Source organism: Vulpes vulpes, unplaced genomic scaffold, assembly GCF_048418805.1.
Source record: "Vulpes vulpes isolate BD-2025 unplaced genomic scaffold, VulVul3 Bu000000731, whole genome shotgun sequence".
Taxonomy (NCBI): domain Eukaryota; kingdom Metazoa; phylum Chordata; class Mammalia; order Carnivora; family Canidae; genus Vulpes; species Vulpes vulpes.
Window position 1 is genome coordinate 100812 of NW_027325685.1, and position 144179 is coordinate 244990.

General features: G+C 36.4%; 3 pseudogenes; all 3 read right to left on the minus strand.

Annotated features, from left to right (window-relative positions):
- Nucleotides 1–26263: 26263 nt before the first annotated feature.
- On the minus strand, nucleotides 26264–28086 carry LOC140596615 (rap1 GTPase-activating protein 1 pseudogene; annotated as a pseudogene).
- A 1497-nt stretch (nucleotides 28087–29583) lies between these two features.
- LOC140596608 (ATP-dependent DNA helicase Q5 pseudogene) lies at nucleotides 29584–32309 on the minus strand (annotated as a pseudogene).
- LOC140596609 (E3 ubiquitin-protein ligase TRIP12 pseudogene) lies at nucleotides 32287–71370 on the minus strand (annotated as a pseudogene).
- Between the last annotated feature and the right edge of the window lie 72809 nt (nucleotides 71371–144179).

Sequence of the window (144179 nt, forward strand, 5' to 3'; positions counted from 1 at the left end):
TTCAACATTGAAACAGTTGAGTCCCTGGAGGAATGTTGGTCTGCCTTTTTCATGGAATTGTCAGTGTGCTGTAGATGGTAAGGAAATTTAATAATTTTTCTTCTGCCTTTGTTTCCCACATCATTAAAATTGGGATTAGGGTCTGTTTCAGTGAAGGTTTTCCTGAAGAAGAGACATTAAATTAAAACTTGAAGAATGAACAGTTTTTAGGCAAATAAAAAGTAGAGTATGTGTGACAATCTGAAGGTGGGGATAATCAGAGCATGTTTAACAGAGTGAATGCCAGTGTAGCTAAATGACAATGAATGTAGTTGAGATGTCTTGAAAGGAGTTTAGAAAGGTAGGTAGCAACTAGATTATACAGGATGATGAAGGTCGTGTATTGAATTTCTTTAATGAAGCCTTTACTCACACTCTATTAGCTGAAATGATTTTTCTTAGCTCCTCTATCTGTGCTAATTCTTCTCATCCTCCCAAGTTCCACTACCTGGAACCTAATCATGATGGCTAAAATTTATGAAGTCTTTGTCATTTGTCAACTGCAATAGAAAATGCTTCAAGGACAGCACCTATTTATTTCCTAACTTTGTTATACATAGTGACTCTGTCATCCTCCTTTTCGAGATGTGATATGTGGAGAGATTGCATAAATTGTCCAGGATTATATGTGGCAGATCACATTACAAAGTCAGGCTGTCTGATCTAAAGATTGTTTAACCACTAAGCACTCTTGGCTCTTTTAAAAGAAATTTAAATCTATTCACTGTGTTCTAACTCTTGACAATGCAACTGATATTCTGGGGTTCTTAGTCTTTAAGGTACTTTATTGGTATATATGATCCTAGTGCCACCCACAACTTGGCATTAATTTCTGCCACTGAGACATTATGAAAATAACATGCAGGAGCGCCTGAGTGGCTCAGTTGGTTAAGCATCTGACTTTGGCTCAGGTTATGATCTCAAGGTCTGGGTATTGAGCCACACATCGGGATCCCTGCTCAGTGGGAGTCTGCTTGTCCCTCTCCCTTTGCCCCTCCCGCTGCTCCCACTCTCTCTAAAATAAATAAATTCTTAAAAAAGAAAAGATTCCCCAGCGACGCCTGGGTGGCTCAGCAGATGAGCATTTGCCTTTGGCTCAGTGCATGATCCCCAGCCCTGGGATCGAATCCCACATTGGGCTCCTTGCGAGGTGTCTGATTCTCCCTCTGCCTGTGTCTCTACCTCTCTCTCTCTCGTGAATAAATAAAATATTTTTTTTAAAGGTAAAGAAAAGATTCTTTGGAAAAGAATACTCAAACCAACCAATTTGCCTACGATGGAGCTAGATCCACAGAAGGCTTCCAATTAATATTTTGGAGTAGATGCCTCAGTGACCAAATTTCAGATTAATTTGTGGTTTGGCCTTGATATGACCATTCAGAGGAACAGTCTCCCTGAATCATTTTAGACCAGGCTGGGACACAAAGAAGATAGCCATTGTTTCTTCCAAAGGTAGTGAAATCCAGTCTTGCCCCAAGAATCCTTCAGCACCTCCTAGTGAAGGAAAGAGAGGTCTGAGAATGAGGCTCTTCATTTCAAACAATATTCAAGTGAGCTCAATTTTCCACCTAGAAAATGTAATACATTTAGGAATCAATGGAACTCAGAATTCTAATAACCTGGATCTTTCTGGCATAACAAAATGCACAGTACTGATGACCATTAATTATATATCCATTTAAGAATTGGGATAATACTATTGAGTCCAAGCTTGCCTGTGTGGTGTGTGAGTGTGTATTATGTAGTATATATATAATAGTTTCATATTAGTATATATATATAATACAGGGTTATGTTAGTTTCATTTTATATATGTATAATAAGGCAAAATTAAATAAATATAAATATATAAATGCAAAATTATCAGTGCCCTAGTTGGGGTACCAGTTTCAAAGGAGAATCTATTGTGTTTGTTAACCATTTCTTAAAAGAGCTCTTGCACAGAGTGTCATCTGTTTGGAGAATGTTTAATCAGAAGATATTGACTCCATTTTCCCCAAAAATAATAAGATGTTCTCACAAATGGAAGGATTTGGTAAGATACTTCAGGACAGGTAGAAAACAGGAAATTATCAGTGGGCGTCACAATGGCAACAATCTGAAGCTTCATCTTTACATGGAATTTACATCTTGAGTCCAGCTATCATTACAGAAACAGCTTTAAAATATCTGGATTATATCTTCACAGGAGTATTTTGTCCCTCGAAGTTTATCTATTTTTGTTCTTTGTGATTATTATTATTTTCAAAAATACACTGTCACTTTTATCAATTGTTCCCATTGAAAAAAATAAAATCATGACAATTGCCTCTACTTCATTTCTAAATAAAATTGTCTCCAAGATCTATCAATTCAACTCTACTTGCTAGTTTATTTGTTTCTCCCCTATTTCAGAGTAACATCAACTATGGCCAGACTAAGACCCTCAGAGTAATGCTTCTTATAGTTAACTGTTCATTTAAGTGATCTGCAGATACTGGGAAAATGATAATGGGAGTGGGTCTGGAGTGGGTCTGAAATTCTTCATTTCTAATGAACTTGCAATTTTCGGTGCTGATGAGTTCAGACTACATTTTAAAAAGGCTTTAGAGAGTTTACCAATGTCTCCACCACTGCTACCGATGCATCATTCCAAAGAAATAAACAAACAAACAAACCGATACATGGAATAAATGTACAGAGATTAAAATTCTGATTTTTTTCATATTTTAAAAGTGTACTTTCTTGGAAATTGCAGAATTCACATAATAATTTACTCTGAATCTGCCTATAGAGCAATTTAGCTCATTTTCACCTCATGTTTGTATGTTTTTCTTTTTTTTCTTTTTTTTTAATAAATTAATTTTTATTGGTGTTCAATTTACCAACATACAGAATAACACCCAGTGCTCATCCCGTCAAGTGTCTCCCTCAGTGCCCATCACCCATTCACCCCCACCCCCGGCCCTCCTCCCCTTCCACCACCCCTAGTTCATTTCCCAGAGTTAGGAGTCTTTATGTTCTGTCTCCCTTTCTGATATTTCCCACACGTTTCTTCTCCCTTCCCTTATATTCCCTTTCACTATTATTTATATTCCACAAATGAATGAGGACATACACTGTTTGTCCTTCTACGTTTGACTTACTTCACTCAGCCTAATACCCTACAGTTCCTTCCACGTTGAAGCAAATAGTGGGTACTTGTCATTTCTAATGGCTGAGTAATATTCCATTGGATACATAAACCACATCTTCTTTATCCATCATCTTTCGATGGACACCGAGGCTCCTTCCACAGTTTGGCTATTGTGGCCATTGCTGATAGAAACATCGGGGTGCAGGTGTCCTGGCGTTTCATTGCATCTGAATCTTTGGGGTAAATCCCCAACAGTGCAATTGCTGGGTCGTAGGGCAGGTCTATTTTTAACTCTTTGAGGAACCTCCACACAGTTTTCCAGAGTGGCTGCACCAGTTCACATTCCCACCAACAGTGTAAGAGGGCTCCCTTTATTCCGCATCCTCTCCAACATTTGTGATTTTCTGCCATGTTAATTTTCCCCATTCTCACTGGTGTGAGGTGGTATCTCATTGTGGTTTTGATTTGTATTTCCCTGATGGCAAGCGATGCAGAGCATTTTATCATGTGCATGTTGGCCATGTCTATGTCTTCGTCTGTGAGATTTCTCTTCATGTCTTTTGCCCATTTCGTGATTGGATTGTTGGTTTCTTTGGTGTTGAGTTTAATAAGTTCTTTATAGATTTTGGAAAATAGCCCTTTATCTATACGACATTTGCAAATATCTTCTCCCATTCTGTAGGTTGTCTTTTAGTTTTGTTGACTGTATCCTTTGCTGTGCAAAAGCTTCTTATCTTGATGAAGTCCCAATAGTTCATTTTTGCTTTTGTTTCTTTTGCCTTCGTGGATGTATCTTGCAAGAAGTTACTGTGGCCGAGTTCAAAAAGGGTGTGGCCTGTGTTCTCCTCTAGGATTTTGATGGAATCTTGTCTCACATTTAGATCTCTCATCCATTTTGAGTTTATCTTTGTGTATGGCGCAAGGGAGTGGTTCAGTTTCATTCTTCTGCATGTGGATGTCCAATTTTCCCAGCACCATTTAATGAAGAGACTGTCTTTCTTCCAATGGATAGTCTTTCCTCCTTTATCGAATATTAGTTGACCATAAAGTTCAGGGTCCACTTCTGGGTTCTCTATTCTGTTCCATTGATCTATGTGTCTGTTTTTGTGCCAGGACCACACTGTCTTGATGACCACAGCTTTGTAGTACAACCTGAAATCTGGCATTGTGATGCCCCCAGCTATGGTTTTTCTTTTTTAAAATTCCCCTGGCTATTCGGGGTCTTTTCTGATTCCACACATTCTTAAAATAATTTGTTCTAACTCTCTGAAGAAAGTCCATGGTATTTTGATAAGTATTGCATTAAACGTGTAAATTACCCTGGGTAACATTGACATTTTCACAATATTAATTCTGCCAATCCATGAGCATGGAATATTTTTCCATCTCTTTGTGTCTTCCTCAATTCCTTTCAGAAGTGTTCTGTAGTTTTTAGGGTATAGATCCTTTACGTCTTTGGTTAGGTTTATTCCTAGGCATCTTATGCTTTTGGGTGCAATTGTAAATGGGATTCACTCCTTAATTTCTCTTTCTTCAGTCTCATTGTTCGTGTGTAGAAATGCCATTGATTTCTGGGCACTGATTTTGTATCCTGCCACGCTAGCTACCAAATTGCTCTATGAGTTCTAGCAATCTTGCGGTGGAGGCTTTTGGGTTTTCTATGTAGAGTATCATGTCATCAGCGAAGAGGGAGTGTTTCACTTCTTCTTTGCCAATTTGAATACCTTTGATGTCTTTTTGTTGTCTGATTGCTGAGGCAAGGACTTCCAGTACTCTGTTGAATAGCAGTGGTGAGAGTGGACATCCCTGTCTTGTTCCTGATCTTAGGGGAAAGGCTCCCAGTGCTTCCCCATGGAGAATGATATTTGCTGTGGGCTTTTCGTAGATGGCTTTTAAGATGTCGAGGAAAGTTCCCTCTTTCCCAACACTCTGAAGGGTTTTGATCAGGAATGGATGCTGTATTTTGTCAAATGCTTTCTCTGCATCTAATGAGAGGGTCATATGGTTCTTGGTTTTTCTCTTGCTGATATTATGAACCACATTGATTGTTCTATGGGTGTTGAACCAGCCTTGTGTCCGGGGATAAATCCTACTTGGTCATGGTCAATAATCTTCTTAATGTGTTGTTGGATCCTATTGGCTAGTATCTTGAGAATTTTTGCATCCATGTTCATCAGGGATATTGGTCTGTAATTCTCCTTTTTGGTGGGGTCTTTGACTGGTTTTGGAATTAAGGTGATGCTGGCCTCATAGAACGAATTTGAAAGTACTCCATCTCTTTCTATCTTTCCAAACAGCTTTAGTAGAATAGGTATGTTTTCTTCTTTAAATATTTGATAGAATTCCCCTGGAAAGTCATCTGGCCCTGGACTCTTGTGTCTTGGGAGGTTTTTGATGACTGCTTCAATTTCCTTCCTGGTTATTGGCCTGTTCAGGTTTCCTATTTCTTCCTGCTCCAGTTTTGGTAGTTTGTGGCTTTCCAAGAATGCGTCCATTTCTTCTAGATTGCCTAATTTATTGGCGTAGAGCTGTTTATAATATGTTTTTAAAATCGTTTGTATTTCCTTGGTGTTGGTAGTGATCTCTCCTTTCTCATTCATGATTTTATTAATTTGAGTCTTCTCTCTCTTCTTTTTAATAAGGTTGGCTAATGGTTTATCTATCCAATTAATTCTTTCAAAGAACCAACTCCTGGGTCTGTTGATCTGTTCCACAGTTCTTCTGGTCTTGATTTCGTTGAGTCCTGCTCAAATTTTAATTGACCCTCTTCTACTGCTGGGCGTAGGGTCCCTTTCCTGTTTTTTCTCAAGCTCCTTTATGTGTAAGGTTAGCTTTTGTATTTGAGTTCTTTCCAGTTTTTGAATAGATGCTTGTATTGCGATGTATTTCCCCCTCAGGACTGCTTTTGCTGCGTCCCAAAGATTTTGAATGGTTGTATCTTCATTCTCATTAGTTTCCATGAATCTTTTTAATTCTTCCTTAATTTCCTGGTTGACCTTTTCATCTTTTAGCAGGATGGTCCTTAACCTCCACGTGTTTGTGGTCCTTCCAAACTTCTTGTTGTGATTAAGTTCTAATTTCAAGACATTATGCTCTGAGAATATACAGGGGACTATCTCGATCTTTTGGTATCGGTTCAGACCTGATTTGTGACCCAGTATGTGGTCTATTCTGGAGAAAGTTCCATGTGCAACTTGAGAAGAATGTGTATTCAGTTGAGTTTGGATGTAAAGTTCTGTAGATATCTGTGAAATCCATCTGGTACAGTGTGTCGTTTAAAGCTCTCGTTTCTTTGGATATGTTGTGCTTAGAAGACCTATCTAGTATAGAGAGAGCTAGATTGAAGTCACCAAGTATATGTGTATTATTATCAAAGTATTTCTTCAGTTTGGTTATTAATTGGTTTAAATATTTGGCAGCTCCCAAATTCTGGGCATATATATTGAGGATTGTTAAGTCCTCTTGTTGGATAGATCCTTTGAGTATGAGATAGTGTCCCTCTTCATCTCTCACTATAGTCTTCGGGGTAAATTTTAATTTATCTGATATGAGGATGGCTACCCCTGCTTTCTTTTGAGCACCATTTCAATGGTAAATGGTTCTCCAACCTTTTATTCTCAGGTTGTAGGTGTCCTTCTGTCTAATATGAGTCTCTTGTAGACAGCAAATAGATGGGTCCTGCTTTTTTATCCAGTCTGAAACCCTGCACCTTTTGATTGGGTCATTAAGCCCGTTCATGTTCAGAGTTACTATTGACAGATATGAGTTTAGTGTCATCATGATATCTATTCAGTCCTTGTTTTTGTGGATTGTTCCACTGAACTTCTTCTTAAAGGGGAATTTTAAGAGTCCCCCTTAAAATTTCTTGCAGAGCTGGTTTGGAGGTCACATATTCTTTAAGTTCCTGCCTGCCTTGGAAGGTCTTTATCTCTCCTTCCATTCTGAATGAGAGCCTTGCTGGATAAAGTATTCTTGGTTGCATGTTCTACTCATTTAGGACCCTGAAGATATCCTGCCAGCCCTTTCTGGCCTGCCAGGTCTCTGTGGAGAGGTCTGCTGTTACCCTAATCCTCCTCCCCATAAAGGCCAGGGATTTCTTGTCTCTTGCTGCTTTAAGGATCTTCTCTTTATCTTTGGAATTTGCAAGTTTAACTATTAGATGTCGAGGTGTTGAATGGTTTTTATTGATTTCGCGGGGGGGGGGGGGCGGGATCTATCTATTTCCTGTTTCTGAATGCCTGTTTCCCTTCCCAGATTAGGAAAGTTTTCTGCTAGGATTTGTTCAAATACATATTCTGGCCCTCTGTCCCTATCGGTGCCCTCGGGAACCCCAATTAAATGTAGGTTTTTCTTCCTCAGGCTGTTGTTTATTTCCCTTAATCTGTCTTCATGGTCTCTTAATTGTCTCTCTCTTTTCCTCAGTTTCCCTCTTTGCCATCAACTTGTCTTCTATGTCACTCACTCGTTCTTCCACCCTCTTAACCCTGGTCGTTAGGACTTCTAGTTTGGATTGCATCTCATTCAATTGATTTTTAATTTCTGCCTGATTGGATCTAAATTCTTCAGTCATGAAGTCTCTTGAGTCCTTTATGTTTTTTTCTAGAGCCACCAGTAGCTTTATAATAGTGGTTCTGAATTGGCCTTCTGACATTGAATTGTAATCCAGATTTTGTAACTCTGTGGGAGAGAGGACTGTTTCTGATTCTTTCTTTTGAGGTGAGGTTTTCCTTCTAGTCATTTTGCTCAGTGAAGAGTGGCCAAAAACAAGTTGTATTGGCAAAAGGAGAAAAACAGAAGGAAAGAAAACAGAAAAAGAAAAAAGAGAGAACAAAAAAAAGGGAAAAAAGAGAAGAAAAAGAGAAAGAAAAAGAAAGAAAGGTGAAAAAAAGGGGTTGGGGAAGCAATCAGAAATCAAAAAGAAGAAAAAGAAAACAAACAAAATAACAAAAAACACGGGGAGTATCTTCTGATTCTGTATACTTTAAGTCCCTTGACCTCCCCTGGAACTGGCCCGTCTCGCTGGTCTTCTGGGGGAGGGGCCTGTTGTGCTCATTTTCAGGTGTTAGCACTTGGGGGGGCTGCTCTGCCCCCTGCCTGGTGCAGGGCTCAGTGGGGGTTGTTTACCCCGTGAGGCCCCAGGAGGACCATCCGCAGTGCTGGCGGAAGCTCTGCAGCCCTGGAGTCAGCTCCCGCAGTAGCACCAGGGCTCTCCATCTGCAGGGCCTGGAGGCTCCAGGGCAGGGCTGCTGATCTGCTCAGCTCGGGGCAGGAGCATCCTGGCTGTCCTGGGCCCTCCCGGCCTCTGCCTGTCCCGGGGAAGGCCGGATCCTGGGCTGTGTCCCGGCGCCCTGTGCTCCGGGGCCTGCGCTGTTAGATTCGCTCGCGCCCCACCGCCCCCTCTGTGGAGCCACCGCCCGAGCCCCTCCGAGCTGCTCCGGGTCCCGCCATGCGCGCTGCAGCCCTTAGGGAGCTCGGCGCACTCTCCAGGGGGCGCCTGTGCCTGTTAGTGTCCCAGGGAGCCCGAGGGCATTCCCGCCCTCCTGGGTCCTGCTCCACCTCCCTGCGGGCCCCTTTCCGCCCGGGAAGGTTGGTGCAGCTCCTGCTTCTCTGGGATGGGGCTCTCCTGTCCTGGGGACACTCGCCCTGGCCTCAGCCCGGCTCCTCGTGGATCCCTCCCCCTTGGAGGCCTTTTGTTTCTTTATTTCTTTTTCCCCGTCTTCCTACCTTGATAGAAGCGTGAACTCTTCTCACTATAGCATTCCAGCTGGTCTTTCTTTAAATCTCAGGCCGAATTCGTAGATTTTCAGGATGATTTGAAGGTTATCTAGGTAATTTGGTGGTGACAGGTGATTTGGGGACACTCCTCTTCCACCATCTTGCCCCTCCTTCATCATGTTTGTATGTTTTTAAGAATACCCTATTTGGTGTTCAATCGTCATCCTTTCCAAAAAAAAGTTTCCTAGAAACTGTGTGACCATTATCATATAAATGCATATGAATCGAATGTGAGAGCTAAGAAACAAAAAAACAGAAAACTTAAACCTTTACTTTTTTTTGCAAAAAAGTTGTTACTTTTTTTATTTTAAAATATGTTATTACATAATCTTTTCATGGCACCATCAGGAGTAACAGAAAACATTATTCCCAGTTCCTAACCACATCCTGATTTTTTTTTCAAGTATCACAATGTTCATTGATAGATACAAGCATATAAAATCAGGGCATGAACATGACTGGATAAATTAAGTAGACTTAATTTCAATTCTACAATAAGAGGGACCAATTCAAATTCTCACCATTTGTTTCACACCCACAAAATCACTTCAAGGACATTAACAATCTCCCAGAAGTGATCAGTTTTGTGCAAGTAAACTATGTTTCTTTTAAAAAGACTTGTGCACTTGCCCACGCTCAAGGATATTAAAATCTAGCACATGAAGCCCATTACTAGAGGTAGAAATACAGGCTGTATACTATTACAGCAACAACCATCAATTACAGTTAAGGATTTTTCTGTAACAACCAAGGGCCTATGCAAATAAGTTAGAGAAGCCAAACTGTCAACTGACTCCTTCTAATCTATTTTCTAACTTGACTATTTCTTTTGTCTAAGTTAGTTTCCACATGACTTCTGCAAAGATTGAAGACTTATTGCATACTCGTACTCATTTATGTATCAGCAGTACACAATGTTGACTCTGATAGGTGCTATTTTATGTTTTTGGGCTATATTGATGTAGAAGACAGATACAGTTCTTATTCCTATGGGATTCATATCAGTAGGGGAACCAAAATATTACACGGGTTACACAGGTAAGTTATTGTGATTATGTTTTTCAGAATTCAGTGAGATTTTAAATGAGTAGAAGCTACTATTGATGTAGGAAAAAACATTAGGATTTGAAGCCAATGGCTAAGAAAGAATTCTTGAGACATCTTTGGTGCAAAAGGTGATTTAATTAAAACATGGGTACAGGTCTTGTGGGCAGGAAAAGTTGCACTGGGGGCATGAGAAGTGGCCCATTATATACTTTCAAGATGGGAGGGGATAAGGGAGAGCGTAAGTCTCTAAAGAATTTTGGAAGCAAGGTTTCCAGAACCTTGAGGGGGCTGCCTATTACTGAGAAAAGGTGATTTATTGTCATCTATTAAAACCTTAGTCATGAGGCCCTTCAGATGTGTATCGGTGGGCCATATGCTTGGGGGATGATTGCCAACATGTATCTTGGGAGGCCTAGAGATAAATTTTATAAAGGAATTTTTACGTGTTAAAGTAGACTTAACAGGATCCTGGGGGTCAGGCTAAGGTTGTCTTTTGCCTTTAGCAAAGTTTCAACATTGAAACAGTTGAGTCCCTGGAGGAATGTTGGTCTGCCTTTTTCATGGACTTGTCAGTGTGCTGTAGATGGTAAGGAAGTTTAATAATTTCTCTTCTGCCTTTGTTTCCCACATCATTAAAATTGGGATGAGTGTCTGTTTCAGTGAAGGTTTTCCTGAAGAAGAGACATTAAATTAAAACTTGAAGAATGAACAGTTTTTAGGCAAATAAAAAGTAAAGAGTATGTGTGACAATCTGAAGGCGGGAATAATCAGAGCATGTTTAACAGAGTGAATGCCAGTGTAGCTAAATGACAATGAAGGTAGTTGAGATGTCTTGAAAGGAGTTTAGAAAGGTAGGTAGCAACTAGATTATACAGGATGATGAAGGTCGTGTATTGAATTTCTTTAATGAAGCCTTTACTCACACTCTATTAGCTGAAATGATTTTTCTTAGCTCCTCTATCTGTGCTAATTCTTCTCATCCTCCCAAGTTCCACTACCTGGAACCTAATCATGATGGCTAAAATTTATGAAGTCTTTGTCATTTGTCAATTGCAATAGAAAATGCTTCAAGGACAGCACCTATTTATTTCCTAACTTTGTTATACATAGTGACTCTGTCATCCTCCTTTTCGAGATGTGATATGTGGAGAGATTGCATAAATTGTCCAGGATTATATGTGGCAGATCACATTACAAAGTCAGGCTGTCTGATCTAAAGATTGTTTAACCACTAAGCACTCTTGGCTCTTTTAAAAGAAATTTAAATCTATTCACTGTGTTCTAACTCTTGACAATGCAACTGATATTCTGGGGTTCTTAGTCTTTAAGGTACTTTATTGGTATATATGATCCTAGTGCCACCCACAACTTGGCATTAATTTCTGCCACTGAGACATTATGAAAATAACATGCAGGAGCGCCTGAGTGGCTCAGTTGGTTAGGCATCTGACTTTGGCTCAGGTTATGATCTCAAGGTCTGGGTATTGAGCCACACATCGGGATCCCTGCTCAGTGGGAGTCTGCTTGTCCCTCTCCCTTTGCCCCTCCCGCTGCTCCCACTCTCTCTAAAATAAATAAATTCTTAAAAAAGAAAAGATTCCCCAGTGACGCCTGGGTGGCTCAGGAGATGAGCATTTGCCTTTGGCTCAGTGCATGATCCCCAGCCCTGGGATCGAATCCCACATTGGGCTCCTTGCGAGGTGTCTGCTTCTCCCTCTGCCTGTGTCTCTACCTCTCTCTCTCTCGTGAATAAATAAAATATTTTTTTTTTAAGGTAAAGAAAAGATTCTTTGGAAAAGCATACTCAAACCAACCAATTTGCCTACGATGGAGCTAGATCCACAGAAGGCTTCCAATTAATATTTTGGAGTACATGCCTCAGTGACCAAATTTCAGATTAATTTGTAGTTTGGCCTTGATATGACCATTCAGAGGCACAGTCTCCCTGAATCATTTTATTTTATTTTTTTATTTATTTATATTTATTTATTTATTTTTATTTATGATAGTCACAGAGAGATAGAGAGGCAGAGACACAGGCAGAGGGAGAAGCAGGCTCCATGCACCGGGAGCCCGACGTGGGATTCGATCCCGGGTCTCCAGGATCGCGTCCTGGGCCAAAGGCAGGCGCCAAACCGCTGTGCCACCCAGGGATCCCTCCCTGAATCATTTAAACCAGGCTGGGACACAAAGAAGATAGCCATTGTTTCTTCCAAAGGTTGCGAAATCCAGTTTTGCCCCAAGAACCCTTCAGCACCTCCTAGTGAAGGAAACAGAGGCCTGAGAATGAGGCTCTTCATTTCAAACAATATTCAATGAGCTCAATTTTCCACCTATAAAATGTAATACATTTAGGAATCAATGGAACTCAGAATTCTAATAACCTCGTTCTTTCTGGCACAACAAAATGCACATTATTAATGACAATTAATTATATATCCATTTAAGAATTGGGATAATACTATTGAGTCCAAGCTTGCCTGTGTGGTGTGTGAGTGTGTATTATGTAGTATATATATAATACATTTTCATATTAGTATATATATATAGCACAGTGTTATGTTAGTTTCATTTTATATATGTATAATAAGGCAAAATTAAATAAATATAAATATATAAATGCAAAATTATCAGTGCCCTAGTTGGGGTACCAGTTTCAAAGGAGAATCTATTGTGTATGTTAACCATTTCTTAAAAGAGCTCTTGCAAATTAAAATCATATTTATTAAAGTAATAGAAATGATTTAACCATGAGTTAACATCTGGAGACTTTTGAATTGAGATTTATCTCCAATTCTTGAAATGGCTTACAAGCAAGGGAGCTTAATTAACAGGGACACATGGCATAAATTTTCCTGTCTGCTATCATTGGTATTCTGTGAACATAAGGAGGAAAATCCATAGTTTGTTCAAAATCACAGTTTTCTGAACTAAAATGGTGGTAATTTATATCAGGTGAGGAATAGTTAAGATGTTTTAACATTCTATGTCCCAAGAATAGTTCTTCCATTAAATATAAATGTTCTTAGAACTAGGTTTATCCATTGATACATCATTAAATTTAGTTGCTTTATTTTTTATATGCATATTTGTGGTTGATATTCTGGGTCTATTGAATTTATTTCACCTTTTTTATTAGAATATTTACTTGCTCACTTTCCCTCTTAAAATTCCCATAATGAACATTCTTTAAATATCAGGGTAATAATATCATAATCTTCTTACATGAAGAAAAATAAAAAACACTTGGCTATAAGAACTAATTAAGAAAAGGTTGTAAGAATTTGTGATAGCATTTATTAGTAACACAATATATAAATATATATAGAGAGAATACACTATAGAAAGGTACTTATTTTTTATTTGTATATATGTGTATTTAGAAGTGTTTACCACAATAAGTTTAGCTAACATCTGTCTTCTTACACAGTTGAAATCTTTTTTCTTATGCTGAGAATTTTTAACAGATATCTTTGCAATTTTCAATCATGTAATACCTTATTAACCAAAGTCATCGTATTATGTGAATATACATTTCCTTATTTTATTTCAATTCCAGGATAGTTCACATAAAGTGTTATATTAGTTTCAAGTGTACAATACAGTGATTCAACAATTCTATGCATCACTCTTCATCACAAGTGTATTCCTTAATCCCCATCTGCTGTTTCCCCATTGCCCCAGCCACCTCCACTCTGGTAGCTATCAATTTGTCTATTTAGTTAAAAATCTGTTTCTTAGTTTCTGCCACTCTCTTTTTTTTTTCCTTTGCTCATTTGTTTTGTTTCTTAAATTCCCCTGATGAGTGAAATCATGTGTTATCTATATGGTATTTGTCTTTGACTGACTTAATTCACTTACCATTTTTCTCTCTAGATCTATCCATGTCATTGCAAATAACATGATTTCATTCTTTTTTATGGGTGAATAATATTCCATTACACACAGTGTGTGCCCGTGCAAGCATGCACACACACTACTTTTTTATCTATTCATTATTAGTGGACACTGGGCTGCTTTCATAGTTTGGCTATTGTAAATAATGCTCCTACACACATTGGGGTGCCTGTATCCCTTTGAATTAGTGTTTTTGTATTTTGAGGGGTAAAAATCCAGTAGAGTGATTACTGGATCATAGGGTAGTTCTATTTTAAAGTTTTGAGGAAACTCCTTACTGTTTTCCACAGTGGCTGCATTCCCATGAACAGTACATGAGTGTTGCTTTTTCTCCACATCCTAACCAACACCTGTTGTTTCTTGTGTTTTTTTATTTTTGCCATTCTGATAGGTATGGGGTGGAATCTCATTTTGGTTTTGATTTGCATTTCCCTGATGATCAGTGATGCTGAGCATCGTTTTATATGTCTGTTGACCATCTGGTTGTTTTCTTTGGAGAAATGTCCATTCAAGTGATTTGCCCATTTTTAATTGGATTATTCATTTTTGGGGTGTTGAGTTGTGAAAGTATATATTCTGAATACTAACCCTTTATTGGACATGTTATTTGCAAAATATCTTCTCACATTCAGTAGGTTACCTTTTAGTTTTGTTGATTGTTTCCTTTGCCATGCAGAAGCTTTTTATTTTGATGTAGTATCAATAGTTTATTTTTGATTTTGTTTCTCTTGCCTCAGGAGACATATCTAGAAAAATGTTGTTACAGTCAATGTCAGAAACATTATTGCCTGTGCTCTCCTCTAGGATTTTGATGGTTTCAGGACTCACAATTAGGTCTTTAATCTATTTGGAGTTTACTTTTATGTATGGTAAAAGAGAGTGATGCAGTTTCATAGTTTTGCATGCTGCTGTCCAGTTTTCCCAACACCATTCCTTGAAGAGATATTCTTTTTTACCATTTGATATTCTTTCCTACTCTGTCAAAGATTAATTGACCATATAATCGTGGTTTTATTTTTGGTCTTTCTATTCTATTAATCTATGTGTCTATTTTTGTGTGACTATCATATTGTTTTGATTATTATAGCTCTGCAATATAACCTGAAGCCTGGGATTGTGATGCCTTCAGGTTTTTTTCCTTCTTTTTAAGATTTTATTTATTTATTCATGAGAGACACACAGAGAGAGGCAGAGACATAGGCAGAGGGAGAAGCAGGCGGTGAGCCTGATGTAGAACTCAATCCCAGGACCCAGGGATCAGGTCCTGGGTCAAAGTTAGATGTTCAACCACTGAGCCACCTAGGCGTCCCAGCTTTGCTTTTCTTTTTTCAAAATTGCTCTGGCTATTAAGAGTCTTTTGTGATTCTATGTAAATTTTATGATGTTTTTGCTCTAGCTCTGTGAAAAATGCTGTTGGTGTTTTGATAGGCATTGCATTAACTATGTAGATTGTTTTGGGTAATATAGACATTTTAATAATATTTGTTCTTTCAGTCCATGAGCATGGGATGTCTTTCCATTTCTTTGTGGTCTCTTCAATTTCTTTCATCAATATTTTATAGTTTTCAAAGTACAGGTCTTTCACTTCTTTGGTTAGGGTTATTCCTGGGTAAGTTACCATTCTGGTGCAATCGTAAATGGCATTTTTTACTAATTTCTCTTCTGCTTCATCATTAGTGCATGGAAATGTAACATATTTCCACCCATTGAGTTTGTAGACTCCAACTTTACTGAATTTGTGTATTAATTCTAGTAGTTTTTGGTGGAGTTTTTCAGGTTTTCTATGTATAGTCTCGTGTCATTGGCAAATAGAGGGAGTTTTTCTTCTTCCTTACCAATTTTGATGCCTTGCTTTTCTTTTTGTTGTCTCATTGCTGTGCCTGGGACTTCCAGTACTATGTTAAATAACTGTGGTGAGAGTGGACATCTTTGTCTTGTTCCTGACCTCAGGGGGAAAGCTCTCAGTTTTTCCCAGTTGAGATGATTTATGCTGTAGGTTTTTCATATATGGCCTTTATTATGTTGAGGTGTGTTCCATCTAAACCGACTTGGTTAAGGGCTTTTATCATAACTAGTTGTTTCACTTTGTCAAATACTTCATGTCTCATGAAATGATCCTATGGTTTTTATCCTTTTTCATATTGATGTGACATATCACGTTGATTGATTTGTGAATATTTGGACCACCCTTTCAGCCTGGGAATAAATCTTACCTGATCATGTTGAATGATTTTTTAAATGTGTTTCTGGATTCTGTTAGTATTTTGTTGAAGACTTTTACATCTATATTCATCAGAGATATTGTCCTGTAGTTCTTTTTTTCTGTGTGTCTTTATCTGGTTTTAGTATCAGGATGATAGTGGCCTCATGGAATGAATTTCGAAGTTTTCTTTTTCTGTTTTTTTGGGGATAGTTTTAGAAGAATAGATAATTAACTCTTTAAAAGTTTGATAGAATTCGCCTGTGAAGCTGTTTGGTCCTGGACTTTTGTTCGTTGGGAGATTTTTGATTACAGATTCCATCTCCCTGCTGGTAATTGACCCATTCAAAATTTCTATTTCTTCCTGCTTTGGTAGGTTTTGTTTCTAGGCATTCATCTATGTCTTCTAGGTTGTCAAATTTGTTGGCATACAGTTTTTCATAATATTCTCTTACAGTTGTTTTCATTTTTGTGGTGTTGGTGGTTATTTCTCCTATTTGTGATTTTGTTTATTTGAGGCCTTCCCCCCTCAATGAGTCTGGCAAGACTCATTAATTTTGTTGATCTTTTTGGAGAACCAGCTCCTGGTTTCATCAATCTGTTCTATTGTTTCTTGGTTTCTATATCCTTTGTTTCTGCTCTAATGTCTATTATTTCCTTCCTCCTACTGGTTTTGGGGTTTCTCTTATTCTTTTTCTAGCTCATTTAGGTGTAAGGTTGGATTGTTTACTTGAGAATGTTCCTGCTTCTTGAGGTAGCTATCAGCTGTCACCTTGGGATTGCTTTTGCTGCATCCCAAATGTTTTGGACCATTGTGTTTCATTTTCATTTGTTTCCATGTCCTTTTGAATTATTTGTTTGGTTTCTTGGTTGACCCATTCATTGTTTGGTAGCATGTTCTTTAACATAGAGTATTTGTGGTTTTTCTAATTTTTTTCTTGTAGTTGACTTCTGGTTTCATAGTTTAAGGTCAGAAAAGATGCATGGTATGACTTTGATTTTTTTGAATTTGTTGAGGGTTTATTTATGGCCTACTCTCTGATCTGTTCTGGAGAATGTTCTGTGTGTACTTGAAAAGAATGTATATTCTGCTGTTTCAGTATGGAATGATCCAGTGTGTCATTCAAACTCACTATTTCCTTATTGATTTTCTGTTTGGATTATCTGTCCATTGATGTACGTACGCTGTTAAAGTCTCCCACTATTTTGTATCACTATCAGTTAGTTCCTTTATGTTTGTTATTACTGTCTTACGTATGTGGGTGTTTCCATATTGGGTGCATTCATATTTATAATTATTGTATACTCTTATTGCAATGTCCCCTTTATTTTTATATAGTGTTCTTCTTGATCCCTTTTTACACACTCTATTTTAAAGTCTATTTTGTCCAATATAAATATTGTTACTCTAGCTTTCTTTGGACATCTTTTCACATGGTAGATATTTCTCTATCCCCTCACTTTTAATCTGCAGGTGTCGTTAGATCTGAAATGAGTCTCTTTTAGGTATCATATGGATGAGTCTTATTTTTTATCCACTTTGTCACCCTATGTCTGTTTTTTTCATTCTATGTCTTTTGATTAGGGTGTTTCATCCATTTACTTTCCAAGTAATTATTGATAGACGTGTATTTATTTGCCATTTTGTTATTTGTCTGTGGTCGTTTCTGTTTGTAGTTTTTCTCTGATCCTTTCCTCTCTTTCTCTCTTTCATGGGTTGCTCTTTCTTTAGTGATATATTCAGATTTCTTACTCTTTTAATTTTTTTTTGATTTGTGGTTGCCATTTGGTTTATATATGACATCCTGCATATAACAGTCTTTATTAAGCTGATTGTCGCTTAATTTTGAACTCATTTTTACTCCGATCCACATTTCAGATAGTTGGTATCATATTTTACATCCTTTTATCTTGTGCTTTTATTTGTATTTTTACATAACAGTTTTTCTTTCTTTTTCTTTCGAGCTTCTGTTTTTCTTAGTCTTACTTACAGTTTTGTTTTTCACTCACAGAGTCCCCCATAACATTTCGTGGAGGACTAGTTTAATGGTTATGAATTCTTTTAATTTTTATTTGTCTGGAAAACTCTTTATCTCTCCTTCTATTGTGAATGACAGTTTTGCCAGTAAGACTATTCCTGGCTGCAGATTTTTCCCTTTCAGCGCTTTGGCTATATCAGGCCACTTTCTTCTGGCCTACCAGGTTTCTGATGAAATATCAGCTGATGGCCTTATAGGGTTTCCTTTATATGCAACTGTCTTCTTTTCTCTTGCAACCTTTAACATTCTTTATCACTTTTATTTCCACTTTAGTTACTGTGTCTTGGTGTGGACATCCTTACATTGAATTTGTTGGGGATCTCTGTACCTCCTGAATCTGTATCTCTGTTTCCTTCCCCAGCTTTGGAAAGTTTCCAGCAGTTATTTCTTCAAACACATTTTCTGCCTCCCTTTCTCTCTCTTCTTCTGGAATCCCTATAAAGTGGATGTTAATACACTTGATGGAGTCACTAAGTTCTCTACATCTATTCTCATTATGCAGTATTTGTTTGTTGCTCACGTGGTCAGCTTGATGCTTTGCATTACTTTATCATCCAGGTCACTGATACATTTCTCCATTTCCTGTATCCTACTATTTATTTCATCTAATGTATTTTTAGTTTCATTTATGGAGTTCTTCATCTTTGATATGTTATTTTTTATCCCTTTCTCAAGGGTCCCATGGATGCTGTCTATCGTTCTCTGAAGTCTAGTGAGTATCTTTATCATCATTGCTTTAAATTTTCTATATGGCATATTAATTCTATTTTGCTTAGATCTCCTGCTGTGATTTTCTCCTGTTCTTTCATGTGGGTCATATTTCTTTGTATCCTCATTTTTCTACCTCTCTGTGTCTCTTTCTCTGTGTGAGGAAAGTCAGTTATATCTTCTGCTCTTGAAAGTAGTGGCTTTATGAAGAAGAGGTCCTGCAGTGCCCTGCAGTCCAGTGTCTTCTGTTCACCTGAAACTGGCACTTTAGCGGAGTCTTCTATGTTGTTTTCTTGCATCCTTGTGCTGTATCTTAGTCATTTTTCCTTTCAGTCCAGAGGTCTTTACTGATTCTCTGCCTGTTGTGAGCTATGCTTGCTCTCTGTGATGTTAGTGAGACACAGGTAGGCCAGTTCAGGGGGGGCATGACTGAAGAATTGCAGGGAGTGAGATGGTAGTGTTAGCAAAATTGTAGTGAGCACTAGTCTTATGTGAGATCCTCCCCCCCCCCCCTGTAGGCCAGTGGTCACTCAGGGCACAGCACACTGTGGTGGTACTGGTGGCTGAGGATGCCCTGTCTGTATACAAGGTGAATGGGCAAGATGCCTGTGTGGGATTAGCAAAGTTTGCTCTGAGCCACTATTTCTGGGTTGGAGATCTGAAGTATGGTGGCTGAAGTGTGGTACCAAGCACTGGGGTGGTGATTGGGCAGGGTGCACACAGTATTAACAAAATTTGCCCAGAGTCGAAGGTTGAAGCCAGAAGGCTTGGAGTGGGTGCATCTTCAGGAGAATTCGTGGGTGCGGTACACTGCTAGTAGGTTAGGTAGCAACTGTCTGTGCTGCAGCACCTCCTGCAGGTGGCTCTGTGTTTATGTTGGTTGGAGGAGGAGCAAAATGGCGCCTACCAATTCCTTTGTTCTTGGAGAAGTCCTCCAATACACTCTGAAATGAGTATAAACAGATCTCGCTCCCCTTTGCCCCTGGTTTGTGCAAACTGTTGCTTATATGTTGCCTGTCTGTGGCTTGTTCTCTCTTTAAGGGTAGGAACTCATTATTACTTGTCTTCCCAGCTTTCTCAGTCCTGAGTCAGCTAACTTTTAAAGAACCAGGCCCCCTGGTTATACAAACTCAAAGATTTGGCACCTCTGGTTTTCAAAGCCAGACATTACGGGGATTCATTTTCCCCTGGTAGGCTCCCTGGCATTTTCCCTTTTCAGTGCCCACAGGTCCCTCCCTCCTGCAGGCAGCTCCTGATCACCATTTCTACCCTTCCTAACCTCTCCAATGTGGCTTCTCTACACTAGTTGAGAAGTTTGTTATGCCAGTCTTAGCATCACTCTCTGGTTCATTTACTCAGCTAGTTGTAAACATGGGATGAGGTGAGCTTAGAGTCCTCCTACTCAACTGTCTTCCCAAGCCTTTTCCTCTCATGTATTCTTTCTTGGAAAGTTGCATTTATATATAACTTTTCTAAATCTAGCTTACTTTCTTATTTCTTCTGTCCTCCCTGTGTTGTACTTTTTCCCCTCTATCTATAGAAACAATGTCAAGGCATGTTCTCAGGTGCCTGTTCATTAACACCTCTGCAGGTGATGCTCCTAGAGAGGTCTTATGTGTTGTGATGTTCTCACACAAACTATGTTAAGTTTTGATCAGTGATTATGAGTTTTTTTTTTAATTTTTATTTCTTTACGATAGTCACAGAGAGAGAGAGAGAGGCAGAGACACAGGCAGAGGGAGAAGCAGGCTCCACGCACTGGGATCCCGACGTGGGATTCGATCCCGGGTCTCCAGGATTGCGCCCTGGGCCAAAGGCAGGCTTCAAACCGTTGCTCCACCCAGGGATTCCAGTGATTATGAGTTTTAATTGTGTTTAGGTAACTGGAGGTTTGGTAAATAGGCCTCACTTTGAAATGCTAAATTGGAGCAGGGAATCTTAAAACCAAGGAATCCCCTAACTTCTTGTGCTTTATTTTTGCATGTTAATTCCTGAAGAAGAAAAACTGGTAGGTCGAAAAGATGTTATACAAGCCTGAAAATGTGAATATGACTATTACTTTAATTTTTTATGAGCATGATATTTACTGATGTGTGTGTGTGTGTGTGTGTTGCCTTGCAAACTTAATCTTTAACAAATAGTCCCAGGAGCATGGAGACAGAGGGGAAGGCGTATTTATATTTTGGTCAAGTTTGCTTAGCTAGTATGATTCAGAATTTGGATTCAAATACGGGCAGTCTGACTCCTATGCAGTCTCAAGTAGGACTGATTTGGAAATTCTGGGTCTTCTGTTATATATAAATATAGGCCCTTGCCATAGAAATAAACATAATTTGTTTCTTTTAACTTAAGTATTTTCATTTTTTTCAACATTTAGACTTCTTCACAACAAGGTTCTTAGTGACTGCTTGGCACTCATTTTATAGTATTTTTTATAATTTCTTACTGTTTCCATTGCTAGTAACTGTCTCTCTGCCTTTGCAGACAGATTACTCAGGACAAAGCACCTCTTTTTGCCTCTTCAAACTCTCTCACTGTAGTTTTCTTTTTCATGTATGTTGGAAGAAGAGAAAAGAACAGATATTGCTTTTCCTTGAGATAAAATTATGCCTCTTTCTTTCTTCATTTCTTCCGTACTCCTTCTTATTGACTTTCTTAGGAAGAATTGCTGAGTCCATTGATAAGTTATTTTTGTTTTAGCATTCAGTACCCTATTGCTATTTGAGATGGTTTGAGAATAGTGACTTAAGGTAGTCAAGAAAATTTATTTAATACAACTTTCTGTAATTTATTTTTAAATAAAGTATTATTTCTGTCTCTGAAGTTGGTTTTGACTACTTAAAAATGCTAATGCAGTTGCCCCTTGAATCATATTGAAGTTAGGGACACCAAACTCCTGCACAGTTAGAAGCTCACAACTTTTGACTATCCAAAAACTTAACTGTTGATTAGAAGCCTTACTGATAACATAAACAGTCAATTACATATATTTTATGTGTTACATGTATTCTGTACTGTATAATAAATAGCTAAATTAGTTTAAAGGAATGGGTCAGAAGGTCAGAACCTGACAAGATGTTAATTTGTCCAAATTTTACCAAGCAGGTTTCCAATATTCAAGTTCATTCGTCAGGACTGAGAAGGACTCTTTTGGGCTACAATGTAAAATACTTGCATATGTGAATTATGTAAAGATTCTAAAAAGTTTGGCTTCTGATCTTATATTTCCAGAATTTGAATAGATTTTAGGGAATGATATTGGTAAAAAAAAAAATTTAGTGTTTTTATTTTTTTTTAATTTATTTATTTATGAGAGTCAGACAAAGAGAGAGAGAGAGAGGCAGAGACATAGGCAGAGGGAGAAGGAGGCTCCATGCACCGGGAGCCTGACATGGGATTCGATCCCGGGTCTCCAGGATTGGGCCCTGGGCCAAAGGCAGGTGCTAAACCGCTGCACCACCCAGGGATCCCAATTAGTGTTTTTAGATTAGAAGTAGGGTGTAAGGGATTTTGGTGTTGCACTTAGAAAAGGTTAACTGGATGATAAAAAACTGAAATATTCATAAACATCATATTTCAGGAGCTATCTTCCCCTTAAAAGGCATACTCTGTTAAGGTCAGTTAGTAGTTCTTACTACCTCTGTTGTTACCTAAATTTAATGTACCCTGATGGCCCCAGGCTTTCACTTGATGATCAGGTGTGGATTGACCTTTAGAAACCACAGCTTTATGCAATGATTTGGTTTCTTATAGATCAATATTAGCTTCTGTTTCTATATAACTTTGAGGTACCTCTTTGAGGGATCCCAGGACTAGGTGAGGCTTCATGTATGATGACAAGGCAGTCTAATTAGGGTACTCTTATATTACCTAAAGTTACAAATTTAGGTTGTAATTGTAGGGACTGCTATGAAAAAAAAAAGAAAGAAAGAAAAGAAAAAAAAACTAGCAAACAAAATCCTTGAGGAAACTGAGATTCTAGCTTTCTAGCTTGTAAAAATACTATTTCAATATTTCTGTGCATATCCGTTCTAAAAATAAACTCAAGTCAGCATAGTAAGGCCCTGTCATTCACAAGCATGGTAAATTGAAGAGATTCAAAAGAGAAAAGGCATAGTTCTTTACCTCAAGTTTTCAAAAATTTGGGTTTTTCTTTGTTCTTGGTAGCTCCTTGATTGGATTTCGACACTAAGTTTCTGGCCTTGTTTAAAAACAAAGCAAAAAGACAAAAAATTGGAGAAAAAGGGAAAGAAAGAAAAGAGGAAGAAGAAAAGAAAAGGAGAGAGGGAGGAAGAAAGGGAAGGAAATAGAAGAAAGGAAAAAATTAAAAACAAGTAAGAGGTGTATTCACATATACCTGAAAGTTGGTTGTGCTTGCAGAAGAGACAGGTGATAAAATATACTCCAAGTACATCTGCTTAATTTTGAGCACAGCATAAAGAATAGACTTCTCTAGTTATTTAGTGATGAGCTTAATAAGAAAATGCATTGTTTACTTGCACAATAAAGTTTTAATAACTTAGGAGAGTGTACTGGTAATTTAGAGAAAAAGCAAATCTCATTAAAATCTGTTTTTAATAGAATTATCATGTACTTAAAATTAGATGATAGATTATCATATTCACTAGTTTTGTTTTAAGTAAGAATTGTATACAACCAAAATATCAGTGAAATTTATTCTCGGAGACCATAGGAAAACCAAGTCAATATCTCCATAGCTACATCATATTGATCATTCATTTGATTTAGGGAGAAAGAAGACAAATATGTTAGTGAAAGAGAGACAAATGAGTAGTATGCCTGGCTAATTCCTGACTCATTTACAAGGGAAGCTAATGCAACTCTCTTACTTATTTATGGGAAATGTGATAGATCTGCTTGTATAATTTATGCCTTCTCTTAGACTTTATGTACCCCACTAATTGTCTCCCTTTCTTTTCTACACTTTTTGCTTAGGTATTTGGTACGATTGCACTTTTGGAAATTTGTTTGTTTTTGATTTGTTTTGTTTTAGGGTGTTACTATCAATCTTTCACATATATCTAAACAGCATGCCTATGAATAAAATCTCATTTTTAGTCTTAATATTTGAAAATTACTTGAGAGGAAAAAGTTAAATATTCATATATAAGGAAAAAGTTATTCCATATATAAGGAAATATTCCATATATATATGGAATATATATGAAATATATAAATATTCCATATATAAGGAAAAAGTTAAATATTCACCCATATATGTCACTATGGTTTTAACATTTTACTTAAAATTGCATAATCGAAGCCTATCACTATATTTTGCTCCAAAGTGTTAAAAATAGCAAATTGATTGTTTTAAATGGATTTTTCTTTATCTTGGAACTTTGGTGCAATAAATTATTTTATGAAATGTTAATTTGGACTGGAATTGTAAATCACAGTTTTCTGAGTTAAATACATTTTAAAACTTTAGTTTTAAATTTCAGGATGCATGAATAATATTCTAAAGTTTCTGGTATTAACATACACACACACAACTCTTGAAACTTTATAGACATCAAAAGTATGCTTTAAAAAATTTAAATGTAAATAAGTTCAAAATATATAGATTGAATCCCTTTGAAATACATTTGTGTTTAAAATTTAATATGAGTAATACGTAGTTTGAATGTGTCTTGGGTTTGCCTAGTACAAACATTTGAATTATCTTATTGAACTGAACTTAGCGCTTGTAACTAGGAAAGAATATGCAAATATAACTTCTAAATCCATTGAAATAAATGCACAGTTAGCACAAATTTCTAAGAAATTCACATGAAATATAATTTATATTTTTGGTGAAGGTTACCTACACCAGTGCTTCTCAAACTTTATTGTACATATATGATTTGCCTGGAGAATTTGATAAAAACAGAATCTAATTTAGAATGTGTGAGATAGGACCTGATAGTCTGCATTTCTAAGGTGCCTCCTAGGTCTTGATGCCACTGATGTTCCATAAACCATGCTTTGGGTGGCAAGAATATTGTTCAGAGACCACAGTAGAGAGGTATTTTTTATTCTTTGTCTTAAGACTTCAAGAAAAATGTTTCTTTTGCATGATCTGATATGTGGAGTATATATTCTGAATCCTTCCTTCTAGACTTCAATTCAGAAAGTTTTAGAGATGGCATCCTTTGAAAGTCTAGAAGCAATGTACATGCATGGAGAAAATGCCCATGTCTATACTTTTCAAGACCAAAAACAAGATAACAAAGTAGAGGCAAAAAGTGTAGAGTTAATCTGATGATAGATTTTGAATTTAGGAGGCAATTGACCAGCATAATTAAAATAGCTGTCAGACATGGGCACAGGTTTCAACTTCAAGTATATTTAAGCAAAGTGTAAACATTAAGAGAGTCATGGTAGTGGTTCCAGCCATATTAGAAATAAATTTTAGCAGTACCTCAGCAGAACTAAACTTGACAGGGAGACAGAACAGGCTTTGAAATTTTATGTTTTTAGTTATTCACAATCATAATTATTCTTAGGTCACACAATCATTTTAATAGGTATGTTAAGTATGAAGTGATTGTTGGATATTGTTACATCTTATTAAGATATAAGATTTTTGTATTTTTTGCTTTGTCATTTGATTTAATGAAGATACTAAATATAGAAAGATCTTAATACAAAGATTCTTGTTAAGAATGATGAGAATTTTCCACTTATGATACCTAACCAAAAATAATGCGTTCAATAAATTTAACTGAATTATAGTTCTATATTTACATTTATTGATTGGTCAAGTTAACCAAGACATACTGGGCCCTTTTGCCAGAATTCACAGACCTGTGCTATGAAACAAAAGAAATAGTTTGTCTAAATTAAGCATTTAAGCAAGTATTTTTTTCTTTTTTTAAAGATTTTATTTATTTGACAGAGAGAGCAAGCGAGAGAGCAAGAGAGCAAGCATGAGTGGTGGGGAGGAGGATAGAGGGGACATGGGGCTCAATGCTGGGATCATGACCTGAGCAGAAGGCAGACACTTAACCAACTGAGCCACTTAGGCATCCTGCATTGTATTTTCTTCTAATATGACTGGATTTAAAGAGATCCTATATATTATATGAGTAGGGACTAATAAAACTTCTGGTGTATAAGAAATATTTAGCATAACATAAATATTGTTACTTAGGACTATAGTTAGGTTTTATTAAAAAATTTGGAAATAAGTGAAGTATAATAGTTCTTTGAGACATTAACTGTGACATTAACACAATAGAGCAAAGCAGGAGTATTCGGGTCATTGGAAGGGGAAAGAATACTTACCAGGTCTATGTGACCTAATTGTGACCTGAGTAAATTATTACTAACAACTGGTAAAAGAATGGATGGTCATATGGGGAGTTGATCAGTGGCAAAAACTTGATAAAGGAGAATAACAGTTTTTTTTTTTTTTTTTTTTTTTTTTTTTTTTTACAATAGCGATAAATAGAATTTATTTTGTACAACTGTTACCAACATACACACAGCCACGGGGTCTTCCAAAATGGGTGTTGGGGCCGGAAGGCTGGCCTTTGGCATGGTGCCTAAAAAGTGTGGACAGACACACACAAGGATGTGGACTCACAGCAGCTGTGCCTGGCTGCCCCCTCCATGGGAGTTGGGGGAGGGCGCAGCGGCGAGGCCCGTAACTCTAGGCCAGCTGAGACCCCTCGACCTGGAGTGCCCAGAGCATGGGATGGCAGGGGTTAAGCTGGGTGCTGGCTGAGAAGCCAGGGAGGCCCCCTTCCCCCTAAGGGGGGCACTTGTCTGTCAGGTGGAGGCAGTAGACAGGGCATCGGCAGGTCTGTGGTGAGCTTGAGGGTCCACGAGGGGTAACGGGCATAGCCAGCTCCCAGCCCCTCAGCCCAGCCCCAGGGAACCCAAGAAGCAAGGGTGGGCAAGGGGGGCCCCCTAGGAGGAAAACCTCCCATTCTGGGGCAGGTGCATGGAATCACAGTCTTCAGTGACCTCTGAAATAATCTCGTCCATTTGCAGCAGAGGTGTCCAGAGAGGGACAGTGACTTGCCAACGGTCACAGAGCGGAAACCAAATTGGAAGCCAGGACTCAGGATTCCCAGCCCAGTGCTCATTCCACCATTTTCACATCTCACTGCCTCCACCGTAGGCTCTGTACGCACTGAGATATCTCAAACTTCCCCTCCCACCTTGCTCCCCATGAGTCCAGAGGGGTACCGGGGTGTGATGAAGGGCCCGGAGTGGGGGCAAGCCAGGCTGGAGTTCTGCTTCAACGGAACACTGCCTGCCCCAGCCTCGGGGGTGGGGATGATGCCAGCAGCTTCCCCCTCCCAGGTCTGGATGGCTCCGCCCCGCAGAGACAGCCCAGATGGGTGGCCAAGGTGGGGGCAGGGGGCAGCCCACAGGCTGGCGCTGGCCTTGGGGGCAGAGGTCCTAGCCACCTGGACTTGACATGGCATCTTCACCTTGTGCTTCTGGGGCCTCATCTGCTCAGTTTCTCCTTCAGAGAGGGGGCCTGGCTAACAGCCCAGCTGGGGTGTGTGCTGTTCAGATGCTTCCAGCTGGATCTTGATCTCGGGACACGCAGGGTCCCCCAACTTGCCGGCGTCGGGATGGGGTGACCGCGAGGGGCCTGGGGAGCTGCCCCCACTTGTGGTGCTGACACTGTCCTCCAGCCACGTGCTATAGATGAAGGAGTCCCGCTTGTGGGGCGTCCCCGAGGACGAGACGCTCTCCAGGCCTGTGTCGTCCGCGTCCACGCCCTCGGTCTCCTCCACCACGCTGGCGAAGCTGCTGGCACTGGACGAGGAGCGGGAGAAGTCCTTCAGCACCTCCGCTCTCTGGGCCGCAGTCTCCGCTCTGTTCTTGGTCGTGGGCATCTCTGGGGAGCTCTGAGTGGATGAGTTCTCCGACTTGGGCTCTTGTGAGACGTGCCCGCTGTCTGGGGTCTTCTGGCCGGCGGGGGGACTCTCCCTTTTCTCCTGCACCTCCTGTATATTCTCGATACCGATGGCGCTGCTGCGGCGGGAGCCAAACGGGCCCGACTTCTTTCTCGTGGGGCTCTTTCCAGGGACGATCAGTGATATTCCAGCTGCCTTGGCCAGGTCGGGGTTGTTGGGGGCAAAGCTCCCGCTGTGGCTGGTGGACACGGTGTTGGGCTTCTTGTTGCTTAGTCCCATGGCATCCATGGACTGGCTGCGGCTCCGGATGACCCGCTTAAAGGACTCGAAGAAGCCGCCGCCGCCGCCGCCGCCGTTCTCCATCTTGTCCTCGTCACCGCCCAGGCCCAAAACGGACAGACAGGGAGGTGCAGGCAGTTGAAGGGAAGAAGCTGGCAGAGTCCTGGGGTGCAACGTTTATGGAGTCATCTGCTCGAGAGAATCAGCTTACCCGAGGCATCTTCACCAAAGTCATACAGGAGATTGCCCGGGTAGAGAATTCCTATGGGCAAGAGCGCCGCTGCCGGCTCATGTGAGCCCTCAGGCTTTGGGTAGCTGCCTTGATTCTGCCCCTGGCACTTGCCAGGCTCCAGCGGGTGTAGGCCCTTAGGACTTCACGGGTATGGTTGCCAGCTGTGTCCCCAGTCCTCTGGTCGCACAGTGTGGTACCCTCATGTTTGCACACTTTTCCAGGCTCCAGTGGCCTGGTTGTCAATGTTTACAATGGGGCAAGGATGTCTCATGGGCACTGGCCTCTAGTCCTCTGTTTTTGCTAAATGAATTGTTGTAACCTGCAAGATTGGCATATGAGTCCTAAGCATTGTTTATTTAGGACTCAGTCTTCTGTGCAGGTTTTGGGTGTTGGCTGGGTGAAGGGAGCTGGGGACTCCTGAAGTGGAGCTGGCTCCCTAGTGTGACAATGTATATATGCAAATAAACTGAGAAATCTTAAAAAAAAAAAAAAAAAAAAAACCATCATGGACGGCTGTGGATGTGCAGCTCCTCGTAGAGCGTCTCCAGGAGGGCGGCCCGGGTCTGCTCCTGCGGGCCAGGTGGAGGCCGCCAGGTGGAGGCCGCCAGGCGGAGGCCGTCAGGAGGCGTGCGGCGACCCCCCCTCTGGGTGAGCAGGGAGGTGGGCCCGGGGGACCCCGGTATTTTTTTGTTAGTAGAATCTTTTTTATTCAGAAAAAAAAAACAAAACAAAAAAAACAAAAAAGTTTTCCAACCACACACAGGAGGGATTTGGGTAGGGGGAGGTGTCTGTCCATCCAGCCCCAGCCCCCAGCCCATGTGGTTTTGGCAGTAATAAGGGGTGTGGGGTAATGGCCCAAAAAATAAAAATGGTGTACGTGTGTGTATGGGGAGGAGAGGGGTGCAAAAGCAGTGGGGAGTGGTAGGGGGTGGGGACAGATGAGGTCAGTACTGGGAACACCGCAGGTGGGAAGCGCCGCAGGTTGGTCCGGTGGGACCTTTTTTTTTTTTTTTTTTTTTTTTTTTTTGTGTGTGTGTGTGTGTGTCAAAACCAACAGGATTTTATTTCTCTGCTAAATCTCGGCCGGCTCAGCCTTCCTGACCCAGGAACTGAGCAGAGAGCAAGGCCTGGCTGCTGCCCTCCTCCCGAGCTCTGCACCTGGAGCCAGGCTGGAAGCTGGCATCACCAGGGAAAGGGGTCGTGGGTCAAGGACCTGAGGCCAGCAGGGCTCTTCCTGAGACAGCCCAAAGCCTTGGACAGGGGGCCTCGGCTTGGTCTACAATTTGTCAAGTACAAGCGGTACACAGACAACTCCTTACTCCTGTTCCCCTGGCAGCGGCCACCCCACCCCACCCCCTTCTAATCTGGTGATCTGGTTCAGAAAACCCAGCCCAGAGCGGTAGGGAAGCAAGGAGAAGATGACCCGAGACCTTGCAGGCAGAGTGGCTGGTCTCTCGCCTCGATCTGGAAAGAGTCTAGCGCCGTCTCCAAAGCAAGGTATGGATCCTGAGGAAAATGACGCCCCGACAGCTGCAGGCTTTCCTACAGCTGAGGCTCGGGGAGCACTCTGGCCCTGGTGGGCAGTAGCTGGTCATCTCTGTGGGTCACACAGGCCATGCCAGTCAGCTTCACTCTCGCACCGGGCCCGACCGTGAAAAAACTGCTTGATGAAAGTCTGGGCCTCTTCCTTCACACTCCTTCCAGGAGAAGCCTTCTGAGTCAGCGAGTGTGAGAGGTGGCGGGCGAAGGCTTTAAACAATTCCTTGGATGCAAACTTGCCCTCCTTGTAGAAAGGGGTCAGGCATTTGACCACAACATTTGCAGCCTCCTTAAGAGAGATGCCAGGGGCTGGGAGAAGGCAGGAGCCTTGGGCCATGGGGTTCAAGGTGTCCTGATTCCAGGCCGGGACGCTGTCCTTGGCCTCAGCTAAGACGGAGGCATTGGCTGAGGGGCGAGGCCTCTTCTGAGTCTGGTTCTCTAGGTTCTCCTGCTGGGGTCTGGGCCGCTTGCCCCTGGGGGTCTCCTCTGTGGGGATGGGCTGGCCTTCAGGGGACCCCTGGTCTCCAAGTGTGCAGGCTCTTGGCCTCTCCCTGGTACACTCCTTGGTCTGGGGGTGCGTAGCCAAACACCCCAGGGCTCCATCCTCCTCCCCTGCGCACTTCTCTGGGGCTGCTGGGGGTCCCCGCATTCCCTCACACGAAGGGCCAGGGCCGGCATCTTCCGCCCCTGGGGCTGAGGTGAGGGGGGACGGGCTCTTGGCCCTTAGGCAGAAGCGGGTGATGTTCTGAGAATCCTTGAGGGCCGCTGCGGCTAGGAGCTGCTGCTTCTTACTGGCCCGGGTCTTGGCAAGGGGACCACCCTTGGAGGGGCTTTTCCCCATCCTCTCAGGGGAGGATCCTCCACAATGAACACTGCTTCCAGGAGCCTCTGCTCTGGGCCCAGGGAGGGCCTTGCTGCAGTCCTCATCCTGGAGGCCACAAGGCTGGCTGGGGGGCTCTCGCTCACCTCCCTGCACAGGCTGGGGGGCTCGCTCCTCGGCCTGACTCTTCTCCATCAGCTCAGTGGCTGTCTGAAATGGGCAGGAGCCCCTGGGGAAACCAGCTCCCACCCGCTTAGGTTTGAGCGAGTACACCTGGGAGGCTGGCCGGATGTCATACTCAGTGGGCTCTGGGGGCTGGGCATGCATACTGCAACTCCTGGTATTGCTTTCCACATTGTAGAGCTGCCTATCCTTGGAGGCTCTGTGGATCTCAGCCACCTTCTTCAGCACGCTGGCCTTGTACAGGTTGGCCATCTTGGCATTTCGGAACATCTCATGTTCCAGCTCCACAGCCTTGGCCTGGAGATCAGGGCCATGGGTGGTACTTGTGGCCTGGCAGTTACTGCTCAGAGCCTCCTCCAGAAGCCCCAGGCAGTGCTCACGGGCCTTCACAGTGAGTCTAGGGATCTTCCTGCTAGAAGCCTCTTTCAGGGGACAGTCCTCATCTGGGGGTACAAATTCTTCTATCTTGGGGTCCTTGCCCTTGCGTAGGCTCATCTGTTTCTGGTAGAAGAGATTCCATTCCCGCTTGTGGGCCTCGTCTCTGCCCTTGTCCCCACTGCCTCCAGAACCTTCATCATACCTGCTGAAGCCCCCATAGCCCCGACGGCCTCCCTCATACAGCTCAGGGTCAAAGCCATTCCCCTGGGAAGGCCCGATGCAAGTCTTATTCCAGCTGCTGCTGTGCTCCAAGGCATCCAGTCGCTTCCGCAGGGCTGCAGGGTCCCGGCAGTGGTCACAGCCCTTGGTGCAGGCAGGGGGCGCATCCCCAAAGTACTTGGCAATGGCAGCATGGCGGCACCCCAATTCTTCACAGAAGGTGACCAGGGCATCAAAGGCCAAGATAGCAGCTTTACCAGATGCTTTGTTCCCTCTCTTTTCCTGGAGTTTTGCTACTTCCTTCCTGATCAGGAAACTGACTTGGTCCCGGTCATTCCTGGAGTAATAGAGACGGCACCAGGAAGGCTTCCCGTCTCTGCCTGCCCGGCCAGACTCTTGATAGTACCCAGCCATAGACTTGGCAATATTCCAGTGGGCGACAAACCTGACATTGGCTTTGTCCACTCCCATCCCAAAACTAATGGTTGCAACAATGACAGGCACCTTCTCCTCCATCCACTCATTCTGCACCAGTGTTCTTTCAGAAGCCTTCAGCCCTGCGTGGTAAGCCTTGGCATTCACACCTCTGTAACTGAGCTCTGTTGCCAGCTGTTCACAAGCCTCTCTGGTCCTGTAGTAAACAATGCCACAGCCAGACAGCAACCCTTTATCAGCCTTCTGTCCAAGAGCCTTAAGGCAGAAGTCCCTCAGGTTCCCATAGGGATCAGAAAGCAGTTCTTTGAACTGCACATCATAGAAGAGGTTGGCCCGGAAGCAGGGAGTCTTGAAGGTGGCAACTGGTTGCTTCAGGTGGAGGGCAGCAAACACATCCTCTTGGACTTGGAGAGTGGCTGTGGCGGTCAGAGCTACACATGGGGCATGTGCTAGGCGGGAACGGAGGGTACCTAGACGCAAGTAGTCAGGACGGAACAAGAAGGCGTAACATGTTTCCTTGACTCAGGTGATACATTTAGAAAAGAAATCATGATTTTTTTCTTTTGCTGTAACAGGCAGACACTGTAGTTCTCGTTGTGATCAGGAAAGATGGAATGACTGCTGCCCTTCTCTCGCTGCAATCAACAGTTTCTCACGCATGATGTCAATGCTCGAGTAGTCCGGCAACTTAAGGTAGTTCACACAAGTCATTACAGAGGGCAAGAAGTCGTCGGGGTTCTCCGTGGACTCGAAGGTCTTCCGGACAATTGTCAGAGGTGGATTCAGACTCCGGAAGCCTCCAACAGGCAATCTTGGGCTACCTGTCACAAACTGGAGAAACAACCTCTGCTGCTCATTGTCAAAACTACTGAGAATCTCAAACAAGAACTTCACAGCCCGACTGTCATGAGTATAACCGTGGTCCGGCCTGCAGCACTCCATCAGTGTCTTCGCATCCCACGTGTCTGCTTTCCTGCCGCACAAGAGCTGATCCAGTTCTTCCGGGTAGAAGTACTGAAGATGACTAAGTGGAAAGACGGATTCAAATCCATCTCTGAAGGAATCAAATTGCCTGGAAACGCCTTCATTTAGTGCCCAGAATATAACCAGTCTTAGGTACTCCTCTAAATTGTGGATGGTGACTGGTATGTCCTTTCCTCCTTTCTTCAGTTCAATGTTGGGAAACCCTGGCAGCGTGAAATCCAATCCTAGATCTTCAACTGAGCAGCCATTCATAGTCAGGGTTTCTAACGCATATTGTAGACTCTCTTTGGTCTGGGATTTATCTTGCTCAAGTCTTTTCTTCTGTCTGACAATGTCTTCTAGGTGATACACTGATCTGGCTACAACTGGGTCAATGTCAAACAAATCATGCGATGTCAGTGAAGTTTCTTGCCTTAGCATCCACTTATAAAAGGGTAAGCCAAGGGGAAAGTCCACCAATCTGAAATCCATGATAGCCTTGGCCATTAATTTTCCTAAGAAGCGAAACTTCATTTTAACCTTTGCGATATGGGCTGGCTTAGCCGTCCGACCAAAAGGAAGCGCAAACAGGCCCCTGGAGGTTTTGAATATACTTGGTCCCTTCTTGGCTTCCTTTTGGATTGCTGAGAGTCACTTCTTCACCTCTCCAGAGACCCAAGTCAGCTCTCTGAAGTTTCTGAGATACAAGTGCATAAAACTCCAGTGTAGGCCCAAGACCTGTACCAACCTCATTTTCATACTGGATTTCTAACATGGCCCGTGAGCTACCGAGATCCTGCATTACAGACTCCGCTTGTTTCAGCAGCTCCTCTCTGTTCACAGTACGTTTTTTTCTATCCAATCTAGGTGCAACTCTGCTATCTTGAGAATCCGACTGGTTGATTTCTGGGTAGGTATCAAGTAATCTTTGCATTGCTCGGTCCTGATCAAATGCAGTTACGTAAAAAAGCATTTGCCGGGTATCAAAAGGGAAGAAAAATGGGCAGGTTTTTCCTAGTTCAGTAAGCCACGTTGGGATATTTCCTGTCATGATTACTAAAGGATCTTGAAGCTGCCTATTTGCTTTTGCTGTCAATTTACTGTTAATAAATTCACTAGTTGGAATAATCTCCTTGCACATTGCATTATCATACAAGTAATACCAGTATCGGCTGATGGCGTGTAAAACTCTTAGAAGAAGAATCACATCTAAGGACGGGTCTTCAAAAGTTATATTCTCAGGTGGCGAGGAGATGAGGTAAACTTCTAAAGGATTGGATACTGATGGGCCTACTCCATCATGCCATAACTCATCGTGCTTTTTTGCATTTCTAGGAGATGTTTTTGTTGGAGCCGTTTGGGCTCTTCCTCTTTTACCACCAACACAATCTTTATTACTTTCTTCATCCTCTCTCACGGGTTTGTACCATATTGTATGAGTCTTTGTCCAAATACCAGCTCTTCCCAAAGGGTTGCTCTCATCATCTGTGGACTCCCGCTCATCCTCAGCCTGAATACTGAACTGCCGGACCGCCTGATATACAGTCATGTTATATGGTAGCAAATGTTCTCCAATATAAAACTGTAGCCTGTGCCTTACGTTTCCGGAATTTAAGAACTGAGCAGCCAGAGACTCGTCAATTTCCTCATCAGAGCCATCATCATCACTGTCTTCATCATCTTCTCTTACTCTTCCATACCCTCTAACTACAAGGTATCTCTCAATAGCTTGTACCAAAGCCAGGGGATCAATCTTGACCGGCCCGCCCTTCCACTGCTTCACATTTGCACAGTCTGGATGTCTTTGTAACTGGCATTTTAACTGATGTGTGTTGAAAAATTTTAAAGCCTGTGATCCTCTGTTGAGAGAAAAGCTGCCTCCTGTCCCGTTCCCACTGGGGAAGTCATGTACTTTGACTGGAAACTGTTCCATCTGGCTGAGGCAGTTGTTCATCTTGTGAACTAATGCCAACAAAGGCGCATTACCCACTGGTTCTACTCTTCCAATGGGCTCTTCTCCAGGAAGTGGTGAAGAAAAAAATACGTGAAGGAATCTCTTTAATCTGATCTCTCGGCTCACAGCATCTTTTTCACTTTTAGATGTCAAATAAAGCAACAGCTGCTTCACGAATCCACTATGTTGGATTTCAAATGATGAAACATCGGACTCTGAGACTATGCTACGGATTTCTACAAGGCACTCAGCTCCACCATCCACCTGGAGGTTGAGTTGTTCAGTTGCAGCACAAAGTCTCTGAAGGACATTCAGTGCAGGGTTGCTTCCATCCATGTTCTCAGAACTGAAATAACGCTCTACAAATTTATGCACCTGTTCCTTAATCCAACCTTTAATTTTTTCTCTCTTATTGGATATGGTGTCCTTGGAGGCGGCCCTGGCAAGACCACTGACTCCCGCAGTTCGTGCTGGTTCGATGTTGTTGCTGTTGGACTGTGCGCTTAACCTTCCCCACGTTTTTGGATTCAAGCTTGCCAGGAAAGAAGATTTAGGTGACTGAGTAGTGGTAGGGCTTTTAGCTTGATTGTCTACTTTGTCATCATCTCTTGGAGGTGAATACTTTGGCCTTCTTGGCCCTCGTTTTGGCAGCCATTTTCTCTTTAGAACATCACTTAATCGACCTTGAGGGCTCAGATCTAAAGAGTCATCTCTGCTGTGCTGCAAGCTGGGGGACCCCAGGTCAGCTGCAGCATTGGTGGCGGCCGTGGCTGTTCCACTGCTGACTGACGTCGTGGATCCCAGGGATCCTGACCCATTCGTACATGCCTTTGGTGGACTTGTCAACAAAGACTCTGATTCTGCTAAGTGTTTTACTTGATGCATTACACCTTCTCTTCTGAAGTAAACACTAAAAATATCAGGTAACTTCTGCATTAAGATTTCTGCCATCTGAAGTGCTCCAACCTTTTGGTTGGATAATGTTTGACAGGATCTATCTATTTCTTACGGGTAAAGGCTTTGTATGCCTATATCCTTTTCCACATTCTCATTCCCACTTCTTTTATGCCTGCCCTTTTTGTTAATGAGCTGTCTTAAATGTGAGATGGATGATTACTCTCTTAAGCTTCTTGTCACTGAATATTTGATACACCTAACTTTTGTTTTGATTCCTTGAAAACAAGCTAATTTTTATCTAGCTTTCTCTGGTAAAGCTGATTAAAACATGAAATACACAAATCACATGGATTTGAGAATCTCGGGTCTCATAACAAATTTAATTTTTTATTACAAAATAAGAAGGTATACTACAATGTCCTGTATGGAAATCCCAGATTAAGTGCAAGGGCTTGAATACTTGGATGAGGCTCAACACATGAACTGTCTTTGAGTTCCTTCTTCAAATTGGGCAATATATAAAAGAAATGCAATTAAAATTATCCTTTTTGATAAGAAAGTCATTATGCTAAGTCCTTGTACAAACCTATATTCTCTTTTTATAAAAGTGATGGAAATAGAAGAGAATTCTTTGTAGAGTTCAAATTACCATTTCCAGGTGACTTTAATCCCAAGTATAAATACATAAGTGGAAATTGGCAAAGAAGTAGGATAAGTCTATAGGTATCTATTAATAAAATTCAGTTCTCAGAATAGTATAACTTTTCCTAGCAGGCTCTTTTAGAATATGTGGGACAAGCTGGCAGGACATGAAGAATGCGTACTGTGCCATGCACCCTTCAAATTCCATATTTGCTTTTTCTTCTTCTCCTCAGAGATGGACTGACAAGTGTAAAGAATACCAGCACAAAGTCCTTCCACAAATCAGAGTGGAAGGACCTCCATTATTAGTCCTAATATGTTTTATCTTTCAGTTTTCTTAGAAGCAGTTGGGTGCTTTTGTAGTAGAATAAAAATAAATGAAAAGCAGAAAGCTAATTTGTAATTGGTTGAATAAGTGTTCCTAAATTCATTATGTCTCTTCATAAACTTTTGTTTGCCTGTTTATTCAATAGATACTATTAAAGGATAATACTATTCACCACATGGTAGTAGGTTCTGGAGACTTACAGTCTTCAAAAACTTGTCAGCTTTTGCTTTTATGGAGCTTTCAGTTTAGTAGAGATAAAAAAAAGCATATATAAGGGTCATAACTATATGTAAAAATGTAAATAGACATGACTGTGTTCATTGCACAATGGAGGTGAATAATAGGTAGATATGATTGGGTGATAGGTGAATAATAGGTGGATATTCAGTGAAGTCAAGGAAGACTTCCTAAATGACCATTGAGCTGGGATCTAAAGAATGTGTACTTTTGGGGATCCCTGGGTGGCGCAGCGGTTTGGCGCCTGCCTTTGGCCCAGGGCGCGATCCTGGAGACCCGGGATCGAATCCCACGTCAGGCTCCCGGTGCATGGAGCCTGCTTCTCCCTCTGCCTGTGTCTCTGCCTCTCTCTCTCTCTCTGTGTGTGACTATCATAAAAAAAAAAAAGAATGTGTACTTTTGAGCAAGAAACAACAGTCATTTAATGCAGTATTTACAAAGGCCATATGATGAGAGTAAACATGCCTTAGAAGAGACTACCAGAAAGCCACTATGGCTGGAGCTGCTTGCGTAAAGATAAGAATTGTACAAGATCTGGAAAAGATGACCTGAAATTGACTTTACAGGGAAAATATTTCCAAACAGGGACAATTTTAAAAGAACTGAGTATAATTAAGAATTATGGCAGGATTACAGAAAAAAAAAATAAGAGTTTCCTGGGCAAGCTGAGATAAATGATCTTTCCATCTATAGGAGATTCCAAGGATGGTCTCTAAATTGAGATAAACAGCTTTTTTTTTTTTTAAATTAATGGAAGTATAAATTGTTTGCATTCTTTGCTGGGGAGGTAAGTGGCATTGTATTCACTGGTGAATTTTGTCTCTCTGATTTGGCACCAGAGCATCAGGGATCTGGTGTATCTCCTACTGACTGAGGTTTTATCACAGATGTTCTCTGTCCTTGGAAAGACTTTTGTGAATTGGTGTAGTCCTATATAGGCATTTGCCAGCCAATACCTTTGTTTTTATAAGTATCATGGGAGATGCAGTTTGAATACCATGGCTGGTAGGGGAAATATCTACTATTAAGCATCTGATGTCCTGGTTCTTATTAAAGTAATTGATAATAAGCTATCTGAAAACACCATTTGGGATCAAGTTTAGGGATAGCAAAGCAGTATTTTAGAAACATTTTGTTCAATGACCCATGAAGGCAGAGACCATGTATTCAGTGGAGGAGTAAAGCCAGGGAAGATTTAGCCAGTCATTAAACTTTTAGGGTTTGGAAAACTTTAAAGAATAGTTTGCTTTATTCCTCTTATTGTTGTTTTTAAATATAAGGGGCTGGTCTCCTTTCCTTTCTGTCAAAATAAAATTGAGCATATGGTAAAAGTTGTAGAGAATTCTGCTCATAACTTCTGAAAACATTCTGAAAGAGGGTGAAAACTAAAATTGGGGATGCTCTGATTCCATTCACCATTTCATAACAGCTAGCAGACTCTGGTGTGAAAGGAACTGCACTTGTAGTAAGGTAGAAGGCATCATTTGATTAAAAGTGGAAAACAAACACCAAAGAGTAATAGCCAAAAGGAGGGTTTAAGAACCCATTGCACTCTATCCATAGAACAATTGACTTTCTGCTTTTATACATCAGTCCCATGAGCTTGGTCAATATCTGGTCCAGAGAGAAGGACACACTCTGTATGTGCTGACAAAATCAGGTTTATGTATCTGTAGTTCTGAAGGGCAGAGCTGTGACCGCAGAAGATTTGCTAAAGTAATGAATGCCACCCCAGAGGGCTCCTGGTAGCCATCTTGCTAGCCTGACATAGGAATCATACCTTCTGTGTATAAGTGCATTGGTTAAATTCTTATTTAAAATCTAAGCATTCACTCTGGGAGATGCCATTGATCTGGAGAGATATTGGCACCTTTGAATGTAAAGTATAGAACATTACATAGAACTTGTGAATAATGCAGTATAACTAAATGCAGTTGAACCAAATTAAGAATGGGAATGTCAATGATTATCAGGATAGCTTAAATACAGAAGAAATATATAACTGACATTTGGAAGAATTTACTGATTCTTAAAATCTATGAGGGCAGTTAGAAGTATTTACTTGACAGGTTTAAGATTGTTGCAATAACAGTAAGTATAATTAACTAGACATATGACAAGAATTAGATAAGTGAGGCTAAGTAGAACCAGATAAATAAGTGGAATTTGGGATAAAGTAAAAGGTAAATTAAAAACAAAAACTTAGATTTTAAGAATTGCACATTTTGTGTGAATATGCATGTGCATGTGTCTAACATATATGTGTGTATAGTATTAATAAACACATTTTGCATTACATTATAAGGAAACCTAAAACTTTAGAAAAGTTTAAAGCTTTTTTTTTAAGATTTTATATATTTGTTCATGACAGACAGAGAGAGAGACACAACAGAGGCAGAGGGAGAAGCAGGCTCCGTGCAGGGAGCCTGACATGGGACTCGATCCCGGGTCTCCAGGATCACACCCCTGGCTGAAGGCAGCGCTAAACTGCTGGGCCACCAGGGCTGCCTGAAAAAGTTTAAAACTTTTAGAAAGTTTTGAAAAAGTTTAATACCTTTATATATCTTTAATATCTATATATGTAAATTTATTCCAGGATCAGACCTCCAAGGAAGGTCTGATTGATTTTAAGCATGGCTAGTAATGACAATAAGTGAAGGAGGTTTTTGAGAAGAAAAGATTTGAAATTGGAAAGAAAAGTGTAATAATTATACTTACATGTTTTTTGTTCCATTTGTTGATTCTAGATGTTCTTTTAAAACCTATGTTCTGAGGAAAATCATAGGGCTCAAAGTTTTAGTAAGGATGCAAAGTGGATAGTATTTGTCTTTCCTCATTTTCAACCTTATATGTCATCAGTATCTGAACTGATCTTAGGGAAAATTCTATTTCTCAATTTTAATGAGAAATATTAACCCTGTCTGACAACCAGTAAGTGTTTCAGAGAAAACATAGTGTAGCATTATATATTCTAGCTTGTCAGTCTTTGGCAACAAACAAAACAAAACAAAACAAAAAACAAGTAGATTCAACATGCGGTTTCTTAAATGTATTGTTTGTATGCTAGAGTAGTTGAAAGAAAGCTCTCTACCTTAAGTCTCAAGAATCTTTTGCTTCAAGTTTATCAATATGCTAAGAAAACTAAATACGGAGCATAAGAATCCCTCATAAGAGTCACCTCTGGAGGTATTTAGGGATGACATATATCCTATGGTCAGTTGACTGTATCAGTTAATAGAGATTCACTGGCAGTAGAGCTTAAGTAGAGGATGATTTTTAAAAAAAGAAAAATAATTGATTTTGCACATAAGAAATCTGGCAGTAAGTGAACATCAGTAACCAAGGTAGCAAGATGCGTGACCTTGGAAGATGGCTAGCTGGCCAGTTCTTAGTGATAGCAAACAACAGAAACAACAACAAGAATAACAATAACATTGGCAGCACCATTTTTAGATCTATTAGATATAGCAATATACAAGCATTTTAATATTCTATTATATAATTCCCACCAGGAACATATGAGTTAAGTATTATTATTTACAGTGAAAAAGAAAAAGAAGAAGAAAGAAAGAAAGAAAGAAAGAAAGAAAGAAAGAAAGAAAGAGAGAGAAAGGAAAGAAAGGAAAGAAAGAAAGGAAAGAAGAGGGATCCCTGGGTGGCGCAGGGGCTTAGCGCCTACCTTTGGCCCAGGGTGCGATCCTGGAGACCCGGGATCATATCCCACGTCGGGGGAAGCAGAGCCTGCTTCTCCCTCTGCCTGTGTCTCTGCCTTCTCTCTTTCTCTCTGTGTGTGACTATCATGAATAAATAAATAAAATATTTAAAAAAAGAAAGAAAGAAGAAAGAGAAAAGGGAAAGAAAAGAAAGAAAAAGAAGAAAAGAGAAAAAGGCATCAAGTAGAATTAGTGATCTTGCCAAGTCAAGGGAATCCTAGTCAGTTTGAATACATAGCAGATCTGGGATTTGAACTCAGCTGAGTAAGATTCCAAAGCCTTTTTCTATTTATTTGTTTTACATCGTGGACTCCAGTGTCTTAAAAGCCAGAGCATAGTAAGTCTTTTATCATTTTATTTTAGACATACATTTGAACCAAAGCTGATGTACTATTTTTTTTTTTTTTACAAAACAAAACAAAACAAAACAAAACAACAAAGCCTAGGAATAGAAACTCTCAGACTAACAATTACATCTGAAACACTAATATGAAAAAATAAGACCATAAAAGGTAACAGAAAAATGCTATAGGATGTCAAAAAAAAAAAAAAACAACCTAAGAAATACAGTTTGAAAGAATACTTAATGAGGCATTTTCAATATTTTTAAGATTCCCCTATCCTGTTCATTAGATTTCAAACTAAAATTAGATTGACACAATTAAACATTACTGAGTAATTATAATGAGGAAGTGTCTTTGGACTATTGATACTTCCATATCATCATATAAAAATATGGTTTCTGGGATCCCTGGGTGGCGCAGCGGTTTGGCGCCTGCCTTTGGCCCAGGGCGCGATCCTGGAGACCCGCGATCGAATCCCATGTCAGGCTCCCGGTGCATGGAGCCTGCTTCTGCCTCTGCCTGTGTCTCTGCCTCTCTCTCTCTCTCTCTCTCTCTCTGTATGACTATCATAAATAAATAATAAAAATAAAAAAATAAAAATATGGTTTCTTAGGATGGGTAGAGTATTGCAGCATTGAGGAACACAGGCTCTGGATTTTGTTTGCTCAGGTACAACTTAGGGCTTTGCAAACAAGCAAATGAATTTATCTATCCCTCAGTTTTTCCTCTTAATGAATAGAAGATTCACAGTACCCAGCTCAAAGGATGTTTTAAAAATTAAGTAGGGGCAACCCGGTGGCTCAGTGGTTTAGCGCTGCCTTCAGCCCAGGGCGTGGTGCTGGAGACCCGGGATTGAGTCCCATGTCAGGCTGCCTACATGGAGCCTGCTTCTCCTCTGCCTGTGTCTCTGCCTTTCTCTCTCTCTCTCCTCTCATGAATAAATAAATAAATAAATAAATAAATAAATAAATAAATACTTAAAAAAAATAGGACAGGTACTTGCTCATCCAGTTGGCCCATAGTAAATGCACAATGAAATTATTTAGTTGTTTTTGTAATTGCATTTTAACTTGCTTATACAATAAAGCTCAGACTGCTTACCATGACACACAACTCCTGTATTGATCTCTACTTACAACATAATCTTCAAGGCGCCTGGGTGGTGCAATGGGTTAAGCATGCAACTCTTGGTTTCCACTTAGATCTTGATTTCAGTGTCCTTTTCTCCGGGTTGTGAGATCTAGCCCCACCGCAGGCATGCTCAGCATGGAGTTTACATGAGATTGTCTGTCTCCCTCTCCCTCTGCCCCTCCTGCTAGTGTTCTCTCTCTCTCTCTCAAAATCAGTCTTTTTAAAAAACCGACATAATATTCTGCCCTTATGAGTTATTTTGCATTTTTATGTTCCTTTGCAACAATACCCTCTCATGTCTTTTCTTTCTATTTGGGATGGCCTTTCTTTCTTTTTTCACTCTACAGACATCTACTCATTCTTTACCAGATTTAAATGCAACTTCTTAGTAATACTTCTGCCTATTGTCTATAACTGCTTGAATTTTAATTTCTTCTCCTCTGTACCCACAGTATTGTATTTATCTCAATTATGATAGCTATTTAGAAAACTAAAATTTTGTCATGTTGGAAAAATAACATGGCAAGGATTTCCTTTTTTTTTTTTTTTTTTTCAATTAATTTAAGGCCAATGATAAAGTCGCCAACCTATTTTTCATAGTCCTTTACAATAGATAAATTCAGGTCACCAAAAGAGTAGATACATTGAGGATATAGAGGATATAAAGGATTTTTTCTGAGCTTTATTTAGTTCTTGATTTATTCTTATACAAGGCCTACCATATCTAAATTGGAAAGATTTTTTTCCAAAAGTCTCTGTGAAATCTAAAGTATACCTACTAAATATGTCTTAATTGCATGTTGTCTGTATTCTGTAGAAAGAGTAGAAAACTAGCATAAAATAGGTCAAGTTGATGTCTTTTAGCAGAATTCTTTAAAGAAAAAACTACACTTACAGCCAAATTTTCCATAGTATACGAGTTCATTTACTATGTAGATGAAAACCCACAAAAAAGCTCTGTACCATGTTTTTGTTGTTGTTAAATCCTCTTTGTGGTATTATATTTTTATAAGAGGTTGTGCCACATAAAGAGTAATGTTCTCCTTCAAAATGCCATAAAATGTAATGTTTGTAAGGCACATAAATACTAAAATAGAGTCAAAACAAAAGGACACTTTAATTAGGGTGGTGGTGATAGAAATTACTGTATAGAATTAGAAGTTTCTTATCACACATAAATTGACATAATTTATTATTTATTATTGGCTTGAAGGGAAAAATGTGATTTTTTGTTTTCTTAGTGAATGAAGAGAGAGGAAAGTCTCAGTACTTCTTCTAATAGGTTTTCTAGACTCAAATTGCAAAATGCAGTCTTGAGATGAATGATAGATCACTGGAATAGGTGTCTTGTTATACTGCAAACTAACCGTTTGACATTAATAATGAAATGTTGAAGATGCTATTTAACCTGGTTTCTATACACCATAGTGTTAACTGATACACAAGAAGTTGTGCTAATTTGCAGAATTGTTTTAATGATGTTTTTGTATTTTGGATGCCCAGTTCACCATCTAACTATCATTTTTACTTTTCATCTGGCTGGAAAATCAAGGAAAATTTCAGTGAAATTATGTAGCATTTATTGACGCATCTCTAATTTACATGTCAATATTGGGAATGTGGACTTGCTTACTGATGTATGTAAGTTTACCACATATGGTTTAAAATTGTTGAAACTAGATTAAATTCACAAAATTTTGAATTATAAGTTTTTTATTTTTAATACCACATGTCCTCTCGAATTTCTTATTTCCTTGAGATTTGCTATTTTTTCAAGATTTTATGCTTTTGTCCCTGAAGAAAACCAAGTTATTTATAATGTCAAAGTCTCTCCTGTTGGGGGAAAAATATGCAACAAATATTCATGTTCTTTAGGCTCATTGCTACTACTCTTTCACCCTCTCTTCCACTGGCCTATGTCATTGCAAAAGAGATTTTGGTCTCTTATGTCTCCATCTCCTATTTCCCTAACAGTAGTATTTCATCTCCAGGTAGAAAATATGACTATGACTCCATTGTAGTATATTTTCAAAAGTAGATAATATGTAAGTAGTTTTCTCTAACATTTTCTGTTTCTTCTATTTTTTTATTTCTTTATTTTTTTTGTTTCTTCTATTTTTTGCGCAATAATTTTTATTCCTATTTCCATCTCATTTTTTCACTAAAATTACGTTTGTTATTGATGTTGATATCAGATGATACATATTAGAAGATGATGAATGTTGGAGTTTTTTCAGTGGATATTTTATTAATGTACATATTAATTGAGTATTAAGTTATTCATAATTTTCTGTGTAAATTTTCTACATGCAGTATGACCCACATGAGGAAAAGGTAAGTTTAATTTTTTGACACTATCTATGGAAATTTTCAAAATGGCCAAGTCTTTAATACTAACTTGAGGAATTTATATTTTAATGATTGTCCTTCCTTTTATATTTTACTCTACCTCATATCTTTGCTTTGTGTTTTTATGTTTTACAAATAGAGTATGGTATTTATTAATCAGTCTTGTTTTGTTTTGTTTTGTTTAAGAGAGAGTGTATAATGGGGGAGAGGGACAAAGAGAGAGAGTGAGAGAGAGACAAGGAGAGAATTCTAAGCAGTCTCCACACCCATAATGGAGCCTGATATGGAGCTTGATTTCATGACTCTGAGATCATGACCTGAGCTGAAACCAAGAGTTGGAGGCTTAAATGACTGAGCCACCCAGATGCCCCGGTTTGTCAGTTTTTATTCATAAACTCTACCATCTCCTCCGGTGTTACTTCTATCTTTATCTCATAAGTTATGTACTCTTATAGTCAACCAGTTACAAAGACCATGATTCTCATTTTAAAGTGCTAAATACCGTGCTTCCATAACTAAAATGTCAAAACCTTGTTGTTTTCCCATGTGCTCTAATTCATCTTTTTTAAGTTTTCCTGATTCTATTCAAATGCAATATAAAATGTGACTTTATTAGACTATCTCATATATTGAGTATATCTTTGCTAAAGTTTAGTTATGCTAACTTCTCTCTCCATTACTATGTATTCGTAAAGCAGGATATAATTTTAGTTTTCAATAAAATGTTTAGGGAAATAAACCAAAACTTAAGCAATTTGTGTGTACATTAAAATCTTGCATATTAAACTTTTTGATTAGATTATTTTAGCTAGTTTTGCAATAGTATTCTGGATGCCCCTTATAAAACTGTCCTTAAGTTGGTGGTTTTATATTATACAAATAAAACCATTATAGAAAAAAGTGTTTTTAATTTCCTATATATTAAGATGGAAGAGATATTATTAAATGCGGATGAGAAGATGGGAGATAAGGCAAAAAGAGTTATTCAAAAAGTAGAGGTCCAACTTTGCAATATTTACCATTTAAATGAGAAAGTTTGTAATACGAGTCACCAGACACAGTGTTGACTGGCATTGCTTATTACTAAGTAATAATTCCAGTCAACAATACATAGTTTCTATGGCCTTTTCCAGGTGCTATTCTCTTGAGTGGTACGCTGGGCCCTGCAGGCAGCCATACTGAGATGGTTGGCAGTTAGGACAGCTCCATTAATGATGTGAAAGAGGGACGCCTGGTGGCTCAGTGGTTGAGCATCTGCCTTCAGCTCAGGGAGTGATCCCAGGTCTGGGAATCAACTCCCACATCAAGCTTGCTGCATGGAACCTGCTTCTCCCTCTTCCTATGTCTCTGCCTCTCTCTCTCTGTCTCTCATGAATAAATAAATAAAATCGTTAAAAAATAAAAATAAGAAAAATAACAATGTGAGATAGAAAGGAAAGAATATTTTGAAAAATAAGAGAAATAACAATGTGAGAGAGAAAGGAAAGAATATTTTGGCACACTGCCCAAGTTTCTTAGGAATGACTATTTAAATATTAAATTATTGTTTACATCAATTTATTTTTGTCTTTCTGGTACCAAGGGGATATTTCTTAGCAAAGTGTCCCCAGTTACAAATACCAGTTCCCCCTCTCATGATATAGTTTCAATTTTTTTTTCCATTTTCCACATCTGTAAGCAAAACCACTATTTTTCCCAATCCCTATGTTTACAGATGAGACCTGGCAAGTGATTTCTGCCCAGAGGAATGTTGGTGAAAATGCTTTGTGCCACATGCATGCTCCACCATATAATCCCTCACCCTCTCTCAGGTGTTCTCTTACCCACACTCCTAGACATGAAGGACTGAGAAAAAAGTTGTGTGAGGGAAAGAGCCTAGATTCTAAGGGCACTGTGTAGAATAAGCTTGCCTACCATACACCTGATCAAAAATATCTGCAATGGATTTGCTTGAAAGAAATAAAATTCATGTATTACACTAAGACATTTGGGATTGGTTTATTTTATTAAAACAATATCTAACACCATGTCTCAGGAGGTGGTAGCAGTGAAAACTAGGCCTTCTACTCTGTTTGACCTGTGTCGGAGAGTGGTGTCCCACCCCCACCCACCCCACCCCACCCCCCGCCCATGTCACAAGCCCAGTACATCAAGGCATCTTACCTTGGCTCAGTATGTATTACGTTGAGAAGACTGAGGAAATAGACTTCAAGAAAGGCCACTCTGCTTAGGCTATTTGATGCTCACTCTGATATGAGCTGATAAAGATTAGGCCTTCAGTTTGGTTATAACACAAATCAGAGAAGGGCAGAAATCACAGTGAATGATAGAATCGAGATTCATAGAAGTCTTGTCATACCTGGAGCAATGGAAAACTCTAACAAGAGGAAATTTAATAGAGATAAACCAACTCTTCACACATGCCCTCTACATAGCAGGTGAAGGGTCTTGCCTTAGTAGCAGATTGTTTGAAAAGACTTAGGAGATTTAGTTCACAATATGCTGAAGCAATCTCACAGTGACTGTGACATAAACTTGTGAACTAGGGATGCCTGCTGGCTCAGCGGGTTTAGCACCTGCCTTCGGCCCGGGGCATGATCCTGGAGACCCAGGATCGAGTCCCACGTTGGGCTCCCTGTGTGGAGCCTGCTTCTCCCTCTGCCTGTGTCTCTGCCTCTCTCTCTCTCTCTCTTTCTCTCTCTCTCTCGTCTCTCATGAATAAACAAATAAAATCTTTAAAAAAATAAACTTGTGAACTGTAAAATATAAGATGAAGGACAGGGAAAAGGGGGTGGGAGGTTGATGGTATAGCATAATTCTATGGTGGTCAGCCTACCTCTGAAGAATGGAGACAGAAGTTGGAACCATACTGGTGAGCCAAATTTGGAAGACTTGGAATATTTTTTTCTGAAATAAAAAGATACTATATCTTGAAATATTTGAATGGTTGTGATATGAAAGAGCTATCAGTAGACTTGCTTTGGGTGGAAGTTAAAGGAGAGTAGGCTTTTGCTGACCTGAAAGTAGAACTTTAAAGCTTTAAAAGTTTTATAAGTTTAAAACTCTGAGCCTACTGGTAATGAAATAAGCTAATTCCAGAAGGTATATGCTGCTCATCATTAAGTGTTCAAATAGAATGTAATGCGTAAATTCACGCATTAGAAGAGGTGTTGTACGAGATGACTTTTAGGCCTGCTTGTGACCCTGCAAGTCCATGATTCTTTGATTCAGATATAATTTACTGGGACCTTCATTTAAACAAAATTTCCTTTGCTCCTCCATTATTAGGTGACAGAACTAATTTAATTCAATAAACATGAACTAAAACTTATAGTGTATAAACCCATAATACTTAGTAACATAATATTAGTGGAATTAAGCCACTCTCTAGTAGTATTTTGCACTTGGAGGATGTTGGATACAGTAAACAATTGAGTATTTTCACTGTGTTCAGCTCAGTATTTTAGGTGTAGTATGCTCTAAGAGATCTGTGGGGTTGTAGTACACCTCCATGGGGTAAATGTAAACCCTTGTACATTTATGAAGAAACCATGATCCACATTAAGTAACTACTTCCTTTGTCGAAATAACCATTATCTTCCGTGTTTCTGTTCTCAGTCATTACTCCTGTGTTTCTAGGACTTTTTGCTCTAGCATACCCTCTAGTCCTTTTATTCCACTACACCTTCAAATATTCTTGCTGACTTAATCATAGCTCTTTTGTGCTACAATCAACTTTATCAAGAACTTTCTTCTCTAGGAAATTTACAAAAATAATATTTTTGCTCATAGTCTTGGGGCATATATTGCTTAATTAATAAGCTGTTTCCATATTTTAGTAACATGTTTGAATTTCACCAGGAATCCTTAAATCATCAACTTCAGGGAATTTTTATCAAGGGATATTCAGGCAACATATCCAGTATTTAAAAGATATTACTTTGGGCATGTGTTCTGTTTACAGCCCTAATATCCTTTAATCATGTTCTATTGTTGTCATGTGTGAAGTTGATTCTATTAAATGTTTTATTTTTCTTTTGACTTGTCATTGGATTATAATGTTAAATCATTTTCTATTTTCTTGTCCTTATACTTGTGAATAATATATGTTTACTTTTTGTGTTTGAAGCTGACTTTCATGTTTTCTCTTTTCCCTTTTTTGTAATTGAACTTCTTTACACTGCTCCAGAACCAGAATTTGAAACAAAATGTAACCACATAAACACACATACACAAAGACCCTTATCAAAAAGCAAAAACAAAAAACAAAAAACAAAAAACAAATTTAACTTTGATCTTGATCTTGTGCAGCTATGGTTTCCTTAGATCTATACTAAGAAAAAATTCACAAATCTTGTTCTTAATTTTTGAAGAGCACCTAAACACTCACACACAGCCTGCAGAGTGCAACACATCGGTTAATTGAAAAGACTTATAGAGTCACCATAAAGCATATTAATGCAAATCTTTTAATAAGGGCAAAAGATACTCTAGAGCAGAAAAAAAGAGTTCAGGCAAGATTTAGGGGCCCCAAAACTTCCAGAAGCACCTGCCTTAAGCCTTACTATGAACACAAGGATGTATTTTGTTTCTAGATTGAATTACCAAAATTTGTAAAACAAATACTAATTTGGGGAGAGCAACTGGAAAGTTTCCAGTAAGGTCTTTCATGACCCTGTTTACATAATTAATTCAGGCTAACTGGTTACACAAGGTGTAAGCTATCAATAAACCAACTGGGCCTAAGAGCCACAAGGGAGTTTCAGGTATTAAATAGCACATGATAAATCATTAGTAAATGCCTAAAGGTAAATGCCTTTTTCTTGGCTGAAAGACAGTGCCGGATTTCCAGGCATCCACAAAATAAGCACAGAGCTGTGTGACTAGAGCTGAAAATAACTCTATACTAAATGATAATTGCATGTTCATTATTATAGGGCCTTTATAAAAATAATAAAAATGTCAAAATTCAAACAAATTGCCTTTTTAGAAATATTAAGTATGCTTGTATAATAAGATAGCTTTGGCTATATAAAAAATCATCCCAAAGATTTAATGGTTTAAAACAACAATCTTTTATTTAGCTCCTGATTCTGCTATTTAGCAATTTGGGCTGGGCTCAGCTAGGCTCTTCTTCTAGTTTAAAATGCGTCTGTTTATGTGTGTACAGTGAGCTGCTGGGTTGATTGGTTTCTTGTTGCTTTGGAAGACCTCTGATATGGTTCATTGCTGTTTTATTGGCCTCTCATGACATGTTGATAGGATGCCTTGATAGGGTTCCCAGAGTGAAAGTCTACAAGATTTTTTGAAGTCTAGTCTCAGAGCTGGTACAGTGGCCACATTTTATTGGCTAGAACAAGCATCATAGAAGCAGATACGGTGATGGTAGTTGGGGTGTAAGTTATTTATTATGAACTAACATCTATAAAAGAAAAAGAGAGGAAATAGGATTGGATGGAGGAAGAAGTTGATCTGCATGTAGATCCAACAGTCTCAGCCAATGTGGAAAGCTTCAGAGTAAGGCTTATCTGTCAGAGTATCCTGCATTAGGCCACAAAGACTAGATTCTTATTCTCCTGTCTTGCTCAGGCACTGAAATTAGGAAAAAGAATGACTTTAGGTAATAATGGTTCTTTCTAACTGAGGCAGAATGATCACAGTAAGCTCTCTAATGACTATATCTCATAGCTAGTCAGTAAGTATTCCCTTGAAGGGGAATCTGGGCAACCCAGATTCAAGGAGAGAGAAAATAGATTTGGCAACCTAAGGCCAACTGACACAGGTGATGCCAACTGTGACCATGTTTACCTACTTTCATGACATTCAAGGGTACCTTGAACACAATTTGTACTTAATACAAATTTATCTAATTGAATGAACTGCTAAAAAGCAAATAAGTACATGGAAGGTTATCAAGTAGGTACATTGCATGGTAAGTAGGTATAGTAAGCACATCTACTTTCTTGTTTCTAGATGAAATTATATGATCTCTGCTCTTAGGGATGACTATTGTCAACTATACATTCAGCATCCTAAATACAATTCTTGAGTTGCTAAGTGGTTTCACTTTATAATTAATGGTCTTATCCTTTTCCCATTCTAGACAGGCCAGGAACTTTGATATCATTTCACTATCTGAAATATGATTTGATTTTTCACTCATCTACTAAAATTTGATAGCCTGGTCTGCCAAAAAGAAACACTTAGACAAGAGTCCAAGAGGACTGAGATGTAACCCAACATATTCACCTAAATTTTGTATTAATTCTGGGCAGAACATTCTCATTTGTGGCCTTATCAGTAGTAAAATAGAAATTCCTAAGTACTTTGCCCTCTTTATCTTTTACCATTTTTTTAAAGCACAGGTTTTGTGACTTATCTTTTCAAAGTATTTTTCATTTGGAACTCTTTCCATCTAGTAAATGCTTCCTGTTAAGTCCTTAATTACAGACTTCATTTATCCACTTTTATTTTATTTCACATTGATTTTTCTCAGGGTGTCTTTCATGAATCTGCATCTTGGTATCAGCTCCCTTCTCATTTTGCAGAGGTGAGCTATCAGATGGCAGCTGGTTCATAGATCGGTCGACTTGTCATATGCTTTTCAAGTTAGCAAAACTAATTGTGGATGAGTAAAGGAAAACCTGGCATTCTTTTTGAAGCAACAACAAGACACTTGAAGGATTTGTTCTTTACATTGGGTAATTCTCGGTAAGTGGTGGCTTAATGTAGAACAACTGTAACTATGTAGCCTTCAGGGAGATGTTCTCTATTCCTAGCAATGGGTCTCAGCTGTCAGTGTGAGAGTCACTTTTCAGAAAATCCCCAAATTTTGCAGTCTGAATCTAAGCACTGTGTCACCAACATCAGTGACTCTGCCCTGGACATGACAAATAGTAATAAGAGAAAAATATTTTACAGCTATCCAGACAAATTCATTGCTGTAATACCAACATATAATGTGGTAATAATAGTATAGGATTTCTGTATGTGTGATAACACTGTTGCCAACATGTTCTATAGGGAAAAATGTGTCTCACTGGATTGGAAAGAAAAACACAAAATTATGGGACACCTGGTGACTCAACAGTTGAGCGTCTGCCTTTGGCTTAAGGCATGATCCCCAAATCCTGGTATTGATTACCACATTGGGCTTCCTGCATCTCCATCTGCTTATGTCTTTGCCTCTCTCTCTCTCTCTGTCTCTCATGAATAAATAAATAATAAAAATTTAAAAAAACACACAAAATTCTGACTAAACACTTCATCAGTAAAGAATGTGCTAGCATAATTAAGAACTATTTGGATATGATATTTATTAATATTATTATATTTGAAAACAGCAAGCAAAAACTAACAGAAGTGTGAGGTGAGTAACAGAAACAACAAAACTCAGATGTAGTAAATGTGGGCCATTCTTTGAGTTGACACTCTATTCATGATTATAAATAAAACCTATTGTTAGTGTTATAAATGAGACTTATATTTAATATTTCCAGGTAGGTCCAAATGTTTTCTAAAACAGCAATTAAAAAACAGTGTCTGTCCTTGGCTGAATTTTAAGTAATTCATCTAAAGGGAAATGCTTTCAAGCTATATATATATATATATATATATATATATATATATATATATATTTGTCCGAAAGTGGTTTCTTTTTTGTTTCTTTGCTTCAGAAGGCAAGAAAGGTTGTTAAAAATAGGCCGGGTTAGAGTATACCATATTGGCAAACAATTTACTCAGGAAATCTACTATGGGGAATTTACTGTGGGTATTTAATCCCCCAATTTACTATGGGAAATGTGAAAAGTTGTAAAAAAAATGACAAGAGATTATTACCTCGCTTTTTTCATTGAACAATTCAATTCTAGTTGAATTTCTATAACATTGATTAATTTAGAACACCAAGATGCAGAAACATCAACTCATGGTTGTGTAGGGATCCCCTGATTCAGTTGAAGTAAATGTATCACTCGATACATTTCCTTTTGTCAAAAGTTTTGTATTATATGACTTAAATTATTCTGTATATAACATTTTGAAATTTAGCATTTAGAGGAAACTTCATATATAAGTGCTAGGTAACTCAAGCTACCAAATTTCAAAGCTATTTTTGTCCCCAATTGAGTTAATTCTCTATTTTCCATAAACTCTTAAACACTTCACTTGGAAATAGAAGACATGTTTCACCAACTGCCTGTTTAAATTTAAAATTCACAGCTATAGGATCAAGTAGGCAGTAACGTGGCAAGTGTATTTTTTCTAGGGTTTAAGGTAAAGAAGCTAAAATGAAACATGAAATAGTTAAGATCATTAATTGCATATATATAGAATCTTGCATTTTATCTGGGTTGTAATTCTTTCGTTCAGTTAAGTCAGCTGAATTCAAATTTCCTTTTTATTTATGGTCTTTTCTTAGATTCTTGAAATGGATAAAGCAAAATCAAGAGAAGATATTCATCAACACACATTGTTGTGACTTATAAAGATCATGTTACTCCTTATCAGAACTAAGCCACAGTTGACTACTCACTCCCCCTGACATTGAGTCACTGCCATATTCTCCATCAGCTCCAAAATAAAGTAGCAGATTTTTAAGGGTGGAATAAGAAAAGCACAGGTGGTACCACCTACTGTAAATGCTTTAGTTCTTCTTAGATCAGTAACAGCTGTTGGTCTTCTCACTGTTAAAAAGCAAAACAAGGCGTAGAATGTGGGCTATTGACGTTGTGCAGCAATACCATTTGTTTGCGCAGATCATGATAACCAATAGCAACTTGAGAAGTGTTTCCTTTTTGGGCTTTTGATAAAAAATCTTCAGGCCTGACTGCCTACCTTGCAAATAGTGCTGTTGATCTATTGATGAATTCTGGACACATTATAAATTATATAACTACCATGTGTTTTAATCTCACTAATCTGAGAGTGTACATTATATAGTTTAAAGGGATTTTAAGAATTAATGAGCATCTGTTTCATCCTGTCTAGGCATATGGGGGAGAGAGGTGAAAAGAAAAGGGGACAAACTGTTTTGAGGTTTGTGATAATGTTACCTTAAATGCCCCCTCTCATTGAGGATAGGACTACCCTCTCTCATCTTTTACAAGAAGCCAGGCTTTCCACTCATTGAGGGTACAGCAAGAAGTAAAATTGCATATTTGTGATTAGGACTGGGCCACCGAAGAAGAGTCTTAGGTATAGGGCTGGTCATTTGTTGGAAGAAAAGGAGTCTTAATTAGAATAATTAAAGGGAGGTAGCACATGTGGGCATGATTTAGGCTATCTTCAAGATGCTGTGTGGTTCACCTTGATGGATAAAGTGTGTAATAGGATATTCTAGATCACAGCATCAGTCAGGCAAGAGTGTGTTTCCATTTGGTCTATTTTGAAACAGTATCCTAAGTAAGGCATAAATAGGAGAAAGCAGTCAGAAAATAGCTCCTAGGGAGCAAGGTTTATAACAAGATTAACATCAGCCTGCCCAGAACGATGATGTCTGAGGATATCCTGATATCCTGAAGATGTATTCAGAAATAAATCAGCAGCTCGGTACGGCTGAGGCTGGGTATTAGTAATGATTAGGCCAAGAGTTGACAGAAGTTGGAAAACACAAAGGTAAATAAAAGAATTTATAGCAGTAGCTTTGTAACACTAAGCATTTAAAAGAATAAAGTTCAGTGTATCATACAGAAAATAATGGCAAGTCTTCCTGTAGTTCTAGAATCAATTCCAGGAATTTGCCTTTTAAAACCCCAAATGATTTCAATATGGAAGATCCTTCCCACCAAATTACAATTTATAAGCAGTGCTTACTGTCTATCAAGGAAATAAATGAATGTCTAAACAAACATAATAAATGGTAAAAAGTGGTACATTGCAATAAGAGAGGTATGGGCATCAGGGACAGCATTAGGATTGTTTTGAATTCACTTCGACTTTTAAGAGTATTCATCAGGGATAATGTAAAGAGGGGGATAATCTCCGGGAGTTGTAAACTGCTTAGCAGATGTATGCAGGTGGGTTGTCTCATGTTACACTCACTCTAAATATCCAGAGGAAGATAATATCATGCAAGGTGCCTGGGTGGCTCAGATAGTTAAGCATCTGCCTTCCGCCAGGTCATGATCCTGGAGTCCTAGAATGGAGCCCCACAGCAGATTCACTCCTCAGAGGGGAGTTTGCTTCTCCCTCTCCTGTAGCTCTGCCTTGCTCATGTGGTCTCTCTCTCTCTTTATTAAATAAAGAAAATCGTTTTTAAAAAGATAACACTGCAATAGTAAAACTGAAAGGGATATTAGAAACCACCTCATCCAAATTAATGAGAAAACAAGCCTAGAAAGCTATCTCATTCTATCTCTAGACAACCTTAACTATTCTGTAATGTCAAAAAAGTGTAGCCCCTTAATTTTTAAACACTAATCTGAAAACTATAGTCATGAATCATGAATAATTGATCTATTTTCTCTTCTAACAAAGTATTTAAATATTGGAGGACACTTTAAAAAATATTTTTATTCCTCTTTAAAAAATTTACTCCTAGTTCTTTCATTTCTAATTCAAATGGCTTCTTTCTTTTCTCCTTTCTTTCTTCTTTGTTCTTTTTCTTTTCTTTTCTTTCTTTTCTTTCTTTCTTTTCTTTCTTTCTTTCTTTTCCTTCTTTCTTTTTTCATTCTGTTTTTAGAATTATGCCAAACTTTATCCCATAGGTACTTTTCAGTAATTTTCCAGGTTCTGTTTATTTTGAACATAAAAAAAAAATTAAATCTGCAAGATTATAAATGCCATGAGTAAGTTTCCTCAATGTCTTCTCTTTGAAGATGCCTTTCTTAGACTTTGTCCTTCCTAAAATGTAAAGGAAGTTAAACTATAGGGAGTTAAAAGGAAACATAGTAGTTACCCTGAAACTGTGTTCTGAATTTCCTCACTAGCTTGGAAATATCTGGAGAAGACAATATAAATCATGAAAAATTATAGAAGTAATGGAGTGGTGATATCAGTTAACCACACAACCTACTCTTAAGTACATCCTTACATGATTCTACTTAGCCACAGAATTCTTCCCTTGAAGCTCAGTTTTATACTGTTTTGACTTTAAAACTCTTTACTGAGTGAAAGAACAAAATAATAATTTCTATTTGCCATAAATTTGTACTATGGAAGTGTAAAACATTTTCAAAAAAATAATCTCAAGTAAGTTGAATAACAATAATAAATTATAGAGAAACAAATATAGAAGAAATGGATGCATGTTCATCTGACAAAATATTTTATTCCATGAGCTTTTCTCCTTATTTTTAAAATAAATCTGTACTATTTTTACAAGGATGTTGAGATGATTAAATAAGAAAAATATAAAGCAGTATAGAATCTGTTATTAATATTAAAACATTGAAGTATAAAGATAAAATGTATTTTAGTATAATAGTATTAAATTTGTGCTATTTTTCCTTGTGGCTACTGCTAGATATTCAGTATGAGATATTGAAATATATTTTAATATTTTTATAAGTCCAAAATGAGGTTAAAAAATAGATTTTAATATTGACATAGGGAATCATTAGTTTTAGTGAGAATGGTTTTCAGTGAGGACTCAAGTAACATTTAATTGTTTTATGGTATCTTTTACAGAAAGAGAGATTCTGTTGCAACCATTTTGGTCTCAAAGGTCCCTTTAGAGAGAGCTAAATACTGTTAGAATCTTTTAATAAGTGAAACTACCAAGAAGTTCATAAAGATAGAACAGATAAAGGTAGAACAGAGGTTACATATAGGATGTCACACAGATTCTCATTTAAATTAATTCCATTACCATATAATGAGGAAGAACTGTATTACATACTAAAATTTCTTTCTATTGTCCTTCTTTTATTATATTTAAAGGTAAAAAGATCTTCACAGTTGAGATGTACTTTATAGTACATATTTATATCATTTTAATAATTCAGATATTTGGCATTTTGGGGGTGTCCTCTTAACATAAGTTGACATCTTAATTTCTAAATATTTGATTGAGCTAACCCCAATAAAGTTCATCTTTATTAGACCTAATACTTTTAGCCTAATATTTACATTTATGCAATATTGATGGTATTAAGATCTTCAATATATTTATAGTACATTCACTTTGGGTTTGTATTCTGTGTTACTTTTTTTTCTTCTTTTTACCTACTGCCTTTCTCTTGTTAAATTTTTTTTATTATTTTTTTATTTTTTAATTTTTATTTTTTATGATAGTCACACAGAGAAAGAGAGAGAGAGAGAGAGAGAGAGAGAGAGGCAGAGACATAGGCAGAGGGAGAAGCAGGCTCCATGCACCGGGAGCCCGACGTGGGATTTGATCCCGAGTCTCCAGGATCGCGCCCTGGGCCAAAGGCAGGTGCTAAACCACTGCGCCACCCAGGGATCCCCTTTCTCTTGTTAAATCACATTTTTTTCTCTTTAGCTCTCCTTCTATTTGTAATATTTACACGTCAACATCTGTGTAATATTTATATGTTGAATACATAGAATGCTGCATATCAAGGAGCCAAAAGGTCACTGGATTCATGTTTAATTAAAACTATGAGCACATCAAGAACACCTTCTTTCATTTTTTTTTAAAGATTTTTTATTTATGTGAGGTGCCGGAAGAGGTTGTGTGAAAAGCATGTGGAAGCGACAGGACTCTACTTCGTGTATCTGAGTTCAATGCAGAGATTGCACACGTCCTTCTTCAATGAGAGTGTAGCTCGGTCCTAGCTCCCATCAGTAAGTGTCCAGCACACGTCGGCCTGCACAGCTCACACACGTCTGAGAGTTGAGCTCATGGCCTGTCCCTCCCGCATCCTGACTGCCTGTACGGTTCGCTTCCACAGCATTTCGATCGGTTATTTTCATGTCGATTTGATCATTTTGGTTTCGATTCGATTATTTTCGTTTGGATTGATTATTTTCGATTCGATTTGATTATTATCGATTCGATTTGATTATTTTTGTTTCGATTTGATTATTTTCGATTCAATTTGATTATTTTCGATTCCATTCGATTTTAGTTTCGATTTGATATTTTCGATTCGATTTGATTTTTTTCATGTCAATTTGATTATTTTGGTTTCGATTTGATTTTCATTTCGATTGATTATTTTCGTTTCGATTTGATCATTTTCTATTCGATTCGATTATTTTAGTTTCTATTTGATTACTTTCGATTCGATTCGATTATTTTCATGTCGATTTGATTATTTTGGTTTCGTTTCGATTATTTTCGTTTTGATTGATTATTTTCGATTCGATTTGATTATTTTTGATTCAATGTGATTATTTTCGATTCAATTCGATTATTTTCATTTTGTGTGATTATTTTGGTTTCGATTCGATTATTTTCGTTTCGATTATGTTTTTATTCGACTCGAATATCTTCATTTCGATTCGATTATTTTCATTTCGATTCGATTTTTTTCGATTCGATTCGATTCCATTCCATTCGATTTCTATCGATTCGATGCGATTTGATTTTCTTAGATTCGATGCGATTCGATTCCATTTTTTTCATTTCGATTTGATTATTTTTGTTTACATTCTATTCTTTTTATTCCATTCGATTATTTTCGTTTAGATTCGATTATTTCATGTCGATTCGATTATTTTGGTCGCGACTCGATTATTTTCGTTTCGATTCGGTTATTTTCGATTTGATTCGATTATTTTCGTTTCTATTTTATTATTTCGATTTGATTATTTTCATGTCAATTTAATTATTTTGGTTTCAATTCTATTATTTTCTCTTCTACTTGATTGTTTTCATTTCGATTCGATTATTTTCTATTCAATTTGGTTATTTTCGATTCGATTCAATTATTTTAGTTTCGATTTGATTATCTTCGATTCGATTCGATTATTTTCATGTGGATTTGATTATTTTGGTTTCAATTTGATTATTTTTGTTTCGATTGATTATTTTCGTTTCGATTCAATTATTTTCATGTCGATTCAATTCGTTTCTTTTCGATTCGAATTTTTTCGATTATTTTCGATTATTTTCTTTTCGATTCGATTTTTCTCGTTTCGATTCATTATTTTTGTTTCGATTCGATTATTTTCTATTCGATTTGATTATTTTCATGTCGATTTAATTCGTTTCTTTTCGAATCGAATTTTTTCGATTCCATTCGATTATTTTCGATTCGATTCGATTTTTCTCATTTCTATTTGATTATTTTCGATTCAATTTGATTTTTTTCGATTCGATTCAATTTGTGTCTTTTCAATTCGATTATTTTCGTTTCGATTCGATTATTTTCATTTCAATTTGACTTTTCTCATCTAAATTCGATTATTTTCATTTCTATTTGATTATTTTCAATTCGATTATTTTCGATTCGATTTTTTTCGCTTCTACATGATTTTTTCATTTCGATTCATTTATTTTCGTTTCGATTCGATCATTATTATTTTGATTCGTTTATTTTCTTTTTTATTCGATATTTTCTATTCGATTTGATTCGATTTTTTCAATTCGATGCTATTCGATTCGATTTTTTTCTTTTCGATTCCATTATTTTTGTTTCAATTTGATTTCTTTCATTTCGATTCGATTTTTTTGTTTCGATTAATTATTTTCGTTTTGATTCAATTATTTTCATTTCGATTTGATTATTTTCTTTTCGATTGATTATTTTCATTTCGATTCGATTATTTTCTATTCGATTTGATTATTTTCGATTAGATTTGTTTTTTTCGATTCCATTCAATTCGTTTCTTTTCTATTCGAATTTTTTCGATTCGATTTGATTATTTTCAGTTAGATTTGTTTATTTTAGATTCGATTCAATTATTTTTTATTCGATTCGATTTTTCTCATTTCTATTTGATTATTTTCGATTCGATTTGATTTTTTTCGATTCAATTCAATTCGTTTCTTTTCGATTCTATTATTTTCGTTTCTATTTGATTATTTTCGTTTCGATTTGATTATTTTTATTTCGATTCGATTATTTTCGATTCGATTTAATTATTTTCGCTTCTACTTGATTTTTTTCATTTCGATTCGATTATTTTCTATTTGATTTGATTTTTTTCAATTCGATTCGATTATTTTAGTTTTGATTTGATTATTTTTGATTCGATTCAATTATTTTCATCTCGATTTGATTATTTTCGTTTCGATTCGATTATTTTTGTTTCGATTGATTATTTTCGTTTCAATTTGTTTATTTTCAATTCGATTTGATTATTTTCAATTCGATTCGGTTATTTTCATTTCGATTTAATTATTTTGGTTTCGATTAGATTATTTTCGCCTCTACTTGAATTTTTTCATTTCAATTCGATTATTTTCTATTCGATTTGATTTTTTTCGATTCGATTCAATTCGTTTCTTTTCGATTCGAATTTTTTCGATTCGATTCGATTATTTTCATTTCGATTTGTTTATTTTCGATTCAATTCGATTATTTTCGACTCGATTAGATTTTTCTCGTTTCGATTTGATTATTTTCGATTCGATTTTTTCGATTCCATTCGATTTGTTTCTTTTTGATTCGATTATTTTCGTTTCAGTTCGATTATTTTCATTTCGATTTGACTTTTATCATTTCGATTTGATTATTTTCGTTTCTATTTGATTATTTTTTATTAGATTTGATTATTTTCGATACGATTTGATTTTTTCGATTCGTTTCGATTTTTTCGCTTCTACTTTGTTTTTCGTTTTGATTCATTTATTTTCGTTTCGATTCAATTACTATTGTTTCGATTATTTGTTTTCGTTTTGATTCTTTTTTTTCCGATTCGATGCTATTCAATTCGATTTTTTTTTGATTCGATTTTTTTGTTTCGATTCGATTTTGTCCGTTTCGATTCGATTTGTTTCGTTTCAATTTGATTATTTCCGTTTCAATTAATTATTTTTGTTTCAATTCGATTATTTTCATTTCGATTTGATTATTCTCGATTCGATTTGATTACTTTTGATTCTATCCTATTTTCATTTCGATTTGATTATTTTCGATTCGATTCAATTATTTTCGTTTCGATGTGATTATTTTCAATTCGATTAGATTATTTTCATTTTGATAGATTATTTTGGTTTCGATTCGATTATTTTTGTTTTGATGCGATTTTTTTCGTTTCGATTCGATTATTTACGTTTCTATTATGTTTTTATTCGATTCGAATATCTTCGTTTCGATTCGATTATCTTCGTTTCGATTCAATTCCATTCCATTCGATTTTTATCGATTCGATGCGATTTGATTTTCTTCGATTCGATTTGATTCGATTCCATTTTTTTCATTTCGATTTGATTATTTTTCTTTTGATTGTATTCTTTTTATTCCATTCGATAATTTTCATTTCGATTCGATTATTTTCATTTCGATTGGATTATTTTTGTTTCAACTCAATTATTTTCGATTCGACTCGATTATTTTTGATTCGATTCGATTATTTTCGTTTCAATTCGATTTTTAAAATCGATTCATTTATTTTCATTTCGATTTGATTATTTACGTTTCGATTCGATTATTTTCGTTTTGATTCGATTTTTTTCATTTCGATTCAATTATTTTTGTTTCGATTCAGATATTTTCGTTTTGATTCGATTATTTTCGATTCGATTCAATATTTTCGATTCGATTCGATTATTTTTATTTTGATTCGATTATTTTCGATTCGATTTGATTATTTTCATGTCGATTTAATTATTTTGGTTTCGATTCGATTATTTTCGCTTGTACTTGATTTTTTTCATTTCGATTCGATTATTTTCTATTCGGTTTGATTATTTTCGATTTGATTCGATATTTTAGTTTCGATTTATTTTCAATTCGATTCGATTATTTTCATGTCGGTTTGATTATTTTGGTTTCGATTTGAATATTTTCGTTTCGATTCGATTATTTTCGTTTCTATATGATTATTTCCGATTCGATTTGAATATTTTAGTTTCGATTTGATTATTTTCAATTCGATTATTTTCATGTCCATTTGATTATTTTGGTTTCGATTCGATTATTTTCGTTTCGATTGATTACTTTCGTTTCAATTTGATTATTTTCAATTCTATTTGATTTTTTTCGATTCAATTCGTTTCTTTTCGATTCGAATTTTTTCGATTTGATTCGATTATTTTCAGTTAGATTTGTTTATTTTCGATTCGATTCAATTATTTTCGATTCGATTTGATTTTTCTATTTCGATTTGATTATTTTCAATTCGGTTTGATTATTTCGATTCGATTTGATATTATTCGATTCAATTCAATTTGTTTCTTTTTGATTCGATTATTTTCGTTTCGATTCGATTATTTTCATTTCGATTTGACTTTTCTCATTTCGATTCGATTATTTTCGTTTCTATTTTTTTATTTTCGATTCGATTCGATTAATTTCGATTCAATTTGATTATTTTCGATTCGATTTGATTTTTTTCGCTTCTACATGATTTTCATTTCAATTCATTTATTTTCGTTTCGATTCGATTATTATTGTTTCGATTCGTTTATTTTCGTTTCGATTCTATTTTTTCAATTGGATTCGACTCGATTTTTTTCGATTTGATGCTATTTGATTCGATTTTTTTCTTTTCAATTCGATTATTTTCGTTTTGATTCGATTTTTTTCGTTTGGATTCGATTATTTTCATTTCGATTCAATTATTATCGTTTCGATTTGACTTTCTCGTTTCGATTGATTATTTTCATTTCTATTAGATTATTTTTGTTTCGATTCGAGTATTTTTGATTCTATTCGATTATTTTCATTTCGATTTGATTATTTTCGATTCGATTCGATTATTTTCGTTTCTATTTGATTATTTTCGATTCGATTTGATTATTTTTGATACGATTTGATTATTTTCGATTCGTTTCGATTTTTTTCACTTCTACTTGATTTTTTTTCATTTCGATTCATTTATTTTCATTTCGATTGATTATTTTCGTTTCTATTTGTTTATTTTCTATTCTATTTGATTTTTTCGAATCGATTCAATTCGTTTCTTTTCGATTCGAATTTTTTCGATTCGATTCGATTATTTTCATTTCGATTTGTGTATTTTTGATTCGATTCGATTATTTTCGATTCGATTTGATTTCTCTCATTTCAATTTGGTTAATTTCGATTCGATTTGATTTTTTTCGATTCAATTCAATTTGTTTCTTTTCAATTCGATTATTTTCGTTTCGATTCGATTATTTTCATTTCGATTTGACTCTTCTCGTTTCGATCGATTATTTTCATTTCCAAAAACAGAAACAGTCTTGCATTGAATTACTCATAAATTGCTTATTAAGGTGCTAACATTACACTCGTACTGCTTCTTGACATTCCACAGGCCTTAGGAGCTATCAACCATGGCATTTTATTATTATACTTGCTCTCCATTTTAGGTCGGCTGTGTAGAATAGCTTTCAGTGATACCTTTCTAATTGGTTTCGGCTTCTTAAGTATGGTTGGCTTCACATCCTCCCCATCTGCTGCTCTTTTTTTCATCTCTTCATGTTTAGTTCTTGGCCATTTAGTATTCGTAAAGTAAAAGTTTTCAATTTTAAAATGCAAAAATATTGCTTGCAACCACCTATAACTTTATCATTAAAATACAAAAACAAAAAAATGATTCAACGAGTGGACATTGCTCTATTGCATGTGTTAAAATAACTTTACCTTTTAAAATAAAAAAGGCATTCATGGTCATAATTAAATTATTTTTTTAATATATTTTATTTATTTATTCATGAGAGAGAGAGAGAGAGGCAGAGACACAGGCAGAAAGAGAAGCAGACTCCAGGCAGGGAGCCCAATGTGTTACTTGATCCTGGAACCCCAGGATCATGCCCTAGGCTGAAGGCAGATGCTCAACCACTATGCCATCCAGTTGTCCCTCATAATCAAATTCTTTTTTTTTTAAAGATTTTATTTATTTATTCATGGGAGACATAATAGAGAGATTGATGCAGAGACATAGGCAGAGGGAGCAGCAAGCTCCATGCGGGGAGCCCGACGTGGGACTTGATCCCAGGTCTCCAGGATCATGCCTTGGGCTGAAGGCGGCACTAAACCGCTGAGCCACCAGGGCTGCCCTCATAATAAAATTCTTAAGTGAAGTATTTAACATATATAGTTCTGAACGCCATGCTTCTTAAGCATATTACATACATGATTAGTAAAATAAAATTTTAACCATATTAAAGAGATTTTGGTTTTAACTGATGAACATCTTATTTTTTACATGTGACATCTTTAATTTTTATATATTAAGTTTCTCAATCAATAATATGTAGCTTCATATTTGAAATAATTCCTCATGACTGTAAGGAAAAAATGACAACATATTGCTGCCCTTATTAATATATTAATAAACTTGAATGTCAGTTTAGAATAGACATTTTTATTAGTTGCTTCAAATGTTAAAATAATATATTCTGCCTTCTCATAATACTTCTCAGAGTCCTGGAATTCTTAGTATATTTCAAGTTCTGACTGAACAACAATAAAAATGCATGTCTTAGACCATCAATACCGTTTTTCCAATTCATAGGAGGCAGTGAATAGCTGTCATGCTGTTAGTTCTTTCACTAGATAAAATTCTATTCAAATGCATGTAGTCATGTTACTTAGCAAAATGGACTACGTACATAATTATGTATCTTATATTCATTGGTGTAGAAGTTAAAATTTTGAAGTCTACAACTAAAGGACTTGCATGTTTATCTGACAAACTACTAAAATTCCTTGGGGCACCTGGGTATCTCAGTGGTTAGATGTCTGCCTCTGGCTTAGGCTGTGATCCCGGGGTTCTGGGATTGCATCCCACATCGGGCTCCTCATCGGGAGCATACTTCTCCTTCTGCCAATGTCTCTGCTTCTCTCTCTGTCTGTCATGAATAAATAAATAAAATTTAAAAAAATACTACTATAATTCCTTAAGTAGTAATAGATTATATATTTTAATATATCAATCTTATTGAGCTATATTATTAATCTTATAGTGCATTAAAATTTCATGGTCATCCTTCAGAAGTACAGTAGATATTTCATTTATTTTGCTCACTTTATAATGTTTCAGTAAAAACATTTTACTATACCTAATAATTTTCTGTATTCAACTATCACTACAATGAACTTTGAGAGATTTAAAGATGAATCATATTTCCTGGTTAATGTAAGATTAACTTGATATAGCATTCTATTGCATTTGTCTATATGCCTGCCTCATCTCTTAAATTTTGGTGCTCTTTCTTTGTCACTGGAATCATTCTATGATATAAATTACTTCACACTGAGGATTTTTTCCATACTTTGGGGAGATTTTTGGCAGGACTGGATGCCAACACCACTATTTTTTCTATATTGATAATGTCCCCGATTCCTCTATTCAATTTCTGGCAACCTTATGTCTCATTCATTACTACCTTTTCCCCTTTAATTGTTAACTAGAAAAACATTTGAAGGCTTGTAGTATGATCAACATTCTATATAAAACTCTTTTTATAAAAAAAATAAAAATAAAAATAAAAAAAATAAAACTCTTTTTACATTTATTTTTCTACCGGGATCAGCCATTTCTAGTCTCTTTTTTCTTTCTCTTAATAAAGTAGCATCCATCATGTATTTTCCTAGAAATTGTCAGTCCTATCTAATGTCTCTATCACTCTAAGTAAATCTTGATGCTCTAATATGTGACTTAGAGTCACATATATACATGTATTTCATAACTTTTCCCATCAATAAATCTTGATAATTTTGTCCTTAATAAATCTGGATCCCTTATCAACTCATATTTCACTTTATAGAAATCAGCTATTTTATTTCTTTTATTTTAGTAATTTGATTTTTCGATTCACACCAGACCTTAACATAGCTATTAGGATTTTCTTTTCTTTTTTTTTTTAAGATTTTATTTATTTATTCATGAGACACACACACACACACAGAGAGAGAGAGAGAGAGAGAGAGAGAGAGAGAGAGAGAGAGAGGCAGAGACACAGGCAGAGGGAGAAGCAGGCTCCATGCAGGGAGCCTGATGTGGGACTCAATCCCAGGTCTCCAGAATCATGCCCTGGGCTTAAGGCAGGGCTAAACCGCTGGACCACCAGGGCTGCCCAAAGATTTTCTTTTTCAAATGCTATATACTCCCATACTCCTCTTTGAGGACTTAGATTGATTTCACTTCTGCCTATGAAATGCAAACTCTTTTACCTCTAGGTAAGACTCAAAATAACTGTTGTCTTCCATATACTTCTGTGTATATCTGCATTTTATTTTAAATTATCTATGTTAACCAATGCACATTTAATTCACTCATATTATTTTCTTGCTTCTGACCTTAAATTTAACCAAACCATAAAGGGATAGTTTGTAGAAATTGGTTATTCTTCTACACATAAAATGATGGTAGGTTGTAATATAGATGATTTAGTTCCTTTTCTTGGTCTATTTTTCTTCAGTTTTCCTTTTCCAGTGACTGAACAGCACCCATAATTCCTTTGAAGAATAACTGGTTATTTCAATACTGTTGAATGAAAAAAAAAACATTTAATCTGTTTGGTTAGGTTTTGCTATGATTTATTTATCAATTCTTTTTTGAGAACCCTAAGAAAGTGACTATGTGAATGGGTCAGGGCATAGGGGCAGAGGGAGGAACTAGGAGACACTATAGGAAGGTCACCTAATGGGCACCTGGATGACTCAGTTGGGTAAGTGTCTGACTCTTACTTTTGGCTCAGGTCATGACCTCAGAGTCCTGGGAAAGTCAAGCCCTGCCTAGACTCTGCACTCAGTACAGTCTGCCTGGGATTCTCTCCCTCTGCTTTTGCCCCTCTCCCTGCTCTCTCTCTCTCTCTCTCAAAAAATAAATAAAATCTTGTTTAAAAAAATGAAGGTCAACTGAGCAGAGGTGATAGATGCGAATGAGGCACGAGCATTAGGGAGTCAGCATTAGGGAATAATTTTCAAGTGTAGCAACTCTGGCAGACCTTCTATCACCTGGAATGAACAAAGCATTTCATCTGTGCTGAGGAACAGATCTTTAAGTCACTGGTAGATAAGAGCCTCTGTTAACAGGGACTGAATCTTGTACAGCATCCAGAAAAAGGTCAAATTCTAGTTTTGGGCCTCTCTATCTGAATGATCCTGGGAAAACTGCCTTACTTTTCTACATCCTTAGTTTCAACTATAAAATAGAAGCATAATGATAAGAATATCTACTTTTAGAGTTATTGTGAACATTAATGTGACAATGTATGTAGAAAGCTAAGGAAATAGTAGCTGTGTATTTGTTACTGCTTATTTACCAACTCAAATCTCATAAGTTCCACCTTAGATTCCAGAATCCAGCAACTTTGGGTGTAATTTAACAATGCCTTGACACAAGCTCGTGCCATGTGAAATACTCCTTTCTTCTCTTACACACAATGAGGAGACCACAGTAATCTAGTCAACATTCTCACATGCACAACTCCAAAATTTCTAAGTGGCACAGGAAAGCAGGAAATAATTCTCAGATGGGGGAATAAAAATCAATGTTTCCCCTTTTCCTCCCTCAGATATGTATCTCTGAAAAAAATATTTCAGGAGCGTCCCCAGAGTGTGTACCATGGGATCCAGCAAAAATGAAGAGATGCCTACCTTACTGTTGGATTTCCTACTTCCCTATTTAACTACCTGCCCCTTCCCACCTCACCTCACTACTTTGTTCCTCCCTTCTGCTCTCTGGGCTCAAATTCCAAATAAACTCCACACATGCAAGCTAGTCTCAGGCATAAGAGAATCTGAGCTACAACAAATCCTCTGCCTAGGTAGCTAAAGTCATTTATCATGCAGATTTCACTATTAATTTGTACTTTACATTTGTTCACACATACTTTGTAAGGATGTGTTTTAACTATTTCAGATAACAGTGTCTTGCTCCCAGGCAGAAATTTGAAAGTCTTAAATTTGGGAATTTTATTTTCAATGAGCTCTTTTAGTGTTTCATAACAGTATGTGTGTGTGTGTGTGTGTGTGTGTGTATTTCATATAGTATAAAAATATAAATATATGTCATAATGTATAACATATTTCATAATAGTTTTTTCAAAACATTCTTAGAAATAGGAAGCTACCTCAAAATGGTTGCAACTCACAAGGTGGCCAGAGCACAGCTACATCACCTCGACAATATCCCCAGATGTGCCTCTGTTGCCTGCCAGTAGATGATTAAGAGAGGGAGCCAACAGTGGTGACACCAAGTACTTAGCAACAGGGCCGGATGCTTTGAATAGAACATACATTCAGATTTTGGCATCTGGTTCCTACTTTTGCCAAATGTGCCTTGTTTGTATCCACAGCTGTTAAATGTGTTTGTTGAAAACGGATAGATCATGGGGAAGGAAGAGACTGGCAAGAGATATACCCGCTTCTGTGGGAGGCAGTGTCAAGCCAAAGTGCAATTTACTCACAGGGAATTATTTGCTTTAGAAATCTGGTGTCAAAAAAATAAAAAATAAAAAAATAAAAAAAAAGAAATCTGGTGTCATTTATTCGAGTAACTGTGGTATGTGGTAAGCATGAAGCTCATGTTAGAACAGTAATCTTTACGCTTCATTGTAAATCAAGAATTTATAGTTTTGCTGAAATAATTAACACCTAAAGGGGAAGCATATCTTCATTTACTTCAAATAATATAAATCAGTTGTTTAGATTGAATTATTAAAAGCAAGGATTCATATAATTTTCTAATCATACTCATGACTTTTGGCTTTTCCAAACATATTAGCAAAATAAAAGTCTTTCTATTAACTATGTTAATATAGCTAATAGGTGTTTATTAACTATATGAAATTGCTAGCCATTGAAAAATGGCTGAATAATATATGTAATATTTAAATCTTTAGAAGTGTGCATGTTTATTTCTACTCTATGCTTCATTACTATAGCAAAAATTTATTTAAACTATTTTGAAAATGCAAGATCAATTCAACTGTGTATTTGAATAGTTGGCATGGTGAAAATGTATTGAATTCAGTTTTTCTATTACTAAAATGATTTAGAAAAATAGTATAATTTGTCATAAAAAGGAATATATAAGTTTGAGAATGTCCTCAAGCAGTCCTATTACTACTTACCATTTTTTGTTAACTACAAATAAAGTCATAATTGATGGGTAATATAAAATTAATCAGAAGTGGGATAGTTTGAACAGTGTGTACATAGTGTGATAAGAAATGTATAGTTTACCCACTAAAAAGTCAATTTTCACTTGTCATTTCAATCTAATGACTGTTGACTAAATTACAAGAGTTCTTCTTACTCTAAAGTTTCACATTGTCTTACATTGCACATATTGCATACTTTAATTTTATATTGTCTTATCTCCAGTAACCAAGTGCCCATAGAATGTTCTGCAGCACTCAAGGAATCACAGGAATGAATAAACAAATTTATGAATCACTATATTTTTCTATTTTAATTTTTCTAATTCCTTGGCCATTAGGGTTTAATACATTAGGATGATTTTTATAGTTGAAAAAGCAATCTTAGAAGTTAAACAACTTTTTCAAATTAGAAAATAAGCCTAAAAATTCTAAATTGTCTCAGAATCAATTCTTCCTTCCTAAAATTTATGATCCTCTATTCCAAAAGGTGTTTCAAAAAGAGAAATGGGAAAAGAGATTCCCTTTTCTCAGGATAAAGGGAGACTCCTGCTGCTCTTGTGATAAAAGAAAAAGACTTCTCTTGTCATAACTTTCCTCTTCCTTTGTGATTAAAGTATCTCTCATGATCATATGAAACTTTCTTCTACTTTTGTGACAATAAAAACTAATGACAAGGGCCCTGAAAGCAATAATAATAGTAAAAGAATATTTTTCTTCACCTCTGTCCTTTTTTTTCAGAAGTAACATGTAAGTGAGAAGTCTAAACTGACATTCTATTTCAGGATATTGTAAAGAATGGTCAATCCCGTGGATAAGTTTATTTTGGGTAACTGTGCTGGTATTGACCATACTGTAATAACTGAAAAAGCGAGGGGGGGAGTTTAAATTAGATTTGATGTTTCTACTAGCTACTGTTGAGGTAGGTATGCTGCCAGGACCAGCCAGTAGACCATGTTCATAGGCTCCTTAGTCCATCTACCTCTTTTTTTTTTTCATCTACCTCTTTTCCAGCATATATCTATGTGTGTGTGTGTGTGTGCGTGTGTGTGTTGCCTACCTTTAAACTGTTGCCATTGGAGTATCTTAATTATTCATAATTTTATCATGATCCTTAAAAATAGTTTATGACATAACTATGAATATCTAGACTCACACAGATGTGAAGCACATAAACATTATATAAACACAAAAATGATATATTTTAATTTAAAAATGAAATTTAGATTACCAGCTTGAATGCTTTCATTTGCAGTTAATGACACCTAAACTAAAAGAGTTTAAACAAATTTCTCTGGCCTGTAACTGAAAAATGGAAATTTCGATTGGTCTCCAGGGCTTCAGTTCCCACTTTGGGAGGGCTCTATTTCACATTTGCACATGTCTTAGATTATTTTATAATTGGCAATTTGCTGACACCAGTTGAAGCCACGTATTTCCTCCTTCATATGTAAGGGAAGACAAATAATTGTTTTTCACAATTCAGAACAAACTTTGGAACATTGATCTAAATGGATCAACTAGAACCAATCACTGTGGTCAGCATAATGTCAAGCAATGATTGGTTTAACTATCTGGCTCTCCTGGATTACCACTCACTCTGGATCCGTCTTTGTCATGGAGATTTCATTACATTTGGCCTAAGTAAGATGTTAACTAGTGTCATTGCAACAGAATAATTGATCTTCTAAAATTTAGTTAATGTTATAAAAGGGAGACGTGTATTGTAAAAGTAATTATTTCCCCTTCCTAACATTTCAAAAAACAAAAAATAAAAGGGTGTTAGTTGCTGTTTAGAAAAAAAGTTTTCAGATTTCTTTGTGTCTACAGAATAATAGCATTTCTTTTTGCTTTCAGTTAACTTGAAAATACTATGTATTTTACATGCATATTTCTAAATTTGTGTAAGTTGTGATTATGTTTTATATTTTGTAAATATTTAGTCAAATATGATGAAATAATTATTTGATCTTGGGTAAAAAATGTGTATATAAAAATACATGTATATATATATGTATATATGCAAGTGGTAGGGAATACACCGATTAATTCATTTACTTTTCAGTTATTTTTAGTAAGTACCCATCTCTATTTTACAAAGAAAAGATATATACTTGAGAGATTATGAATTTTCAAAGTATTAAATGTTCTCACTGGGACCCCTACCACTGTTTGCTATGCAGTGCTTGTTGTTAGGACCATAAATCTGGGCATATAATATTAAGGACAGAGTTGGAGCTGATTTGAAGCATATAAAGTCTTAACTGCCACAGATAATGTCAATCCAAATTATTATTTCCATTTTAATACAGATTATAGGACAAAAAGACATAAATGGAAATTAAAAAATAAATTCACCACATATTTCAGAAAGTACCTTTTCATGTGGAGAATAATTAATGCTTAGAAGAGCCTGCAGGCAAAGTTGATGAGGCAAAAACAGGGATGTCATTCAAGAAACAATTAGATGCCATCCTTGGGGAAATGGAGTACTAAAAAGGCTATGCCTTGATGGACCAAATGACCTTTATTCTCTCTCCAAAAATCTCTCATGTTCTTATAATTCTAATCAAGAGATATTTCATAAATTAAAAAAAAAAAAAAAGGGGGATCCCTGGGTGGCGCAGCGGTTTGGCGCCTGCCTTTGACCCAGGGCGCGATCCTGGAGACCCAGGATCGAATCCCACATCGGGCTCCCGGTGCATGGAGCCTGCTTCTCCCTCTGCCTGTGTCTCTGCCTCTCTCTCTCTCTGTGTGACTATCATAAAAAAAAAAAAAGAGAGATATTTCAGCATTTTGGCCTCCAGCAATGTCAATTCTTACTTGAATTATTCACCTCACCAGTTCACGGCTGAGGAAGAACCTTTCTCGTAGTGCTACAAAGACTTCATATTGACCACACGTAATTCCCAACATTGTTGCTCATGCATGCTTTATTCATAAAGATGCCTTAGGTCTGATACTATAAAGTGCTTGATTATAGAAAGAGTCTTTTTTAAATCCATTGTGATTGCACACAGGCCCAAATTGGAGAAGAGTGGACATAACTAACTTCATTAATTACGGAGGGAATGTGGAGTTTTAAAAAAAATTTTCTTGGCAAAAGTTATTTCAAAATATAGTTGATTCTTGAGGGATGTGGCATATATAAATCTGTTTGTTTCTCAATTATCTTGGATATGTTAATGCACTATCTCTAGTTATTGACTTTACTTCAATAGAAGATTATAAAATAAACATTTTAAAAAATGTTCGATTTAAAAAGAGGTTAATTACAGTTGATCTAAAATCACACTAAAAATACACACTTTTAAAAGCTAGCAATGTACACTGAATACATGAAATATACAAAGTTGACTCTGTGCATTTGAGTAAAGTTGGGGAAATCAGCTATCTACAGTCTTCTAATTTTCAATAGAGTTAGCTGAGTTTTTGAGGCTCTGAAGATATTGTGAAAGCTACATTCCCCCTATTAGGTTCTTAAAGTGATATTCAGTGAAAGAAAAAGGACATGTTTCTATCTGTCATATAAATGGACTCCTAGAGTTCCCTCTGTGTATCACAAATTGGAACTCAGTGGTGAACTAAGTGTTGAGAGCATATTTTCAAAAGCTAGCCAAAGGTCACATAAATTGGACAGTTCAAAGCTAAAGAAACTAGAGGCTTGAAAAATGCCAGTATATTTAAGTGTTTTTATTTATTTATTTATTTTATTTATTTATTTATTATTTTTATTTTTTATTTAAGTGTTTTTAAAACAAATATTTTATGAATAGTTGCCAAAGATAAAAGCTATATGAAATATACTAAAAATATATATGTATATATATAGCACAAGTTGTTTCACAATAGATTAAATCTGCTAGTAATTTGTAAATGATAGTTTTTTGAAGTACTATAAGAAAATATTATACTAACAAATGACAAAATTTATAAAATAGTCTGTGCTAAAGAGAAAATGGGTAAAAACATTATTCTAAATAATATGTTCTGTGTACTAGCTCTTTTTTTTCATTTCTTTTTTTTTAATTTGTTTTAATTTATTTATGATAGTCACACACAGAGAGAGAGAGAGAGGCAGAGACCCAGGCAGAGGGAGAAGCAGGCTCCATGCACCAGGAGCCCCACGTGGGATTCAATCCCGGGTCTCCAGGATCGCGCCCTGGGCCAAATGCAGGCGCTAAACCACTGCGCCACCCAGGGATCCCTGTACTAGCTCTTATAACCTTTTAAATTATGCAGTCAAAGCTAAAATAAAAGTACAAACTAAACTTTCAAATGATGGAAAGATTATCTTCCATCTAGAATGTTTAACATGGTATTGAATATATAGAGAATAGTCTTATGACATAAATTATAAACAAGGACAAAAAGCAAGTAATTAACTCAAGTAACTCTTAAACCATGCATAATCAAATAAGAACTGCTGTAACAAACGTAGAAGTTATTTTTTTTTTTTCGTAGAAGTTAATTATATCAATTAGACTATTATTTCATTCACTGATGTGATTTTTAAAAATCTCTTATACGGGATGCCTGGGTGGCTCATCGGTTTAGCACCTGACTTTGGCTCAGGAGTCCTGGGATAGAGTCCCACGCTGGGTTCCCAGCATGGAGCCTGCTTCTCCCTTTGCCTGTGTCTCTGCCCCCCTCCCTCTCTCTCTATCATGAATAAAAAATTAAAAAAATCATGTGTGAACATATCTGTTCATTAAAAATAATAATAATAATAATAAAAGCCTCATAAAATAATATCTTATTAAAATTGATTAATCCAGTAGTCTGTAAAACTCCCTTCTTGTTTCCTTGCATTAAAAATGGCTTTTAGGCAACTACACATCATTTAAAAAAATGACATTTGGTCTTTTTGAAGGTAAAAATAGCTGGAAGTTATTCAGAGGTTTTCTTTGTGAACAATGTATATGATCACTCTAGTTAATCTATCCCATTTTTGTTCAGTAACATTCTATGATTGTAATACAATAAGGCCACTCTTGTGCCACTGCGGTATAAAATTAATATCAATACTTGTTTAGACTGATACTTATCAGAAAATTGCATCTTAATAAAATTAAAATTTCATTTAATTCAGGTACCTGGGTGGCTCAGATGATAAGTGTCTACCTTTGGCTCAGGTCATGATCTCAGGGTCCTGGGATCTCCTGCTCAGTGGGGAGTCTGCTTCTCCCTCTCCCTTTGTCTCTTCCCCACTTGTGTGACCTCTAATAAATTGATCAATCAATAGAATCTTTAAAAAATAAAATTTCATTTAATTCGATCTTTCTGTAAAGAATTAACACATATTATAAACTTTAAAATGATGAAAATATTTTATTTCATTTTATGAATAAAATGGGGGTGACCCTGGACCCCAAATTATAAAACTTGGAAATGAAAAAAAAAACTTTTTCCAACACAACATCATGTAAGTTGGTAAGTGAAAATTTTAGTCTAGATAATTGATTTTAGAAATAACAAAAATACTTGACATTGTTGAAAAGTGAATTGTATGTTCTGTTTCTATTAAAGGAGGTCTAGGTAAATTAGACTAATAGATTCCTACTGAGAAGAATTAGAAAAACTTGGCAAACTATTAAAAAAAACTTTTTTGACAGCATCAGAGAAATTATAGTGAAGAATAACAGATGGAGTTAATACCTAAGAGTAAAGAAAAGAGAGAAGACTTATTCCCTAAAACACTTCTACTTAAAATGTGACACATACATCCGCTAATAGTCCTTGAACTGCTTGCTCCAGTCAAGCAGTCCCTACAAAGGAGGGAGAAACTTTATTAAAAAAAAAAAATCCAATGGACAATAAGTATATGAAAATATCCTTCTCTTTTTTAGTCTTCAGCAAAATGATAATACTATAATGAGGAGCCCTCATACACTGCTGGTGCCCCCAGAGAAGTCAGTTTTTAATTATGATAAAGTTGCACTTTTAATGTTGTCTCTTGTAAATTATACATCTGATGTCATGTATAAGTAACCTTTGCCTAATTTAAGACCACGCAAAAATTTCCTGCATTTTCTCTATTAGTTTTATAATTTTAGTTTTTGTATATAGTGTATAGGTCTGTTGCTCATTTTTAGATTTTTTTGTTTGCTTTTGTTTTTGTTTTCTTGCATGGTGTGAGGTAAGGATCTAAGTTCATTCAATTTATACTAAATGTATGTATGTTTTGGGACACCCAGTTGTTTCCTCATTGTTTGTTGAGAAGCTGACCTCTTTTCATTGAATCTTCTGGCACTTTTTACCCTAAATCAGCTGACCAAAAACATGCTGGTGTTTTTCTGGACTTTCTATTATTTTCCATTGATTTATATGTTTATCTTTATGAAAATATTATACTTTATTAGTAAGATTTAATTTAGTTTTCGAGTAAGTTTTGAATTCAGATAGTCTTTCAGTTTTGTACTTATTTTTAAAATACTGCCGTAGCTATCCTTTGCTTTTCTAAATAAATGTTATCATCAGCTTGCTAATTTACAAAATAAGGATTTCAATAGGAATTTCACTGATTTTGCAGATTGGTTTGAAAAAATTGCCATACTATCAATATTTATTCTTCCAATCAATGAGCTTGATATACTTCTCCATTCACTTAGAGATACCTAATTTTCCTCAGGAGTGTTTTGTAGTTTTTGGTGTACCTGTCTTATACTTTTTTGTTGAAATTGTTCTTAAATATTTTATTACTTTTTATGTCATTGTGAATAAGAGTGCTTTCTTAATTTCACATTCAGAGACTTTTTTTGGTAGGAGATAAAAATCCAATTGACATTTTACATTAATTGTATCTTGCATCTTTGCTAAAATTTCCTTATTAGTCATTTATTTGTAAATTATTTTAAAATATCTACATAAGAAATTGTGTTGTTTGTGAAAAAGGACCATTTTTATTTCTTCTTTTTTCAATCTATCTATTCTTTATTAATTTACTATATTCTCTTGAATCTCTATTATACTGTTAAGCAGAAGTACTGAGATAAAACCTCCTGTAGGGCATGTATCCAATCTTAGGGGTAGAGGAAATATTTAAAGTGTGCTATTCGTTGTCATCTTTTTTTTTATTTATTTATTTTGTAGATGCCATTTTCAGAGTAAGAAAAATAATTTATATTACTAGTTATTGAGGGTTCTCTTTTTTAAAAATGTGAATGTTTTAGATGTTAACAAATTATTTTATTACACCTATTGAGATAATCTTTTTTTTATTTTATCCTATTATGATGAGGCCTTATATTAATTGTTTTCTAGACGTAAAACCAGCCTTGCATATATATGACTCATTGTATCTGATCTTTGTGTATAGGTCTTTATATATGTTGCTGTGCATTTGATTTTCAAATTTGTAATAACTGTCAATTTTATTCCTATAGTTAACATATCCAAGTAATTTGAGATTTTTGCTTTCAATTGCTGCATTAAGAGTGTTTACAAGTCTTTATAAGCTGATAGAAGTTCTTTTGATTGTGTCTAAAAGCAAAAACTCAAATGACCAAGAAAACAAACAAACAAAAACTTTTTGGAGGATATAAGTAATATGCCATTATAAAGTACATATAGCTGAAAGAGAAAAAAAAAGAGTAGAAGAAATAACATACCTCAGGGCACCTGGGTGGCTCAATTGGTTGAGTACCTGCCTTCTGTGTGGGTCATGATCCTGGAGTCCTGGAACCAGGGGCTCCCTGCTCTGTGGGAGCCTGCTTCTTTCTCTCCCTGCTGCTCCCCCTGTTTGTGCTCTCTCTTTCTGTCAAATAAATAAATAAAATCTTTAAGAAAAAAATAACACCTCAATGCTGAAAGAAAGTTATAGATCATTTTTGATAAGTATAAGTTAATGTTTTTATCCTACTTATGTGAATAGGTTCTAAATATTTTATAGCTTGATATTTTGCACAAATCTTTTCATACAAAAATGAAACTTTCCTATTAAAAATAATTACAGTTGGTTCAAAATTAAATATCCAATGAGAATCTATCAAATAAGATATATATAAAATATGCCAGACATAAATAACACACATAAAAATATCAAAAAATTAAAAGTTAAGTGCAAGGCAAAGATAAAGCAGGTACATCCTAATACAAATAAAGCAAAGGCCAAATCCTCATAATAAAGCAAAATTATTTTTAAGGTCTAATTGCGGAGCAAAATTTGGCTTCATGAATATTTTTCCTTACCAAATATTATAGAAATACTCCTAAGACTTTTCAACTCCTCTTCATATCTTATCCATTCTCCAAGATTCAAATATCTAATAGTTCTGTCTTAAATTTCTGGACATGTTGAGCAAACATCCCATAGCATTAATCTACAGCCTGACAGAGCACATTTTCTCTTGGTCTTTGAATTTTCCTGTAGCTTCTTTGCAGAGTTGCAGGAAAACTCTTCTTTTCCAGCAAAAAGGAAGACTGAATTGCATTTTAATCCATTTTAACTTAGTATTTTACTTATTTTAACTTTATCTTACTTTACAAACTAATAATATATATTTGAATTTATTATTATAAACCAAACCAAATTTAATAAATATAGTGATGACCAATGACCACGGAGAGATTTCCATTGCATATTTTTTTTGCAAAAATATTTTAGTAAAAGAAAAAATTAACCATAAAACATGCCATGATCCAACCACTTAAATTAGAAAACTTAGGGTTGTGGGCAATGCACATTATTCTCAGAGAGTTACCCAGAAACTAGCGTAATGAGAGACAAAGGGAGGGAGGGAGTGAGAGGAGAGAATGACTGATTGATGGTTAAGGAATTAGCTCCCATGATTGGATGCAGAGGCTGGCAAGTCTAAAACCTGCAGCATAGATGGGCAGTCTGAAGACCTAGGAAATAGATTATATTGCAGTTAAAATCTGAAGGCAAAGGCTGGCCAAATTCCCTCTTCCTCAAGGGAATTCAATCTTTTTCTTAATACCTTCAACTGATTGGATAAAACCCATCCATATTAAGGAGGATAATCTGCTTTACTCAAAGTCTAGTAATCTGAACATTAATCTCTTTAAAAAATATCTTCAGGGCAACATCTGGACATATTTGACGGAATCTCTGGGTACTGTGGGTTAATCAAGTTGACAAATAAAAGTAATTAGCGCACCAACATATATAAAGCATGGAATTATACAACAGACAATACATAAATTCTAACATTAACATATTACCATGTTTGCTTTATTGCATATATGTTAATCTAGTCATTCTTCTATTTATCTATTAATCTATCTTTTATTTTTATTTATTTATTTTATTAAAGATTGTATTTATTTATTCATGAGAGACACACAGAGAGAGAAAGAGAGGGAGAGGCAGAGACACAAGCAGAGGGAGAAGCAGGCTCCGTGGAGGGAGCCCAACATGGGACTCGATCCCGGGTCTCTGGGATCAGGCCCTGGGCCCAAGGCTGCGCTAAACCACTGAGCCACCAGGGCTTCCCTAATCTATCTTTATAAAAAAAAGATTTTATGTATTTATTTGAGAGAGAGAGAACGAGGCAGGAGGAGAGGTAGAGGGAGAAGCAGACTCCCTGCTGAGCAGAGAGCCCAATATGAGGCTTGATCCCAGGACCCCAGGATCATGACCTGAGTGGAAGGCAAACGCTTAATGGATTGAGCCACCCAGGTGCTAATTAGTTAATCTATCTTATTTTAGGAAGAATTTTAATAAATTTCAGAAACAAGCATATTTCCCCCTAAATTTTTCATCATAAATATCATTAACTGTATTTCAATGTGTGTTTACAGTTGTAGATATGAGGTAAAGTTTACATAAAATGCAAAATATTGAATATACAGTTACTGAATTGTTACAAATGTGTACATCTGTGTGCCCAAATTATAGGTAGATTTAGAACACTTCCCATTACAGCCTCAGATCGTCTTTCTTGCTACCAGTCATTCCTCACCCCTATTATAAACTGCAAAGAGTTCAATGACTTGGGATATTTTTTCCATAGTGGATTAGGGTTTTTTTTCCTCTTCTGTAACTTCATAAATATGGCACCATATAATGTATAATCATTTGCATAAGGTTCTTACACTCAACATACTGTTTTTGAGATTCATTTATGTTTTTTCCCATAGCAGTAAGTGCTTAAAAATTGGTGAATAGTATTATAGAAATATGCCTCACTTCATACATCAATTCACCTATTGATGGAGACTTATGTTGTTTCCAGTTTTTAGGTATTTTTTATGATTTAAGTTGTTATAAATATGCACTGTGTGGGCATGTCTTTTCATTTATCTAGAGTGAATACGTAGGAGTGGAATTTATAAGTCATATGTTAGGTATGTGCTTAGTTTTAATAAGAAACTGGCAAAGAATTTTCCAAAGGTGTTGTGCTATCTCAAGCCCCCACTACAAAGTTTCTGATTGCTCCATATCTTCAAAATGCTTGGAGTTGATAGTTAGCATCAAAGAACAGTAAGATATAATATGCAATATATAGTATATATACAACATATACATATATATATACACTAATATATAAAAAGAGGAGCTCCTGAATAAATTAGAAACAGAGATTTAGAAAACTGAAGTAGCATGTGGATAGAAAATGACCTGGAAATTCAACTATAAAGAATTATGAAGGGGTCATAAAAACATGAAAGCATTTTTCAAATTATACAAAATTATACAAAAACTTTACACTATCACCACTGAGATCAGTAGTCAGTATCAATTTATTCTGTATTTTTACTTCTCTAGATTAAACGAAAAAGTCAAATAGTATATAACTCATTCTCTTCTTCTATGTTGGAAATCATATTTTACAAAACAAAAAGCCTATTTGTTTTAAATTTTTATTTATTTATGATAGTCACAGAGAGAGAGAGAGAGAGGCAGAGACACAGGCAGAGGGAGAAGCAGGCTCCATGCACCGAGAGCCCGACGTGGGACTCCATCCCGGGTCTCCAGGATCGCGCCCTGGGCCAAAGGCAGGCACCAAACCGCTGCACCACCCAGGGATCCCCAAAAAGCCTATTTTTAAAAAATTAAAAAAGCTTAATTGAGACTGAAAAGACAGAGTCTTCTGGCTATTAAACTGACAATAATTAAAATGCATAATAGTCTGTCTTAATAGAATTTTTGATGGACGTATAATCAATGTATAGGTTGTAGAATGAACATTGGTTCATTATTAAAATCATTCAAGAGATCATACTCTAATGTCTAACAATATTTCATTTTTCACTGACCAATCTATGAAGATTTTGTTTGTACACAAGAAAAGGCAGATGGCCACCTGTTACATCCATTTGTGGCGATCACATTATCAGCGTAATAGCCACAAGAGGTAAATAGCTGCAGGGTATTATTTTTAAGACTGAAAGGAGCCTTAGCTTCCATAGGGCCCCATGGAGAAATGTGCCATAAGAAAAAGCCAAGTAATCCTTCATATGCCAACCTAATAAAAAAAATAATAATAATAAACAAAACAAAACAAAAAACCCAGCCAATATTTACTCCTTAATATTTTTTTTCTATCCTTTAATTTTTGGTAGTTAGTGTTTTTAGAGGACAGAATTTTCATTTCATTTCATTAATCTTTTTCTTTCCTTTTTCAATACCCTACCATTCGCAGGGCCTAAGCTGATGTATTCTATACATTCCCTTGTTAGGTCACCAGAGGAAGTAAGCCCTAAGTGGCAGGACTAGCTCACTGGCACACACACTTCACAGTCTTTCTTCAGCATCTCGTTCCCTCTAGTTCTTCATTTCATTTCCTGAAGACACTTTCCAATAAGCTACCCACTCCTAAACCCCTGTCTTAACTTGTTTTTTGGACTAGCCAATTTAAGATATGAAGACTGGTTTTTGCCATGAATTTTAAGTATTTTTAAGACATCCAAATGGAAATATTACATGGGCCATTCAATAACTTCTGAACCAAGGCATGCATTAAATCCCTCCTAGACAGAGAGAGAGACTGCACAGAGAAAATAGCCAAGCACTGGCTTTCATGAAATGAAGAAATTTGTCGAGATAACCACAGAGAATGGCTAAAGAAAGTTACAGAATAACTACAAATAAGAAGAGTTTAGCAAAGCAGAGCACAGGACATTTTTGCGGTTCCCAGTAGTTAAATAAAATAATGACTAAAAATATCTTTATTGTATTTAAGACACATGAAAGTTACTTGTATTACTAGAATGATGAGCAGAGGTCACCCAGAGTTGTTTTGGTGGGAGATGAAACAGTAAATAAGTAAAATCTTAGGGAAAAAAAAGTCTTATCTCCCTTTGTTGATCCTATATGCTTCCTGTTCAACTGGTTAGGTTTGGCTCTTTCTTCCCTTATTTTCACATCTCTCTCCACACATCTGTCTCCTATTCAGCTCTACATACCCTAATCTTCTTCATCAATATTTGGAGAGACCATTGATTTAGGACAGATTCCATGATGGGTATGTTGTTTCATTTCAGTTCCACCATCTACCTGCGAAGTGAGGTGGCATTCCTAGTTTTATAGACAGGTCAGTTATGGATAGATAGGTAAGTAAATTATACCTAAATAGAAGACCTAGCAATTAAAATCAAATACTTTTTTCGCCTCCAAAACTTTGTTTTTCCAAAATACTATATTATGTGATTTTCTACCAGCTTACTGATTTCAACATTAATATTTGAAATGACAGTGATCAGACACATGTTTGGGGAATCATAATTCAAGCTGAGGCTTAATGGTTACTATGTCTTTTTTTTTTTTTTTGGTTACTATGTCTTAATTTGCTTTCCAGTTGTAGGCAAAACCTTAAACCAGAGAAATGGACATTGAATTGTTAGAATTTACTTTGGCAGGCATATCAGGGAGAAATTATGGTGACCAAGTCTTCCAACCAGAAGTCTAGCTTTGCTCTGGAGATTGTGATTATCCACTATGGTCTCAACTCATAAGGAAGCTTTTATTAGAAAGTGGTGGCTCATATGTTCATAGGGTAGGTTTTGAAACAAGAATTGAAAGGATAGATACAATAAAAGGTGAAACTTGTTTCTTACATAGTGCTGTGTGCACCTAATTTCAGAGTTATTGCTCTATCTAGTATTTCCTGTATCTAGTGTAGGATTTGAATAAGGGCCATATCTAACCAAAGTAAGAGATGAATAAATAACCATATAAACAGTTACATATTTCCACTCATTACATATTTGAAATTCAATATGTTTTTAGGGTTAAAGACTACACAAAACATTATTTTTTAAAGATTGTATCTATTTATTTGAGGGAGAAAGAGAGACACAGAGATAGCAACAGAGAGCAGGAGTCAAGCTGGAGAAGCAGGATTTCTGCTGAGCAGGGAGGCTGATGCAGAGCTCAAATCCAGGACCAAGGGATCATGACTTGAACCAAAGGCAGACGCTTAACAGACTGAGCCACCCAGGTACCCTCCAAAATGGTTAATTTTAATTGATATTATTTCTAAGAAGTAGTATTTACTTACACTGAAATTCACATTAAAAGGCCAATTCATCTAATTCCAAGATGCAGAACAATTTATTGAATTTAGGATTCTCTACTCATGACTCTTTGAATGCCCTGCAACTATTCTTATTTTAATATTTCTCTGACCTTTTACCTTTTCTTAAATCAGCCATATTTCTTTTCCTATGGTAATGTTCTAAATTAAAACCTGAAAATCATGGCATCCAAAACACCACACTAATAAAAAAGAATTTGATCTTAGTTATACAGTGCATATATTTTCTGATTGTCAAACTAGTTTTCACTGCTAGCTATAATCATTTTTAAAGCAGACTATTCAAATGTAGAAGTGAGAAGATTATATTCATAACTAATCTTATGGCATCTTTTAGGTAACCTAAACAGCACTTTTTAAATTGGGAAATTGACAGAATCTTAAACATATTTAAATAGTTTGCAAAGATTCTCTTATCTTAAAAAATGAAAATATCCAAAATATGAACAATCAGTTTTTCAATGAATAATAAATAGATAGATGTTTGCAAATAACAGGATCAACAAGAATGAGCCTAAAATGCAAAGTTTCATATGAAGAGAGGATTTCCCAGGAGAAACTAAGATAACAATCCAATTAAGGTGTTACGTATATAAATTAGAAACTGCAATTTAAGTTGCCATAATATATATATATATATCTTGTTTTATTGTTTATTGTTTTATTTCAAAGAAGTCAAACGATAAGTTGTCAAAGGTGTAGGTAAGCTTCAAATGATCAGGAGCTGAAGAGAATCAGTTTGTAAAATATATTTAATGATGGATGACTTCTGAATGTTAGCAGAAAGCCATATCATCACTTCACAATTAAAAATTCATTAGAACTTGTGAGACCAGGATAATATTTAGTAAACAGAAGCAGCATGTGAGAAATCTGAATGAGTATAGGGGCTTAATAGAATCATCAGTCCTCAAACTAATTTACCTCAAAATAACAATTTGTGAATATTCATAGTCTTAAAACTAACTAAAGGATAAAATTAGGAATCATGTTCCAAATGTTATTAGCATTATACAATTTATTTCAACGATGTGCCATAGTATTAGTTAAAACTAAATTGCTTGAAGTGAAAGAAAATATTCAAGTTCAAATGCTATATTTAAGTTGAATATTCAATTTCAAATTTTAGTTCTACCCCATATAAGTAGACTTTTTCAGTGTCACTAAACAGATGTAATCTCTCTTCCAAACTCTTAAACTACTTCATATAAATTATGGCACTTATGTATACCTAGGCAGTATCCCATTGAAGACTAGATGATCATTAAACTTTTATTTTTGCAACTCTCAGAAATTGAACAATAGTCTTTTGAACATACCAAAGAATTTTAAAATGTTGAATAAATTGCACACAAGAACAAATAATCTCAGTGAAGAGAATGACACACTCAAAACAAATATTTTATCCCTCTTGTTTTAATGACTTGAGAAGGTCCCAGTAAATTATATCTGAATCAAAGAATCATGGACTTGCAGGGCCACAAGCAGGCCTAAAAGTCATCTCGTACAACACCTCTTCTAATGCGTGAATTTACGCATTACATTCTATTTGAACACTTAATGATGAGCAGCATATACCTTCTGGAATTAGCTTATTTCATTACCAGTAGGCTCAGAGTTTTAAACTTATAAAACTTTTAAAGCTTTAAAGTTCTACTTTCAGGTCAGCAAAAGCCTACTCTCCTTTAACTTCCACCCAAAGCAAGTCTACTGATAGCTCTTTCATATCACAACCATTCAAATATTTCAAGATATAGTATCTTTTTATTTCAGAAAAAAATATTCCAAGTCTTCCAAATTTGGCTCACCAGTATGGTTCCAACTTCTGTCTCCATTCTTCAGAGGTAGGCTGACCACCATAGAATTATGCTATACCATCAACCTCCCACCCCCTTTTCCCTGTCCTTCATCTTATATTTTACAGTTCACAAGTTTATTTTTTTAAAGATTTTATTTGTTTATTCATGAGAGACGAGAGAGAGAGAGAAAGAGAGAGAGAGAGAGAGAGGCAGAGACACAGGCAGAGGGAGAAGCAGGCTCCACACAGGGAGCCCAACGTGGGACTCGATCCTGGGTCTCCAGGATCATGCCCCGGGCCGAAGGCAGGTGCTAAACCCGCTGAGCCAGCAGGCATCCCTAGTTCACAAGTTTATGTCACAGTCACTGTGAGATTGCTTCAGCATATTGTGAACTAAATCTCCTAAGTCTTTTCAAACAATCTGCTACTAAGGCAAGACCCTTCACCTGCTATGTAGAGGGCATGTGTGAAGAGTTGGTTTATCTCTATTAAATTTCCTCTTGTTAGAGTTTTCCATTGCTCCAGGTATGACAAGACTTCTATGAATCTCGATTCTATCATTCACTGTGATTTCTGCCCTTCTCTGATTTGTGTTATAACCAAACTGAAGGCCTAATCTTTATCAGCTCATATCAGAGTGAGCATCAAATAGCCTAAGCAGAGTGGCCTTTCTTGAAGTCTATTTCCTCAGTCTTCTCAACGTAATACATACTGAGCCAAGGTAAGATGTCTTGATGTACTGGGCTTGTGACATGGGCGGGGGGTGGGGTGGGGTGGGTGGGGGTGGGACACCACTCTCCGACACAGGTCAAACAGAGTAGAAGGCCTAGTTTTCACTGCTACCACCTCCTGAGACATGGTGTTAGATATTGTTTTAATAAAATAAACCAATCCCAAATGTCTTAGTGTAATACATGAATTTTATTTCTTTCAAGCAAATCCATTGCAGATATTTTTGATCAGGTGTATGGTAGGCAAGCTTATTCTACACAGTGCCCTTAGAATCTAGGCTCTTTCCCTCACACAACTTTTTTCTCAGTCCTTCATGTCTAGGAGTGTGGGTAAGAGAACACCTGAGAGAGGGTGAGGGATTATATGGTGGAGCATGCATGTGGCACAAAGCATTTTCACCAACATTCCTCTGGGCAGAAATCACTTGCCAGGTCTCATCTGTAAACATAGGGATTGGGAAAAATAGTGGTTTTGCTTACAGATGTGGAAAATGGAAAAAAAAATTGAAACTATATCATGAGAGGGGGAACTGGTATTTGTAACTGGGGACACTTTGCTAAGAAATATCCCCTTGGTACCAGAAAGACAAAAATAAATTGATGTAAACAATAATTTAATATTTAAATAGTCATTCCTAAGAAACTTGGGCAGTGTGCCAAAATATTCTTTCCTTTCTCTCTCACATTGTTATTTCTCTTATTTTTCAAAATATTCTTTCCTTTCTATCTCACATTGTTATTTTTCTTATTTTTATTTTTTAACGATTTTATTTATTTATTCATGAGAGACAGAGAGAGAGAGGCAGAGACATAGGAAGAGGGAGAAGCAGGTTCCATGCAGCAAGCTTGATGTGGGAGTTGATTCCCAGACCTGGGATCACTCCCTGAGCTGAAGGCAGATGCTCAACCACTGAGCCACCAGGCGTCCCTCTTTCACATCATTAATGGAGCTGTCCTAACTGCCAACCATCTCAGTATGGCTGCCTGCAGGGCCCAGCGTACCACTCAAGAGAATAGCACCTGGAAAAGGCCATAGAAACTATGTATTGTTGACTGGAATTATTACTTAGTAATAAGCAATGCCAGTCAACACTGTGTCTGGTGACTCGTATTACAAACTTTCTCATTTAAATGGTAAATATTGCAAAGTTGGACCTCTACTTTTTGAATAACTCTTTTTGCCTTATCTCCCATCTTCTCATCCGCATTTAATAATATCTCTTCCATCTTAATATATAGGAAATTAAAAACACTTTTTTCTATAATGGTTTTATTTGTATAATATAAAACCACCAACTTAAGGACAGTTTTATAAGGGGCATCCAGAATACTATTGCAAAACTAGCTAAAATAATCTAATCAAAAAGTTTAATATGCAAGATTTTAATGTACACACAAATTGCTTAAGTTTTGGTTTATTTCCCTAAACATTTTATTGAAAACTAAAATTATATCCTGCTTTACGAATACATAGTAATGGAGAGAGAAGTTAGCATAACTAAACTTTAGCAAAGATATACTCAATATATGAGATAGTCTAATAAAGTCACATTTTATATTGCATTTGAATAGAATCAGGAAAACTTAAAAAAGATGAATTAGAGCACATGGGAAAACAACAAGGTTTTGACATTTTAGTTATGGAAGCACGGTATTTAGCACTTTAAAATGAGAATCATGGTCTTTGTAACTGGTTGACTATAAGAGTACATAACTTATGAGATAAAGATAGAAGTAACACCGGAGGAGATGGTAGAGTTTATGAATAAAAACTGACAAACCGGGGCATCTGGGTGGCTCAGTCATTTAAGCCTCCAACTCTTGGTTTCAGCTCAGGTCATGATCTCAGAGTCATGAAATCAAGCTCCATATCAGGCTCCATTATGGGTGTGGAGACTGCTTAGAATTCTCTCCTTGTCTCTCTCTCACTCTCTCTCTTTGTCCCTCTCCCCCATTATACACTCTCTCTTAAACAAAACAAAACAAAACAAGACTGATTAATAAATACCATACTCTATTTGTAAAACATAAAAACACAAAGCAAAGATATGAGGTAGAGTAAAATATAAAAGGAAGGACAATCATTAAAATATAAATTCCTCAAGTTAGTATTAAAGACTTGGCCATTTTGAAAATTTCCATAGATAGTGTCAAAAAATTAAACTTACCTTTTCCTCATGTGGGTCATACTGCATGTAGAAAATTTACACAGAAAATTATGAATAACTTAATACTCAATTAATATGTACATTAATAAAATATCCACTGAAAAAACTCCAACATTCATCATCTTCTAATATGTATCATCTGATATCAACATCAATAACAAACGTAATTTTAGTGAAAAAATGAGATGGAAATAGGAATAAAAATTATTGCGCAAAAAATAGAAGAAACAAAAAAAATAAAGAAATAAAAAAATAGAAGAAACAGAAAATGTTAGAGAAAACTACTTACATATTATCTACTTTTGAAAATATACTACAATGGAGTCATAGTCATATTTTCTACCTGGAGATGAAATACTACTGTTAGGGAAATAGGAGATGGAGACATAAGAGACCAAAATCTCTTTTGCAATGACATAGGCCAGTGGAAGAGAGGGTGAAAGAGTAGTAGCAATGAGCCTAAAGAACATGAATATTTGTTGCATATTTTTCCCCCAACAGGAGAGACTTTGACATTATAAATAACTTGGTTTTCTTCAGGGACAAAAGCATAAAATCTTGAAAAAATAGCAAATCTCAAGGAAATAAGAAATTCGAGAGGACATGTGGTATTAAAAATAAAAAACTTATAATTCAAAATTTTGTGAATTTAATCTAGTTTCAACAATTTTAAACCATATGTGGTAAACTTACATACATCAGTAAGCAAGTCCACATTCCCAATATTGACATGTAAATTAGAGATGCGTCAATAAATGCTACATAATTTCACTGAAATTTTCCTTGATTTTCCAGCCAGATGAAAAGTAAAAATGATAGTTAGATGGTGAACTGGGCATCCAAAATACAAAAACATCATTAAAACAATTCTGCAAATTAGCACAACTTCTTGTGTATCAGTTAACACTATGGTGTATAGAAACCAGGTTAAATAGCATCTTCAACATTTCATTATTAATGTCAAACGGTTAGTTTGCAGTATAACAAGACACCTATTCCAGTGATCTATCATTCATCTCAAGACTGCATTTTGCAATTTGAGTCTAGAAAACCTATTAGAAGAAGTACTGAGACTTTCCTCTCTCTTCATTCACTAAGAAAACAAAAAATCACATTTTTCCCTTCAAGCCAATAATAAATAATAAATTATGTCAATTTATGTGTGATAAGAAACTTCTAATTCTATACAGTAATTTCTATCACCACCACCCTAATTAAAGTGTCCTTTTGTTTTGACTCTATTTTAGTATTTATGTGCCTTACAAACATTACATTTTATGGCATTTTGAAGGAGAACATTACTCTTTATGTGGCACAACCTCTTATAAAAATATAATACCACAAAGAGGATTTAACAACAACAAAAACATGGTACAGAGCTTTTTTGTGGGTTTTCATCTACATAGTAAATGAACTCGTATACTATGGAAAATTTGGCTGTAAGTGTAGTTTTTTCTTTAAAGAATTCTGCTAAAAGACATCAACTTGACCTATTTTATGCTAGTTTTCTACTCTTTCTACAGAATACAGACAACATGCAATTAAGACATATTTAGTAGGTATACTTTAGATTTCACAGAGACTTTTGGAAAAAAATCTTTCCAATTTAGATATGGTAGGCCTTGTATAAGAATAAATCAAGAACTAAATAAAGCTCAGAAAAAATCCTTTATATCCTCTATATCCTCAATGTATCTACTCTTTTGGTGACCTGAATTTATCTATTGTAAAGGACTATGAAAAATAGGTTGGCGACTTTATCATTGGCCTTAAATTAATTGAAAAAAAAAAAAAAAAAAAGGAAATCCTTGCCATGTTATTTTTCCAACATGACAAAATTTTAGTTTTCTAAATAGCTATCATAATTGAGATAAATACAATACTGTGGGTACAGAGGAGAAGAAATTAAAATTCAAGCAGTTATAGACAATAGGCAGAAGTATTACTAAGAAGTTGCATTTAAATCTGGTAAAGAATGAGTAGATGTCTGTAGAGTGAAAAAAGAAAGAAAGGCCATCCCAAATAGAAAGAAAAGACATGAGAGGGTATTGTTGCAAAGGAACATAAAAATGCAAAATAACTCATAAGGGCAGAATATTATGTCGGTTTTTTAAAAAGACTGATTTTGAGAGAGAGAGAGAGAACACTAGCAGGAGGGGCAGAGGGAGAGGGAGACAGACAATCTCATGTAAACTCCATGCTGAGCATGCCTGCGGTGGGGCTAGATCTCACAACCCGGAGAAAAGGACACTGAAATCAAGATCTAAGTGGAAACCAAGAGTTGCATGCTTAACCCATTGCACCACCCAGGCGCCTTGAAGATTATGTTGTAAGTAGAGATCAATACAGGAGTTGTGTGTCATGGTAAGCAGTCTGAGCTTTATTGTATAAGCAAGTTAAAATGCAATTACAAAAACAACTAAATAATTTCATTGTGCATTTACTATGGGCCAACTGGATGAGCAAGTACCTGTCCTATTTTTTTTAAGTATTTATTTATTTATTTATTTATTTATTTATTTATTTATTTATTCATGAGAGGAGAGAGAGAGAGAAAGGCAGAGACACAGGCAGAGGAGAAGCAGGCTCCATGTAGGCAGCCTGACATGGGACTCAATCCCGGGTCTCCAGCACCACGCCCTGGGCTGAAGGCAGCGCTAAACCACTGAGCCACCGGGTTGCCCCTACTTAATTTTTAAAACATCCTTTGAGCTGGGTACTGTGAATCTTCTATTCATTAAGAGGAAAAACTGAGGGATAGATAAATTCATTTGCTTGTTTGCAAAGCCCTAAGTTGTACCTGAGCAAACAAAATCCAGAGCCTGTGTTCCTCAATGCTGCAATACTCTACCCATCCTAAGAAACCATATTTTTATTTTTTTATTTTTATTATTTATTTATGATAGTCATACAGAGAGAGAGAGAGAGAGAGAGAGAGGCAGAGACACAGGCAGAGGCAGAAGCAGGCTCCATGCACCGGGAGCCTGACATGGGATTCGATCGCGGGTCTCCAGGATCGCGCCCTGGGCCAAAGGCAGGCGCCAAACCGCTGCGCCACCCAGGGATCCCAGAAACCATATTTTTATATGATGATATGGAAGTATCAATAGTCCAAAGACACTTCCTCATTATAATTACTCAGTAATGTTTAATTGTGTCAATCTAATTTTAGTTTGAAATCTAATGAACAGGATAGGGGAATCTTAAAAATATTGAAAATGCCTCATTAAGTATTCTTTCAAACTGTATTTCTTAGGTTGTTTTTTTTTTTTTTGACATCCTATAGCATTTTTCTGTTACCTTTTATGGTCTTATTTTTTCATATTAGTGTTTCAGATGTAATTGTTAGTCTGAGAGTTTCTATTCCTAGGCTTTGTTGTTTTGTTTTGTTTTGTTTTGTAAAAAAAAAAAAAATAGTACATCAGCTTTGGTTCAAATGTATGTCTAAAATAAAATGATAAAAGACTTACTATGCTCTGGCTTTTAAGACACTGGAGTCCACGATGTAAAACAAATAAATAGAAAAAGGCTTTGGAATCTTACTCAGCTGAGTTCAAATCCCAGATCTGCTATGTATTCAAACTGACTAGGATTCCCTTGACTTGGCAAGATCACTAATTCTACTTGATGCCTTTTTCTCTTTTCTTCTTTTTCTTTCTTTTCTTTCCCTTTTCTCTTTCTTCTTTCTTTCTTTTTTTAAATATTTTATTTATTTATTCATGATAGTCACACACAGAGAGAAAGAGAGAAGGCAGAGACACAGGCAGAGGGAGAAGCAGGCTCTGCTTCCCCCGACGTGGGATATGATCCCGGGTCTCCAGGATCGCACCCTGGGCCAAAGGTAGGCGCTAAGCCCCTGCGCCACCCAGGGATCCCTCTTCTTTCCTTTCTTTCTTTCCTTTCTTTCCTTTCTCTTTCTTTCTTTCTTTCTTTCTTTCTTTCTTTCTTTCTTTCTTTCTTTCTTCTTCTTTTTCTTTTTCACTGTAAATAATAATACTTAACTCATATGTTCCTGGTGGGAATTATATAATAGAATATTAAAATGCTTGTATATTGCTATATCTAATAGATCTAAAAATGGTGCTGCCAATGTTATTGTTATTCTTGTTGTTGTTTCTGTTGTTTGCTATCACTAAGAACTGGCCAGCTAGCCATCTTCCAAGGTCACGCATCTTGCTACCTTGGTTACTGATGTTCACTTACTGCCAGATTTCTTATGTGCAAAATCAATTATTTTTCTTTTTTTAAAAATCATCCTCTACTTAAGCTCTACTGCCAGTGAATCTCTATTAACTGATACAGTCAACTGACCATAGGATATATGTCATCCCTAAATACCTCCAGAGGTGACTCTTATGAGGGATTCTTATGCTCCGTATTTAGTTTTCTTAGCATATTGATAAACTTGAAGCAAAAGATTCTTGAGACTTAAGGTAGAGAGCTTTCTTTCAACTACTCTAGCATACAAACAATACATTTAAGAAACCGCATGTTGAATCTACTTGTTTTTTGTTTTGTTTTGTTTTGTTTTGTTTGTTGCCAAAGACTGACAAGCTAGAATATATAATACCACACTATGTTTTCTCTGAAACATTTACTGGTTGTCAGACAGGGTTAATATTTCTCATTAAAATTGAGAAATAGAATTTTCCCTAAGATCAGTTCAGATACTGATGACATATAAGGTTGAAAATGAGGAAAGACAAATACTATCCACTTTGCATCCTTACTAAAACTTTGAGCCCTATGATTTTCCTCAGAACATAGGTTTTAAAAGAACATCTAGAATCAACAAATGGAACAAAAAACATGTAAGTATAATTATTACACTTTTCTTTCCAATTTCAAATCTTTTCTTCTCAAAAACCTCCTTCACTTATTGTCATTACTAGCCATGCTTAAAATCAATCAGACCTTCCTTGGAGGTCTGATCCTGGAATAAATTTACATATATAGATATTAAAGATATATAAAGGTATTAAACTTTTTCAAAACTTTCTAAAAGTTTTAAACTTTTTCAGGCAGCCCTGGTGGCCCAGCAGTTTAGCGCTGCCTTCAGCCAGGGGTGTGATCCTGGAGACCCGGGATCGAGTCCCAAGTCAGGCTCCCTGCACGGAGCCTGCTTCTCCCTCTGCCTGTGTTGTGTCTCTCTCTCTGTCTGTCATGAACAAATATATAAAATCTTAAAAAAAAAGCTTTAAACTTTTCTAAAGTTTTAGGTTTCCTTATAATGTAATGCAAAATGTGTTTATTAATACTATACACACATATATGTTAGACACATACACATGCATATTCACACAAAATGTGCAATTCTTAAAATCTAAGTTTTTGTTTTTAATTTACCTTTTACTTTATCCCAAATTCCACTTATTTATCTGGTTCTACTTAGCCTCACTTATCTAATTCTTGTCATATGTCTAGTTAATTATACTTACTGTTATTGCAACAATCTTAAACCTGTCAAGTAAATACTTATAACTGCCCTCATAAATTTTAAGAATCAGTAAATTCTTCCAAATGTCAGTTATATATTTCTTCTGTATTTAAGCTATCCTGATAATCATTGACATTCCCATTCTTAATTTGGTTCAACTGCATTTAGTTATACTGCATTATTCACAAGTTCTATGTAATGTTCTATACTTTACATTCAAAGGTGCCAATATCTCTCCAGATCAATGGCATCTCCCAGAGTGAATGCTTAGATTTTAAATAAGAATTTAACCAATGCACTTATACACAGAAGGTATGATTCCTATGTCAGGCTAGCAAGATGGCTACCAGGAGCCCTCTGGGGTGGCATTCATTACTTTAGCAAATCTACTGCGGTCACAGCTCTGCCCTTCAGAACTACAGATACATAAACCTGATTTTGTCAGCACATACAGAGTGTGTCCTTCTCTCTGGACCAGATATTGACCAAGCTCATGGGACTGATGTATAAAAGCAGAAAGTCAATTGTTCTGTGGATAGAGTGCAATGGGTTCTTAAACCCTCCTTTTGGCTATTACTCTTTGGTGTTTGTTTTCCACTTTTAATCAAATGATGCCTTCTACCTTACTACAAGTGCAGTTCCTTTCACACCAGAGTCTGCTAGCTGTTATGAAATGGTGAATGGAATCAGAGCATCCCCAATTTTAGTTTTCACCCTCTTTCAGAATGTTTTCAGAAGTTATGAGCAGAATTCTCTACAACTTTTACCATATGCTCAATTTTATTTTGACAGAAAGGAAAGGAGACCAGCCCCTTATATTTAAAAACAACAATAAGAGGAATAAAGCAAACTATTCTTTAAAGTTCTCCAAACCCTAAAAGTTTAATGACTGGCTAAATCTTCACTGGCTTTACTCCTCCACTGAATACATGGTCTCTGCCTTCATGGGTCATTGAACAAAATGTTTCTAAACTACTGCTTTGCTATCCCTATACTTGATCCCAAATGGTGTTTTCAGATAGCTTATTATCAATTACTTTAATAAGAACCAGGACATCAGATGCTTAATAGTAGATATTTCCCCTACCAGCCATGGTATTCAAACTGCATCTCCCATGATACTTATAAAAACAAAGGTATTGGCTGGCAAATGCCTATATAGGACTACACCAATTCACAAAAGTCTTTCCAAGGACAGAGAACATCTGTGATAAAACCTCAGTCAGTAGGAGATACACCAGATCCCTGATGCTCTGGTGCCAAATCAGAGAGACAAAATTCACCAGTGAATACAATGCCACTTACTTCCCCAGCAAAGAATGCAAACAATTTATACTTCCATTAATTAAAAAAAAAAAAGCTGTTTATCTCAATTTAGAGACCATCCTTGGAATCTCCTATAGATGGAAAGATCATTTATCTCAGCTTGCCCAGGAAACTCTTTTTTTTTTTTTTCTGTAATCCTGCCATAATTCTTAATTATACTCAGTTCTTTTAAAATTGTCCCTGTTTGGAAATATTTTCCCTGTAAAGTCAATTTCAGGTCATCTTTTCCAGATCTTGTACAATTCTTATCTTTACGCAAGCAGCTCCAGCCATAGTGGCTTTCTGGTAGTCTCTTCTAAGGCATGTTTACTCTCATCATATGGCCTTTGTAAATACTGCATTAAATGACTGTTGTTTCTTGCTCAAAAGTACACATTCTTTAGATCCCAGCTCAATGGTCATTTAGGAAGTCTTCCTTGACTTCACTGAATATCCACCTATTATTCACCTATCACCCAATCATATCTACCTATTATTCACCTCCATTGTGCAATGAACACAGTCATGTCTATTTACATTTTTACATATAGTTATGACCCTTATATATGCTTTTGTTATCTCTACTAAACTGAAAGCTCCATAAAAGCAAAAGCTGACAAGTTTTTGAAGACTGTAAGTCTCCAGAACCTACTACCATGTGGTGAATAGTATTATCCTTTAATAGTATCTATTGAATAAACAGGCAAACAAAAGTTTATGAAGAGACATAATGAATTTAGGAACACTTATTCAACCAATTACAAATTAGCTTTCTGCTTTTCATTTATTTTTATTCTACTACAAAAGCACCCAACTGCTTCTAAGAAAACTGAAAGATAAAACATATTAGGACTAATAATGGAGGTCCTTCCACTCTGATTTGTGGAAGGACTTTGTGCTGGTATTCTTTACACTTGTAAGTCCATCTCTGAGGAGAAGAAGAAAAAGCAAATATGGAATTTGAAGGGTGCATGGCACAGTACGCATTCTTCATGTCCTGCCAGCTTGTCCCACATATTCTAAAAGAGCCTGCTAGGAAAAGTTATACTATTCTGAGAACTGAATTTTATTAATAGATACCTATAGACTTATCCTACTTCTTTGCCAATTTCCACTTATGTATTTATACTTGGGATTAAAGTCACCTGGAAATGGTAATTTGAACTCTACAAAGAATTATCTTCTATTTCCATTACTTTTATAAAAAGAGAATATAGGTTTGTACAAGGACTTAGCATAATGACTTTCTTATCAAAAAGGATAATTTTAATTGCATTTCTTATATATATTGCCCAATTTGAAGAAGGAACTCAAAGACAGTTCATGTGTTGAGCCTCATCCAAGTATTCAAGCCCTCGCACTTAATCTGGGATTTCCATACAGGACATTGTAGTATACCTTCTTATTTTGTAATAAAAAATTAAATTTGTTATGAGACCCGAGATTCTCAAATCCATGTGATTTGTGTATTTCATGTTTTAATCAGCTTTACCAGAGAAAGCTAGATAAAAATTAGCTTGTTTTCAAGGAATCAAAACAAAAAGTTAGGTGTATCAAATATTCAGTGACAAGAAGCTTAAGAGAGTAATCATCCATCTCACATTTAAGACAGCTCATTAACAAAAAGGGCAGGCATAAAAGAAGTGGGAATGAGAATGTGGAAAAGGATATAGGCATACAAAGCCTTTACCCATAAGAAATAGATAGATCCTGTCAAACATTATCCCTGTTATTCTCCTTTATCTAAGTTTTTGCCACTGATCAACTCCCTATATGACCATCCATTCTTTTACCAGTTGTTAGTAATAATTTACTCAGGTCACAATTAGGTCACATAGACCTGGTAAGTATTCTTTCCCCTTCCAATGACCCGAATACTCCTGCTTTGCTCTATTGTGTTAATGTCACAGTTAATGTCTCAAAGAACTATTATACTTCACTTATTTCCAAATTTTTTAATAAAACCTAACTATAGTCCTAAGTAACAATATTTATGTTATGCTAAATATTTCTTATATACCAGAAGTTTTATTAGTCCCTACTCATATAATATATAGGATCTCTTTAAATCCAGTCATATTAGAAGAAAATACAATGCAGGATGCCTAAGTGGCTCAGTTGGTTAAGTGTCTGCCTTCTGCTCAGGTCATGATCCCAGGATTGAGCCCCATGTCCCCTCTATCCTCCTCCCCACCACTCATGCTTGCTCTCTTGCTCTCTTGCTTGCTCTCTCTGTCAAATAAATAAAATCTTTAAAAAAAGAAAAAAATACTTGCTTAAATGCTTAATTTAGACAAACTATTTCTTTTGTTTCATAGCACAGGTCTGTGAATTCTGGCAAAAGGGCCCAGTATGTCTTGGTTAACTTGACCAATCAATAAATGTAAATATAGAACTATAATTCAGTCAAATTTATTGAACGCATTATTTTTGGTTAGGTATCATAAGTGGAAAATTCTCATCATTCTTAACAAGAATCTTTGTATTAAGATCTTTCTATATTTAGTATCTTCATTAAATCAAATGACAAAGCAAAAAATGCAAAAATCTTATATCTTAATAAGATGTAACAATATCCGACAATCACTTCATACTTAACATACCTATTAAAATGATTGTGTGACCTAAGAATAATTATGATTGTGAATAACCAAAAACATAAAATTTCAAAGCCTGTTCTGTCTCCCTGTCAAGTTTAGTTCTGCTGAGGTACTGTTAAAATTTATTTCTAATATGGCTGGAACCACTACCATGACTCTCTTAATGTTTACACTTTGCTTAAATGTAGTTGAAGTTGAAACCTGTGCCCATGTCTGACAGCTATTTTAATTATGCTGGTCAATTGCCTCCTAAATTCAAAATCTATCATCAGATTAACTCTACACTTTTTGCCTCTACTTTGTTATCTTGTTTTTGGTCTTGAAAAGTATAGACATGGGCATTTTCTCCGTGCATGTACATTGCTTCTAGACTTTCAAAGGATGCCATCTCTAAAACTTTCTGAATTGAAGTCTAGAAGGAAGGATTCAGAATATATACTCCACATATCAGATCATGCAAAAGAAACATTTTTCTTGAAGTTTTAAGACAAAGAATAAAAAATACCTCTCTACTGTGGTCTCTGAACAATATTCTTGCCACCCTAAGCATGGTTTATGGAACATCAGTGGCATCAAGACCTAGGAGGCACCTTAGAAATGCAGACTATCAGGTCCTATCTCACACATTCTAAATTAGATTCTGTTTTTATCAAATTCTCCAGGCAAATCATATATGTACAATAAAGTTTGAGAAGCACTGGTGTAGGTAACCTTCACCAAAAATATAAATTATATTTCATGTGAATTTCTTAGAAATTTGTGCTAACTGTGCATTTATTTCAATGGATTTAGAAGTTATATTTGCATATTCTTTCCTAGTTACAAGCGCTAAGTTCAGTTCAATAAGATAATTCAAATGTTTGTACTAGGCAAACCCAAGACACATTCAAACTACGTATTACTCATATTAAATTTTAAACACAAATGTATTTCAAAGGAATTCAATCTATATATTTTGAACTTATTTACATTTAAATTTTTTAAAGCATACTTTTGATGTCTATAAAGTTTCAAGAGTTGTGTGTGTGTATGTTAATACCAGAAACTTTAGAATATTATTCATGCATCCTGAAATTTAAAACTAAAGTTTTAAAATGTATTTAACTCAGAAAACTGTGATTTACAATTCCAGTCCAAATTAACATTACATAAAATAATTTATTGCACCAAAGTTCCAAGATAAAGAAAAATCCATTTAAAGCAATCAATTTGCTATTTTTAACACTTTGGAGCAAAATATAGTGATAGGCTTCGATTATGCAATTTTAAGTAAAATGTTGAAACCATAGTGACATATATGGGTGAATATTTAACTTTTTCCTTATATTACCTCTCAAGTAATTTTCAAATATTAAGTCTAAAAATGAGATTTTATTTTTTTATTTTTTTATTTTTTTACTTGTCTTTTTTTTTTAATTAATTTTTATTGGTGTTCAATTTACCAACATACAGAAAAACACCCAGTGCTCATCCCGTCAAGTGTCCACCTCAGTGCCCGTCACCCATTCCCCTCCAACACCCCTAGTTCGTTTCCCCGAGTTAGGAGTCTTTATGTTCTGTCTCCCTTCCTGATATTTCCCAACATTTCTTCTCCCTTCCTTTATATTCCCTTTCACTATTATTCATATTCCCCAAATGAATGAGAACATACACTGTTTGTCCTTCTCCGACTGACTTATTTCACTCAGCATAATACCCTCCAGTTCCATCCACGTTGAAGCAAATGGTGGGTATTTGTCGTTTCTAATGGCTGAGTAATATTCCATTGTATACATAAACCACATCTTCTTTATCCATTCATCTTTCGATGGACACCGAGGCTCTATTCATAGGCATGCTGTTTAGATATATGTGAAAGATTGATAGTAACATCCTAAAACAAAACAAATCAAAAACAAACAAATTTCCAAAAGTGCAATCGTACCAAATACCTAAACAAAAAGTGTAGAAAAGAAAGGGAGACAATTAGTGGGGTACATAAAGTCTAAGAGAAGGCATAAATTATACAAGCAGATCTATCACATTTCCCATAAATAAGTAAGAGAGTTGCATTAGCTTCCCTTGTAAATGAGTCAGGAATTAGCCAGGCATACTACTCATTTGTCTCTCTTTCACTAACATATTTGTCTTCTTTCTCCCTAAATCAAATGAATGATCAATATGATGTAGCTATGGAGATATTGACTTGGTTTTCCTATGGTCTCCGAGAATAAATTTCACTGATATTTTGGTTGTATACAATTCTTACTTAAAACAAAACTAGTGAAGATGATAATCTATCATCTAATTTTAAGTACATGATAATTCTATTAAAAACAGATTTTAATGAGATTTGCTTTTTCTCTAAATTACCAGTACACTCTCCTAAGTTATTAAAACTTTATTGTGCAAGTAAACAATGCATTTTCTTATTAAGCTCATCACTAAATAACTAGAGAAGTCTATTCTTTATGCTGTGCTCAAAATTAAGCAGATGTAATTGGAGTATATTTTATACCTGTCTTTTCTGCAAGCACAACCAACTTTCAGGTATATGTGAATACACCTCTTACTTGTTTTTAATCTTTTCCTTTCTTCTATTTCCTTCCCTTTCTTCCTCCCTCTCTCCTTTTCTTTTCTTCTTCCGCTTTTCTTTCTTTCCCTTTTTTCTCCACTTTTTTTTTGTCTTTTTGCTTTGTTTTTAAACAAGGCCAGAAACTTAGTGTCGAAATCCAATCAAGGAGCTACCAAGAACAAAGAAAAACCCAAATTTTTGAAAACTTGAGGTAAAGAACTATGCCTTTTCTCTTTTGTATCTCTTCAATTTACCATGCTTGTGAATGACAGGGCCTTACTATGCTGACTTGAGTTTATTTTTAGAATGGATATGCACAGAAATATTGAAATAGTATTTTTACAAGCTAGAAAGCTAGAATCTCAGTTTCCTCAAGGATTTTGTTTGCTTGTTTATTTTTTCTTTTCTTTTCTTTCTTTCTTTTTTTTTTCATAGCAGTCCCTACAATTACAACCTAAATTTGTAACTTTAGGTAATATAAGAGTACCCTAATTAGACTGCCTTGTCATCATACATGAAGCCTCACCTAGTCCTGGGATCCCTCAAAGAGCTACCTCAAAGTTATATAGAAACAGAAGCTAATATTGATCTATAAGAAACCAAATCATTGCATAAAGCTGTGGTTTCTAAAGGTCAATCCACACCTGATCATCAAGTGAAAGCCTGGGGCCATCAGGGTACATCAAATTTAGGTAACAACAGAGGTAGTAAGAACTACTAACTGACCTTAACAGAGTATGCCTTTTAAGGGGAAGATAGCTCCTGAAATATGATGTTTATGAATATTTCAGTTTTTTACCATCCAGTTAACCTTTTCTAAGTGCAACACCAAAATCCCTTACACCCTACTTCTAATCTAAAAACACTAATTGGGATCCCTGGGTGGTGCAGCGGTTTAGCACCTGCCTTTGGTCCAGGGCCCAATCCTGGAGACCCGGGATCGAATCCCATGTCGGGCCCCCGGTGCATGGAGCCTGCTTCTCCCTCTGCCAATGTCTCTGCCTCTCTCTCTCTCTCTCTCTCTTTGTCTATCATAAATAAATAAATTTAAAAAAAATAAAAACACTAAATTTTTTTTTACCAATATCATTCCCTAAAATCTATTCAAATTCTGGAAATATAAGATCAGAAGCCAAACTTTTTAGAATCTTTACATAATTCACATATGCAAGTATTTTACATTGTAGCCCAAAAGAGTCCTTCTCAGTCCTGACGAATGAACTTGAATATTGGAAACCTGCTTGGTAAAATTTGGACAAATTAACATCTTGTCAGGTTCTGACCTTCTGACCCATTCCTTTAAACTAATTTAGCTATTTATTATACAGTACAGAATACATGTAACACATAAAATATATGTAATTGACTGTTTATGTTATTAGTAAGGCTTCTAATCAACAGTTAAGTTTTTGGATAGTCAAAAGTTGTGAGCTTCTAACTGTGCAGGAGATTGGTGTCCCTAACTTCAATATGATTCAAGGGGCAACTGCATTAGCATTTTTAAGTAGTCAAAACCAACTTCAGAGACAGAAATAATACTTTATTTAAAAATAAATTACAGAAAGTTGTATTAAATAAATTTTCTTGACTACCTTAAGTCACTATTCTCAAACCATCTCAAATAGCAATAGGGTACTGAATGCTAAAACAAAAATAACTTATCAATGGACTCAGCAATTCTTCCTAAGAAAGTCAATAAGAAGGAGTACGGAAGAAATGAAGAAAGAAAGAGGCATAATTTTATCTCAAGGAAAAGCAATATCTGTTCTTTTCTCTTCTTCCAACATACATGAAAAAGAAAACTACAGTGAGAGAGTTTGACGAGGCAAAAAGAGGTGCTTTGTCCTGAGTAATCTGTCTGCAAAGGCAGAGAGACAGTTACTAGCAAGGGAAACAGTAAGAAATTATAAAAAATACTATAAAATGAGTGCCAAGCAGTCACTAAGAACCTTGATGTGAAGAAGTCTAAATGTTGAAAAAAATGAAAATACTTAAGTTAAAAGAAACAAATTATGTTTATTTCTATGGCAAGGGCCTATATTTATATATAACAGAAGACCCAGAATTTCCAAATCAGTCCTACTTGAGACTGCATAGGAGTCAGACTGCCCATATTTGAATCCAAATTCTGAATCATACTAGCTAAGCAAACTTGACCAAAATATAAATACGCCTTCCCCTCTGTCTCCATGCTCCTGGGACTATTTGTTAAAGATTAAGTTTGCAAGGCAACACACACACACACACACATCAGTAAATATCATGCTCATAAAAAATTAAAGTAATAGTCATATTCACATTTTCAGGCTTGTATAAACATCTTATCGACCTACCAGTTTTTCTTCTTCAGGAATTAACATGCAAAAATAAAGCACAAGAAATTAGGGGATACCTTGGTTTTAAGATTCCCTGCTCCAATTTAGCATTTCAAAGTGAGGCCTATTTACCAAACCTCCAGTTACCTAAACACAATTAAAACTCATAATCACTGGAATCCCTGGGTGGAGCAACAGTTTGAAGCCTGCCTTTGGCCCAGGGCACAATCCCGGAGAGCCGGGATCGAATCCCACGTCGGGATCCCAGTGCGTGGAGCCTGCTTCTCCCTCTGCCTGTGTCTCTGCCTCTCTCTCTCTCTCTCTGTGACTATCGTAAAGAAATAAAAATTAAAAAAAAACTCATAATCACTGATCAAAACTTAACATAGTTTGTGTGAGAACATCACAACACATAAGACCTCTCTAGGAGCATCACCTGCAGAGCTTTTAATGAACAGGCACCTGAGAACATGCCTTGACATTGTTTCTATAGATAGAGGTGAATAAGTACAACACAGGGAGGACAGAAGAAATAAGAAAGTAAGCTAGATTTAGAAAAGTTATATATAAATGCAACTTTCCAAGAAAGAATACATGAGAGGAAACGGCTTGGGAAGACAGTTGAGTAGGAGGACTCTAAGCTCACCTCATCCCATGTTTACAACTAGCTGAGTAAATGAACCAGAGAGTGATGCTAAGACTGGCATAACAAACTTCTCAACTAGTGTAGAGAAGCCACATTGGAGAGGTTAGGAAGGGTAGAAATGGTGATCAGGAGCTGCCTGCAGGAGGGAGGGACCTGTGGGCACTGAAAAGGGAAAATGCCAGGGAGCCTACCAGGGGAAAATGAATCCCCGTAATGTCTGGCTTTGAAAACCAGAGGGGCCAAATCTTTGAGTTTGTATAACCAGGGGGCCTGGTTCTTTAAAAATTAGCTGACTCAGGACTGAGAAAGCTGGGAAGACAAGTAATAATGAGTTCCTACCCTTAAAGAGAGAACAAGCCACAGACAGACAACATATAAGCAACAGTTTGCACAAACCAGGGGCAAAGGGGAGGGAGATCTGTTTATAGTCATTTCAGAGTGTATTGGAGGACTTCTCCAAGAACAAAGGAATTGGTAGGCGCCATTTTGCTCCTCCTCCAACCAACATAAACACAGAGCCACCTGCAGGAGGTGCTGCAGCACAGACAGTTGCTACCTAACCTACTAGCAGTGTACCGCACCCACGAATTCTCCTGAAGATGCACCCACTCCAAGCCTTCTGGCTTCAACCTTCGACTCTGGGCAAATTTTGTTAATACTGTGTGCACCCTGCCCAATCACCACCCCAGTGCTTGGTACCACACTTCAGCCACCACACTTCAGATCTCCAACCCAGAAATAGTGGCTCAGAGCAAACTTTGCTAATCCCACACAGGCATCTTGCCCATTCACCTTGTATACAGACAGGGCATCCTCAGCCACCACTACCACCACAGTGTGCTGTGCCCTGAGTGACCACTGGCCTACGGGGGTGGGGGGATCTCACATAAGACTAGTGCTCACTACAATTTTGCTAACACTACCAACTCACTCCCTGCAATTCTTCAGTCATGCCCCCCCTGAACTGGCCTACCTGTGTCTCACTAACATCACAGAGAGCAAGCATAGCTCACAACAGGCAGAGAATCAGTAAAGACCTCTGGACTGAAAGGAAAAATGACTAAGATACAGCACAAGGATGCAAGAAAACAACATAGAAGACTCCGCTAAAGTGCCAGTTTCAGGTGAACAGAAGACACTGGACTGCAGGGCACTGCAGGACCTCTTCTTCATAAAGCCACTACTTTCAAGAGCAGAAGATATAACTGACTTTCCTCACACAGAGAAAGAGACACAGAGAGGTAGAAAAATGAGGATACAAAGAAATATGACCCACATGAAAGAACAGGACAAAATCACAGCAGGAGATCTAAGCAAAACAGAATTAATATGCCATATAGAAAATTTAAAGCAATGATGATAAAGATACTGACTAGACTTCAGAAAACCAGACAGCATCCATGGGACCCTTGAGAAAGAGATAAAAAATAACATATCAAAGATGAAGAACTCCATAAATGAAACTAAAAATACATTAGATGAAATAAATAGTAGGATACAGGAAATGGAGAAATGTATCAGTGACCTGGATGATAAAGTAATGCAAAGCATCAAGCTGACCACGTGAGCAACAAACAAATACTGCATAATGAGAATAGATGTAGAGAACTTAGTGACTCCATCAAGTGTATTAACATCCACTTTATAGGGATTCCAGAAGAAGAGAGAGAAAGGGAGGCAGAAAATGTGTTTGAAGAAATAACTGCTGGAAACTTTCCAAAGCTGGGGAAGGAAACAGAGATACAGATTTAGGAGGTACAGAGATCCCCAACAAATTCAATGTAAGGATGTCCACACCAAGACACAGTAACTAAAGTGGAAATAAAAGTGATAAAGAATGTTAAAGGTTGCAAGAGAAAAGAAGACAGTTGCATATAAAGGAAACCCTATGAGGCCATCAGCTGATATTTCATCAGAAACCTGGTAGGCCAGAAGAAAGTGGCCTGATATAGCCAAAGCGCTGAAAGGGAAAAATCTGCAGCCAGGAATAGTCTTACTGGCAAAACTGTCATTCACAATAGAAGGAGAGATAAAGAGTTTTCCAGACAAATAAAAATTAAAATAATTCATAACCATTAAACTAGTCCTCCACGAAATGTTATGGGGGACTCTGTGAGTGAAAAACAAAACTGTAAGTAAGACTAAGAAAAACAGAAGCTCGAAAGAAAAAGAAAGCAAAACTGTTATGTAAAAATACAAATAAAAGCACAAGATAAAAGGATGTAAAATATGATACCAACTATCTGAAATGTGGATCGGAGTAAAAATGAGTTCAAAATTAAGCAACAATCAGCTTAATAAAGACTGTTATATGCAGGATGTCATATATAAACCAAATGGCAACCACAAATCAAAAAAAAATTAAAAGAGTAAGAAATCTGAATATATCACTAAAGAAAGAACAACCCATGAAAGAGAGAAAGAGAGGAAAGGATCAGAGAAAAACTACAAACAGAAACGACCACAGACAAATAACAAAATGGCAAATAAATACACGTCTATCAATAATTACTTGGAAAGTAAATGGATGAAACACCCTAATCAAAAGACAAAGAATGAAAAAACAGACATAGGGTGACAAAGTGGATAAAAAATAAGACTCATCCATATGATACCTAAAAGAGACTCATTTCAGATCTAACGACACCTGCAGATTAAAAGTGAGGGGATAGAGAAATATCTACCATGTGAAAAGATGTCCAAAGAAAGCTAGAGTAACAATATTTATATTGGACAAAATAGACTTTAAAATAGAGTGTGTAAAAAGGGATCAAGAAGAACACTATATAATAATAAAGGGGACATTCCAATAAGAAGATATAATAATTATAAATATGAATGCACCCAATATGGAAACACCCACATACATAAAACAGTAATAACAAACATAAAGGAACTAACTGATAGTGATACAAAATAGTGGGAGACTTTAACAGTGTACGTACATCAATGGACAGATAATCCAAACAGAAAATCAATAAGGAAATAGTGAGTTTGAATGACACACTGGATCATTCCATACTGAAACAGCAGAATATACATTCTTTTCAAGTACACACAGAACATTCTCCAGAACAGATCAGAGAGTAGGCCATAAATAAACCCTCAACAAATTCAAAAAAATCAAAGTCATACCATGCATCTTTTCTGACCTTAAACTATGAAACCAGAAGTCAACTACAAGAAAAAAATTAGAAAAACCACAAATACTCTATGTTAAAGAACATGCTACCAAACAATGAATGGGTCAACCAAGAAACCAAACAAATAATTCAAAAGGACATGGAAACAAATGAAAATGAAACACAATGGTCCAAAACATTTGGGATGCAGCAAAAGCAATCCCAAGGTGACAGCTGATAGCTACCTCAAGAAGCAGGAACATTCTCAAGTAAACAATCCAACCTTACACCTAAATGAGCTAGAAAAAGAATAAGAGAAACCCCAAAACCAGTAGGAGGAAGGAAATAATAGACATTAGAGCAGAAACAAAGGATATAGAAACCAAGAAACAATAGAACAGATTGATGAAACCAGGAGCTGGTTCTCCAAAAAGATCAACAAAATTAATGAGTCTTGCCAGACTCATTGAGGGGGGAAGGCCTCAAATAAACAAAATCACAAATAGGAGAAATAACCACCAACACCACAAAAATGAAAACAACTGTAAGAGAATATTATGAAAAACTGTATGCCAACAAATTTGACAACCTAGAAGACATAGATGAATGCCTAGAAACAAAACCTACCAAAGCAGGAAGAAATAGAAATTTTGAATGGGTCAATTACCAGCAGGGAGATGGAATCTGTAATCAAAAATCTCCCAACGAACAAAAGTCCAGGACCAAACAGCTTCACAGGCGAATTCTATCAAACTTTTAAAGAGTTAATTATCTATTCTTCTAAAACTATCCCCAAAAAAACAGAAAAAGAAAACTTCGAAATTCATTCCATGAGGCCACTATCATCCTGATACTAAAACCAGATAAAGACACACAGAAAAAAAGAACTACAGGACAATATCTCTGATGAATATAGATGTAAAAGTCTTCAACAAAATACTAACAGAATCCAGAAACACATTTAAAAAATCATTCAACATGATCAGGTAAGATTTATTCCCAGGCTGAAAGGGTGGTCCAAATATTCACAAATCAATCAACGTGATATGTCACATCAATATGAAAAAGGATAAAAACCATAGGATCATTTCATGAGACATGAAGTATTTGACAAAGTGAAACAACTAGTTATGATAAAAGCCCTTAACCAAGTCGGTTTAGATGGAACACACCTCAACATAATAAAGGCCATATATGAAAAACCTACAGCATAAATCATCTCAACTGGGAAAAACTGAGAGCTTTCCCCCTGAGGTCAGGAACAAGACAAAGATGTCCACTCTCACCACAGTTATTTAACATAGTACTGGAAGTCCCAGGCACAGCAATGAGACAACAAAAAGAAAAGCAAGGCATCAAAATTGGTAAGGAAGAAGAAAAACTCCCTCTATTTGCCAATGACACGAGACTATACATAGAAAACCTGAAAAACTCCACCAAAAACTACTAGAATTAATACACAAATTCAGTAAAGTTGGAGTCTACAAACTCAATGGGTGGAAATATGTTACATTTCCATGCACTAATGATGAAGCAGAAGAGAAATTAGTAAAAAATGCCATTTACGATTGCACCAGAATGGTAACTTACCCAGGAATAACCCTAACCAAAGAAGTGAAAGACCTGTACTTTGAAAACTATAAAATATTGATGAAAGAAATTGAAGAGACCACAAAGAAATGGAAAGACATCCCATGCTCATGGACTGAAAGAACAAATATTATTAAAATGTCTATATTACCCAAAACAATCTACATAGTTAATGCAATGCCTATCAAAACACCAACAGCATTTTTCACAGAGCTAGAGCAAAAACATCATAAAATTTACATAGAATCACAAAAGACTCTTAATAGCCAGAGCAATTTTGAAAAAAGAAAAGCAAAGCTGGGACGCCTAGGTGGCTCAGTGGTTGAACATCTAACTTTGACCCAGGACCTGATCCCTGGGTCCTGGGATTGAGTTCTACATCAGGCTCACCGCCTGCTTCTCCCTCTGCCTATGTCTCTGCCTCTCTCTGTGTGTCTCTCATGAATAAATAAATAAAATCTTAAAAAGAAGGAAAAAAACCTGAAGGCATCACAATCCCAGGCTTCAGGTTATATTGCAGAGCTATAATAATCAAAACAATATGATAGTCACACAAAAATAGACACATAGATTAATAGAATAGAAAGACCAAAAATAAAACCACGATTATATGGTCAATTAATCTTTGACAGAGTAGGAAAGAATATCAAATGGTAAAAAAGAATATCTCTTCAAGGAATGGTGTTGGGAAAACTGGACAGCAGCATGCAAAACTATGAAACTGCATCACTCTCTTTTGCCATACATAAAAGTAAACTCCAAATAGATTAAAGACCTAATTGTGAGTCCTGAAACCATCAAAATCCTAGAGGAGAGCACAGGCAATAATGTTTCTGACATTGACTGTAACAACATTTTTCTAGATATGTATCCTGAGGCAAGAGAAACAAAATCAAAAATAAACTATTGATACTACATCAAAATAAAAAGCTTATGCACGGCAAAGGAAACAATCAACAAAACTAAAAGGTAACCTACTGAATGTGAGAAGATATTTTGCAAATAACATGTCCAATAAAGGGTTAGTATTCAGAATATATACTTTCACAACTCAACACCCCAAAAATGAATAATCCAATTAAAAATGGGCAAATCACTTGAATGGACATTTCTCCAAAGAAAACAACCAGATGGTCAACAGACATATAAAACGATGCTCAGCATCACTGATCATCAGGGAAATGCAAATCAAAACCAAAATGAGATTCCACCCCATACCTATCAGAATGGCAAAAATAAAAAACACAAGAAACAACAGGTGTTGGTTAGGATGTGGAGAAAAAGCAACACTCATGTACTGTTCATGGGAATGCAAACTGGTGCAGCCACTGTGGAAAACAGTAAGGAGTTTCCTCAAAACTTTAAAATAGAACTGCCCTATGATCCAGTAATCACTCTACTGGATTTTTACCCCTCAAAATACAAAAACACTAATTCAAAGGGATACAGGCACCCCAATGTGTGTTGGAGCATTATTTACAATAGCCAAACTATGAAAGCAGCCCAGTGCCCACTAATAATGAATAGATAAAAAAGTAGTGTGTGTGCATGCTTGCACGGGCACACACTGTGTGTAACGGAATATTATTCACCCATAAAAAAGAATGAAATCATGTTTTTTGCAATGATATGGATAGATCTAGAGAGAAAAATGGTAAGTGAATTAAGTCAGTCAAAGACAAATACCATATAGATAACACATGATTTCACTCATCAGGGGAATTTAAGAAACAAAACAAATGAGCAAAGGAAAAAAAAAAGAGAGTGGCAGAAACTAAGGAACAGATTTTTAACTAAATAGACAAATTGATAGCTACCAGAGTGGAGGTGGCTGGGGCAATGGGGAAACAGCAGATGGGGATTAAGGAATACACTTGTGATGAAGAGTGATGCATAGAATTGTTGAATCACTGTATTGTACACTTGAAACTAATATAACACTTTATGTGAACTATCCTGGAATTGAAATAAAATAAGGAAATGTATATTCACATAATATGATGACTTTGGTTAATAAGGTATTACATGATTGAAAATTGCAAAGATATCTGTTAAAAATTCTCAGCATAAGAAAAAAGATTGCAACTGTGTAAGAAGACGGATGTTAGCTAAACTTATTGTGGTAAACATTTCTAAATATACATATATACAAATAAAAAATAAGAACCTTTCTATAGTGTATTCTCTCTATATATATTTATATATTGTGTTACTAATAAAGGCTATCACAAATTCTTACAACCTTTTCTTAATAAGTTCTTATAGCCAAGTGTTTTTTATTTTTCTTCATGTAAGAAGATTATGATATTATTACCCTGATATTTAAAGAATGTTCATTATGGGAATTTTAAGAGGGAAAGTGAGCAAGTAAATATTCTAATAAAAAAGGTGAAATAAATTCAATAGACCCAGAATATCAACCACAAATATGCATTTAAAAAATAAAGCAACTAAATTTAATGATGTATCAATGGATAAACCTAGTTCTAAGAACATTTATATTTAATGGAAGAACTATTCTTGGGACATAGAATGTTAAAACATCTTAACTATTCCTCACCTGATATAAACTACCACCATTTTAGTTCAGAAAACTGTGATTTTGAACAAACTATGGATTTTCCTCCTTATGTTCACAGAATACCAATGATAGCAGACAGGAAAATTTATGCCATGTGTCCCTGTTAATTAAGCTCCCTTGCTTGTAAGCCATTTCAAGAATTGGAGAGAAATCTCAATTCAAAAGTCTCCAGATATTAACTCATGGTTAAATCATTTCTATTACTTTAATAAATATGATTTTAATTTGCAAGAGCTCTTTTAAGAAATGGTTAACATACACAATAGATTCTCCTTTGAAACTGGTACCCCAACTAGGGCACTGATAATTTTGCATTTATATATTTATATTTATTTAATTTTGCCTTATTATACATATATAAAATGAAACTAACATAACACTGTGCTATATATATATACTAATATGAAAATGTATTATATATATACTACATAATACACACTCACACACCACACAGGCAAGCTTGGACTCAATAGTATTATCCCAATTCTTAAATGGATATATAATTAATTGTCATTAATACTGTGCATTTTGTTATGCCAGAAAGATCCAGGTTATTAGAATTCTGAGTTCCATTGATTCCTAAATGTATTACATTTTATAGGTGGAAAATTGAGCTCATTGAATATTGTTTGAAATGAAGAGCCTCATTCTCAGGCCTCTGTTTCCTTCATTAGGAGGTGCTGAAGGGTTCTTGGGGCAAAACTGGATTTCACAACCTTTGGAAGAAACAATGGCTATCTTCTTTGTGTCCCAGCCTGGTTTAAAATGATTCAGGGAGGGATCCCTGGGTGGCACAGCGGTTTGGCGCCTGCCTTTGGCCCAGGGCGCGATCCTGGAGACCAGGGATCGAATCTCACGTCGGGCTCCCGGTGCATGGAGCCTGCTTCTCCCTCTGCCTGTATCTCTGCCTCTCTCTCTATCTCTCTGTGACTATCATAAATAAAAAATAAAAAATAAAAAAAAATAAATTAAAAAAAATAAAATAAAATGATTCAGGGAGACTGTGCCTCTGAATGGTCATATCAAGGCCAAACCACAAATTAATCTGAAATTTGGTCACTGAGGCATCTACTCCAAAATATTAATTGGAAGCCTTCTGTGGATCTAGCTCCATCGTAGGCAAAGTTGGTTGGTTTGAGTATTCTTTTCCAAAGAATCTTTTCTTTACCTTTTTTTAAAAAATATATTTTAGTTATTCACGAGAGAGAGAGAGGTAGAGACACAGGCAGAGGGAGAAGCAGACACCTCGCAAGGAGCCCAATGTGGGATTCGATCCCAGGGCTGGGGATCATGCACTGAGCCAAAGGCAAATGGTCATCTGCTGAGCCACCCAGGCGTCACTGGGGAATCTTTTCTTTTTTAAGAATTTATTTATTTTAGAGAGAGTGGGAGCAGTGGGAGGGGCAAAGGGAGAGGGACAAGCAGACTCCCACTGAGCAGGGATCCCGATGTGTGGCTCAATACCCAGACCTTGAGATCAAAACATGAGCCAAAGTCAGATGCTTAACCAACTGAGCCACTCAGGCGCTCCTGCGTGTTATTTTCATAATGTCTCAGTGGCAGAAATTAATGCCAAGTTGTGGGTGGCACTAGGATCATATATACCAATAAAGTACCTTAAAGACTAAGAACCCCAGAATATCAGTTGCATTGTCAAGAGTTAGAACACAGTGAATAGAATTAAATTTCTTTTAAAAGAGCCAAGAGTGCTTAGTGGTTAAACAATCTTTAGATCAGACAGCCTGACTTTGTAATGTGATCTGCCACATATAATCCTGGACAATTTATGCAATCTCTCCACATATCACATCTCGAAAAGGAGGATGACAGAGTCACTATGTATAACAAAGTTAGGAAATAAATAGGTGCTGTCCTTGAAGCATTTTCTATTGCAGTTGACAAATGACAAAGACTTCATAAATTTTAGCCATCATGATTAGGTTCCAGGTAGTGGAACTTGGGAGGATGAGAAGAATTAGCACAGAGGAGCTAAGAAAAAAATCATTTCAGCTAATAGAGTGTGAGTAAAGGCTTACATTAAAGAAATTCAATACACGACCTTCATCATCCTGTATAATCTAGTTGCTACCTACCTCTCTAAACTCCTTTCAAGACATCTCAACTACATTCATTGTCATTTAGCTACACTGGCATTCACTCTGTTAAACATGCTCTGATTATTCCCGCCTTCAGATTGTCACACATACTCTTTACTTTTTATTTGCCTAAAAACTGTTCATTCTTCAAGTTTTAATTTAATGTCTCTTCTTCAGGAATACCTTCACTGAAACAGACACTCATCCCAATTTGAATGATGTGGGAAACAAAGGCAGAAGAAAAATTATTAAACTTCCTTACCATCTACAGCACACTGACAAGTCCATGAAAAAGGCAGACCAACATTCCTCCAGGGACTCAACTGTTTCAATGTTAAAACTTTGCTAAAGGCAAAAGACAACCTTAGCCTGACCCCCAGGATCCTGTTAAGTCTACTTTAACACGTAAAAATTCCTTTATAAAATTTATCTCTAGGCCTCCCAAGATACATGTTGGCAATCATCCCCCAAGCATATGGCCCACCGATACACATCTGAAGGGCCTCATGACTAAGGTTTTAATAGATGACAATAAATCACCTTTTCTCAGTTTTAGCCAGCCCCCTCAAGGTTCTGGAAACCTTGCTTCCAAAATTCTTTAGAGACTTACGCTCTCCCTAATCCCCTCCCATCTTGAAAGTATATAATGGGCCACTTCTCATGCCCCCAGTGCAACTTTTCCTGCCCACAAGACCTGTACCCATGTTTTAATTAAATCACCTTTTGCACCAAAGATGTCTCAAGAATTCTTTCTTAGCCATTGGCTTCAAATCCTAATGTTTTTTTCCTACATCAATAGTAGCTTCTTCTCATTTAAAATCTCACTGAATTCTGAAAAACATAATCACAATAACTTACCTGTGTAACCCGTGTGATATTTTGGTTCCCCTACTGATATGAATCCCATAGGAATAAGAACTGTATCTGTCTTCTACATCAATATAGCCCAAAAACATAAAATAGCACCTATCAGAGTCAACATTGTGTACTGCTGATACATAAATGAGTACATGATTATGCAATAAGTCTTCAATCTTTGCAGAAGTCATGTGGAAACTAAGTTAGACAAAAGAAATATTCAAGTTAGAAAATAGATTAGAAGGAGTCAGTTGACAGTTTGGCTTCTCTAACTTATTTGCATAGGCCCTTGGTTGTTACAGAAAAATCCTTAACTGTAATTGATGGTTGTTGCTGTAATAGTATATAGCCTGTATTTCTACCTCTAGTAATGGGCTTTATGTGCTAGATTTTAATATCCTTGAGCCTGGGCAAGTGCACAAGTCTTTTTAAAAGAAACATGGTTTACTTGCACAAAACTGATCACTTCTGAGAGATTGTTAATGTCCTTGAAGTGATTTTGTGGGTGTGAAACAAATGGTGAGAATTTGAATTGGTCCCTCTTATTGTAGTATTGAAATTAAGTCTACTTAATTTATCAAGTCATGTTCATGCCCTGATTTTATATGCTTATATCTATCAATAAACATTGTGATACTTGAAAAAAAAAATCAGGATGTGGTTAGGAACTGGGAATAATGTTTTCTGTTACTCCTGATGGTGCCATGAAAAGATTATGTAATAACATATTTTAAAATAAAAAAAGTAACAACTTTTTTGCAAAAAAAGTAAAGGTTTAAGTTTTCTGTTTTTTTGTTTCTTAGCTCTCACATTCAATTCATATGAATTTATATGATAATGGTCACACAGTTTCTAGGAAACTTTTTTTTGGAAAGGATAACGATTGAACACCAAATAGGGTATTCTTAAAAACATACAAACATGATGAAAGAGGGGCAAGATGGTGGAAGAGGAGGGTCCCCAAATCACCTGTCACCACCAAATTACCTAGATAACCTTCAAATCATCCTGAAAATCTACGAATTCGGCCTGAGATGTAAAGAAAGACCAGCTGGAATGCTATAGTGAGAAGAGTTCACGCTTCTATCAAGGTAGGAAGACAGGGAAAAAGAAATAAAGAAACAAAAGGCCTCCAAGGGGGAGGGATCCACGAGGAGCCAGGCTGCGGCCAGGGCGAGTGTCCCCAGGACAGGAGAGCCCCGTCCCAGAGAAGCAGGAGCTGCACCAACCTTCCCGGGCGGAAAGGGGACCGCAGGGAAGTGGAGCAGGACCCAGGAGGGCGGGGATGCCCTCGGGCTCCCTGGGACACTAACAGGCACAGGCGCCCCCTGGAGAGTGCGCCGAGCTCCCTAAGGGCTGCAGCGCCCATGGCGGGACCCAGAGCAGCTTGGAGGGGCTCGGGCGGTGGCTCTGCGGAGGGGGCTGCGCGGCTCCGGGAGCAGCTCAGCGGCGGCGGCTCGGCAGAGGAAGAAGCTCCTTGCGGAGGGGGCTGCGCGGCTCCGGGAACAGCTCGGAGGGGCTCTGGGGGCGGCTCCGCGGAGGGGGCTGCGCGGCTCCGGGAGCAGCTCAGCGGCGGCAGCTCGGGCAGAGGAAGAAGCTCCTTGCGGAGGGGGCTGCGCGGCTCCGGGAACAGCTCAGAGGGGCTCGGGTGGCGGCTCCGCGGAGGGGGCTGCGGGGCGGGAGCGCGAATCCAACAGCGCAGGCCCCAGAGCACAGGGCGCCGGGACACAGCCCAGGATCCGGCCTCCCCCGGGACAGGCAGAGGCCGGGAGGGCCCAGGACAGCAAGGACGCTCCTGCCTGGAACTGAACAGATCAGCGGCCCCGCCCCGGAGCCCCCAGGCCCTGCAGACGGAGAGCCCCGGAGCTACTGCGGGAGCTGACTCCAGGGCCCCAGAGCTGCCCCCGCCACTGTGGCTTCCTCCCGGGGCCTCACGGGGTGAACAACCCCCACCGAGCCCTGCACCAGGCAGGGGCAGAGCAGCTCCCCCAAGTGCTAACACCTGATAATCATAGCAGGCCCCTCCCCCAGAAGACCAGGGAGACGGACCAGATACAGGGGAAGTCAAAGGACTTAAAGTATACAGAATCGGAAGATACTCCCCCGTGTTTTTTTTGTTTTTGTTTTTGTTTTGTTTTGTTTTTTTTTTTTTTTTGTTTTTTTTTTTTGTTTGGTTTTGTGCTTTTTTTTCTCTCTGCCTTCTTGATTTCTGATTGCTTCCCCCACCCCCTTTTTTTCTCTTTTTTCTCCTTTCTTTCTTTTTCTTTCTTTTTCTTCTCTTTTTCCCCTTTTTTTCTTCTTTCTCTTTTTTCTTTTTCTCTTTTCTTTCCTTCTCTCTCTTTTTCTCCTTTTCCCAATACAACTTGTTTTTGGCCACTCTGCACTGAGCAAAATGACTAGAAGGAAAACCTCACCTCAAAAAAAAGAATCAGAAACAGCCCACTCTCCCACAGAGTTACAAAATATGGATTACAATTCAATGCCAGAAAGCCAATTCAGAAGCACTATTTTACAGCTACTGGTGGCTCTAGAAAAAACCATAAAGGACTCAAGAGACTTCATGACTGCAGAATTTAGATCCAATCAGGCAGAAATTAAAAATCAATTAAATGAGATGCAATCCAAGCTAGAAGTCCTAACGACGAGGGTTAACGAGGTGGAAGAACGAGTGAGTGACATAGAAGACAAGTTGATGGCAAAGAGGGAAACTGAGGAAAAAAGAGACAAGCAATTAAAAGATCATGAGTATAGATTAAGGGAAATAAATGACAGCCTGAGGAAGAAAAACCTACATTTAATTGGGGTTCCTGAGGGCGCCGAAAGGGCCAGAGGGCCAGAATATGTATTTGAACAAATCCTAGCTGAAAACTTTCCTAATCTGGGAAGGGAAACAGGCATTCAGATCCAGGAAATAGAGAGATCCCCCCCTAAAATCAACAAAAACCGTTCAACACCTCGACATTTAATAGTGAAGCTTGCAAATTCCAAAGATAAGGAGAAGATCCTTAAGGCAGCAAGAGAAAAAAAGTCCCTGACTTTTATGGGGAGGAATATTAGGGTAACAGCAGACCTCTCCACAGAGACCTGGCAGGCCAGAAAGGGCTGGCAGGATATATTCAGGGTCCTAAATGAAAAGAACATGCAACCAAGAATACTTTACCCAGCAAGGCTTTCATTCAAAATGGAAGGAGAGATAAAGAGCTTCCAAGACAGGCAGGAACTGAAAGAATATGTAACCTCCAAACCAGCTCTGCAAGAAATTTTAAGGGGGACTCTTAAAATTCCCCTTTAAGAAGAAGTTCAGTGGAACAATCCACAAAAACAAGGACTGAATAGATATGATGACACTAAACTCATATCTATCAATAGTAACTCTGAAGTGAACGGGCTTAATGACCCCATCAAAAGGTGCAGGGTTTCAAACTGGATAAAAAAGCAGGACCCATCTATTTGCTGTCTACAAGAGACTCATTTTAGACAGAAGGACACCTACAACCTGAAAATAAAAGGTTGGAGAACCATTTACCATTCAAATGGTCCTCAAAAGAAAGCAGGGGTTGCCATCCTTATATCAGATAAATTAAAATTTACCCCAAAGACTATAGTGAGAGATGAAGAGGGACACTATCTCATACTCAAAGGATCTATCCAACAAGAGGACTTAACAATCCTCAATATATATGCCCCGAATGTGGGAGCTGCCAAATATTTAAACCAATTAATAACCAAACTCAAGAAATACCTTGATAATAATACACTTATACTTGGTGACTTCAATCTAGCTCTTTCTACGCTGGATAGGTCTTCTAAGCACAACATCTCCAAAGAAACGAGAGCTTTAAATGATACACTGGACCAGATGGATTTCACAGATATCTACAGAACTTTACATCCAAACTCAACTGAATACACATTCTTCTCAAGTGCACATGGAACTTTCTCCAGAATAGACCACATACTGGGTCACAAATCAGGTCTGAACCGATACCAAAAGATCGGGATAGTCCCTTGTATATTCTCAGACCATAATGCCTTGAAATTAGAACTTAATCACAACAAGAAGTATGGAAGGACCACAAACACGTGGAGGATAAGGACCATCCTGCTAAAAGATGAAAAGGTCAACCAGGAAATTAAGGAAGAATTAAAAAGATTCATGGAAACTAATGAGAATGAAGATACAACCGTTCAAAATCTTTGGGATGCAGCAAAAGCAGTCCTGAGGGGGAAATACATCGCAATACAAGCATCCATTCAAAAACTGGAAAGATCTCAAATTCAAAAGCTCACCTTACACATAAAGGAACTAGAGAAAAAGCAACAAATAGACCCCACCCCCAGCAGAAGAAGAGAGTTAATTAAAATTCGAGTAGAACTCAATGATATCGAGACCAAAAGAACTGTGGAACAGATCAACAGAACCAGGAGTTGGTTCTTTGAAAGAATTAATAAGATAGATAAACCATTAGCCAACCTTATTAAAAAGAAGAGAGAGAAGACTCAAATTAATAAAATCATGAATGAGAAAGGAGAGATCACTACCAACACCAAGGAAATACAAACGATTTTAAAAACATATTATGAACAGCTCTACGCCAATAAATTAGGCAATCTAGAAGAAATGGACGCATTCCTGGAAAGCCACAAACTACCAAAACTGGAGCAGGAAGAAATAGAAAACCTGAACAGGTCAATAACCAGGGAGGAAATTGAAGCAGTCATCAAAAACCTCCCAAGAAACAAGAGTCCAGGGCCAGATGGCTTCCCAGGGCAATTCTATCAAACGTTTAAAGAAGAAATCATACCTATTGTACTAAAGCTGTTTGGAAAGATAGAAAGAGATGGAGTACTTCCAAATTCGTTCTATGAGGCCAGCATCACCTTAATTCCGAAACCAGACAAAGACTCCACCAAAAAGGAGAATTACAGACCAATATCCCTGATGAACATGGATGCAAAAATTCTCAACAAGAGACTAGCCAATAGGATCCAACAACACATTAAGAAAATTATTCACCATGACCAAGTAGGATTTATCCCTGGGACACAAGGCTGGTTCAACACTCGTAAAACCATCAATGTGATTCATCATATCAGCAAGAGAAAAACCAAGAACCATATGATCCTCTCATTAGATGCAGAGAAAGCATTTGACAAAATACAGCATCCATTCCTGATCAAAACCCTTCAGAGTGTTGGGATAGAGGGAACTTTCCTCGACATCTTAAAAGCCATTTACGAAAAGCCCATAGCAAATATCATTCTCAATGGGGAAGCACTGGGATCCTTTCCCCTAAGAATCGGAACAAGACAGGGATGTCCACTCTCACCACTGCTGTTCAACATCGTTCTGGAAGTCCTCGCCTCAGCAATCAGACAACATAAAGACATTAAAGGCATTCAAATTGGCAAAGAAGAAGTCAAACTCTCCCTCTTCGCCGATGACATGATACTCTACATAGAAAACCCAAAAGACTCCACCCCAAGATTGCTAGAACTCATACAGAAATTTGGTAGCGTGGCAGGATACAAAATCAATGCCCAGAAATCAATGGCATTTCTATACACTAACAATGAGACTGAAGAAAGAGAAATTAAGGAGTCAATCCCATTTACAATTGCACCCAAAAGCATAAGATACCTAGGAATAAACCTAACCAAAGAGGTAAAAGATCTATACCCTAAAAACTATAGAACACTTCTGAAAGAAATTGAGCAAGTAACAAAGAGATGGAAAAATATTCCATGCTCATGGATTGGCAGAATTAATATTGTAAAAATGTCAATGTTACCCAGGGCAATTTACACGTTTAATGCAATCCCTATCAAAATACCATGGACTTTCTTCAGAGAGTTAGAACAAATTATTTTAAGATTTGTGTGGAATCAGAAAAGACGCCGAATAGCCAGGGGGATTTTAAAAAAGAAAACCATAGCTGGGGGCATCACAATGCCAGATTTCAGGTTGTACTACAAAGCTGTGGTCATCAAGACAGTGTGGTACTGGCACAAAAACAGACACATAGATCAATGGAACAGAATAGAGAACCCAGAAGTGGACCCTGATATGTACAGTCATCTAATATTCGATAAAGGAGGAAAGACTATCCATTGGAAGAAAGACAGTCTCTTCAATAAATGGTGCTGGGAAAATTGGACATCCACATGCAGAAGAATGAAACTGGACCACTCTCTTTCACCATACACAAAGATAAACTCAAAAAGGATGAGAGATCTAAATGTGAGACAAGATTCCATCAAAATCCTAGAGGAGAACACAGGCAACACCCTTTTTGAACTTGGCCACAGTAACTTCTTGCAAGATACATCCACAAAGGCAAAAGAAACAAAAGCAAAAATGAACTATTGGGACTTCATCAAGATAAGAAGCTTTTGCACAGCAAAGGATACAGTCAACAAAACTAAAAGACAACCTACAGAATGGGAGAAGATATTTGCAAATGACATATCAGATAAAGGGCTAGTTTCCAAAATCTATAAAGAACTTATTAAACTCAACACCAAAGCAACAAACAATCCAATCATGAAATGGGCAAAAGACATGAAGAGAAATCTCACAGAGGAAGACATGGACATGGCCAACATGCACATGAGAAAATGCTCTGCATCACTTGCCATCAGGGAAATACAAATCAAAACCACAATGAGATCCCACCTCACACCAGTGAGAATGGGGAAAATTAACAAGGCAGGAAACCACAAATGTTGGAGAGGATGCGGAGAAAAGGGAACCCGCTTACACTGTTGGTGGGAATGTGAACTGGTGCAGCCACTCTGGAAAACTGTGTGGAGGTTCCTCAAAGAGTTAAAAATAGACCTGCCCTACGACCCAGCAATTGCACTGTTGGGGATTTACCCCAAAGATTCAGATGCAATGAAACGTCGGGACACCTGCACCCCGATGTTTCTATCAGCAATGGCCACAATAGCCAAACTGTGGAAGGAGCCTCGGTGTCCTTCAAAAGATGAATATATAAAGAAGATGTGGTTTATGTATACAATGGAATATTACTCAGCAATTAGAAACGACAAATACCCACCATTTGCTTCAACGTGGATGGAACTGGTCGGTATTATGCTGAGTGAAATAAGTCAATCGGAGAAGGACAAACAGTGTATGTTCTCATTCATTTGGGGAATATGAATAATGGTGAAAGGGAATATAAAGGAAGGGAGAAGAAATGTTGGGAAATATCAGGAAGGGAGACAGAACATAAAGACTCCTAACTCTGGGAAACGAACTAGGGGTGGTGGAAGGGGAGGAGGGCGGGTGTTGGAGGGGAATGGGTGACGGGCACTGAGGTGGACACTTGACGGGATAAGCACTGGGTGTTTTTCTGTATGTTGGTAAATTGAACACCAATAAAAATTAATTAAAAAAAATAAATCTTTAAATGTGAATCATAAGTTAGAGATGGGAACATAGATTTTTCCATAATACTGAGTGACAATAATACTATAAATAGTAAAATAAAGGTGCATGAAATCCTTATTTTTGACTTAATGCAGGACACTTACTATGGGACAGAACAAAACCAGATCATATTTTCCATATGTTGTTTGAGGGAAATTTTCTATAGTTAAGGGGATAAAGAAAAACTTTTTTTTTAAAGATTTTATTTATTTATTCATCAGAGATACACAGAGCGAGAGAGAGAGAGGCGGAGACACAGGCAGAGGGAGAGGGAGAAGCAGGCTCCATGCACCGGGAGCCCGACGTGGGACTCGATCCCGGGTCTCCAGGATCCGCCCTGGGCCAAAGACAGGCGCCAAACCGCTGCGCCACCCAGGGATCCCCCGAAAAACTTTTTAAGTAGAGACATTTGTATTAGTTTCCTATTGTTGCTGTAACTTATTATCACAAATACTACAACGTAAAACACAAATTAAGTGCCATATACTTCTGGAGATCTGAAGTCTAAGAGTGCAGTCTACAGGGCTGCATTCCTTTGGAGGATCTATGAAAAACTGTTTCCTTGCCCTTTCAATTTCCAGATGTCACCCTACATTCCTTGTTTTGTGGTCCTTCTTCCATCTTCAAAACCCGAAATATACAATCTTTTCTACTGTGTCTTCTATTTCCAGTCTCTCTTCTCTTACTCTTCTCTGATTCTTCTTCACTGTAAGTATCTTCGTGATAACATGGGAACCACCTGGATAATTCAGGACAATCTCATTTTAAAAACCTTAACTTAATCATGTGTCCCTTTTACCATGTAAGGTAACATATTCACATATTCCATGAATTATGATGTGAACATCTTTGAGAGACGATTATTCAGCGTACTATGTTACTTAAGGCTAATTCTGAAGGAAAACGAGCCAGTGACACAAAAATGGAAGAAGATCTTGTCCTGATTTGGATTCCCTGGAAAGCACATCCAGGCACTGGAAGGCAGGTACTTCATTTGGGAGGTGATACTAGAAAGTACAAGTAATAATAGAGAATTGACAAAGTAAGGAGAGACCAGCCAATAGTGTTCCAATGAAAAAGTGATCAGTGTGAGTAACTGGACTCAATCCTGCTGGGAATTCTTTGAGCAGCTCCTATCAGAATTGTATGGAATAGAGAGGCTAGGAGTTATGTCTGTCAACTCTTGTCTCTCATTGGTTGAGGAACATGAAATCCCTAGTATGATCCTGTACATGAGGGCTAAGTGAATCCCCAAAATTCTCAAGCAAGCCTTTAGATAGTAAAGCCAGAGGAAAGAAGCAAAAGTGCTTGATATGAGAGGTTGTAAGCTTTCCGTAGCTGCACTGTGAACTCAAGGGAGATTGACTAGATCTTTTTTTAAAACAACATCATCTGATACAGATGACAGCAACAAATTACAAGACACATCCAAAACATTCAAAAGTCTTGCGATAAAATTCAGTATTTAAAACTACATTGTTGAGGGGCACTAGGGTGGCTCAGTTGGTTGAGCATCCAACTTCTGATCTCAGCCCAGGTCTCAATCTCAGGGTCATGAGTTCAAGCACCTCATTAGGCTTCATGCTGACTGTGGAGCCTACTTAAATAAAAAACAAATAAATAACTACGTTGTTCAAATAGAGAACAGTAAAACATTATAATGCACTATATAGTTTGGAACAAATTTACAATATGGAAAAAAATAATTTATAAATGTAAGCAGAAGAGCAATGGGTTTGGTCTAAAAAGTAAGTTGAAAAAAAAAAAAAGTAAGTTGAGTTACAGACCTACACACTGGCAACAAAGTTTAGATCATTAAGAAAAGAAATATATGTTAAGAAAGAAAACAATATAACCCAATAAAAACATTAGGATTATACATGTTATAGCATATAATTTAATAAATAAAAATAATATTTTTGATAATAGGTTTATGGCATTCAATGGAACTGTAAGAAACTGAACATGTTATCTTTTGATAATTTTAAAGTATTATATAAATACCAATATCACGGAATCACCATGAGGGCTCAGGCTTCTACAGTTGGTATTATAGCATTCAATGGAAATATAAGAAGCCTGAGCCCTCATGGTGTTTCCATGATATTGATATTTATATACTTTACAATTATTAAAAGATATCGTATATTCATACATCATATAAAGCTTATACATGACATAATATAAATGACGAATATATTGAATTGTCTCATGACCTAATCAAGGCACATACACATTTTTCTTTCCCACCATCCTTTTAAAATGTAATCAGTGTGGAGTGTTTCTTCCTTTTTAATGAGATAAAAATTCCTCAGATACCTAACTTATTTTAGTAGCCTTTTACATGAAAGTTTGTGAGATTCTTTAGGTTGCAAACACAACTTCTTTTTGGTCTTCAGCATCTCCATCATATTCAATCGTAAAACTTCTCCTTATCCACAAAATGACATTGAAACTCAGAATTGTATCCATGTAACCTCAAAGGACAGGATCTGGCATCTTGCCCCTCCCATAATTAAGGATTTTAGCAATTCAAAAGCAATCATTATCATTCCTCCCTCTCTTTCCCAAGTCTACTCCTTCCTTCTCTCCCTCATTAGCTGTAGCTTAAGACCCTGCCAGGGTCAATATGGAAGGAGGCAGAGGGTTTAGAGGGTGTCTGATGAGTATCCCTTGCATATGCATACAGAAAACAAGCCAACTCACCCTACCTGAGAAGACAATTTAGGAAGTGCATCTCCATGTCTGCCACAGCCTACCTACTTCATTGTTCTGCTCTCTTTCTTCAAATATGTTTGAGGAGCAGGTCCTAGAGAATTCCAGTTGTCCTTTTTTCCTTTCCTTCCTTCCTTAGAAAAGGAGAAATGACAGCTCTGTTTGCTCCAGTTATTCTTAAGGCTACAATTTATACACATCATCTCACCAAAACTAAGATGATATTAACTTAAAACAGAATCTCATGTTCACCATCTGGAAGCATGATGGATTCGTTAAAATGTGATGGGGACATTGTTTTAATAATATATTATTATCAAATATACAGTTGGTACTAATGGTGTTTATTGACAGATCCATCAAGCACATTTCTACCCTTTCAAACTCAATATATACAGATTTGAAACTAGCATTGCATTGTACATGAAAATGGCAATGAATTTTGCCAAATCAAATGCATAAAGTAATAAATGTGGAGCACTTTTATAAAAATGAATTCTCACTCTGACGTATGTAAAAATTACATATTTCTGATTGTGCACTTTTGTCCTGGCATTACACTGCCTCAAAAATAAAATGGCCCAACAACTCTTATAATACCTTAAACAAACTTGTTAGTACTCCCTGCAAAGACAAACACAATTTAGTGTGGATGCCTAAGCTTTCTTATTTTTCTGGCTACAGCAAAAAAACTTGAAAAATGAATCTAAATTTGCTCATACTGGAAATGGAGAGTATATAAAGCAAGTGTGGCAACCCTTTGTTAAAGTACCTCAAGGTTACCAAGAAATATTGAAAATGATAGTTCACAAGGTTTCACCCAGATAGACAGAAAGGGAAATGGCCCAAAATACATTTTAGTCCCAAATGATTTCCCTCAGTCTCAACATTTGTTTCCTTCCTAGGACAAAGAACAAATATGTTTTTACCAAAGGAAAGAAAATAGCTTTCCTCAACTAATATTAACTATTTTCTCTCTCTCTCTCTCCCTCTCTCTCTCTCTCTCACCAGAAGCAAGATTTACTAAAAAAAAAAAAAAAATGCTGTCCGATTATCTACCTGTACATAGGCAGGCGGTTCTTAACCCTCACTGCACAATGAAATCTTTTGGAGTTCTAGTAAATTATACCAATTCTCAGTCTTCACTTCTCCCCCTTTAACTTACTTTTTTGTCAGCAAAAGTAATATTTTTTGTAAGACCACCAGGTGGTTCTAAGATATATTAGGGTTGAAAACTATTGCTATATCTAAGTAATCTGGAGAACACACACACATAACCCTATAATTTTTATCTCTTAATTATAAAGATTTATCAATCCAATGTACCTCAAATGCAAATTTTCACTTTATATAAGGAAAAGCCCAATCTCATATCCTGATTAGAAGTTTAAATAGTGTTTAAATTGAGTATAACTTAAAAGGGATAGGTTTTATGTGGTATGGTTGCATATAATAAAAAATAATATTCTCTTTTATAAGCCCATGTTCAAGATATTCCAGAAGGAAGAACAAACTTTTTTCCACCCTCTTGATCTATATAAATGAAAATTCTATTATGTTGTTGTCTTAGTTGGTTCAGGCTGCTATAACAGAATACCCAAAAAAGGATGGTTTAAATAAGAGAAATTTGGGATCCCTGGGTGGCGCAGCGGTTTGGCGCCTGCCTTTGGCCCAGGCCGCGATCCTGGAGACCCGGGATCGAATCCCACGTCGGGTTCCCGGTGCATGGAGCCTGCTTCTCCCTCTGCCTGTGTCTCTGCCTTCGTCTCTCTCCATGACTATCATAAATAAATAAAAATTTTAAAAAAATTAAAAAAAGTAAATAAATAAGAGAAATTTATTTCTCACAGTCCTGGAGACTAGGAAATCCAAGATTAAGGCACCAATGCCAGATGCAGTGCCTGTTTGCAATTAGCTAAGTTCTAGTTGTGTCTTCAACAGGGCAGAGAACAAGAAAGAGGGAGAGCAAGCTCTCTGGTTTCCTCTTATAAAGGCACTTATTTGTGAGGGCTTCATGCTCATGTCCTAATAATTTCCCAAAGACTCCATCTCCTAAATACAATCAGATTGTGGACTGGGATTTCAACATATGGATTTTGCATTAGACACAAACATTTAGTCCTTAATAGTTGGCTAAGAATATTCTAAATTTTGAGAACAGAAAAGCCACTGCTTTCCTGTATAAAAAAAAAAAAGGTAGGAGAATCATATATCCATTCTTAAAATGTAATACTAAGCAAATCTTCAATTAAACACGCATTTTTAGGGCAGCCCAGTGGCTCACCAGTTTAGCGCTGCCTTCAGCCCAGGGTGTGATCCTGGATACCCCAGATCGAGTCCCATGTCAGGCTCCCTGCATGGAGCCTGCTTCTCCCTCTGCCCATGTCTGTTCCCCCCCCCCCCCTCTCTCTCTTTCTCTCTCTCTCTCTCTGTGTCTCTCGTGAATAAATAAATAAAATCTTTAAAAAAAACAAAACACATTTTTAAAGGACACTTGGGTGGCTCAGACTAAGGCATCCACCTTTTGATTTAGGCTGAGGTCATGACTTCAGGGTTGTGAAACTGAGCCCCGAGTCAGACTCTCGGCACAGTCAGACGCTTGGCACAGGACATAGAGTCTGCTTAATATTGTCTCTCTCTCTCTCTCTCTCTCTCTCTCTCTCTCTCTCTCTGCCACCCCTCCCCCATGTTCTCTCTCTAAAAACAACCAACCAAACAAAAAACCCACAAAATTTTAATTAAAGAATTACTTGAGGGATGCCTGGGTGGCTCCTTAAGTTGAGCATCTGCCTTTGGCTCAGAGCGTGATTATGGGGTCCTGGAATCGAGTTCCGCATCAGGCTCCTTGCAAGAAGCCTGCTTCTCCTTCTGCCTGTGTCTCTGCCTCTCTCTCTCTCTCTCTCTCTCTCTCGCTCTCCATTTATTCATGTCTCTCATAAATAAGTAAATAAATTCATAAAAAAATTACTTGAAAGTATAGAAAATATGTGTTTGAATGATGTTTATCTTTTGACTCAGTAATCACATTATATGGTACCAAGAATTATTTTAAGTGAATAAAAATAACTTTATTGTAGTTTACTATTATATGAAATGCTCTAATGTCTAATATTGATGGTCAATAAACAAAAAATTAGTAAGACATTTTTACATATACTGATATTTTAAAAATAAATTTCAAAGCTTGTATGTAAGATAAAATTAGCATAACAAGATGCAACCTCAACTTATTTTATCTAGGTTTAGTGATTGTCTAAAAAGTAATTCTCAAATTAGAAAAAAAAATGTTTAATATATATCAGAAATATCATACTATATTTGTCTTTTTCTGTCTGACTTATTTCACTTAGCATTATGCCCTTGAAGTCCATTTGCATTGCCAATGGCAATATTTCATTCTTTTTAATGGCTGGATAATATTCCACTGTACAGGCATATCTCATTTTATTATATTTCACTTTATTGCACTTTGCAGATATTGCATTTTTTAATAAATTGCAGGTGTTGGCTACCCTGCATCAAGCAAGTCGATTGGCCCCATTTTCCCAATGGCATTAATTCGCTTCATGTCCTTGTTCCATATTTTGTTAATTCTCATAATATCTCTAATTCTTTCATTATTATTAAATGTATTATGGTGATCTACGATCAGTGATTATGGCTTGTGTAAAGCTCAGATAATAGCATTTTTAGCCATTAAGTATTTTTTAATTAAGGTGTATACACTGTTGTTTTTAGACATAATGATATTGCATGCTTAATAGACTACATTATAGTGTAAACACAACTTTTATATTCACTGGGAAACCAAAAATTTCATTTGACTTCCTTTTTCCAATATTCACTTTATTGTAATGGTCTGGAGCTAAATCTGAACTATTTCCAACTTCTATATCTACATCTATATCTTTAGCCATCCATCTATTCATAAATACTTAGGCTGTTTCCATATTTTAACAATTGTAAATAATGTTGCAATGAACATAGGGGTGCAATATCTTTTCAAATTAGTGCTTTTGTTTTCTTTGGATAAATAGCCAGAAGTAGAATGCTAGATGATAGGATAATTCTATTTTAAATTTTTGAGGGATCTCCATACTGTTTTCCACAGTGGCTGCATGAATGTACATTCCTTCTACCAGTGCATGAAGGTTCTCTTTCCTTTGCATCCTTGCCAATATTTGTTATTTATTGTCTTTTTTATAAAAAGATTTTATTTATTTGAGAGAGAGAGAGAGAGAGAGAGAGAGAATACAGGGGGAGGGTCAGAGGGAGATGGAGAAGCAGACTACCTGCTGAGCAGGGAGTGCAACACAGGGGCTTGATCTGGGACCCTGAGATCACGACCTGAGCCAAAGGCAGACGCTTAACTGACTGAGACACCCAGATGCTGCTTGTCTTTTTGATAATAGCCATTTAACAGATGGAGGTAAAATCTCATTGTAGTTTTGATTTGCATTTCCCTGGTGATTTGGTTAATAATATAGATCCTTTTAAAATGTACCTGTTGGCCATCTGCATGTGTTTTCTGGATACATGTCTACTTAGATATATTTTTTTTTAAGATTTCATTTATTTGAGAGAGACAGAGGGGGAGCACAAGCAGGAGGGAGGAGCAGAGGGAGATGGAGAAGCACACTACCTGCTGAGCAGGGAACCCACCATGGGGCTCCATCCCAGGACCCTGGGATCATAACCAGAGCCAAAGGGAGACACTTAATTGACTGAACCACCCAGGTGCCCCAGATCTGTCCATTTTTTAAGCAGATGCTTTGTTTTTGTGATTGAATTATAGGAGTTCTTTATATATTTTGGATACAAGCCTCTTATCAGATATATAATTTGTAAATGTTTCCTGTTCTTTAATAGGCTGTCTCATTTTCTTGGTGGTTGCCTTACTGTGTAGAAGAGTTTTAGCTGGGTGAAGTCTCACTTGTTTACTTCTGTTTTTGTTGCTTTCCTATCATGTTAAAAAATTATCACCAAGAACTATATCAAGGAGCTTACCACTTATATTTTTTTCTAGTTTTATGGTTTCAGGGTTTATGTTCAACTCTTTAATTCATTTTGAGTTAATTTTTGTGTATGGTGTAAGTTCATTCTTTTGCATGTGACTGTCCAATTTTCCCAACACAATTTATTAAGAGACTATCCTTTCCTCATTGCTTATTCTTGGCTCCTTTGTCATAAATTAATTGCATGTTTCTATTAGGAGCTATCTATTCTATTCCATTGATTTAGATGTCAGTTTTTATGCCAATACTACTCTGTTTTGTAATAAAATTTGAATTCAGGGAGAGTGATGCTTCCATTTTTGCTCTTCTTTCTCAATATTGTTTTGTCTATTCAGGGTTTCTTATGGATCCATTCAAATTTTAGGATTGTTTGTTCTATTTCTGTGACAAATGCCATTGGGATTTTGATAAGAATTACCTCGAATCCATAGATTCCTTTGGGTAATATGGACATTTTAACAAAATTAGTTCTTCTAATCTCTGAGCATTAATTTGTATCATCTTCAATATCATTCATCAATGTTTTGTATACTTCAATATACAGGTTTGCACCTCTTGAGCTACATATTTATTTATTCTTTTTAATGCAATTATAAATGGAGTTGTTTTAATTTCACTTTCTGCTAGTTAATTACTAGTGTATAGAAGTAAAATTGATTTATTGACTATCCTGCACCTTAACTGAATTCATTTATTAGTTCAAACAGGTTTTTGATGGATTCTTTTAGGGTTTTTACCTATAATACCATGTCATCTACAAATAGTCACAGTTTTACTTCTTCCTTTCCAATTTGGATGATTTTGATATATTTTCCTTGCCTAAGGATTTCCAATATAATGCTGAATAAAAGTGGCAAGAATGGGGATCCTTGTCTTGTTTCTGAAAAAAAAATCCACTTTTCTTCACTGAATATAACTTTAGCTGTGAGTTTGTTATTTGTGACCTTTATTATGTAGAGGTACATTCCCTCTATACCTGCTTTTTGTGTTTTTATGACAAATGTATGTTGAATTTTGTCAAGGCTTTTTAGCATTTTTTGAGATTATATGACTTTTGTTCTTTATTTTGTTAATGTGGTATATCACATGAACTGCTGTGAATGTCAAAACATCCTTGCATTCTTGGAATAAATCCGACTTGATCATCGTGTATGATCATTTAATGTATTGCTGAATTTGGTTTATTAATATTTTAATGAGAATTTTTGTACCTATATATGTCAGGATCTTGGCCTATAATTTTCTTTTTTTTATGGCATCCTCATCTGGTTTTGGTATCATGGTAATACTGGCCTCATTAAATAAGTTTGGAAGAGTTTCTCCCTCTACTGCTTCTGCTTTCTTCTTTCTTCTTCTTCTTCTTCTTCTTCTTCTTCTTCTTCTTCTTCTTCAGAAAGATTGGTATTAAATTTTGAATGCTTGGTAAAATTTACCAGTGAAGCCTTCTGCTCCTAATCTTTTGTGTTGAGAGATTTTTGATTACGGATTCAATCTCCTTTCTAATTATCAGTCAGTTCAGATTTCCTATTTCATCATGATTCAGCCATAGAAATTCCTATGTTCCTAGGAATTTATCTGTTACTTCTAGCTTGTCTAGTTTGTTAGCATATAATTAATGAAAGTAGCCTCTTATGATTCTCTATTTCTGTGGTATCGATTGTAACATCTCCTCTTTCATTTCTGATTCCACTTGAGGCTTCACTCTCTTTTTTTATTGAGTCTAGTGAAAGATCTGCCAATTTTGTTTATATTGTCAAAGAACCAACTCTAAGTTTCATTGATTTTTTTCTGATTTTCTTTTTAGTTTCTGTTGTGTTTACTTATGCACTTATGCTCTAATGTTTACTATTTATTTCTTCTAATTTTGGGTTTTGTTCCTTTTTGGTAGGTCCTTCAGATGTAATTTCGGGTTATTTGAGACTTGTTCCTTCAAGTAGGCATTTATTGCTATAATTTTCCCTATTAGAACTGTTTTAGGACAGCCTGGGTGGCTCAGGGGTTTAGCGCCACCTTCAGCCCAGGGTGTGATCCTGGAGACCTAGGATTGAGTCCCATGTCAGGGTCCTGCATGGAGCCTGTTTCTCCCTCTGCCTGTGTCTCTGCCTCTCTGTGTGTGTGTGTTTCATGAACGAATAAATAAAATCTAAAAAAAAAAAAAAAAGAAAAAAGAACTGTTTAGCTGCATATCATTAATTTTGGTATTTTACATTTCTATTTTTTGTCCCAAGTGTTTTTTATTTCTTCTTTAACCTATTAATTAGTTAGTGGCATGTTATTTAACTTCCACATTTGTCAGTTTTCCAGTTTTCTTCATGTAATTAACTTCTAGTTTTATACCACTGTGGTTGGAAAAGACGCTTGAAATAATTTCAATCCTCTTATATTTATTAAGACTTATTCAGGGGCCTAACATACAATGTCTCTTGGAAAATAATCCTGTGTACTTGAAAAGAATGTGAATTCTATTGCTTTTAGACGGGATGTTCTGTAAATTATCTGTTAAATTCATTTAATCTCACTTGTCATTTAAGGCCAATGTTTCCTTATTGGCTTCCTATCTGGGTGACCTATTCATTGATGTAAGTGGACTATTAAAATCCCCTTGTATTCTAATTTTGCCATTTATTTCTCCCTTTAGGTGTTAATATTTGCTTCATAAGTTTAGGCACTCCTATGCTGGGTGCATAAAGATTTATATATGTTATGTCTTCTTGCTGGATTGACCCCTTTACCATTATGTAAAACCCTTCTGTCTTCTATTACAGTTTATTTTATAGCCAACCTGGCTGATAGAAGAATAGATAGTCTAGTTTTCTTTTTATTTTTTTTACGTGAAGTATCTGTCCATGCCATCTCTTTAAGTATGTGTGTGTCCTTACATCTAAAGTCAGTTTCTTGTAGGCAGCTTATAGACAGTTTTTTTTTTTCTATTCTCTTTCTTTTTTAATTCACCCAGTCACTCTATGTTGGTCAAATGGAGGATTTAGTCCATTTATATTTAAAGTAAATTATTAATAGATATGTGCTTATTGCCATTTTGTTAATTGTTTTCTGGCTATTTTGTTGTTCTTCTTTGCTCGTCTTTCTTCTCTTGCTCTCTTCCTCTGTGGTTTGATGACTTTCTTTAGTGTTATGCTTACATACCTTTCTTTTTATCTTGTGTATTTACTAAATGTTTTTATTTCATGGTTATCATGAGGTTTACATGTAGCAACTTATATCTGTAATAGTCTATTTTAAGTTGATAAGAACTTCAGTTTGATCCCATTGTAAATTCAACATATTTATTCCTCCCCACCAAAAACATTTTATGCTCCTGATATCACATTTTAAATCTTTCTATCTTGTGTATCCCTTAACAAATTGTGGTAATGATAGTTATTATTTTTTACTATTTTTGTCTTTTAACCTTAATATTAGTTTTATAAATAATTAATCCACTACTTTTATTACCTTTACCTTTCCATTGAGATTTATTCTTTCATATATGTTCTTGTTACCTTTAGCACCCATTATTTTCAGCCTAAATCCCTTAACACATTTTGTAAGGCTAGTTTAGTAGTGATAAACTCTTTTAGCCTTTGCTTCTCTGAAAAACTCTTTATCTCAGCTTCACTTCTGAACAATAACTTTACTGGGTAGAGTAGTCTTGATTGGAATTTTTTCTTTCAGCTTCTGCTGAAAAATTTGCAGTCTTATGGGAGTTTCTTTGTATTTAACACTTGGCTTCCTCTTGTTATTTTTTTTTTTTTTATAGATAAGTATGTTTTTGTTTTTTGTTTTTTTTTTAATTAATTTTTATTGTTATTTTTAATATTTTCTTCTTGTCTTTAACATTTTCATTTAAATTATAATGTGTTTTGCAGTGGGTCTCCTTGTGTTCTTATTTGGAACACTGGAATTCCTGTATTTGGAAATATTCTGGTATGGGATTTTTGTTGTTGTTTGTTTTGTTTTGTTTTTAATTTTTATAAGCTACACAGTCTCTGGTGCTTTGTTATAGCAAGCTGAATAGGCTAAGAAATCCCATCTTATTTAAAAAAAATTAAAACAGAAAATTAAAAATAATTTCCTTGTAGTTTCCACTGATTTAATATGGAGGCATTGACTTTTTAATTCTTCTGATCTATAGAGTTATGAGAATGTCTAGAACTTCTTTTTAATTTTTTTGTTAATATAACCTTTTTAAAAAACTGATAATGAATACATGATCTCCAAGAAAAACCTAAAATTTTATAAAACTTCCATGATATTAGCTATATCCTGTCAGTGGAAGAGAGGTTCTTCTTCAAGGAAAAGCTTAAATATTTGAGGATTATCCAAGGCCAACCATCTAAAAAGTATTATTAGGACTCATTGGCTATTTATAGGCAATGGATTACAACATATTCTGAAATTGCAAGACAAATATATGAAAAAGAAAAGAGAAAGGACCCAAAGAAAATCACAAATGAAAGAGGAGAGACAACCAACATCACAGAAATACAAACAATTATAAGAGAATATTATGAAAAACTACATGCCAACATATTGGACAACCTAGAAGAAAGGGACAAATGCCTAGAAACAGATAAACCAATCACACTAAATAGAAAACTTGAACAACTGATAACCAGCAAAGAAATTGAATCTGTGATCAAAAAAATCCCAACAAACAAAAGTCCAAGGCCAGATGTTTTCTCAGGTGAAAACTACCAAACATTTAAACAAGAGCTAATACCTATTCTTCTCATTCTTTTCCAAAAAAAAATAGAAAAGGGAGAAAAACTTCCAGATTCATTCTATGAGGCCGGTATTACCCTGATACCAAAACCAGATAAAGATTCTACTAAAAAAGAGAACTACAGGCCAATATCCCTGATGAACACGGATGCAAAAGTTCCCAATAAAATACTAGCAAACCGGATCCAAAACAATACATTAAAAAAATCACTCATCATAATCAAATGGGATTTATTCCTGGGTTGCACGCTTGGGTCAATATTCACAAATCAATCAGGGTGATACACCACATTAATAAAAGAAAGGATAAGAACCATGTGATCATTTCAACAGACGCAGAAAAAGCATCTGACAAAGTACAATATCCGTTCATGATTGAAAACCCTCACCAAGGTAGGCTGAGAAGAAACGTGCTTCAACAATATAAAGGCCATATGTTAAAAACCACAGCTATTATCATCCACAATGGGCAACAACTGAGAGCTTTCCTCTTTGGTCAGGAACAAGACAGGGATGTCCATTCTCACCAGTGTTATTTACCATGGTACCTGAAGAGCTAAGTACAGCAATCAGAAAAAAAGAAAAAGAAAAGGAAAAAAAGAAAGAAAGAAAGAAAGAAAGAAAGAAAGAAAGGGCATTCAAATGGGCAAGTAAGAAGTGAAACTTTCACTATTGGCAGACAACATGATATCCATAAGATTACATCAAATAACAGCTAAAATGGCTTAAAAAATTCAATAAAGTCTCAGGATACAAAATTGATATACAGAAATCTATTCATTACTATACAACAATAATGAAGCAGCAGAAAGAGAAATTAAGGAAACCCATTTACAACTGCGCCAAAAACAAGATTGTTTGTAATAAGATTACAATAAGAATATCCAATGGAAAAAAGGCAGTCTCTTCAACAAGAAAATTGGACAGCTACATGCAAAAAAAAAAAAAATGAAACCAGACCATTTTCTTACACTAAACACAAAAATAACTTCAAAATGGATTAAAAGACCTAAATATGAAACCTAAAACCATAAAATGCTAGAGGAGAACACAGCAAATAATCTCTTTGATGATGGCCATAACGACTTTCTTCTAGGTATGTCTCCTGAGACAAGGGAAACAAAAGCAAAACTAAACTACTGGGTCATCATCAAAATAATAAGCTTCTACATAGTGAGGAAACAATCAACAAAACTAAAAGGCAAACTATGAAATGGGGGAAGATATCTGTAAATGACATATCTAGTGAAGTATCCAACATATAAAGAACTTGTAAATCTCAACACCTCTCAAAAGGATAATCCCATTAAAAATGGGCAGAAGACATGAATAGACATTTTTTCCAAAGAAGACATACAGATGACCAATAGACAGGTGAAAAGACACAACACAAGAAACAAAAGGTTTTGGTGAGGATGTGGAGAAAAAGAAATCCTCTTGCACTGTTGGTAGGAATGCAAACTGGTGCAGCCACTCTGGAAAACAATATGGAGTTTCCTTACAAAGTTAAAAAATAGAACTAGCCTATCATCCAGCAATTGTACTACTAGATATTTACCCAAAGAATACAACATTACTAATTCAAAGGGATACATTACCCCAATATTTATAGCAGCATTATCTCCAATAGCTAAACTATGGAAACTGCCCAATGTCCACTGACTGTAAAAATGCATAAAGAAGAGGTGGTACACACATACACACACATACACACAAACACACCTATATATTGTATACATATATATATATATATATACACGTGTGTATGTGTGTATGTGTGTATATATGTATGTATATATACATATATATGTGTGTATATGTATATACATATACACACACAAAAATGGAGTATTACTCAGCCATAAAGAGAATGAAATCTTGCCATTTGCAATAACATGAATAGAATTAGAGATTATGCTAAATGAAGTAAATCAGTCAGAGAAAGACAAACAACCATATGATTTCACTCATGTGTAGAATTTAAGAAGCAAAACAAGCATAGGGGGAAAAAAAGACAGAGAGATGCAAGCCAAGAAACAGATTCTTAACTATAGAAAACAAACAGGTGGTTGCCACTGGGGATGTAGGTGAGGAGATGGGTTAAGTAGGTGATGCAGATTAAGGAGTGCTTTGTTGTGATGAACACCAGGTGTTGTATGAAATAGTGGAATCATTATAGTGTACACCTGAAACTAATATCACACTATGTTAAGTAGAATTTAAACAAAAACTTAAAAAAAATGTGACTCAATTCATTAGATTTTAGCATTGAGAAATTTGGCCTTTAATAAGGCTTCTCCATGAACTACCTATTTAGGATTTCTGATTAATACAAAACCATTTTATTTGTATGTTTATGAAAGAGAAATGCTTTGGCATATTTTATATTAAGGAAACCACACTGATTTTTTTAAAAAGATTTTATTTGTTTATTAATGATAGACATACAAAGAGAGAGAGGCAGAAGGAGAAGCAGGCTCCATGCAGGGACTCGATCCCGGGTCTCCAGGATCACACCCTGGGCCAAAGGCAGCGCTAAACCGCTGAGCGACTTGGGGCCACCCTGACTGATGCTTTTATACAGGAATCTCTGATAAAATATATGGACTGGTTGAAGGACTGTAGGAGAAAGGCACAAAATTTGGCACAAAATTAAGAGGAAAGAAAAGTGTGGAAAGTATCAAACTATAAACTCCAAGATATAATCTGGCAAAGATAAAATGTCTCTCTTGAAAAATCATCTCAAATGGATGTTAATAAAAACTGAGACAACTCATCATATTAGGGATAAATTAGCCACAGTTCATCCAGAATAACAGAAAATATGGCAGGCTTATGTCTTCTAAAGGTATGCTGCTCTCCTAAATACATCCATCCATCCATCCATCCATCCATCCATCCATACATACATACATTCATACATTCATACCCAATTCTCGCTGCTGAAATGATCCTAAACCTTCTAAGATGATAGAAAGCAAATAGGATTCTAATGTTAAAACTAGATAAACTTCAGATACTTTAACACTACCTTAACCAAAATATTTTCCCTCAGCTCTCTTCCCGAGAGACCCATAGACATTCCTGTTAGAAGATGATAATGACTGTTCTACTCATCTGTTAATATTATAACAATCTTACAATCTGTTACTGGCAGATATGGCTTAATACTGGCAGAGACTGAAGCGTATACTTAGTCTTATTATCAATGTGTATGTATGTATCCTTTCTATTATATCTGCCCAAACAACCACTTCCTGAGGGATAATCTAACTACTGCTCTTTCTCTTCTAGAAGAATAGAGGAAATAAGCTTTTAAATCATGATGGAAAGAGCCCTATTATGTATTACTGATCAAACTATAAGTAGTGTCATAGGAGTCACTTACTGGCCTCTCAAAAAAGAATATAATATTACTTACTTAAATCACTTTCTGGGTTTTTAGTATGATGAAAGATAACATGCAAAAATAGATAATTCAGGTATCATCCCCATGTCTGGTTCTTCAAACTCTTCATATTGGAATTGGAATCATTTCTCTTGACATAATCTGGGCATGCTTGGCTCCTAGTTTAGCAGTTGATGACAAAACTATGGAAGTAATCTTTTCACAGTGCTCAAATGCAAGATCTCCAGAGTTTTATATCCTGCTTGCAACTGAACTCTAAATGAAACAAAAGCCTATTTTGTTTCATTTTTCACAAAAATAAGAAGACCCGATACTTATTGAAACCCAAATAATTATCAGCATGACCAATGACAATTAGAACAAAAAAGAGTAGCGGTGGATGGATTACGCAAAAAAAAAAAAAAAAAAAAAAAAGAATCTGTGATTCACTATTGAAAATGACCTAAAGGGGAATCTAAGAATTGAAATCTGAGCAAAATAGAATATATTCTAGACTCATTCAATATTTTTTCCAGATTATGCAGGCTATACAAGTTAATTTCCAATAAGACAATTTTAAATAAATATTGTCATGTTATATTTTACGATTTCTAATGGCTCCATTGATAGATTTTTAAATTTATATTTATAAAATAAACAATAAAATGTATAACTCAATGACCATCCTGCATTTAAATATATTTTATTGGTTAACTCATACTCTTACAGGTTTATTGCTGAGTATTCATTTTTGATATCAGTAATGTTGGCATTCTGACTTTTTCACCCAATCCCAATCTATAAATAACTTTAAAAAAAATTTTAAAGGACATGTTTTGGTTTTTCTTTTATATTTGTCAGTTAAATGGATTTCTTCAAAGTATTATCCTTTGAATAGAAATAAAGGAAGTCACCCTCAATGTAAAACATTTACAGGCTTACCTCTGAGATATGGTCTGGTTTGGTCCCAGACCACTACAATAAAGAAAACATTACAAGGAGGTTAAATCAATTTTTGATTTCCCAGTGCATGTAAAAGTCATGTTGACACTAAATTGTGTTCTATTTAGTGTCCTGTCCAATAGCATTTTGTCTAAGAAAGCAATGTATGAGGCTTAATTTTAAAAATACCTTGTTGCTAAAAAATGCTATCATCATCTGACCTGTCAGTAAGTCACAATCATTCTGCTGGTGGAGGGTCTTTCTCTGAAGCTGATGGCTGCTGTCTGATGAGAGTGGTAGTCACTGAAGGCAGGGATGGTTGTGGCAATTTCTTAAGATGAGACAACAGTCAAGTCTGCAGCATCAATTGACTCATCCTTTCATGAACAGTTTCACTATAGCATGTGATGCTGTTGGACAGCATTTTATGCAGAGTAGAATTTCTTTCAAAACTGGAGTCAATCTTCTCAAACCCTGCTGCTGCTTTATCAGCTAAGTTTGTGTAATGCTTTAAATTCTTTGTTGTCATTCCAGCAATCTTCACAGCATCTTCACCAGAAGTAGATTCCATCTCCAGAAAATGCTTTCTTTGCTCATCCATAAGAAGCAACTCCTTAGCCTTTAGATTTTTATCATGAGATTGCAGCCATGCAGTCACAGCTTCCAGCTCTACTTCTAATTCTAGTTCTCCTGCTATTTCTACCACATCTGTTGTTACTTCCTTCACTGCAGTCTGATACCTTCAATTTGTGAAAAACGTGATATCTGAGAAGTGCAATAAAATGAGTTATTTTGTAATCATAAATTCAAAATTCTAAGTATTTTTCTTTTCTTTGTCCTGTTGTCCGATCTGGCATTATGATATCAAATAGATGTGTCTGGTCTTTGGAAAGGCAATGACTTTCTAAACCTACATCAGCTGAGATGAACACGTGGATGAATTCTTAATCTCTCCTCACTTTACTGCACAATCAAGCACTGAGATACTCTCATCTTCATCTTATCAAGTTAATCTTCCACTCTGTATCTCCTGGCAGCACACATGTGCACAGAGTACCTCTCGAATCTGCTAGCTATCTCTCCCAGGTATTTTTTTCTGTGTGCAATCCATGACAGAACCTTAAATTTTTTTTTTTTAGAACCTTAAATTATGGTCACTCTCTCCTCTCCTTAGAAGAATGCCAGTAGTTAGTAGTGCTTCCTCACAATTATATATTGTCACTTTGGTACAGTTATGTCCCACTCAGCTGTGTCTCCTCTGTTGATTTCACCACTGTGATGTAAAGAAGGCCTGGGAGCCTGCCATTGCCCAGAATCACAGAAAGAAGTGGGGTACAAATCTCCTCTGCTTCTGAATCCCCAAATTTCCTGGAGAATTATCTACTATTCCTGTGGATCTTAATCCAGGTTTGGGGTAGGACTTGCATACATCTTTCACAGTGGCCCTTAGGATCTTTTCCACTTTTCCTTCCAATTCTTTCTGGTCTCAAAGTTTAGAAGTTCTTTATATAGTTGTGTGTATGTGTCTGTGATTTATTATTATTATTATTTGTGTGTCTTTCATGTGCACCTGTGTGTGTGTATGCATTTGTGGATTTCTTTGGTCTGTTTTTCATATATATCTGTGTGTGTGCATGTGTGTGTGTGTGTGTGTGTGTGTGGTTCTTGGGAGTGACGGTGAATCAGAAGTAAAATTGCCAGATTCTGCTTCCTCCCATATATTAATTGATAATTTATATTTTACTTGGATCACAGCCAGGTTTATTTATTTATTTACTACAAAAGTAAAATGAAAATTACCATTTCCTCTATTTCTATCTGGCAGTTAGACCCTGCCATATTTTATTTTTATTTTTTATTTATTTATTATTAAGATTTTATTTTATTTATTCATGAGAGGCACAGAGAGTGAGAGAGAAGGAGAGAGGCAGACACACAGGCAGAGGGAGAAGCAGGCTCCATGCAGGGAGCCCGACGTGGGACTCGATCCTGGGTCTCCAGGATCATGCCCGGGGCTCGCTCTCTGTTTCTGGGAGACTCTCTCTCTCTCTCTCTCTCTCTCTCTCTTTCTCTCTCTGGGAGACTCACTGTTTTAATTCTAGGTCTCCTAAGATCTCTTTGTGCCTGCTCACATTCCACTAGTGTTGGCACAGGACTTAAGTTTCCTTCTAGCACTTAACTTAAGGCCTTTGGCAGTGCTAAACCGCTGGGCCAATGGGGCTGCCCCCCTGCTGTATTTTAATAGGTTACTCAATACCTCTCTCCTAGGCTGTGAATGTTTGTTTGTTTAATATTTTATTTATTTTTTCATGAGAAACACAGAGAGAGAGGTGGAGACACAGGCAGAGGAAGATGCAGGCTCCCTGCGGGGGCCCAATAAGAGACTCAGTCTCTGGACCTGGACCTGGGGATCACAACCTGAGCTGAAGGCAGATGCTCAATTATAATCCCTTTAAATACACACCCAGCACTTACCACATAGAGCAAGGTATGCTTTCTAGGGTGCAAAGCATTATTGATGCATATCTTTTCACCTAACTTTCCACATGTCTGTGTTTCAGGTTCCTAATACCTTTGCAACAATTAGTCTATATGTGTGTTTGTGCATTGTATGTAGAACTATTTTGAGGTGGCCTTAACACAAGCACATTCACATGCCACACCATGGACTAGAGCAGTGGCACCTAAATCTTTTGTGTTAATATTCTTTGAAATTCTAACATCATTGTAGGAATTTGGTACTATTAAAGGAATAAATGTACAAGAATGTACAAGAAGCCCAAAATAATTATCACTTAATTACTAATTATAGCAATGTTTTCCATCTTTTATAAATATTTCTACAAATAATGCATTCTTATTCAGTCATTTCAGTACCTAGTCACTACTTGAATTAAATGGTTTACTGCCCTGGGCACACATTCCAATATGGGCTCATAAGGCAATGATCTAGTATCTATATGAAAGAAACTTGTTAATTGTTTGTAATCAGCTTGATGTGATTATTCACTACTAGATTTATACCTGGAATTTAAAAAATATCACTACAAATATATTTCTTGGCTTCTTCAGTTTAATTGGCTATTTGTCAAATTAAACTGTAATAGTATTTCAAATCTTTTGGTCACCTGGAAAGGTTTTGAAATGAATTAACTTTAGCATACCAATTGAGAACATTTATAATATGCAAATGACTTCTTAATTTTATGCTTCATCTAGAGCAATAAGATATCAAAAATCCTTAAAAAAAGAGGAAATTGACCTGTATAATTGTTAGGGATTTTGGTTTTATTTATTTTTGTTGTTTGTTTATTTGTAAAGAACATCATACCAAAAAAAAAAAAAATTAGCCACTATCACTTGTCACACTTACTATACTAATAAAAGTATAGTTATACTTTAAAAATAAAGGACAATTCTGTGAACTAAATGTAACAAGCTTTAAAAATAGTATTATAAAAATGTACTACTATGCATTTTTTTCTCATTTGGGAAGAGGACTAACATAAGCTTATCTATAAAATACAATTAAATCCTAGAACCACAAATGCTCACCCGATTTTAAAATGTTTCAATAGGAGAGGATCCCTGGGTGGCTCAGTGGTTCAGCGCCTGCCTTTGGCCCAGGGCGTGATCCTGGAGACACAGGATCCAGTCCCACGTCAGGCTCCCGGCATGGAGCCTGCTTCTCCCTCCGCCTGTGTCTCTGCCTTTCTCTCTATGTCTATCATAAATAAATCTTTAAAAAAATAAAATGTTTTAGTAGGAAAAAAGGAATATATACAATTTTTAAAATGTATAAACATGAATAACAATACAAAAGTCAAAGTAATTGGACCAATAGAATTTTAGTAAGAGTTAAAATGAGCTGTTTGAAAACCTACAAGTTATTTTCTTTTTTTTTTTTTAAGATTTTATTTATTCATGAGAGGCACAGACAAGGAGAGAAGCAGAGACACAGACTGAGAGAGAAGCAGGCTCCATGCAGGGAGCCCAATGTGGGGCTGGATCCTGGGACTCCAGAATCATGCCCTGGGCCAAAGGCAAGCACTCAGCCTCTGAACCACCCTGGCGTCCCACCACAAGTTATTTTCACCATTTATCTTGCATTGGGTTACACAGAAAAATTATAATAGTATTCTACTCTCCATTCCAAAGCCATACTTTAATTAGAAAGCACTGTCTCTTCTAAATGTATATAAGTGATGCATGAAAATTTAATGTATGTATAGTAGCAATAAGACAGACATAACTGTAGAAATCCTATAAAGGCTATTAAAAATTAAGGAAAAGCAAAACAAATAGGTTTTAAGTCTCATCATCCATGTCATAATCATGATTCATCTACATATGTCCAACAAGGTCAATCTAGATCCGACTCCTATACTAATAATAACTACATTTATCAAAAATTTAAAATGTTATTTAGATCTGTGGAGGTACTATTATGTCTTGTCTGTCTTTTGTTTTAAATAACAAAGGTAAAGCCCTCATTAGAATCAGTACATTTCCATTCATAGTCTGTTAATATGAGGAATTTTAGTCTTGATTTGTTTAATAGACAGAACTACACTAGGGTGCTGTTGCTTACATTCATGAACAATGTTTCATGAACAATGGCATTTTAAATGCTCTATTTAGACAGCTTCCTAGACATCTGACTCATTAGAACCTCAACTGGTAGTATTTGGGAATAAAGAACAATTGAATGTTAACAGCATATTTCAGCAATATAAATAAGATCTTAAATAAGATGTTAGGGTAATCTAATTTGCAAATTTGAAAAAAATGAAAGAAAATATAAAAATGATAACCGGACAAAAATGTTACAACGTAGTGCAAAGTAAAAATAGTTTAAAGAGTTTTTTCTCAAGGTCAGTATTTCTAAGAACTATACATATAATTCCTTTCTCACAATAAACTTTGGCTTATGTTATAGTATTATCCACATTTACAAGGTCACCTTGATAATAAATTTAAGTGTTAAGACTTCTACTCAAGTAGCTTGATATCAAAGATGATGCTCTAAACTATTAAACTATTATTAAATTACTTCTTTGTGTCATATTTCTAAATTATACGCTAAGTATCCAAATATCTAAGCAGTTTCATATATGTTAAGTACAGTAAATACAAATTTCGGTTCTTTTTAATAAGTTCTGTGAAAAAGAAATATGTTTAATGTTAATTATTTGGCCAACATTTATTACATAGCATTGGAAACTGAAGTACTTTAAAAAATAGGTTTTCTAGGTTATATACGTTATTAAAATTTTTTAACAAGCTATCCTTAGGATATCCTTAAGGATATTATATTAGATAAAATTTGCCAAAACTGATAATTTATTCCAATCTAAATAAATATATAAATATGTAAATATAATTCACACTGAAGATGCTGTTACCACTCAATGCATATATTATGTGTGATCTGTAGCTTTAACACATTCTTACGAGAAACAATGCATTGAGAATATTTTATGTATATGATTATAAATTCTGAGCACACTAAAAATGTTCAGATTGATATGAATAATGAGTAATTGTCAGCAGGAATGTTTCTAGATGAAAATATATATGATTTATTCTAAAGGCTGCATGACTATCTGAAAATAGGTAGTTACTCATGAGAAGTAAGACCATAGGAACATGACACTTACCATATTTTAATTTATATTATTATATCATTATAGTAGCAAAAGACCAAAGGCCTTTGAAAGAAAAAGCCAAGTTTTTTGTGTTTGAAAGTGTATATTCATTTCACAATTATTTAATATGGAAGACGAATAGCATGCTGCTAAATTCAGAAACATTGTTTTGCAACAGGAAAAATATAGTTCCAAGGCTCCTTCTCAGTAATCTCACCCATAATAACATACTTCTTTACTCACTTCGTTGATTCTAACTTCATCCATCTCCAGTTTCACCTAACCTCACATTCACCAGGAAAAACTGATCAGCAAGATCATGTCCTTTAGGAATTTTGGTCAAAAAAGAACAGGAGAGGAAGGATAGGATAAGCAGTCTCTGATTTTATTTTTAGTCTTAAACCTTTTTCCCCTCATTCTTCTTTGATATTTATTTGCAATAACAACAACAGCAACAAGAAAAACTAGATCCTTACTGTATATCTATTTCCGTTTTCTTCTCAAAGAAGCCATTATGAGAAGACATCCTTATAAGGACCTTTTGCTCCAAACATTGAAACTATAAACAAACTCTTAAGATTGTACTTGTTTAAACAAAATAGAAACCTAGTGGAATTAATAACCAGAAGCAACTAAGTGTGATTCCATACAAGAGAAATTTTCAAGCTTCATGAAATGTCAACTTGCATATAACATATAAAATACAAATGCTTAGACTGTAGGCTAATATTTTGTGGTGGAACAAGACATGCCATGAACACAGACGCACACACATACACACACATATTCATACCATGGATATATCTTCTGAGTAAACTCAAATGCAACTTAGAATGTGTTATCTGCAATCCCTACACTCCTGTTTTGTTATGAGAACTTGACTATTGATTTCCACTCAGAAAACTTCTTTGATTCAGAATATCAACATTTTTTACCTCTGCCAAAGTTGCAACTTTAATGTGTCTGAGAAATGCTGCTCTCTGGATGTCATCATCTATGTGATTTGACTGGCAGTAAAGGGCACTTAGCTAATGAATATTAGGAAATGGAAAGACCCAGCAATATGGGTAGCAAGCCACAATAATTTTGTTTGAAAAACGAGAATATGTCAAGAAGTGTTTCCCTATTCTATCAACAAACTTTCAACGTAGTGATGTTGCACCCTTAAAACCAAAGGTGCTGTAGCATCTTGATAGAAATTATAAAACACTTCAAAAATACAATTGCCAACGCTAGTTATGAATTTTAACCTTTATCTGGAGTATTTACTTCTAATTATTGAGAATTTTAGAAAAAAAACTCTGATAAATTTATCTGAATTCACTGAATTAGAAAATTAACAAAGCACTATAAAGTAATTCAAGGCAAAACATATACAATGAGTGTATAATAAGCTATCTCTTTCTGTGTGCATGCTTAGCATTACACACACGATAAGGACCAATGTTTTGTTTTTACCTAAAGGTGCTTTCATTCAGTGGCTTTGAATTAATCATTATGTGTAATTAAAACGGTTTCTCACTATATACATGCAGCTTATTCTTAAGAGAATTCCCACGGACTCAAATTATTTTAAGCTACTTAAAAGGGAAGAAGTTCAGTTATATAAACTATTGGAGTGGTTTAAGGTTTAACACAGGGAAAATGTATCCAAAATAACCTCCTTATCACATGTGATTAGCTGTGAAGTTTTATTATTTTAATTTTGAAAAAGTTTATGACTGAATATTTCTCTTTAAACTATAATGACTGGGATCCCTGGGTGGCGCAGTGGTTTGGCGCTTGCCTTTCGCCCAGGGCGCGATCCTGGAGACCCGGGATCGAATCCCACATCAGGCTCCCGGTGCATGGAGCCTGTTTCTCCCTCTGCCTATGTCTCTGCCTCTCTCTCTGTCTCTCTGTGACTATCATAAATAAATAAAAATTTAAAAAATTTAAAATTAAAAAAAAATAAACTATAATGACTCCCTGGGAGATCCCCTCTGGTTTTCTGCCAACAGCATAGTTCATTAGAGATCAACTCATATCTTGTTGGAGAGCTCATGCAAACATAAGGATAATTCTGGAATGAAGTCAAGGATGATAGGTGTTACCGAAAGAAGATCTGTTTTAGGAAGGAAAGCGATAATGTCTGATTCCTAGAAAAGTATAAAAGCAATAAGGCACATGTTTGTCCAATACACAGCTTTGTCCAAAATTTATTCTATTAAAAGTGAAAGAAATAGAAAGGAAGAAAGAAAGAAAGAAAGAAAGAAAGAAAGAAAGAAAGAAGAAGAAGAAGAAGAAGAAGAAGAAGAAGAAGAAGAAGAAGAAGAAAGGAAGGAAGAGAAAGAAAGAAAGAAAGAAAGAAAGAAAGAAGAAAGAAAAAGAAAGAAAGAAAGAGAAGAAAGAAGGAAAGAAAGAAAGAAAGAAAGAAAGAAAGAAAGAAAGAAAGAAGAAAGAAAGAAAGAAACCAAGTCTGAAAGTCTTGTGTGAAGAGTAAATGGCTCTACAAAAGTGTGAGAAGACATAAATTTATGAGTTTGGTGAGAAAACTTTTATCTATGATTTTGTAAAAGAA